The 122,788-nt window shown below is 39.6% G+C and overlaps 8 protein-coding genes across 11 annotated transcripts; 2 read left to right on the top strand and 6 right to left on the bottom strand.

The window, feature by feature from the left end:
* Window positions 1–8,070: 8,070 nt before the first annotated feature.
* npepl1 (aminopeptidase like 1) lies at window positions 8,071–19,047 on the top strand. Its single transcript, XM_038696298.1, has 12 exons — window positions 8,071–8,307; window positions 9,432–9,617; window positions 9,746–9,916; window positions 10,018–10,107; window positions 10,225–10,306; window positions 10,627–10,769; window positions 11,672–11,749; window positions 11,882–11,982; window positions 12,104–12,227; window positions 12,463–12,639; window positions 13,826–13,936; window positions 18,083–19,047. The coding sequence occupies exons 1-12, from the start codon at window positions 8,158–8,160 to the stop codon at window positions 18,239–18,241; spliced, it is 1,572 nt and encodes a 523-aa protein (XP_038552226.1). The 5' UTR covers window positions 8,071–8,157; the 3' UTR covers window positions 18,242–19,047.
* A 1,436-nt stretch (window positions 19,048–20,483) lies between these two features.
* Window positions 20,484–26,135, top strand: ctsz (cathepsin Z). Its single transcript, XM_038696297.1, has 6 exons — window positions 20,484–20,722; window positions 21,733–21,896; window positions 22,105–22,284; window positions 22,368–22,518; window positions 23,796–23,958; window positions 25,288–26,135. Exons 1-6 carry the CDS (start codon window positions 20,595–20,597, stop codon window positions 25,411–25,413), a joined length of 912 nt encoding a protein of 303 aa, XP_038552225.1. The 5' UTR covers window positions 20,484–20,594; the 3' UTR covers window positions 25,414–26,135.
* A 713-nt stretch (window positions 26,136–26,848) lies between these two features.
* On the bottom strand, window positions 26,849–34,359 carry nelfcd (negative elongation factor complex member C/D). The gene is made up of 15 exons (XM_038696296.1): window positions 34,153–34,359; window positions 32,633–32,742; window positions 32,312–32,421; window positions 32,062–32,171; window positions 31,818–31,925; window positions 31,085–31,237; window positions 30,401–30,531; window positions 30,035–30,200; window positions 29,805–29,939; window positions 29,480–29,619; window positions 28,697–28,811; window positions 28,515–28,610; window positions 28,277–28,417; window positions 27,285–27,414; window positions 26,849–26,967 (listed from the first exon to the last, which is right to left on the bottom strand). Exons 1-15 carry the CDS (start codon window positions 34,207–34,209, stop codon window positions 26,933–26,935), a joined length of 1,737 nt encoding a protein of 578 aa, XP_038552224.1. The 5' UTR covers window positions 34,210–34,359; the 3' UTR covers window positions 26,849–26,932.
* Window positions 34,360–37,136: 2,777 nt separating this feature from the next.
* Window positions 37,137–58,766, bottom strand: kdm5ba (lysine (K)-specific demethylase 5Ba). 2 transcript variants are annotated; one of them, XM_038696293.1, is made up of 27 exons: window positions 58,428–58,766; window positions 53,866–53,943; window positions 53,441–53,563; window positions 53,155–53,325; window positions 50,640–50,765; window positions 50,211–50,304; window positions 49,997–50,094; window positions 49,664–49,822; window positions 49,384–49,503; window positions 47,005–47,163; window positions 46,484–46,665; window positions 46,108–46,270; window positions 45,634–45,753; window positions 45,002–45,196; window positions 44,396–44,577; window positions 43,430–43,554; window positions 43,143–43,293; window positions 42,592–42,712; window positions 41,984–42,339; window positions 41,018–41,156; window positions 40,731–40,910; window positions 40,478–40,636; window positions 39,266–39,685; window positions 38,992–39,082; window positions 38,710–38,897; window positions 38,362–38,625; window positions 37,137–38,242 (listed from the first exon to the last, which is right to left on the bottom strand). In XM_038696293.1, the coding sequence occupies exons 1-27, from the start codon at window positions 58,578–58,580 to the stop codon at window positions 38,105–38,107; spliced, it is 4,455 nt and encodes a 1,484-aa protein (XP_038552221.1). In that variant the 5' UTR covers window positions 58,581–58,766; the 3' UTR covers window positions 37,137–38,104. The 2 variants fall into 2 exon arrangements, with proteins under 2 accessions (XP_038552221.1, XP_038552220.1); XM_038696292.1 differs by having other exon boundaries at window positions 49,988–50,094; window positions 58,428–58,580.
* Window positions 58,767–62,015: 3,249 nt separating this feature from the next.
* rabif (RAB interacting factor) lies at window positions 62,016–64,091 on the bottom strand. Of its 2 annotated transcripts, XM_038696294.1 has the most exons (3): window positions 63,961–64,091; window positions 63,305–63,456; window positions 62,016–62,513 (listed from the first exon to the last, which is right to left on the bottom strand). In XM_038696294.1, the coding sequence occupies exons 2-3, from the start codon at window positions 63,446–63,448 to the stop codon at window positions 62,265–62,267; spliced, it is 393 nt and encodes a 130-aa protein (XP_038552222.1). In that variant the 5' UTR covers window positions 63,449–63,456; window positions 63,961–64,091; the 3' UTR covers window positions 62,016–62,264. The 2 variants fall into 2 exon arrangements, with proteins under 2 accessions (XP_038552222.1, XP_038552223.1); XM_038696295.1 differs by lacking the exon at window positions 63,961–64,091 and having other exon boundaries at window positions 63,305–63,657.
* A 2,785-nt stretch (window positions 64,092–66,876) lies between these two features.
* adipor1a (adiponectin receptor 1a) lies at window positions 66,877–73,734 on the bottom strand. Its single transcript, XM_038695910.1, has 8 exons — window positions 73,588–73,734; window positions 71,985–72,200; window positions 71,771–71,887; window positions 71,198–71,369; window positions 70,851–71,037; window positions 69,770–69,957; window positions 69,281–69,474; window positions 66,877–68,673 (listed from the first exon to the last, which is right to left on the bottom strand). The coding sequence occupies exons 2-8, from the start codon at window positions 72,129–72,131 to the stop codon at window positions 68,545–68,547; spliced, it is 1,134 nt and encodes a 377-aa protein (XP_038551838.1). The 5' UTR covers window positions 72,132–72,200; window positions 73,588–73,734; the 3' UTR covers window positions 66,877–68,544.
* Window positions 73,735–74,871: 1,137 nt separating this feature from the next.
* On the bottom strand, window positions 74,872–93,307 carry inavab (innate immunity activator b). Of its 2 annotated transcripts, none has more exons than XM_038695908.1 (10): window positions 93,029–93,307; window positions 86,949–87,063; window positions 83,315–83,448; window positions 82,051–82,173; window positions 81,710–81,941; window positions 81,129–81,182; window positions 80,708–80,999; window positions 79,792–79,944; window positions 78,865–79,570; window positions 74,872–76,630 (listed from the first exon to the last, which is right to left on the bottom strand). In XM_038695908.1, exons 2-10 carry the CDS (start codon window positions 87,001–87,003, stop codon window positions 76,538–76,540), a joined length of 1,842 nt encoding a protein of 613 aa, XP_038551836.1. In that variant the 5' UTR covers window positions 87,004–87,063; window positions 93,029–93,307; the 3' UTR covers window positions 74,872–76,537. The 2 variants fall into 2 exon arrangements, with proteins under 2 accessions (XP_038551836.1, XP_038551837.1); XM_038695909.1 differs by lacking the exon at window positions 93,029–93,307 and adding an exon at window positions 89,119–89,252.
* A 5,805-nt stretch (window positions 93,308–99,112) lies between these two features.
* Window positions 99,113–100,936, bottom strand: gpr25 (G protein-coupled receptor 25). Its single transcript, XM_038695562.1, has one exon. The coding sequence runs from the start codon at window positions 100,828–100,830 to the stop codon at window positions 99,727–99,729; it is 1,104 nt and encodes a 367-aa protein (XP_038551490.1). The 5' UTR covers window positions 100,831–100,936; the 3' UTR covers window positions 99,113–99,726.
* Window positions 100,937–122,788: the final 21,852 nt, after the last annotated feature.

Below are 122,788 nucleotides of genomic sequence, written 5' to 3'. Positions count from 1 at the left end.
AGGCCTAGAATGAGGTCATGTGGTCAATTTTCATCCAAGAAGTCTAGAATTTGGGCCTGCACAGACCTGCCAGTTCAGGATGGTGTTAAACTTGACAAGTCAGACAGCCTCTGGAAAAATTTGGTCAGACTGGAGCCACTTTTTTTCTAAACGTCCCAGAGTTGCAGACTTTTTATATGTTGTCGCCACTCCCAAATGGGGCGTGGCGGGCTCGTTTTGGGCCCCCCGGCCCCTTGCGTTGAAGCGTAAGGGGCGCTTGAATTTTTGACCCAAATGTCAAAAAGTTTCCCAATTGGATGCTCCCACTGCAAAAGGCCTCGTTAAGGCGATTTGGCCAGATCAAAGAACTGAAAACTGCAGAGGGAGGTCTGCGACCTTCAGCTGCGGCCTTCAGCTCCTGAAACGTAGTGTCACGGTGAAGGCCTGACATTGAGGCGCCATTCCTGCGGGTTTAACGCGTTGCACCTGCCCCATATTCGGAGTGCACACAGCGCACACGGCCTAGAGTAAGATGAAGGGTTCATTTCAGTCAGTTTCCCAGCTGCCAATCCCACAACGCAATGAGGAGCGGTGAGAAGTGTCAGAAACCCCCTCCCTCGTGTCAAACTGCACCACAGCGCCCCCCACGGGATTCGAGGATTAGGCGCTTTTGTCCCCATTCAAGTGATGCTAAGTGTCAACTACATAGACACTGTGTCAAGTTTTGGACAATGGCAATACTTTGCCATTAATTTTTCCATCCAAATGGGAACATAATCCTTATCCTCGATATCACCCTTTTTTTCCACTGCTTCTTTGAGGCCCGAAAGGAAACACGCTTGGCACGTCTCTAAATGGAGGCCCAAGAAAAAGCACAGGTACGAAAGGCACGTCAAAAGGCTGCAAATAGACGCAGACGAGGATGCCATGTTGCGTCAGCTTGAGCTTGACTCCCAAAGAGAAGCTCATACACTAGAGGCATCCTCTGCGTTAGCAAGCACATCCTGTATTCCCGCTGGTCTACATCCCAGTTCGTTTGATATTAGTCAGTACATTTCTTTAGTGCCAATGTTTCGAGAAACTGAAGAGGACTCCTAACTTCTGAGCGTATTGCTTCCGCTCTCCATTGGCCATGTTTGCTCATTGCTGTTACAGTGTAAAATTCAAAGATGGCAGAAACGTAGCAACACAGACTATGTACTCAGTAACCCGAACAGGAAGCGTGAAAACACGGGTCTGTCACATCAATATCCTGAAACTGTCTACCACCCGTGATGATCCCACTAGCACTGCAGTGAAAAAAAGAACGCAGTAAGGCGCACTTGTGTGAGGGCTTTGCAGCCATCAGTTTCTGTAGTGTAGTGGTTATCACATTCGCCTCACACGCCAACGGTCCCCAGTTCCACACTGGGCAGAAACACTCCTCTTTGGTCTCTCGTCTCAGGATTAAAGTCAAACTGTACTCGGCCAAACTTTCAGACAACCACACAATGTATACTACTGTGTACACAGAAAGTAGAACTTGTTAATTCAGACATGGACTTACAACTTCACTCATACGCTTTGTCAATGTCCTCTTGTTATTAGGTAAGGTAACCCCATCCTCACCCAGACAGATGGACGTCCTCCATGCTGCTGTATTACTTTTGTCTTTCTTAGTGAATAATCAGCAGCTGGTAGAGAACTGAACTCTCCCGTCGGGGAATCGATCCCCGACCTTCTTGACATTGTCAGCAGTTTCCTTAGACTAGTGGTTATTACGTTTGCCTAACACGCGAAAGGGCCCTGGTTCGAAACTGGGTGGAAACACGCCCCTTTGTTCACGTCTACTCTGAGCAGAAATGCCCTGAACAAAATTATACACGCAACACTTTTGTTTTTGCCGCCATTCATCATGAGCTGAACTCAAAGATCTAAGACTTTCTCTATGTACACAAAAGGCCTGTTTCTCTCAAATATTGTTCACAAATCTGTCAAAATCTGTGTCAGTGAGCATTTCTCCTTTTCCGAGATAATCCATCCACCTCACAGGTGTGGCATATCAAGATGCTGATCAGACATATATAAGCCTATATGCATAGGCTAATTCACACCTGCATGGGCATTTTGTAGCTTTACAGGCGATTTCTTTCTTGTGTGTTATATTGATGTACTATGAGTATTATCTTTAACAATTTATTTTGATGATTAGAGAGCCTGCTGACAGACAGAGAAAACAGAGTAAACAGAATTAAAATTTCAGCTTCTATAATCCATGTTTAGACGCTCTGATGGAGCGCAGGATTGATCAGGAGGACGGTCGCTTTACTCCAGTAAATACAGTTTGACTGCATGGTTCAAATAACTGGGGGTATTGGGGGGTCTGACCCCCCTAGTTAAGACTTGCCCCCCCCCCAAAAGAGGCAAAAACAACAGTTCAGGGGGGTCTTTCTTACCTGTAATTGTAAATATTACAATACATGTCCCATACTCATGCCTTATACAGGTGCTGGTCATATAATTAGAATATCATCAAAAAGTTGATTTATTTCAGTAATTCCATTCAAAAAGTGAAACTTGGATATAAAACTGACAACTAATGAAAATCCCAAGTTCAGTATCTCCGAAAATTGGAATATTATTTAAGACCAATATAAAAAAAGGATTCTTAGAAATCTTGGCCAACTGAAAAGTATGAACATGAAAAGTATGAGCATGTACAGCACTCAGTACTTAGTTGGGGCTCCTTTTGCCTGAATTACTGCAGCAATGTGGCGTGGCATGGAGTCGATCAGTCTGTGGCACTGCTCAGGTGTTATGAGAGCCCAGGTTGCTCTGATAGTGGCCTTCAGCTCTTCTGCATTGTTGGGTCTGGCGTATCGCATCTTCCTCTTCTCCATTATCCCATAGATTTTCTATAGGGTTAAGGTCAGGCAAGTTTGCTGGCCAATTAAGAACAGGGATACCATGGTCATTAAACCAGGTACTGGTAGCTTTGGTACTGTGTGCAGGTGCCAAGTCCTGTTGGAAAATGAAATCTGCATCTCCATAAAGTTGGTCAGCAGCAGGAAGCATGAAGTGCTCTAAAACTTCCTGGTAGACGGCTACGTTGACCTTGGACCTCAGAAAACACAGTGGACCAACACCAGCAGATGACATGGCACCCCAAACCATCACTGACTGTGGAAACTTTACACTGGACTTCAAGCAACGTGGATTCTGTGCCTCTCCTCTCTTCCTCCAGACTCTGGGACCTTGATTTCCAAAGGAAATGCAAAATTTACTTTCATCAGAGTACATAACTTTGGACCACTCAGCAGCAGTCCAGTCCTTTTTGTCTTTAGCCCAGGCGAGACGCTTCTGACGCTGTGTCTTGTTCAAGAGTGGCTTGACACAAAGAATGCGACAGCTGAAACCCATGTCTTTCATATGTCTGTGCGTGGTGGTTCTTGAAGCACTGACTCCAGCTGCAGTCCACTCTTTGTGAATCTCCCCCACATTTTTGAATGGGTTTTGTTTCACAATCCTCTCCAAGGTGCGGTTATCCCTATTGCTTGTACACTTTTTTCTATCACATCTTTTCCTTCCCTTCGCCTCTCTATTAATGTGCTTGGACACAGAGCTCTGTGAACAGCCAGCCTCTTTAGCAATGACCTTTTGTGTCTTGCCCTCCTTGTGCAAGGTGTCAATGGTCGTCTTTTGGACAGCTGTCAAGTCAGCAGTCTTCCCCATGATTGTGTAGCCTACAGAACTAGACAGAGACCATTTAAAGGCCTTTGCAGGTGTTTTGAGTTAATTAGCTGATTAGAGTGTGGCACCAGATGTCTTCAATATTGAACCTTTTCAAAATATTCTAATTTTCTGAGATACTGATATTGGGGTTTTCATTAGTTGTCAGTTATAATCATCAAAATTAAAAGGAATGAACACTTGAAATATATCAGTCTGTGTGGAATGAATGTATACATTATACAAGTTTCACTTTTTGAATGGAATTACTGAAATAAATCAACTTTTTGATGATCAGCACCTGTATTTAAGAATCTTGAAATATGATGTCAAACACCCCTAAAATGGACCGTACCATTTCCTAACATTGACATTAGTTTAACGTCTTGTCCATCTGCATCACTCACAGCGGCAGCTGCTCCAGTCCGGTGCATCACACACAAATGGAGACGCTGCAGGTTAATGTCAGTAGTTAAATTTCTAGCTGCTTTAAGACACTTAACTTTCCTAGCTTCAGAGTTTTGTAGTTGGCATTTTTTTTACTTAAAATGAGCTATTTAGATTTTAGCTAGCTGAGAGCCCACCCTGCCATTTCATTCTAGGCCTAACTAATTTCATATTTTATGTAATTGTCAGCTAACACTGGTGCTTAAGCATGAGCAGTGAAATTGGGGATTAGTCATTGTAGAGATACATTTTTTTTTGTGAATACTTTCACAATAAACATGGCATTTGTTTTAACTCTGGAATTCCCAAAAATTCCCAATTCCCCAACAACAGTGTATGACTACTGCTTTATTGGACGCAGATTACATCATTCACAGTCAACATGAGCAAGAGGAAAGGAGACATTTGCTAAAAAAAACTAAAAAAAACTGCTAAAGAAACTTTACACTTGATGAGAATGATAAAAATTAGGAATTAGAGATGATAATGCAGACTGTATTTTATGATAGTGTCTTTAGTTCTGTATCAACACTGTGTGGGTCTGTTTTGAGCCATGATGGTCTGTTGTGTGTCTGACTTGCTGGCAGTTTTGCTCACTCATGTGGTATGGGGCACCCATGAACTGGTGTAATGAATTTGATTTATCATCATCTGCAGACTGCAGACATTAGTTAAATAAGCAAGGCTATTGTACGCTTTGTAAGATTTTAGTTCACTGAAGCCCGCACCTTCACTGTACTGGGTTTCCTTTTTTGACCTGGAAAAAAGTTGACCCTCCCGGTTGTCACGTATAATTCTCACCCTGTTTGACTGTATGAACTTGGGCTGTGTGTGAGACCTTTTGGATGTGTAGAAGAACACAGAACATGAACTAACATTAGATCTTGACCGATCCTGTCGGCGCGTCGGGTGATTTAAATATTAATTTATGTTGCTGTTGCTCGTGCGCACAGCGTCTCTGGAGAGGTGCTTCATCCATCTGCTATTCAGTGTTCGTTTTTACAATCCTACTGCCCATCCACACATCACATTCAACAATAACAACATCAGTGATATCAAAGTGAAATGACATTAATGAATGCGGTTAGAACAGCGCTTTATCAGGCGCTACACAACGGTGAAGGGCAGAAAGTTTGATCGCGCATTTGATTATTTTTATTAGGCTTCACTAATACAACTTATGAATACAACATAAACAGACTTTCGCAAAGGATACACCAATGTATCCTCGCTTATAGCTCCTCCAGCAAGCCTGCTTGATCCTCGATCCTCTCTCCTCGAAGTGCATTTTAGGAATTGAGATGTCCTTCAAGATGGCGCGCTGAGATGGATTTCCCGGTCACAGGCTTGAGGAGGCAGAAATTTGGGAAATGAGAAAGGCCCATAGTCTGTGTTGCTACGTTTTTGACGCACATCGTATGGACTGGAAAAAAACATGCAGAGCTAGACATGAACAAATAAGCGTATTCCCCCTGGTCTTGAATGGGTCCCGTTCGCATGCTAGCTGAACATGACAACCACTTAACCACGGAAAATGATGATATCTTCGAAAAGCTCGGGTTTCGGATTCATGAAGCCTTGATTATACTCGGGCGGGCACGCGGACACAGACAGATGTGGACTCCGTGGACAGCTTGGCGGACACGTTCCACACAGGCACAGTAGATCGGTTGTTGCCATGGTAGTGCTAGTCGGCCGCACGGACCTGGCGTGGCGACTAGCGCGTGATGATCCGCATTTTCGAGCGGCTAGCTTGTAATTTTATACATTCACAGCACATATACATTTGAACTAAAACCAAAACTAAGACCTTTAAAACTTCACCACACAAAATTAGAAGTAAATATCCTGCATTTAAGAACTTATTTAGGCTACGTAAAAGTGTCTATCTGCAAAATGTACTTTCGACTAGTGTTGTAGTACTCGAGAGCGGTCTTGGTCTTGCAATTGTACTCGGTCTTGTCTCGGTCTCGGATTTTATTTCAAGACCAGTCAAGATCATAACTTTGGGAATATCAATAAATTGCTTTTGTATTGTCTGATTTATTTGTTAACATCCTAACTTTGATTGGATGTAAAACATATTGCTTCAAATGCAACAAATAACCCTAATTAAAAATGTATTGTTACCGTGCGATGGTAAGCATGGAAAAGAAGCCTTTTATAGGCTTATTATTATAGGCTAGAGGATTATAGGCTATTCTAGATAGCCTATAATCCATAAAGCCTATAGAAATATATCTAAGATACAGTATTTCTCACTGTATTTTTGGGCTCCTTCTCTGTATAAGTTAACTGTGGGATACTAATTTATCAAACTGAAAATTCATCTCATGATTCATTGTGTTTGTTGAAACTTAAACCAAATATAAAGAGGTGACCCTGCGACCCTGTACGCAGGATAAGCGGTTGACGATGGATGGATCGATGGATAAAGAGGTGAAAGAACAGTGTGGCCTCTGCTGTAGTTTAGTTCAGAATAAAATGTTTGCCTAAAAAGTTGCATGAGCAAATCTTACCCTTGTTTTCAAGTTATATCTTCTCTCCATGATGACTGGACAAGGAGACTGATGTAGACTGTTGTGTATAATTGTAGTTAACAGTAGTTAACTCATTGATGTAGTTGCTGACTGTAGTCAAGTTTAAGATGAGAGTGAATCTAAAGTCCTTTGGTGGTTTGAGACTGAAGAATGTAGAACGTGTCATCATATAGCCAATTATTATTATCCATCCATCCATCCATCCATCGTCAACCGCTTATCCTGTGTACAGGGTCGCGGGGGGCTGGAGCCTATCCCAACTGACATTGGGCGAAAGGCAGGGTACACCCTGGACAGGTCACCAGTCCCCAATTATTTTTATAATAATTATAATTATTATTATGCTAATTATTATTATTATTTTTTTTAAAGTTGTGATTATTCTTATTTCTGTGAACAGAACAAAAGATCTGCACCAGTCATGTAGCCTTTTAGTCTACAGTGTGAACATTTGCCCAGAGAGCCTGCTCACCTTGGCTAATTCAATCATAAATCAATCAAACATTGCAAAATGATAACAAACCTCATCAAAACTTTTAAATACATATATATATATATATATATATATAAGCAGGACTGACAGTAGCTTTGTGTGCTTAATATTTGGTATGAAAACAACAACACACAAAATGAGATGCAGTCCATGTTCCTTGCTAAACAAAGGAGGTTCCAGTAAACCAAATATTACAAAATGAAATAGTGACATAAGTGAGAATGTATCTATTGAAATTAAATCTCTCAATAAGGTGATGAAAAGCAGCAGTAAATTGAAAATCCATTAAAAGATTCTAAATCTTAATAATAGAGAATAATGTTATTGCTTTCATCACCTACTGCATACATTCTCAAGCTGACTTCACAGTGTAAATATGATTATGCCACACATTTACTGCAGCATTTAGAGCAAAAAAAGTAGATTTCCCAGCTTCTGATATTTTAGGATTTGTTAGACTGCAGTGATGGGTTTAGAGTTGTGTCTGCTAGAGGAAAGTTTATTCTTACAGCCTTTCAACTGCCAAAATATTTTCTCTCTTGAGTTGAACTTATTTTTGGTTTATTCAGAGGTAAAATGATTAAGTGTCATGGTCCCTGAAGCCCACTAACCTTTATCAATATGGAGACTGGCAATCAATATCTGACTTTAAGATAAATTAGAAGATATTTATTTATATTTATACGTGTGTATAATTATTTCCTACAAACACAAATTAGCCCACTCTTTGTGCATGCCCCGATGTTTATAGATACAAACCGACACGCTGGGGTTTTGCTTCATTGATATCTTCATGTAAGTTAGTTCCTGCTGCGCTCCGGTAGAGTTTGATAAATATTGCGGATTACTTCCAGCCTCTATAAAGCTAAGTAGATTTTGTCCTGTCCCGGCTGCCGTCACCGTGTCCGGGCTGCACCAGTGGGGTCGACAGCAGACCGTGCACACGGTACCGTTAGTTCGCCGTCTCTCTCTCTCCAACAAGCCTCAAACATGGCGAACGTGGTCCTGGAGTTCAAGGCTTCTGCCGGTGACTCCGAGCCCCAGAGTCGCCCTGTTCTGATCATTGGACAGCAGGCCATCCTGCAGCAAGTCAGCTGGAGCCAAATCAAAGGGAAACTGCAGCCAGTCGTTACCAAAGAGGTAATATTGTGAATGAGAATTATAGTCGGGTGTCAGCTAATGTTAGCGCTATGCTAACATTAGCTAAAATAGATAGCTAAATTAATGTAACGTTAACGACACTGAACTAGCTAAACGTGAACTATTGCCAGGAATATAACGCTAATCTAACTAGTTAGGTTAACAACCAGTTTTATATGTAACGCTGAGCGAGATGAAGGAGGAGTTTACGGTCTTGTTAGGGTTGTTTTTTTATCAGTCAGGGGAAAAGTACAATTATTTTTTAAAAACATTTCCATAAATTAACGTTACAACGTCAATAGTGTTGATAAAACCTTTTTACATTCATCTAGTGATAAGTTGCCTAACTCTAAGTAACACTCGTGCGAGTTGTTTTTAGATCTTATTACAACACCAGTTAATTAATTTCTCACGTTATCAAGATTTTACAACCGGGTGAGGAGGGTTGAGGTTAAAGTCTGGATTTTCTATTTCCTGGCTTTGAGAGTAGCTAATTTCCCCAGATACTGGCAGCATTGTTTGGACATGAGAATGAAGTAAAGTCTTAAAAATCCTGTTTAGGATATGGGTCCAGTGGTCGGACCCAGACAAACGATCTGCGCTCATGGTTTTCAGTGGAGATGTAAGCAGAGTCTTTCAGAGTGCAAAGTGCTCAGAGGCGGTTGAGCAATGATGGCAGCCAGTCTATAAGAGAGTCTGTAAGGTCAAGGAAAGGTTTCCTGCCATTCACAGAGCTTCTCTGTGTCATCAGACAATGATTACCCAACGTCTGCTGCTTGCAGTACTGTACTTTCTTCTGGGTGGTAAAAGGTCTTTGCTATAGCATCCTTGTCACATTTTGCCCCTCAGTTTATAGCCCAAAGTGACTACTTCAACCTGCTTGTATTGTCTGAAGAACAGTCCAAACCCACACCTATTCAGTTTATTATCTCATAAGACAAGGAGAAGCAGAAAGATGTACCCAGGTGATGTTAAGCAGTTTTGTTTGATAAATGATTTAAACGATTAATCAATTACCAAAGTAGTACCAAGTAGTAAATTTTCTGTTGATCGTATCAGCTGCTAATTGATCCGGCTCTACTGTATCTATGCTGAATCTAAAACGTAGTTTTATGTTTTCTAAGATCTGGCAGGCAGCTCTCAGTGCTTTGAACCCAAACCCCACTGATAGCTGCCCTCTGTACCTCAACCAAGCTGTGGTTGCCGCCCTTCCTTCGCGAGTCAGCAGGCACAACAGCCCGTCTTCTGCCCACTTTCTGTCCCGTCTGGTCCGTTCCTGCCTGCCTGGAGGGAACAATCGCTGCATTGTGGTCAGTATCTTCATCAGTTTAGATGTTCTTGCCTGTCACCTGATAGTTAAGGATCCTTCTTGGTTATACAGTTAAAGGACAGCTTGTATGACCATATATAAAGATTTGAGTGTTTGTTTCCTCTCCAGATGGTGTGCGAGCGTTCAGATGTGTTTGCGTCCTCCTGTGCTATCTCCAGGGCCTTCCCCATCTTCTCTCGCCGCTCCACATCCTCGCGCAGGGCTGAGAAGAAGCAAGTTACTGTGGAGTTTTTGATTGTCGGTCAAGACAGCAGTCCCCTGGACGCCCCAGAACTTAAGGTAGGGCCATGGGGTTTTACTCAAAAACAGCTTGTTTTTTAACCGCTGTGGTTCTCGCTAGCTGCAGTCTGCCGTAGCTGAAGGCCTTTTCTTCTGCTCAGTGTCTCTCCAACGCTGCTGATGGAGTGCGACTGGCAGCTCGCATTGTGGACACACCGTGCAGTGAGATGAATACAGACGACTTCTTAGTGGTAAGTGGATCTGTTTCTCTTTTGGAAATTTTGTTGACCGTACTACAGCAACATGTCTAACTAGTTGTATGTTGTTTTGATGCTGCCTCCCTTCACAGACCTCCATTTCTGTTTCAGGAAATCAAGGCTGTGGGGACTGAACTTGGAATTACTCCAGTGATAATTCGTGGAGAGGAACTGAAACAAAGAGGGTTTGGAGGTGCTGTGTCTGTAGATATCTGTATCTCTAATTAGTGTACATTACACTAATCCCCCTGCCAGAATAGCTGGTTTAATGTATCTACTGTATGTGTACGATTTTGTGGAAAACCCCAGCAGTCACAATAATTATAACATCTATTTTATCTGCTCTAATCCTAAATCACAGTAATTGACTCGTGCTTTTAAGTTTTTGTTAAAGCTGGTTTTACTTAGGTCTTCGCAGAATATTAAACTATTCTTCAAAAAACACATAATACTCTAATACTGCAGTTTTTAAGAGCAATAAGCATGTATAACTTTACCCCTTTACTCTGTCAGGTATTTATGGAGTTGGCAAGGCGGCAGAGCATCTTCCTGCGTTAGCGGTCTTGAGCCACACACCAGATGGTGCAACCCAAACCATTGCATGGGTGGGCAAGGGCATCGTGTACGACACTGGTGGACTCAGCATCAAGGGAAAGGTATTATTTTATCTCTGGAGAAGTGATGGGAGCTATTTTGCATTCATTTCAATTCAATACAGTCTTTGTATTGGTAATGTGCTGGGAAGATCACTGCCGTATTAATCATCTAGTTACATTGCTGAAACTTGCATAATGTGTCAGAGGCTGTTTACATATCTGAAAATATCAAATCTTGACTTGAATCTTGAGTTTGACTCCAGAATCCCTTGTGACTGAAATTAAGATATGCAGCTTAGAGGGAATCAAATTGTTAGTTGTTTATCCGGTGGTAAAGCACAATCATACTTGGTTTAATCAATTTATCTAAAAATATCTATATTTATCTAGTCGCTAAATCATGGTGTACCAGCATTATTTTTTACTAAACTTAATTTTATCTAGATGGTAGAGCTGCACTCAGTGAAAAGTGCAATTTTGTGTGGTTGTTGTTCTTCACAATTTGTGTTCCTGTATACTGACAATTAATTTTATGGCCCAGTGGATCCCATGTTCACCTGCAGTGAAGCTTTCAGACTTCCTCCTTTATGTTAAAACTCATGAACTCAGCAGTCGTCAAGTTGATCCTTGAACCTGCTCACTCTGATGCCTGTGATCCGTTAAGCTTCAAGTCTATTCTCAGTAATCTGTTCACATGTAGTTGTTGTTGATGTAGCACCTGTTATATGTCTTGTCATATACAAATATAAAGGTTGAGCTCCATTATTCTGCAGGGAAGACTTCAGATCAGCTGCTAAAGCTGACATTTAAAAAGTGGTGTATAAATAAAGCTTTCCTGAGTGTAAATATGTGGACTACTGAGTCCTGCTCAGTGCATGCTAATGGTGCAATACTAGATAGAATTAGAGAGACGTCAGAGGTCAAATTAAGTCATCACATGTAAATGTTTGTCTTTTCATTAGACCACAATGCCAGGGATGAAGAGAGACTGTGGTGGAGCTGCTGCCATTTTGGGAGCTTTTAAGGCTACTATTAAACAGGTGAGGTGCCTTTTTTTTAAATCATCCCGCAGCAGCTGTCCCAGATGTCATTTTAGCCCCCTCTGTTTCTCTTTCTTGTTTTTTTATTTTTATTTTTATTTTCTTACTCAAGCTCTCTCCTGTTTGCTTCAGGGCTTTAAGGATAACCTCCATGCAGTGTTTTGCCTCGCAGAAAATGCAGTTGGACCGACAGCCACACGACCCGATGATATCCACACACTGTACTCTGGAAAGTAAGATGCTCTTTTTAATGATAATGGGTCAGATTACCTGATTTGATTTGATCTGATCTGTGCCGTCACAGTGTTATTGCGCACAAACTTAATCTTTCATTCATGTGTTTTTATTTTTTAGGACGGTGGAGATCAACAACACTGATGCAGAAGGCAGGCTGGTGCTGGCTGACGGAGTGGTGTATGCCAGCAAAGACCTGTCGGCTGATATCATTCTGGACATGGCCACACTGACGGGGGCACAGGTGGGTGACGGCCTCTTACAGACTGTTGTTAAACCTTCAAGCCAGTATGAGCTGGAGGGTTATCAACCTCTGTCATAGGTCAATGGATGTAGACTCAAAAGACAACACTTGCTGGATTTTATATTTTTATGTTTATCAGAACATCCCATAAAGAGACTAAAACCAGCAATGAATTTAACCTTCCAACAGGTATTGGTTTTTGTATCTAAAACCTTTTTATGTTTCTGTTGTACAGGGGATCTCCACAGGGAAGTACCATGCAGCTGTGATGACTAACAGTGAGCAGTGGGAGCTTGCGTGTGTGCGCGCTGGGCGCAGCAGCGGAGATCTCGCTCACCCTCTGGTCTACTGCCCCGAGCTGCACTTCAGCGAGTTCACCTCTGCCATGGCTGACATGAAGAACTCTGTGGCAGTAAGTGGTGAACTACAAATTCATCAAAACCAGATGCTTAAACAATACATGACTAATGCCAGAAGAATCTTAATGCATTTCAGTTTGAACTACAACAAACTGAACTGTGTATTTTAGAAATACACTAAAAAAGGCTTTATTGACACTTGTTTTTTGCACACTTTCTTGCTTCATTAAACATCAGTACAGGCTGGATCACATTACACAGAACTGTAAAGAGAAGCTTTGTGTTTGAAGCTTGTATCTTGTATATCAAACCCTTATCTGATCTTTGTCACTATGAAAATAACCTTCACTTCTTGGTTGGTGCAGTTTTAAAGCCAACAACACCCAAGGCATTTTTCCTATGTTCACATCAGAGCCATGGTGGAATATTTTGTGGTAGAGAACCGCTTAGTGCAGCATACAGTAAAACTAATACTAAGAATTAACAACAGAAATCTGCAGTGTCGAGGTGATAACGTACCATGGCTCCAAAAGACAGCAAAAACATGTCTTTTCTTCTTCAGCCATGGGCTGATCATCCAAAGTGATGATATAAATTTCCCTCTCCGTAATCTTTTTGGCCTTGTTTCTGTCTAGAGGACCGGTTTTCTTCAGTGCAGCCTTTGCCTGAGTTACCTGAGTGAACTCACTGTGTTCTGTTGGCTGTTATTTTCTGTTATTTTTTTTTAGGTGCCGTATCAAATTGGTAGCATTTAAATGCAACTCTGTCACTACCGCCTTGTGAAATGCTTGCATTGCAGACATTACAAGTGCCTGTTGGACTGCTTTCGTTTTCCAATTTAAAATAATTCCACATTTTAGCTGTGTCCTGTCACAATCTTTGCTGGCCGTTTACAACACTTGTGTAACAACAGCTAATGTAAAATAAATGATCAGCGTTGGGTTCATGCTCAATAAAGCAGATACCGTTAAGTTTAAAAAATGCCTTGATCTGCCCTGATTTTGATCTTTTGAGATTGGATTGGGACATCCCTACTTTTTATAAACTACTTTGAGCACTTCCTCTGTCACAGCACTGCACAATTGCATAATATCTTGACAGAGTAACTGTGTATGTATAGTTGAATCAGTTCTGATCTGAACAACTAAGTATTTAAAGTAGAATATTTGTTTGACTGATGTTAGGATTTCTTTTTAGAAGTTGTTGAAGTTTGTCATCCTTTTTCTTGTGTTTTAACAGGATCGGGAGAACGCTCAGAGCTCCTGCGCCGGCCTCTTCATTGGTTCCCACTTGGGCTTTGATTGGCCTGGTGTCTGGGTCCATGTTGATATCGCCTCTCCTGTTCATGCTGTGAGTACCATGGTGTGCTAACAAATGCTGTGCAGTCAATTGGTGCTCTGATTTTTACCCTGGAGCAAATCAGGTGATAATCATAACTTAGTCAAACGAAAGTTTTACTGGGTGCTTGCATGTTGTTTTCTGCTGCCTGTAACTGACTTGACAAGTAATTTATGATGAAAGGAGCAGAACAGGATAGGTGTCAGTACAATAGGCATCAGAAATTATTCTTGTTCAGACCATGTCTTAGTTGAGTTGTTGGTATTCAGTGTTTTACACACCCAAACCCAACTTCTGCTGATGACTAACTGAACTTCTGCAAATGGATTTTTGAATGTCCATGTGCAACATGAGCTGTAGGAAATGATGTTGTGTTTTGTCAAAACAATTTAAGGACCGTATTGGCACAAATCAGTAACTGTAAAGAGTGTCAGCAGAATGTTTAAGGAAGTTGGCAACAACACCGCAGTGAAGCATAAAATGTCCTCTTGGTTTGACTAAAAAGGATCATTAAAGGATAGGGTCACAGTTTTCAAGTCTGTCTTAAAGAGGTGGTATTATGCTTATTTTCAGGTTCAAAATTTTAATTAGGGGTTGTACCAGAACAGGTTTACATGGTGTAATTTTCAAAAAACACCATATTTTTCTCATACTGCACATTGCTGCAGCTCCTCTTTTCACGCTATGTGTTGTACGCTCCGCTCTTGAGCTACAGAGTGATGCATCTTACTTGTACAAAATCTTTGTTGGGAGTTGCACATGCGCAGTTCCCAGGTAAGGACTACTAGCCAATCAGAAGCAGAGAAGGGCGGGTCGTAAGAAACAAGGTAGTGTGATCCAAATCAAAGCCGCTTCAGACTGTGACCGTAACCTAGCAGATGGTATAAGTTACTCAAGTCCACAACATCATTGTTCCACATCTTACCATCAGGACTAAACATTGAACTGTTGCCGGTGTGACGATCTGTGCTGCCTTGCTGAAAAATGCTACCATAGCGCAAATCGATAGACTCGACTCTACTCAGCCCTGCTCCGTTTTCCATTGCAGGTAGTACCCAGAGATAGTACGTAGCTACTCGTCATAGCGACGCCACACACAATTGACGCGACGTAATGTTCAATGCGACACACACACCAGTGATCCACACAGCTCATAAAATATATACAGTCTGCGGTTAAAAGTTTCAACATTACTGAGAATGTAAAGACAGATAAGCGGTATGAAAACCTTCCAGCTGTGTTTTCCTCTGCCGTTGTTGCTGCAGCAGTCTGTGTGACGGCGGGAGCAGAGGGCTCTGTGAACGAGCGGCTGGCCGGCCTCACACGCTCCTCCCGCGGGTTGGCACAGGCTTCCCCCGCAGCCACTTGCAGAGCTCCTCAACTCCGAAAATATTTAAGCACATTTTTGTTCCGCCATCACTTCTGGTAAAACTGTCAATATTCGAAATCTACACAGTTGATTTCTCACCTCAAAACTTCTCAGAAGTGGATTTTGTGATGAAATTCCATACGAAAACTGTAAAATATAAAACTTTCTGTTGCTGGCCTCTGTCTGGCGCACACAATGATGATGCAGTGAATAGTGAATATTCTCTCTGACCAGTCAGCAGTCTGTCATGTTTTCAGTTACATTTTAGTATCCCTCAGCTCGCTTGGAACCTCGATGGAGGTGAGGTGATATGAAGAAAAAATAAAATAAAAAAAAATAAACTACCTGGAAGCAGGTACAACATTTCTGCAATGGGAAAACCAAACAAAGGCGAGTCGAGCCAAAGGGCCTCCGCTCAGACTAGCTCGGTTTGAGGGCATGCCTGACCCCGCTAGCCGCTTGGCAAGCTTTATGACGCGTTTTCATTGTGACGTCACAAGTAAGTGAAGCGAACGAGCGGTTTTCAAGCGGTTCAGAGCAGTGTTTTCTGTGGGAGATGGGAACTCTCTTTGGGCTGGACTTTGGTCTTTTTCACTTTGCAAACCTGTTGCATGCACAAAAAAAAGATATATAACTCAATAAAGGAGAGGGGAAAAGCCAAAAAGCATAATACCACCTCTTTAAAACAATAGTTAGGTTACAGTAAGCAAAACCTGTTTCGGCATTCATATAGGTGTCTGACTTTGGTTTTAAAACAGACTTGTGGTCAAAAATTGTGAGCCAAAATTTAGATGACCATATAAAATGTGTGATCACTGCCGAGATGAGTAACTGAGTGAGGCTAAAGAGTAAATGGGACACAGAATGCTCTGGTACTGTAATGCAAAAGACAAGAAATTTACCCATTAGTCTCAACAAAAATCCAAAATATTGATTAAACTGTTAAACAGGAGAGAATATAGCCCCAAGCTGCAATTTTCGGGTTCAAACCTTTTTCCTCCATAGTGATTTCAAAATAGTTTCACATACAGGGTTTAACATTTTTATGAAACACTTACTGTGAGATTTGTAATGACTGGACAAACAATTTCTTATTTATAGTCTGATTTGCATTATGTCTCTTGCAGTGTTTTTGCATTTAAGTTCTCTCTAGTGTTCAATATGAAAACTTTAAGGGTATGTTTCAGGTACTTATGGGGACATATCATGCACATTCTGGGATGATTGCAGAATTAATATCTGATTTATAGTCTTAATTTGTGCAATGCCACGCCCATTTCTTGTATTTGTGGCGCCTGCTATTGGCTGATTTCAATGAAACTTTCAGGTATGTCTCAGGCACTTAAATGAACAAATCCTGATTTGTGATGATTGTGTTAATTTATGTCCTGAGCCACGCCCATTTCGAAGTTCATTGGTCAGTATCTTAAACTAAATGAGATATCAACAAGTTTGCAACTTTTGATAAGCTTGGTCCAATATTGATCCACCGAAAATATGGGGCCAGTGGAGCTACAGTGTATAGGGAGGTGTCAAAAATGTGTTTTTCAATTTTCATTCAAATTTCCATTTTCAATTAAAAATGCTGGAACACGTTTCTAGGCGGAACTTAATGTAGTTAATTGTAGAGTACATTGAGCTGGACCTGTGGGAGAAAGTCAATTGGACTTACGGTGTGAGGGGCATGACTTTTTAAGCCTTAATTACAACACCATTGTGTGGCCAATTGAGCTAATATTTCTGTGGAAGCACATGCACACCGTTCCCAGTTATTCCCCCCAGTTTCATGTTTCTGGCTCATTCCAGCTCACGGGAAATTGAGCCATGGCATAAGACAATAATTAATAATAATTTGGCACAAAAAAATGGTGTTCTACCTCTTTGCGGTTTGAACCTCCTATAAATGTGACTGAAATGACTTCCTCGTTCACACAGTCCCTCCTCCCTGATTAAGAGACTCTAAGTAGTTAACTGTGTAGTGAGCAGTAAATTCATATTTTGGACACTTATGAATCATAACTTTTGCATCTATAAAATGTGATGGATTTGTGGGATTATAAGCAGAAAGTAGGGTACATGCTTTTTGAGGGCACCACATAGAATAGGGTCTCTCTGTCGGAGTTGTGCATAATGTCCTTGTCAGACCTTGTAAAGGCCAAGTAACCTCATCAGGTATGATGTTTAATGTGGTGTCCATGTCGTACAGAAACCAGCTGAGCCAGTAGTATCTATAGACACAGACTTCCTCCTTGCATCAGCTGATTTCTGCTGCTAATCACTTCATCAATTATGAAACTCAGCACTGCTTTTGAAGGAAGCGAGCAGCTGATCTTACCGGTTGTGACAGACACTCTGCTCTGTTACACCTGTTCATTTTGTATTTGTTTAAATGTATTGTATTTTAATAACTTATTTTTACAACTTTATTGCGGGTGTGCCAGGATTGCGGCAGCTCTTAATATAACACGATTATATATATTTTGAAATGTGCTGCTCTGTCATGGTCTGGTGATTCAGCTCTTTTTTTTTTTTTTTTTTTTAAAGGGCTCAAATTCACTTCTACCACACTGTGTCATTGTATTGTCTCTCAAATGGAACGTCAACATAGTAACATTTATGAAGAATTAGGTTTTAGACCAAACAAGGTCTCAGGTCTCAGTAACATAAACTGAATGAAAAGGATAACTTTACGGATAGCCGAACAAAAAAAGGTAACTGCAGGGTCACTTTACAGTAATAACACTGGAATCTGACCCTTGTTTTTTTTGTGTTTTCTTTTGTCTCTGCAGGGGGAGCGTGCCACAGGATTTGGCGTTGCTTTGCTAATGGCCCTGTTTGGTCAGGCATCAGATGACTCCATCCTGAACCAAGTGTCTCCTTTGGGTGCAGCCACCAACACATCTGAAGACAAGATGGAGCGTGACTGCAAGAGGCGAAGGCTGGTGTAGAACATGCTAACCAACCCTGACTGCTCCACTGCCACCACACACCCAACTGTTGAAGCAAGCACACACCGAGTCAGCATTAAAACTGTGATTCAACTTCCTGTGTATAATTAAATTTGACCTCACAGAATAAAAAAATAAAAAAAGATAATCAGTAAGTCAGGTGTATTATACGTGATTATGGTGAAACACAGACCCTCGTTTGTCCTCCTGATATTGGCACTTACTGCACTGATCACTACCATAGATTCTCCATGCTGCAGCTGCTTGTGATGATGATGCATTGATTATTATGAAATTAGAAAAAAGCAGCAGGTTTATCTTCATGATGGATTAATTCAGGTTTTAATAACTGGCCAATCGTTATTGTTTTTCCAGCAGTGATTCTTTGTTATTGTTTAGATTTTACAGTGGATGAGGGTTAAAGGTTTTACCTCATATTCAAATATCCACCTCATCTGCAGGCATTGTTGTAGGTTGATACTTAATGCAAATCAAGGATTTTGTCATACATGTTGTCTTTGACATTGTGAACATTACTGGATCAGGATCAGTAAAGCTTTTTGGTAACCACTGCACTGTGTATCCACCATGTGTATAGCTGAACTCTGGACCAAACTGAGGAGAGAGAGCTTACCGCAGTTTTTAACACAATCATCACAATAGTGTCAGACGAGCGACAAAATGCACATACAGCATGTTTGCTGTGAAGTATTAGACAGATTCCAGCTCAAGTATGATGTGTTGTCGCCCCTCCCCATGTGACAATCATGTTGTCTCTTAATAAAGGCGGTGCCATCTGACCAAAATGCTTGTGGGAGAATTATAACTCTAGCTGAGCAAACTCCCATCTCCTGAGAGGTGTGGTTAAAGGCTCAGGAAAAGGCTTTAAAGTGGACCCTCAGTCTCAGTTTCCACAGTCAGGAATTAATTTGCAACCTCTCCACCTGAAGTTTAACCTATCCTAAATTAAATTTAAGTAGTTCATAGCATCAAAACATGAATGTTGTTACCTGTGGCAAATTTTACTCTGCTCAAGATCTGTCAGTAGGGTGTTTTTTTTCTTTTCTAACAGTCCTCCTGAAGTCTTATCTGTGCTCTTTCTGTAGCTTTTTTGGGGGTGTAAAATAATTCAGTAGCTCTGCTTTACTGCCTTTTCATGGTTTTACAACCAGAGACAAATCTTTATAATGGATAATCACAAAATAGTGGGTTTTCACTTTCAACACATCCAGTAACAAAGACAGCAGTTTAGTAACAGTCAGTAGTGTTGTAGTACTCGAGACCGGTCTGAAGACCACTTTTTAATGGTCTTGGTCTTATCTCGGTCTCGATCATTGAGGAGTCGGGATTTTATTTCAAGACCATAACTGGGAATATCAATAAATTGCTTTTGCATTGTCTGATTTATTTGTTAAAATCCTAACTTTGATTGGATGTAAAACTTACTGCTTTAAATGCTACCAATAACCCTAATTAAAAATGTGCTACCGCTACCGTTAACGACTGTCTCCCCTAACCGCGATGGTAAGCATGGAAAAGGAGTGTTGAATAAAGATGCTTACGTTGATTTCAGCTCTTAAACTGATGATACACGGGGCAACGTTTTGAGCAATCTTGCTAGTGGCAAGTCCGACGATGTTTTGGACGGAGAGCGGCTGTGCGGGGCGGGTGGCAGGGTGGTGGGGGAAGGAGATTACGGTAGTAATCTTTACTCATTATCGAGACATTGCCGTCAATGGTAAACTCTGGTCTTGGTCTTGACTACAACACTAAGAGGACTGAAGTGCTGCTGCGCTCTTCATGTGACACTGAGTTAACAAGTCAACCTGCTGAGACTTGGTGCAGCTTCAGTAGGTTAGTGACAGCACTGTAGTACGACAGTGCTGTATTTTTGCATTACATTAGATTTTATGTCCACCTTCACCTTTTTATTATCGTTCCGGTCACCTTTCTTTATGTGTGACATGGTTGTAGTGATAAATGGCATAAGAGTGAGAGGTTAGCCTGTTATAATCAATGACTGCGAATCAATTTGAGATGTGATAAACATTCAGTGGATTACATTAATCCCATAAAGGAAAACGCCCTATCCAACATTTTAAAGCTTAATCTCGGTTTTATTAAATTGCCTTAGCATGGCTTTTTGGTTTTCAGTTTTTCCCTCTATTTTTTGTGACTTCCTTGTAAATCACATGCGTGTATGGCGTCATTCACAGGTCACATGACTGTATTATCTGTACCGGCTGTTTATCAGGACTTTACCCCACGAATACACCAGTGTTGAGGCAGTCACTGCTAACGACGCCAGCCTTGATCTTGTCCTCTCCTCTTCGTCTGCTCCTCGGTGCTGAAGATGTCTCGGACAGCTGTGCTTGTTGTCCTCTTGTCCGTCGTGCTGGCTTGTGTGCACGCCGGAGTATTTTTTAACCCGAAGCAGCCGTGCTATGTCCGCAAGCCCACCAGAAACAACTTTGGACTGAAGTAAGTCGAGCAGATTCGTCGTGTGCTTATAAAAATAAGTCTGTTATAAGTTACGAAGAAACGTAAAGAGGCTGATATCTTACCGAGCTAAGTTTTCTTTAGCAACAGATATTAGTGGTGTGTGTACCAAACAAACACGTTGTCTTGCGTCTGGACAACGAGATTTGTAGGCATTGGCATATCCCTGCAGCATTTACAGTGCTTCACACATTTACCTAAAGCCAAATCAAATCTGCCATTTTGATAGTGCAGTTTTAACTGATGGTAAAATCGAAAGGTCATCGAGGGTGTTTTGGTTTAATTTCCTTCTCGATTTCCTTTGTAGCGGTAAAACGAAACCAAATAGACAGGCATTACTTTCTACAAATCACGAGGCTCACAGGTTGAGGAAGTAGCTTATGAACCCTGAAAGACTCATTGCCATATAAACTGCATTTTAAAATATGGTCAAGGATATGAAGTGGTTTTTTAAAAATGTTATTTAAAGTTTTCAAGATGAATATCAAATATCAGCCCTAAAGCTATGGATGAACAACGTTTAGGTTTGAGTTTTGAAAATCTGACATTGCCTATAGAGCTAAAATTATTAGTCAGTTGACAGAAAATTAATCTAACTATTTTGATAATTACTGATTGAAAAGTCTCCCTTTTCATGCATAAATCCCTATAATATGTTAATAATAATTTGATGGTTTCAGCTCCACAAATGTTAAAATGTGCTGTTTTTCTTACGTCCTGGATGTCTTTGTTTTAGACAAAAACAAGGCACTTAATTTCTTCATGAGATTAGTTGACAAAATAATTGGCAGATTAAGACTATTTCTAAATGACCTCATATTTTTTTACTTCGGTAAACTTTCCCTCAGGTCATTGATGTTTATGGCAGCGGTTAATGATTATTTTCTATGTGGAATAATCTGTAATTGTTTTTTCAATTATGCTTTTTTTTTATTGTATTGAGTGTACTACTGTTGCAAAACTGATGTATCTAATGACGTGTCTGTTTACAGGACAGCTCCTCGTCCTCATGAGTACATAAACATTTCTGATCTGCCTAAGTCGTGGGACTGGAGGAACATTGATGGCATCAACTATGTGAGCACGACCCGCAACCAGCACATTCCCCAGTACTGCGGCTCCTGCTGGGCCCATGGTAGCACCAGTGCTATGGCAGGTGTGATTTCAAAACATGCTGAATAATAGTGGTTTGTTGGTGGTGTGGAACAGCAGGTCCTCACATGACTGTTCAGAAACATTTTAATATAGATTGGCAGTTCCCGTTCCGCTTTACACAGAAGTGACTTTAAATAACAGGAAGTGGCTGTCGTGCTTTGTATTTGTCGTTAATATTAAATCTTAATGTGTGTTTGCTCTCTCACCAGACCGCATCAACATCAAGCGCAAAGCGGCGTGGCCGTCTGCCTATCTGTCTGTCCAGCACGTGATCGACTGTGGTGATGCCGGCAGTTGCCACGGAGGAGATCACACCGGAGTTTGGGAGTACGCTAACAAACACGGGATCCCAGATGAGACCTGCAACAACTACCAGGCTATAGACCAGGGTAAGAGTCCTTCAGTGCACAAAGGAAAGGTCACAATCACTGTCTGAGTTTGATGTGTGCATGTTCTGTGTACATCTGTGAAGACTGCAAACCCTTCAACGAATGTGGCACCTGCACCACCTTCAACGTGTGCAATATTGTAAAGAACTACACCCTGTGGAAAGTGGGAGATTATGGAGAGGTCAGCGGGAGGGAGAAGATGATGGCTGAGATCTACGCCAGAGGACCGATCAGGTTTGCGACTTATTTATGCTTTTCCTTTGTGGAGCATTAGACATCCCTCTCTGTTAGCTTTCTAAAATATATTTAAGAAATACCAAAGACATTTAATTACAAGTAAGCTCAATGTGCTTTACATTAAGATGCAAACCCCCAAAGACTGAGGAACCCACATAAACCAAACTAGAGCTGCAACGGTTTGTTGCCAACTATTAAATTAATCTCTAACAATTTATATAATCTGTTTTAAGAAAAACAAAATTAAGGAAAAAGTCACAATTCTGTAATTGTGAATATTTTCTGGTTTCTTTGCTCCTCTATGACAGTAAAGTAAATATGTTTGGGTTGTGGACAAACAAGACATTTGAGGACGTCAGCTTGGGCTCAACCTTTTTTTTTGTTTTTTTTGTTTTTCTTTCCAGAATTTTCTGACATTTTATAAACCAATAGCTTATAATTGTTGGTGGCACCCTTAACAAAAACATACAGTATCATCTGCCTGACAAAATAGTAACATTTTCAATAGACCTGTTTCACAGAAGACATTTTTACATGTTAGAGTAGAAAAGCACAGATGTTATTAAGATTAGTCATGGCTGATCACAAACTGTATGAGAAGTACGCTACAGTTTGCAGTCCGGTAGTGTGATAATGTATTAAAAATGGTGGGGTTTTTTACTTTGGGCAACAGGCTGGAGTCTGATGTGTGACAAGCAAGTAGCAGCTGCTACAACTACATTTGATAGTCCAAGAGACCTGTCAATCAAGGCAACACACACCCCTCTTTAAGCTGTAATGTGGGTTTTGTGTGTTGGCACGCTAACATTTGCTAATTAGCACTTAACACAAAGAACAGCTGAGGATGATGGGAATGTCATTAGTTTTACTGGTAATTAGTCATAAACCACAGTATACTGGACACTTGGAAAATGATGACCTGACATCTGACCTGCGCCAGTTAGGGGATCACCAAGCTGTTACAGTTTATCCCATAAGATGGAGGATAACCAGTCATTAGCATTTATCCTGTATTGTTTCCTTGTATCTTGTTCAGTGATCAGTTTGGGGGATGGAAACCGGGCCGAACTAGAGGATCTGCAATTTAAAATGCTTCACATAGACATTAACTTTCAGCTGCTCGGTTCCTCCAAAGCACACTGTTGGCTATTGTACAACTGCTAGTTCACTCCGTTGCATTATGGTGTATACATGTCTTCATGCCTGTGCAGCTCTTCATTATCTGAATTCAATAATTTACCCAGTAAGTAATGTATGGTGGATGTTTTCTCCAGTTGTGGGATTATGGCCACAGATACGCTGGATGCCTACACCGGAGGCCTCTACTCTGAATATCAGGAGAGTCCCTTCATCAACCACATCGTGTCAGTGGCAGGATGGGGAGTGGAGAACAACGTTGAATACTGGATTGTACGCAACTCCTGGGGAGAGCCATGGGTAAGTCCTTCTCAAACATAAAAGATCACGCAGTGAAAGTGGGAATAGTTGTCAGATCTATGGACCCTGCTTACTGAAAGAAGACTTGTTTCTCTGAGTTAATTCCCCTTGACAAGTTGAAGAAACAAATCTCCTTTTTCCAGTTAAGCTTTAACTGCACAGCCCCTGTGAAATAACCGACACTGTTATATTGAAACCTAAATGAGTTACCTAGATAATTTAGCTTTAACAATCAATTAGTGAAAGAATTATTTTCTCAATCAATAGCCCATAAGATTGGGGGGGGGGGGGACCCGGAAATCCTTACAAATGAGAAGTGTGCAAATGTTTGGCAATGATTTAGGATTGATCAATTATCAGAATAGTGTCTCTCTCTCTCGTGTGTTGGGCGATGCCTACATTGAAACATCGGGATGGACGATGACCTCGGGGGTGTGCGCGGGTATAGTGGTCTTATGTGCATGTGTTCACCTCTATGCTTCACTCACACAGACTTCACTCTGCTAAAAACTTGGTAGCCTATGACGTTACATGTTGCGATGGAAATTTTACAAGCATAGACCAGGTAAATCAGCAGTGAACACAGGTGCAGATGTTGGTTTTGGTTGTTTGATAGGCTGCGTCAGCCCACAAGCGGCTCACCTGCTGCCGTGATAAGTTCTGTGTCTTTTAGGCGACTTTATAAAACGTACTGCTGATGGAGAAAGTGGAGTAGACGGGCGAGGGGGGAGACAGAAAGGTGGGGCAAGCCGGTGTATTTAACAGAGGTGTAACGTTAGGCCTTTTGTGTGTCTGAGTGTGGGGAGAAGAGAAATCCGACGAAGGTGCAAGCATATTTAAAACTTCTAATAGTGATGTTGTAGAGCTTAATAAATATAGCCTTCCTATTTAAAATCAAATTTAATGGGCTGTAGCACTTTATAATTTATTAAGGAAAGTCCAGTCTGGTAAATGATGAATGAGCAACACTGTGTAGTAGCCTAATATTAACGCATTGATCCTTCTTCCACTCCTGCGTTTTAGAGCCTGTCATGGTCCGCGTTGGCACGCATTCATATTTCTAGCTTCACCCGATTTGAAATGGAGGCTCTGCCTTTATTTACCCGTTACCATGGTGAATCGTAGTATCTGTAATTCAGAGTTTCCCACCTCAGGCTCAATCAACCCAGAGTTCAGGGATAAGCTGAGTTTAAGCCTTCTTTCTGAAACAGGGCCCTGCTCTTTTATGAAAAGCGCTCTGAGATAACTGTTGTTGTGATTTGGTGCTATATAAATAAAATTTAACTGAATTGAACTGAAGTTGCAGATTGCTTTCCCCGCTCTCCTCAGGGTGAGAAAGGTTGGCTCAGGATCGTGACCAGTGCCTACAAGGGAGGAAGTGGAAGCCAGTACAACCTGGCGGTGGAGGAGGACTGCATGTTCGGAGACCCAATCGTCCCCAAGGAGTACCTGTAGAGGACACCGGTAGCTGCAGTATCAGAGGTCGTCACTGCACACTCGCATTTGTCTTCCTGTCTCGGGCAGAGTAAAACTTTTTATGAAAAATGTTGATAAGGGAAGATTTTACTTTATACAGATGTTTGTTATATTATCTGTTACTCGGGGAGGGGAAATGGGAGGGTATTTTCTAGCTGGATATCAGACCTGCTTGAATCAATGCAGATGTTCTGATTAATTTTTGTTTTTTACCAGTGAGGTCTGCAGGCAGTGTAATGGTCAGAAACATTTACATTGAATGGGAGGAGTGAAACTGTACAATTGATTTCTTTGCTATTTGCAAAATTAAAGTACTGCATGCCGAGTGGCCATTACAGACTCACAGAAGACATTTACCTTAAAGAGGCCATAGACAGCTTTTCATAGTTTGCATTTTTTAATACATACTGACTCAGCCAAAGAACAGTTTTTATAATTTGTCCTGTATGGCTCCAACGCTGAATGTTTTCAGTGTGTGGCGTTAATTTATTGAAAATATTGCACTACAACACTGATAAAGGATTTGTACACACAAACTGAAAAGAACTTTACGTGTGCCTTATGTGAACTTGCAGTCAAGTATAGGTTTATGTAATTTGCCATTTTTCACGCTGAACAATCTACACATCAGAAATTATGCAAGAATTGCAACCTGTTGTTTAGTGTCAAACTTTGCCAATAAACCCAACATTTAAAAGTGATGCTCCATACAGTCTGTCCTTCTGAGTATCAGTCATGCTCCGTCTATAGGGCTGAAAAGGTTCACTATTTCTCTCACATTTGGATTCCTATGGTGATGATTAGTAAATTTATTTTTTTTAAGAAACTTCTCAGCCCACTCCTGCAGCATAATGTATCTACTGTATGTACCCATTGCATGGGCTTATCAAATTATAACCACACCACTGTTCTAACCGTGTGGATGCTGTGAAAGTTAAAGTAGCTCTGCAGAAAACACAACTGATGCTGATTTGTAAGTTTCAGATCAACATTCAGATAAGATCAATGTTATTTTTAACCCTATGCACATGAGAAAATGAATAGACTTAATCTGTCCCATAATGTGAAAGTCTTGATCCATAATGGGGAACTAGTTTTACTGCTGTGCTTTTGAGCACAAAGTGATGTTTGATAAAAATGTAAAAACAAAATGCAAGGATTACATATTCAGGTTTTTATTTTAAAACGGCTCGAACCAACATAAAATATAGAAAATCAAATATACATGTGAAGAAGAAGAAAACATAGCTGCATCTTCAGAGGCTTCTGCTTCGACCGCTCTGTCTTGTTACTGTACTTTCCCATCAGCTCCTTCACAGTTGCCTTTTTGTTGCCTCAACAGAAACTAATTGTTTCTTGGTCAAACTGAACAGTCCATCTCCGAGCAATGTGCTTCATCAAGCAGAGCATTTGGGTTATCATGGAGATAACGGATCTTCTGTCGCTGTTAGATCTTGGTACAATCTCTAACAGGAACATTTTCAGCATCCACTCCTCATCAGTTTATCATGATGAAGTTTGACTTGCAATGAGCTGAAAAACCGGGAAATGATCACCTTCATTATTGTGCTTCCAAGACAATGATTACAAAGGACGTTTAAACAGATGTGATTTCACGATCTCTTTACTGTCAGGGTTGATGCATGAAATCCACTTCCAACTTATTTCTGTGTACCTGCAAAGCTCTTATTTGTTGCACATGGAAATGGTTTTCCCCTCAGTATATCCATAGTTAGTTCTGGAGGTTCGTGGTAGCCTGACTCCACTAAGACACTTTATCGCTTTTTTCCTTTCATTTGTCACCCACCTATAGAGAGTAGACTCACTTAACATGTTAGCACATCACTTACCAATGAACTCCGCAACCGGGTCATGTTCTCCCTCTGTGCGGATGGTTCCTGCGATGCTGTCGTTCTCCAGGATGGGCAGGAAGAGCTGAACAAAGTCTGATGTGTAGGGAGGCGCTATCACATCTAGCACCTATAAAGAGAAACAATGGAGTATAATTAGTTTGTTCTGTTGTTTGTTTGAATGCGCATGTTACAAATATTTACTTGAGTATGTAATATTTATAAACAGCAGTAAAAAAGGCCTGTTTTCAATTATGGCCACTTGACAGACATTAAACCTGCTATAACTGATTTTTGGACACTTGGGGGCAGTAAAGACATCAACACAACACCCACATAGCTTCAACTTTTCAGCCGATATGGTGAACTTGTTAGCAAACAATTTCTTAAAGCATCCAGTAGTTACAGATATCATTTGGAGTTGTGTTTCTGGCCACTTGATGTACATAAGGCCAATATTCACTCTCTTTAGGTCTCTCTTAACTCCACAAGGAAATATTTTGGTCTAGCTGCTAAACGCTCCACTAGGTTCACCAGCTAGTCTCCAACTTTGTGGTGCTGAGCAGGAAGTGTTGAGATGTTTTTTAGAACCTTTTTACTGAAAACGGCTGCCTGCTGCGGCTGAAAATAATGTTATAAGGGGGCTGAACAGTTAAACAATGAGCTGAAAACCTCTATAAGCCCCATAAGGCAAGGAGAGCTGTAGATCCAGGTTATAATTCTTTCTAGGTTCATCATTATGAGTGATCCCTTTCACATATGTTCACATTGTCATTTGATATACAAAGTTATAAAAATGCCAACCACAGCTGCTTTAAAAGCAGATTTGTCAACAAGTCAAAACACGTTGAATATTTAGTTCATGGTAGAGGTGGGAGATGGATTTGAGATAGTCTGGACCTGCAGACACCCTGTAGTGTCTCTGATTGAGGTCACTTCCTTTCTCACATTGTATATCTTTGCCAAAAATCTACATAAGAAGCAGCGGTTACCTCAGTGACGAAATATCTGATGAGGGAGATATCCGTGTTGAGTTTCTCCAGACACTTGCGAATGTAACCAACTACAGGCAGGACATAGCCACGACTCAGCAGATGAACCATTCGGTCCAGCAGAGTCTTCTTCAGCTCCAGCTGAGGAGGAAATAAAACTGTCAGCTGATGGGTGGCACAGTTACAACATACCCACTTCTGTTGAAAACTGCAAGAAACAGCATTAACACAAACACACCTGCTCCATGACATCCAGCTGAGAGTGCTCTGTCTCAAAAAGCTTGACGAGCAGCTGGAGGACCTGCGGGTGCAGCAGCTGGTGACACGTACAGATCTGTGTGGAGGAAGTATTCATTCATTCACTGAATTGATCTGCTCGTCTTGAAGAAGTTAAAGTTTCATCTGGTAGTAAAGTCATACCTCGTCCAGTAAAGCTAAATGTACTGGAGTGTGGTCTGTCTGCAGCTGGAAGTACCGTGGCTCAGACACCGTCCAGTCCACCCATTTCAAAACCCCCATGGCAACTACCGGAAACCTGAACACAAACATGAAGTGAGCGGGGATCAATCAGGAGTGAGCGAGCTGGCCATCGAACTTCAGTTCTTTTTAAGTACAACTGAAAAGTGTTTGAAAATGTCTTTATTTTTGACTAATCTATTTCCTGATTGAAATCACACTTTTATTCACACTCATGAATCATTTCTACTTAGGAAAAGTTCTTGTGCGGCTGATTTGTGTTGAGACAAAATACAGTTTAATAAAAATAAAATTGGTTTTGGGAAAAAAAAGTTTAATACTCAAGTATGGCGTTGAAATAACGATAGTTTCAGTAGTGGTACCAAAACTCATATCAGCCTTGGTATTGGAAATTTTGAAATGATACCCAGCCCCAGCAAGAAGTCAATAAAACCTGGGTCATTATCACAAAAAGGTTACTTGTTTTCAATGCAACTTCATTCCCTCCCAGATGTGTATTGAAACTTTAATACAATTGTTTTCCCAGGTCAACTGGTTGTAAATTAGTTTTTTATTCACTTCAAATTGATCATTTATAGATGATTTACCCCAGTGTTGACATTCCCATCAGGTTTCAAGTTGTTTAAGTAATCTTTAACTTGTAATTGCATTAAAAACACCTCCCTCCCTTAAAGAGAATAGCCAGTTGCAGGCCTTTGAGGAACAGGATCTCGGTCGTCCACTCACCGGATGCACTGATACAAAGTGCCGAGTTCAGCCACCAGCTCTGTGGCGCCTTTGTTCTCATTGCAGCACAGGTTGTGCACAGTCTCTATGGCCTTGGAAGTCGACTTCAGCTCATCTTTATTGATGTTGACTCGCTTGTTCTGTGATTGAACAGGAAGAAAACATGTTAAGGAGAATTTAGGGAGCAGCAGTTATGGTGAAACCAGGGTATGAAACCAGTATCATGGGAATTCGGTAAAGAAATAACCAGTTTACTTTAACCAGTTAATCTAAATCAAACCAGTTAGTCACACAGGCACATGCATCAGCAAAGTCATCCCTGTACCTTTTTCCACGTTTCAACCACGCTGGCAGCGTAGGCCAAGATGTGGATGTATTTGTGTTTATGGTCTTGGTTGATCTTTGATCCGGGTTTAAACAGCGACTGCATGAACAGGTCCAGAAAGGCAGGCACTCTGATCTAAAGACAAGAAAACATGAATACTCCAGTTAACCGCACCTTGATCAACAAGCATGTAGTGCATATAAGCAGGGTCAAAGACGCTGCGTCCTCACCAGCTCCACAGGAGGCGGGTCCATGCTGCTGAACATCTTGAACAGAACTGTAATATCTGCAGGATTCAGGGCTCCTTTGGACAACATGGCACCCAGTGCCTGGCAGGCTCGAGGGTAGGCTGCTGCTGTACCGAGAGCGAGGGTTATCTGACTGGCATCATGACCTCTGTAAGAAAAACCACAACAACTGAATAAGTAGTGAAATGTGCACCCCCCCGTAATCAATGTTCCAGATTTGAAAGTTAGCTCCTGTGGACTCCACTGGATGGTTAAATTGTGTCAACATCAATTTTACCTCCTGAAGCAATAGCAAAGAGGGCACGTCATGGTGAAATTCTGCTAAAAAAAACAAAGGGACACAGGTACCTCTCATGCGCGGACTTCTGCACCTCCTGGCCGATCCTACGAACAGCTGAACCGCCCTGTTCTTCCTGAGCGAGGATGGACATCATGGACTGGGCAAAGAGGTATGTGTGCTCGCCGTGACAAACCATCTTCTACAGGAGAGACAAGGTAACAGCTCAGCAGAGATCATCACACGTGATCAACACTAACTTATACACACTGTGGTGTTAATATAACAAAGCTTGATATTTTCATTTGGGACTAAACTTTCACTCCATAAGACAAAGAGGTAAATCAAGAAAAAAATATAATCCATTGTCTGTAAAATGTGACATGGAGAAAAACAGCCAACGAGGTTTCCCAGAACCCAAGACAACATCTTCAAATGGTTTCATCTGACCAAAAATCAAAAATATTTAATTTACAATGATATAAAACAGAGAAATGCAGTAAATCCTTACAGTGGAGGAGTTGAAATCAGTGAATATTTAGTGTTTCTTGATAAATGAGTTAAAAACGATACATCAATTATCAAAATGGTTGATAATTATTTGTCAAGACTGCATGGTACTGAAATTACAATATAAAGGATGAAGTCCTCGCTGTAAAGTAACAGAGGCAGGACTAATAAATTAATGGAGTAAATGCTGATTTATATTTCACAGCACCGTGGTTAATGAAACAGAGAAGTTAAACAAAGCTCACAGCAAATTCTGGCAGGTTCTTCTCCAGGTTTTCTTCTCCTCCATCCAGCAGCGCGGCCAAAGACGTCCTCAACACCCGGGAGAAAACCTCCAGCTGCTGACACGCTGTGGACACGCTGGTGATCTCACCCTGATAACCTGCATCTGAAATAAGCTGAACACACACACACGCAAAAGGTATGTGACGTGAACAACACACACACACTTCTGAAAGATTTGCTTTCACCTTTTTCTTTTTTCACAATGTAAAAACTTAAACGAGGCAGTTCTACATATTGATCCCATCTGAAGTTACCATGTTTGCTAATTGCTATTATTTTTATCAAAAATATATTAAATTTACACAAGGGAGTAGGTTTACCCCCCCCGCAAACCTACACCCTTTAATTTACTGTGACATGCAATCACATTCAATGAGCAAAATTTTTGTAGATTAATTGAAATGACCATAATAAATGAAAATGTTAGAATACAAAAAAGTTAATTTTCATTTCATCGCCTAATCGATATAATAATGGTTTCAGCACTTACCTATTTTCCATTTATCTGATAAGGGTAAACAAAAATTATAACTCTCGGTTCCCTTTATTGTTAGTTTGAAGTATTTTAAATCACCAACATGTGTAAAATTGACTCCCTCCACTCCCAAGTATAATTACATGTCTTAAACTCCGGGGCCAGGACCTGTGCTGCTGCTACAACTACCACCACCACCACCACCACTACCACCGTACCTTTACAGTGAAGTTGAGCATCAGGCAGTCTGGGTGAGCCTCTGCCAGCTTATAGAAAAGATCTCTCCATGTGGTGTGCGCTATCATCTGCTCGAGCCAAGCTGGAGTCTGAAAACACAGGGTACTGGATTGGTTTGGTCTGTTAAGAGCTTCACTTACATCTTAAAATCCATAAATCTTTTGCACATGGCGTTCAGGATTTGTGATTACTTGTATTAATTAGAAGCGTGTTCAAAAATCTCACCTCTCCCTCAACAGTGAAAATGGAATCAGCTTTCTGAGGGTCAAAGTGTTTTATCAGGAGACTCTTGAGGTGATTTTCTACTCTCTCTTGGACCTGAGCAGGCTCCACACCTGCAGTCACAATAAAAAAAATGACAGATTAATTAAAAGTCACCAGGTAACGGTTGGAGGAAGGGAAGGGTTTTTTGTGGTACAGCAATGACATCTCCAAGCCCAGAAAACATCACTGGATCTTGTGGTCTGCTACTTACCCATCTGGATGAGCCACTCTGCCAGCAGATTGACGGTCTGAGCCACAGCAGAGTAGTTCTCAGAGAGCAGCTGGATGACATGTTCTGGAGAGCCACCTGCTTGGAAATACCTGCAAGAAAAATATGGTTTCTATCATCCAATTCTCAGTGGCTCTTTATGATTTGTGTACCCTCTCTCATTGGTCACAACACTAGTCGTCTTGTGCAGTTTTCACAGTTATTTTGTCTCATTCTCATTTAGAAATGGTTTGTGTGTTGCAAAGTGGCTGTACCCACAGAATTCATTCAATATTATATTTGTATGAGATAACAGGTGCTCACGTTTTGAGGGTGTTGAAGATGGCAGGTTCCATGATGTAATCCCTGCTGGAGAATTTCTGCAAACAATCTTCCTGTATTTTCCCATCATTTTCCCCTTCAACATAATCCTCCTGAAAGACACATTCATAAACAGAATCAGAAACAGCTTTATTGCCAAGTAGATTTTACACATACAAGGATTGTGCTTTGGTGACTATGTGCGTAGCAATAGATATAAACCATCCATCTTCAGCCTTATCCTGCGTACAGGGTCATAGGGGGCTGGAGCCAATCCCAGGTGGCTAATCCATCGCAGGGCCACACAGAGACAAACAACCAGTCACACGCACACCTAAGGACAATTTAGAGACACCAATTAACCTAGTCCGCATGTCTTTGGACGGTGGGAGCAAGCTGGAGCACCCAGAGAGAACCCACGCAGACACGGGGAGAACATGCAATGGCCTGGAACGACCAAGGTTTCTTACTGTACACAAACCACAACCTTCTTGTTGTGAGGCGACAGTGCTAACCACTGCCCCGCCCCAATAGATATAAACCTATACTATAAATATAAAAATACTAAATAAACAAGATGTACAAGTTATAAAAGAGTAATAGAGACTATGTGCAAAATGCCAGTCCAGATTTGTATTGAGCAAACATTTAAGGACGACGTTTGGGGGGACATGAGAGTCAGTGTCAGTGGGGGCCCTGGGCCTTGTTGATGAGATCAGCTGCAGAAGGGAAGAAACTGTTCTTGTGGCATGAGGTTTTGGTCCTGATGTAGGAGGGTGTCTGAACATTTGTTGTGGTTTATGCTTCTATAGTAGCTCTTCTGTCTTAGTTTTACTTAATAGTAACACACTATTCTCTTTATCTTTATGTATTTTGCATGGCACTTACGGGATGGCAACAACAGTGCTATTTAAAAAACACCATGGACAACATCAGATTTCCTGCTCCAGCTGTTTAACTGATTGAGCATCAGCAGACTAATTGTGAGCTTAAGTTCCACAGCAAGATAAGAGTTTACGTCTACAACAAAACAATTTTCATAAGTCACTAGGTAAGTTGCTATGTTCCTGTTTTTTTCTATTGTCTAACGTTAGTCTCCTGTGTCACCAATTGTTCTTACAAACTTATTGTTTGACAAACCAGTGTAAAATTAAACACAGCTTTGTGTTATCGACGACGAAATGTTTATCTGAACAAGCGACTACAATTTAACAACTTACAATTTACGCACCAACACTTGCAGTGACAAGACATAAAATAAAGTTTTTACTGCTACAGTGGGCTAAGTAGAAGTTAACATGCATGTCCACAGCTGCTAGCCTGTAGCTGGCTGCGAGTTCAAACCATGCCGAACATCTCCACAGTGCAGCCGTGTAGACACGTCTATCTCAGTGTTAGCTGGACCTTAATGCAGCGCTGTTGTCACAACAGGTCGGCACAGCTCGTGTAGCCGCAGCTAAGCTAATGCCGCTTAGCTCTTCGTGCAGTCTGAGCATCCACACAGCAACAAGTAGGGAGCTCACCAAGTTACCGTCGGGGCCCTCCCAGTCTCCAGCGCTGCTGTAATATTCCTCGTCCATGGTGACGGGAAAGAAGCAACGTTGAACCAGCAGCAGTAATCCAGCCGTACGTTTTAAATCTCGACGTGATTTATTTTTTACCGCTTACAGTGTCGGGCGGTCGAATATGTTCAGCTAGCCTGTTTAGCTAGCAAAGCTAACAACAACAGGCGGAAAATGGCGAGGCGGTGATCAGCAGGCCACGCCCCCTCATTTATTATCAAGTATTTCCTCCCCGAAATCAGTCTGACAGGCACAACTGTCTAATAACTTGATTAGTTTAGATTCTCACTAATTTAGTATGTTAACTTAAAATGATTAAACATTTAAACCAAGCACAACAATTTAGCCAAAAATAGTTAATTCCGGATTTGTACAGTAAGAAAATTAAAATACAATAATAATTAATTTTCTATGGCAACCGGCAACTCTTCTAGAAGCAGCAGCCGGTAGCTCCTTCAAACTTCGCTAAGCTACACTTTTGTTTTTTACGTGTTTTTTCTGGCTTTATTGCCAAAACATGCGTTACCTCTGACGTAAGTAGGCCTACAATCGTTGGAAGATGAAGACGGGGTTTTGGGATTAAAGAGCAGCAGACCACGATCCAACTGGACCAGCCACCACGGCGGGTGCGGTGATCGCTCAGAGGAGAGGAAAAAGAGCCAGGAGAGGAGCCATGCTGGTCCAGCTTGGTCTTAATTCTGCTCCTAAAGAGCCGGTCTGGACAAAATGGGACTCATATTGACCGAGCAACGGAATTTAGAGACTGTTGTGCCTACATCGTTACAGAGACCTGCCCCATCAACATCCCCGATCAAGCACTCGGCAGGTGGTCCATGTTCCGAGCTGCCAGCGCAAGACTGGCAAGATGAGAGGAGGTGGACTCTGTGTTTTACATCGATGATGCTTGGTGCACAAACGCAGTCAAAATGGACTCTGTTTCCCAAATGTCAGACTGTTTATTGTTAAGATGAAACTTTCATACTATCATCTGCTGTTTACATTCACCCCATGCAAATTAAAAAAATGCACTGTGGAGTGTTCGGGTGTAAGTTAAGTGTCTGTATATCAATAACTGTATTGTTTTATTTTGTTTTATATGTTACCATATTTTAATATAGGCCTACACTTAATTATATGTTGTGTTTGACTGAGCCTACACAAAGTGACACAAGGTAGGCCTATTCCTCTTGTTTTGGGAAAAACTGGAACAAATTAATCTCTGTGAAATGACATCTTACATATTTCTATACCGTTTGTCCTGGTATTGTACCTCATTATTTTATTCTTATTTTACTGATATGGACCTATGTGTCTAAAATAAAAGTTGATTAATTGATGTCAATAAAGTTAGTTGCGTTTTTATTGTAATTATTAAAGTAAAATATGGTGAGGTGCCTAAGCTCATTGATAGAAATTGTGTGGCCAAAATAATAGAGACACCCAGTATAGCTCAAAACAATTCCTCAGCACCACAAACTACATCCTCAAATTAACCACAGGGTCCTAACAAAACTAAACATTATAACCTTTGTCAAGGTGAATTTATTGCAGGTAAGGTGTATTATTAGACTGCATTAGTTTTAGCCAGGTGTAACTAATAAACTGGCAACTGAGATAACTTTACAAGGAGCAGAGACACTATTTTAAAAAACAAAGTCTAAGGATGCACAAAGGGATACGCATATATATTGTTACACCAGAGAATAACTCAACTTGCTCATGATAAGTACATCTCAGGTTAAATGAAAGAAAAAAACTCCTAAAATGAACATTACAACTTGACAGAAGCAGCAGGTGGTGCGGCTGGCCAGGATGTGAAATTACACTGTGGTGTTTTGTATTTGCATATATTACCAACATTTAAGCTGAGTGCATGAGAAAAAGTGAGTGTATGTATGCACACAAGCATTTTGCACACACAGCTGTGCCTTCAACAACTGAATGTGGGCAGAAATAGTTAGCAAATTAAGAAGTAACATCCAAGTGGATGAAAAAGAGCTATGAATACTGTAATGCCTAAACTAAAAATAATGTGTTGTGAACTGGAACTTGAACTTGTTCTCTGCAGAGTACTGAAAGTGATAGATACCTACACAGTCCAGTACATTTGGCTTGCAGACATATCATGAGCTATATAAGGACTGCGGTCCTGGTTAATTTGAACAGGGACAGATGAGGGGTTTTGCTTGATTTTATTAATATCTGTACTAATAAACATGGGTGGTGGTGAATTATTTGTGTATCTTGTTGTTTATTAATACATTTATAAAGTTTCTTAAGACTACGACTGTAAGCTGTTGGACCTCAAGGATACACATAATGCATTTTAATAACACTTAATATAAACTTTTGTTTGTTGAAAACTCCATGATGATCCTTTATGTACGTTTACTGGTCTGATGGACATGTGCCTGAAAAAGTTCATGTGAAGCTCTAGTCCTAGTTATTGCTGCAGTTATTACAGTGATTTAAAAAATCACTAATCTCCACTAGATGTCAATATGGCATGATAAATCATTAATCTGCAGCCATGTTGTAAGTTTTTAATATTTATGTATACACAATGATTTTAATATGAATAAAAAATGTGTACATGAGAGTTTGTGTGTAAATAATTTTAAGAATTAAATTCTTTCTTAATTTTATTAACTGGTAAAGACAAAAATTAATCCCCCCTATCGACCCCATAACTGCCGTGAAATCGGTTGTGTATGAAGTAGTCCGCTTTCTCAACAGCTCACATTCAGGTCACAGTCAGTTTGCAGCAAAGACTGAAAAGAAAAAACGTCACAATGAGCAGTGACAGTCCAAGGTCACAAAGAACCAGTTCTGCAGCCTTCATTTAATACAGTTTGGCTAGCGTAATTTAAAAATGAACCCACAAAAAATGCTAAATTTTACTTTTATGGCATTCAGCTCTGAGAGGATCAACGAGTACAGGCATATGGGAACAAAGATTTTTATTTTATAATGCAAACAGCAACATATTAATTATATTATTTACCCAAAGTAGCAGAAAAAAAAGGTCATATACCCGTGGCAAATAAATCACACAGTCTGTGTTAAATCTAAGTCCAACACAATATTTCCATCCTAAACCATAAAGGGAAAATCCACCCTCAAACAAAATGTACATTCCTTTGATGTCGGACAGTTCTTATTTTGTGAACATAATAAAGTCTCACCCAGCACCACAAACAAGGGATCCAGGACTCCTATTTTTCCTCCGCAGACAGCGCATAAGGGAACCAGAGTCAGTGATTTGTTAAGGGACATGGGCAAATATGCAGGTGCAAACCTTTGCACATTTTAGAGCAACCATTTTACAGTCGCTGGTTTCTGATTCAAGTTATTTTTGTTCACAGATTAATTGAACTGTGTAATATCATAGGATCCATAAAGTGAAATCTTCAGGGTTTTTGCTTCAAGAAGGCATTCTATCAAATAATTTCTAAGCACAAATATAGCTCATGTGAAAACTGAACCTCAGTTAATCAGTTCAGTTATTGCTTAGATAAATAATATTTACTCTACAAGAGAAAGATAATTTTTCACATTGTTCAGATGCATGTAAAAAAAAAAAAGGCAGTTCTAAAATGTGATGTCAAATTGACTTTTTTTGGTTGAAAAATCCCTGCGCTGTTGGTTCTTGAAACATTTTGTACACCTGCATCAAGTCTCGGAAAGTTTCAGAAAGGATTAGTTGATTGGCTGAAAAACCAGCCATGTGACGATAATAGTGACAAAAGTCTTTTGAATCTCTGGAAAAAAACAGTAAGTAGCACCATGTTTACTAAGGGCAAGCCAGAAGGGTAAAGGGGCAAAGCCACAGGGCACACAGAGTTCAGGAGTGCACTGAAGTGCTACGGCTGGCAACAAAAACTGCTGATCCTTCAAAGTCACATTTTGGTCTTCATTCTCCTCTGTTGTAGTCTGGCTGTGTGCAGCTTATGCAAATATACTCCTCCTTCTCTGCTCGCTCGGCAGACAGACCCACACAGACCTGGTGGAACCACTGATTGCAGCTGCCGTCGCACTGGACCCAGTTTACCTGAAACGCAGCAAGATGAGTGGTTTAATGCACTGCATTTTTCTTGTATCATTATAACTTTGTATATTATAAATTTGAACAAAACAAGAATTGTAAATTGGTTAAAACTGAAGACTGACCTCGTCGCCCTCTGGCTCTCTGCACCATGGTGCAGCACACAGTGAGTAGTCCTCCTCTGAATCTGAAGGAGAAGGGTCAGACACTGTGTGTGTGGGAGAACATGTCATCTTGGCTTCTTCACTTCTCTCTTTGCTTTTCTTACACTTCTTTTTGCGACACTTCTTGGCCTTCTCACTGTGCTGAGAGTCTGAGCTTTCTTTACGCCGCTTGGTCGTTTTGCTCTGACTGTTCAGTGCCTCCTTTTTGGGACTGGAAACTCCATTCTGCATTAAGATGTAATTATTACAATAAATATAATATCACTACGTTTTGGTATAAGTGCGATTGAGAATATCATCTGTCGTTACCTTGTGGTGGTGGGGGCTCCCCCTATGAGACTCTTGGTTCTCTTCTGTGTTGTTCCCACAGGGGGCGTTGTGTGAGGGCAAGGGGGCCAGTTTGTATAGCAGGTATCTGTACAGCTGCTCGGTTTCAGGCAGAGTGACCTGCAGCAGGAATCCCTCAACCATCAGCTCCTCCAGCTCAGGGCCGAGGCCTGTGATGAATATGATGAGCAATGGAGAGTTCAGAGGGTAAATAAATAAAATCATAGTATGTGATGTCAAAGTGCTTAAAGCTTGAACACCGACCCTGGAGTGGAACAGACCGGTGCTCTGTATGAAACATTGAACCATTTATTTCCTGAGTCAGATGAGAAGATCCTCCGGGTCCACCTTTCCCCTGAAACAACAAACCATCAACTTCAGTAAGCCTGACAATGATTGGTGTCTACGACGCCATCTAGCTACGGACACTAATAAAGCAAACAGACCGTCTGATGGTGAATTACATCAACTCAACAAGATCATGAGACCCCTCTAGTGAGCTCCATTTGCACCGAGTTATAACATGTTTTCTACTGACCATCTTTGACACTTTCTCCAGCACTCCCTCTGTGCAGGCCTGCTGAACTCTGTGCTGCCATCGCACCGTCCTCTCGATAAGGAAGCGCAGGGCGTCTCCTTCTGGCAGTCGGACCCGAATCCTCTGTAGTGAAGCTAAGAGGGGCAGGACCTTGTCCAGAGGGGGTTTCCTCGACCGCTGGCAAAGCGGGCAAAGCCAGGCTTGGCCGTACTCGAGTTCTGCGGTTGTTGCAACGCAGCCACAGTGGAAAACTTCTCGACAGAGCTCGCACTGCACCATGGCACCTGAAGGGGCTTTTTGACAGACACAAACACTAAGTGTACAACAGTTTTCAGCAGGAAGAAGCTTGGACTCGTTTGAAGCACGCAGAGACAACAAGATCTCCATCTCCCTCTGCCGGACCTCAGCGAGAGTGGCCATCTGTGAAGGAAGAACATTTAATGAATAAAATTAAAGACTAATTTGATCTCAGTTTACAATCTGACACCAGATAAGATCTCATGACTCACTACTGCAATCAGTGCTGTTAAAGTAACGTCAGAGTGTTGCCATAATAAAGTGTTCATAAAATCAGTCCTGCCTTTTGTTGCTTTGTGGCTACCGTTGTACAGGGGGGAATTTATTGCCCTGCAACAGGCCTCTCAGGCTGCACATATTTCTAGGCTGCAAGCTTGTCAGGCACGGGAGAGTAAATGCTGTCTGAAAGGCCACGCTTCAGAATAAAAACAAGGTCCTCTTTGTTTGGTTAAATATTCTACTGTATGTAAACGTTGGACTCAAATATTATAGAAATATATATATATATATATATATATATATTGCTGTGAAGTGCTAACAATACAGGTGCATGAGTAAGTAACGCCTATACAGCTTTAAAGTTTTAAAACTTTATTAAGTTTGTACTGGGGGCATCTGAAAGTCTCACTTAAGTGTGGTGTGCATTTTAATGAGCAGACTCAAAGTCAGCTGGACTTTTGTGGGTAAAGTCACCTTTTAGCAGCACCTTAAGGGAAAAAAACTGTTTTAATGAAGCTGGATTGTTATAATAGTAGGGTTTCTAGCAAATTTAACTGTTAACACAAGATGAGATGTTAGTTGTATTCATGAAAAATCTTAATTAGCATTTTACAGTCTTTTGTCAGTCCTAATTTTACTGTAATACAACTGTTCTTGTTGCTATGGGAAAACACAAGATACTACAGCTCCACTCACAGCAGAGGCAGAGTCCTTGCTCTCAGACAGAGCTCTCTCCACATCACACAGAGAATCCAGTTTTGTTGATGTTGTTTTACTGATCTGTGTAGCTTCTTTTGCTTTTTTAGATCTTGACCTCTGATGCCCGGCCCCTACATCACATCTCGGGCAAAGCACCTGAAAACATAAAAAGCCAACAAGTGTTATTTATTGGTCCTTACATATTTGGAAAACAGCTTTGAAATGAGCACACCTACTAATATCCAATTACCTCGAGGAGAGAGAAAGGGGAGTTTTTCAGTAGGAATGTCTTTGCTGCGCTTTCCTTCCAAGTCTGAATGTCACTGACGAGGGCCTCTAGCCGACTCAGCGGGTCGAGCCTCACAGGGATGCCCTCTGCTCTGAGAACCAGCTCAGAGAGGCTTTCCAGCACAGGAATACGTCCCCCAAGCTGCAAGCATGCACACACAAGATTTATGATGCAAACTCCATCTTTTCTCTGACCAAGTGATGAGTACTGAGAACATTCAGCCTGGCTTAAGTTGAAGCATATTTCACCTGGAGGGCTTCGGCTTCATGGAGCCATTTCTTGGCCTTGGTGATGATATCCTTCAGCTGCAGACAGTTGGGCAGATAGGCAGGGATGTTTTCTACTTCTTGTAGAGCAGCATCAAGTGTTTCTATGCTGTAATATGGCCTGTGAAGTGACATGAGCTTTAGTAAAGTGTACAGTACACTGTTTTAAATAATGTCTGAAATCTTAGTAAGAAGACTCAAACATCAAATATCAGACGACATGAGGTTCTTGCTATGGCAGAGTCTTTACACTGTAGAGCACCAGACTCTGTGTGGCCATTAGTGAGTTAAGCACTGCCACAACACCACAATCCTCGTTATCTACCATAATCCAGCACAGCAGACATGGCACACTTCATTCTGCACTGTCTGACATTAAAGCCAATTTCACGTTTTCACTTCACACCCGACACCACACCATTTAAGAAAATAGTCAAATGACAAAACGAAAGAATGAATTCACTGCTTAAAAATAGAATCAACTATATTTTAACAAAGTTAGAGTCCATGATTTGTGATTAAAGTCAGATTTCTTGTTCATTCAAAGAGAAAAGCAGAGACTGACACACTAGAGGGGGTTAGTGTGTTTGTGCATGTGTCATGAACAGTTTGTCATTGCTGTAGCTGTTTTGTTTGGAATGGTAAATTGATACAGTTTCTGTTCTTTTATTATTAATAATGTTTCAGAAAATTATTTTATGTAAAAATAGGTAATAACTTTTTATTTTGGTAAATTATTGAACATAATGGGGGAAAAGGGCTGAAAAATGCGGTAAATGGATCACACTTTCAAGGAATTACTGAATAGTCGATCCTTCCCTCCCCCCTCAACCCATGAACTGCCTCAACCAAAACACAGGAAGGGGTGGAAAAGATAAAAGCTACTAAAAACAGTTGTGGAAGTCATGGAAATACAACCTAAGGCCCAGTGCCGCTTAGTCTCCTCACCTGGCTTCCATGAGGCTTAGCACCCGCTCCTCCCACTGCTCTGACACCGTCAGCAGCTCCTGCAGACGAGCCATGGCTCTCTCCACAGAGCTGTGAGGGGCCAAGCCCACGCCCTGGTCTATCAGCCTCCTCATGGTGTCCAGACAGAGGCTTTCTGGCCGGCAGCTGGCTTGCTGCACGGCCTCCAGCCAGCGGGCCTGCTCCAGTCTCTCCCTCAGCAGGGGCAGCTGAGGCAGCTCCACGTCCAGGCCCAGGCTCACGTCCAGCAGGTCCTGCAGCTCCACCGGGCTCGGTGACTCATCAGAGAGGAGACGCTCACTGCGCTGCTGGAAGTCATCCACCCGGGTCAGCAGGTCCTGGAGGTCACGTTTAACAGGCATTTAGGGACTGATTCTATTACTGGTACCAGACTTCACTGAAAGACTTGGCCAAATTCACTCAAAAACATTCAGACGTTGGTCGACTTTAATATGATGGTGAGATGACACAAAAGTATTTATGTGCAGATTTTTCAATCTAACCAATTCAAATTTAAAAATATTTAAGATTCAGGTAGTCAGAAAAATTGTACAGTGGACTTTATTGTCTCTAATCAAAAGTTTATTAACCTTCAGTAAAGGAGCCTGTCGGATGTTGCAAGGCAGGTTGTCGAACTGTCGGACAAAAGATCTCAGCTCTTCCACAGTCAGCTCGTTCTGGTTTTGAGACTTTCCACCTCCAGATCGATACCTAAAATACACACAAAAACTGCTCAACAGATCTATAAAAAAATAGCATCAGAATGACAAAATTGCCATAAACAGCTAAAAAAAAAATTTTTTTAAGAAAAATGAATGTCATCTCCAAACTGAGATGCTGGGACCTTCAAAATAAATTCTGCATTCTGCCATTTTTTCTGGCAAATTAAATGGAAAATATTGACAATAAATGAGCCCTACTACTTCCTGTAATGAAACAACGGAGTCAATAACAATAATGAATACATACTTCCTAGACGTAACAGTAAAAAGATCACTTGAACTGATCCATTATTACGAAATTACACTATGTCTAGTGTGATGCATTATGGGTGAGAATCAACATGGTGGATTTTGATGGATGGGATATTATTATAATTATTATGGTCTGGGGCACAGTGCCAAATGTCTTCATGTAGTACCTTGTCTGCCTTTTTCCATTGAGGAGCTGTTGGGCCATCACAGCAACTTTATCAGCCTCGGCGGTGACTGAGCGCAGCTGATCCAGGAGGTGGATGTGTGGGAACGCCTTGGTTTCTGCCTGCTCCACCAGGCTGTGAAGCTCTTCCAAACCTGACCAGAAAGCAGCAGAAAAGCTTAAAATAAAATACATACATTGACAGCTGACAGAGAAGGAATGTTATCTCCTTACAATGACAGGGAGGTACTGAATTTTGTAGTATATACATTTTTTGCATTGACTTTTAACCTCTTTTCTTGTTTCCCTTGTTCTCCAGGATGTCCTGCACATTACAGACCCAGTCTTTATAGGACTCTGCACGCCGGGTCACGGATGCCACCATCGGAAACAACTTATCCAGTGTAAATTTGTAACTGCAGGAAAAGACAAAATGAGGACACTGATACACAATGATGACTGATATTTGTTCAGGTTCGGTAAGCAATTTCTTCTACCAAATGCAGATTGTAAAATGTCACCTAAATGTTTACTTTGAAGGAAATACTAGACATAAAAAGGCAGCATGCACTAAGTAAGTCAACTAATGAATGTTTGTTAATGCAAAACCAAACTGCTTTCTTGGTTATGTAACATTGCAGATTTCATGAACTCCATCTGCACATAAAATGTTTTGCCAACATGCAAAATTTGTGATGTAGGCTTTTTAGAAAACAAAATAGGTCGTTTTAAATTAATTCTCATTATCTATTAAGATTAAAATTGAATGACATTCAGCCTTTTCATGAAGTATTTCGAAGTCACTGCCTCAGAAATTCTGGGAGTAATTTTGTCTGTGATAGAAATATTTAATTGCAGACAGAAATTGAAAGTGGGGCTCATTTTTACTGACGGACTGAAGTACGTTCTGTGTGCCAGTTCCAAGTTGCTCAGTTAAAAGTCCTTATTTTACTCTTTTTGTAAGAACATGTCAGCAAAATCGCCGATATCCGGGAGTTTGATTCTTCTAGTATTGTTTTGTGTGATGATTTGTGAGTATGTGATTATGTGTAAATGCATTTTTCCCTGAATGACTTTATTTAAATTTACTACAAAGTCACAAGTTCCTTTTAGGATAGCATTTGAAAAAACCCCTGATGCAAGTAGCCTTTAGCGTCTCCAAGAGGTAGCTTAGCTGATGCAGATAATTTATATTGTAGTAAAAACAAAATACATCTCAAATTTCATGTTCAGTTGTTGTGGTAACTGAAGACTCACTTGAGTGTAAGGTTGCTACGAGGACATGAGCAGAGGTCCTGGGCGTGGTACAGACAAACCATCTTGCCAGGACTGCAGGCACAGGTGATGCCAGACAGGTAGCAGGTGGTCCGACACTTGTAGCACTGCCGCTCCTCGTCTGGGAGCATCTCATAATCAACTTGTTGAGATTGCACCACACCCTGGGGAGACAAGTCATTAGAGGAGACAGAGGAACTAAATGAGACAGCTGTGCAGACAAAAAAAAAAATAATCTAAATCTTCTATTATGACAAATATCTTCTTAAAATTCAAAGTTTTCTTTAATTTATCCTTGATGACACATCACTAAAAAGTCCATCAGCTTTGCTATATGCTACCGCAGAGAGGCTAATACAAAAAACTGAAACATTTATGGGATTCAGACCTTAAATTCCAACAATCTGCACTGTTCAAATGTGTTTTGCTGCCAGACTTTAGACCACACTGAGAGTGAACGGTTTGTAATGATATGCAAGAGTCAATATAAAAAAAATATTGCACCTGCTGGATGTCTACTATATATGTACTGAAATCCTAAAAACTAAATAAAAGCCAGAATGGATGCTTTAGATAAGAACTACTCACCATCCTGCCCATCTTCTCTCTCAGTTTCTCTTCTTCTTGAACCATGATGGTCATCTCCTTCTGCACTGCTGACACCAGGTCGACGTCCATCATGTCCACTTTAGTGGCCATGTTACAAATCATCTCGTCATGGGAGAAGACACAGTACCTGCTCAGCTCGCGATAGTGTTGCACACAGTTACGGCCAATGGGCATCTGTCAGAAAATATATAGATGAATTTAGGAGTGATGGGCCAAAGGGAACTAATGAGGCAGAACAATATATAGTAGTAACAACAGGCCTCTGTTCCTAAAAATCTGATTTTTCTCAATCTGTGTCCAGGTTCTATACCATTGTTTGTAATCCTGTTCTAAAATTGCGTTGGGCTGCATCTTGGCATGAAAGTTGCTAAACTAATAAAATTATTATTATTACTTCTACACTTAGATTTTACTGAGAAATATGTTTTGCTACAGCAGTAAAACTTAAGGGCATGACTAGAACTCCTTAAAAAACACGATGACCAGGAAAAGTAAGAAAAAAACAACAAAAACACACAACTTTGTTAGAGGGTGATGCAGAGGGACAACATTTGAGCAAGTCTTAAAATGATCTGGTATTGTGCAAACAGAGTGATAACTGATCATCTTACCCAGTCCATGGTGCAAAAGTTGACAGCTTCAGCAAAGTTGAAACCCTGGTTGAATCCACTGTGGTAAGCTCTGGGGAAAGTGATGACAAACTCGCCTGCGCATTGGTTGGTGCGATAGATCTGGGTATCAATAAGAGAAGAATGACAAGCTGCTAGTGTTTTTACAATTATCATTTGTAGTAAAGAAGATACTGGGGCTGACAACCAGCAATGTTTTGATGTCTTGATTAATATTTGTCGTCATCAAAAAAATAAAAATCTAGATTTAGATTTATTTTTTACTTTAAATAATAAGGTAGTCAAAAGTGTTAAGGCACTGCAACATGTGTATGTGTATGTGTGTGTGTACTTCCTGTGCAACTGTGTAACATTTACATGCAAGTGCCACCACACTCAGAAACAAAGCTGGATCTGTACCCACAAATATTTCAATTGTGATGATTAATTGATGAGTGTTAACAGTGAGCAGGTTACCGGGACGCCATTGTTCATCAGTGTGTTGGGGTTCATGATGGTGACCAGCTGGTGAAGGAGGTCTGGCTGGGACTCAAACAGCTCAGGTGCCAGATTCTTCATGACTGACTCGAGGTGCTCTGCAGCATAACCAGGGGCCCCATACCACGTCTTCGGCTCCCCCCTGCACATTAGTGAAAAACACTTAATGTGCATCTCCACACACATCATTGTATTTTACAACACTGACATGATAACCACTATATTTAAGTTTGTTTGATTTACAAAACCACATTTCTTGTGAAAATACCAGAAGGTTCCTTGTGCAAGAAAGTCGAACTTCTACATTCAAATCACTATAATAGATACATAACAGAGTTTAGATAGGGCACTCTACCAGTGAAGGTAGTTTATAGAGTAGCTCCAGTGGTCCTCAATGTGCCAGCAGAAGGAGGAGAAGCACATGCCCACATACAGCCAGGGTAACTTCATCCCACAGATGTCGGCTGTAATGTGAGTCAGCACCGAGGCGTCCAGCACTGGCATGTTGTTCAGGTTCCAGCCGCTGCTCAGGTAATGCTGCAGGTCAGAGACAGGTCTCAACAATCCACTTAACTTCTTATTTAAAATATATCCCCTGTCCAGGAGGCATTAAATCAATGGTAAAACTGACACTATATCAGTGTTGTTTAATTTCCAAGCTACCAGCCAAAAACTTACATCGCTATACTGAAGGTTGTTTTTAGATATGTGGTAAATATCTCAATATCAATCTTTTGAAGTTTGTGAAGGTAAACAACCCCATGACTACTTAGTTTTTCATTAAGGTTCTGGATAGACAAAAGCTTTACATAGTTTCCAGTAATAAGTAAAAGTTCAGACATCAAATTATAATCCGTTACAGCAGACAGATTGTACCTCATCCTCAGGAGAGACTTCAAAATGGCCATTCCTCACAGGAAAACCACTCCCAAACTCCTTGGAGGCGATGTCTGCTCCGTACTCCACAGTGACATCCTCCTCAATGGTGCTGACTAGACGCCAGAACTCCTTCTCCACTAGCTCAGTAGGAACCATCTAAAATACACAAGACGACAACGTGGTGTTATTGTGTGCCGTAGTAACGCAAATCTAGAAACCAATGCTAGTTTCATAACAAGTTTAAGCAGATAACAGATCACCCTTCTCCAAAAAATCTGCTTAACAACATTTTTTGTCTCATACGCAGTGCTCAAGTCCGTTTTTCCCTGCTAGACCTCTAGCCTCTTCATTTCTAGCCACCTCTAGCCTTTTCACTCTCTTCATGCAGTAAATAGACCCACAGGATGTGAGAGTGTGACAAAAAGGACTCTTTCAAAGGTTGTTTTCAAAAGCATCCTTTGTTACAGGACATATAAAATATAATTAGTACAGTCCAGAACTGTTTTCCTCAAAAAAAAAAAAAAATCTTCCAAAAATCTGCCTCATGTTTTAAAAACCATGTTGGTGATATAAATAGAACAAATTCAAATTATTGAAACATTTTATGGCTTTTGGCGATTGAATGAAAACTCACTTTATTACACCAGTAATAATATCAGCACAACTTGTGCCAAATGCATTATGTTTTGTATAATATTATAGCACAAGCCATGATAGTTTGGGGAAAATTATTTTAAAATGTATATCTGGTCTTTTACATTTACATTAGGCCAACGCTTTTATCCAAAGCGACTTACAATTGCTATACATTTCAGAGGTCGCACGCCTCTGGAGCAACTAGGGGTTAAGTGTCTTGCTTACAGTGGGGAATTGAACCTGGGTCTCTCACACCAAAGGCATGTGTCTTATCCACTGCGCCATCACCAGAGACCCTGACATTCAAAGAACTAGTCCCTGCAGCACCGAAAAGAACATAGGGGTTCACCCCTCGCAGACACGCCGATTACACAGCCTCTGCCATTGTGAAGGACCCCTCCGACCCCTCACATAGTGTCTTTGTCCCTCTACCATCAGGCCCGAGGTTCTGCAAGACTCTATAGCTTCTTCCCCCAAGCTGTCAGAGCCCAGTGGCCTGTACTACGAAGCCGGGTAACTGGCTTATCCAGGTAACTTCCGGAGTAACTTCGTGAAGTCGGGTGTAACTTCCCGGTTAACCCGTACTACGAAAGGTGGATCGGTGTTACCCGAGGTCTGTTGCCATGGCAATTTACGCTGCATCTCTAAACTGCTCCGAGCAGGTTTTGTTCGTGGTTATCTCAAGGTTACCCTGCATGTGGACTACACACCACATCTGTACTCTGTGTTAATGATGAGAAGTTATTACACACCACTTCATAAAAAGGTGTAGAGATTTCATCCTGATTTGTTCCACTGTGGTTGCAATGAAGTTCTGAACACAACAGCGTTACGTTCAGACAGCGAGCCCTGCAGCCTCTGTCATTTTAGAGAGGAAATCTTAATTAGGCTAATTAACGGGATCATTTCTTAGATTTAGCCCATCTGCAGTCTATAATTGAATTCTCCTAAGTGTTTTCACATAGGCCTATTTAGATTGACTATTTTACGTGTCCAAAAAATAGGGAGCCAGAGTGAAAAAATAAATAAATAAAAAATCCTAGATGAAAAGTATGAAATTTACAAGAAAAATTGGAAATTCCCTGAAATTAATGTCACATAAAAAAAAAAAAAAAAAAAAAAAAAAAAAAATCGAAAATCACTCTGGTGTTTTCTTCTTCTTCTCCCTTCGGTGCACGATAGTGATTGTGGGCTAAACTCACGAGTATTTCCTCACTGCCAAAACAGCTAATGTTGACTGCGTCCTGTCACTTTAAATGGATGGACATTAAAATGCACAACTGTACACCAACAATTTTTTGATTTCTGCTCTGGTTAAAATTGCACTACAAACTGTCTATTGCACTTTATCGATCTACTGGTGATTTGCACTATTCACTGTTTATTGTTTACTGTCTATTGTGTTGTGTGTATTGGGTGAATGGAGGACTATGTTGCTCTGTCTATTGTAGTATGTTGTCACTTCTTGTTGTCTATTCTTACATTGTTTATACACCTTGGTCCTTACAAAACTACATTTCGTGCAGCTGCATACTTGTATGCGGAAGAATTACAATAAAGTTGACTTAGAAAAGCAACTTTCATTCAATACATGTCCAACCCACGGCCCCTTTAACATCAATGAACAGTGACATATAACCCACCATACTTAAAACAGATAAGTGTAATTACCAACAAAAACATGTTGACTAAGTAGAATGAAATCACTTGAATATCAGTTAACAAGTGACGCAAACTCACATGAACTGGCATGTTGAAATAATCAGACTTGAAGGAATCGGCCATGTCTCCAAAAGCTTGGAGGGTGTAGCTCCTGCTTGCCTGCTCAAAGCCAAAAGCAACAGGAGGTTTGCCACATTCCTGTAAAAACAAAAAACAAAACATGAAATATAAAGTTAAAAAACACCCTTGGAGTTGTATTATACATTTGTGGATATCAGGCAGATTATGCTCCTGTTTCCAATTATGAGCGGCTCTGCCAGGATTTAGCTCCCTGGTTGGTGGAGCGTCTGCAGCTCACCTGAGCCAGGCACTTCGGGCATCTCCAGTCGCCTTTGGGGACGTCGTGGAGGGGAGGGATCAGGCAGAAGATGTGATAGCTGTCGTCACAGCCGTCACACAGCAGCAGGCGGTCCTCAGCAGTCCCACTGCCACATACCAGGCACATGTACTGGTCCACCTGAGTACACAGAACAATTGTGTGCTGCCTTTGTTCTGTGATTTTCTCTGATGTGTGTAACTTACAGCAAAGTACTGCAACATGGATAGATGTGTTTTTTTTAATTAGCATAATATTGGAATTACAGTGATGTAAGCAAACATTCTAATACAAAACTATACTTACTTTACTCACAAGAGGTTTGTTTAACATATTCAATACGGTTTCTTCATAATTTGTTGGGTCCTCTTGTTTAATGGGCTCCCTTTTCACCTCAGTGACTGCCATCCTCACTGAAAAACATGGATGAAGGCTTAATAGAAGCTTTAAGATGATCCAATAATGACGCTCATCTCAATGGACACTTTCCTCCTTTCTTTATAAAGCAAGCAGCTTGCTTTGGTCTTACCTGGTTCTTGTTTGGCCGAATATGTTCCCATCCTCCTCCTCAGATTGGGACGATTCTCACAAACTTCCCCAGGTTCGGTTTTAACACAGCCTCTCTGTCGGGAGTCATAGTGAGAAACCGTGTGAGACAGAGAGAACAACGGCTGTACATTTTACTGGGTCCTCGATAAGATATGAAGGACACCCTTTAACATCAGACAAGTGGTATAACAAAAATGTGGCTTGACTCTTAAAATGCAAAATTTATATTGCAAAAACAATATACATTAAGCTCAGCTGTTCTGTCACATCACTCCTGTCTTCTGTGTATGTGGACTGCATATGAATATAATATAAACAATCCAGACTTGCATCAGCATATCATACGCATAATGAATTATACATGGCACAAGTGACAGTGTCAGAGAGCAGAGGGAGGGATCAGACTCACTTCAGATCTCATTCGTTTTGCTCGGCGAGCGATGCTGCAGGTCTCCTGGGGCTGGACAGACTGCCGCTGCGGCAGGTCATGGGGGGTGTACTCCTTATCTTTAGTGTCATTGGTCAAGGTGGCCCTCTGCAAAGAGAAGTAGATCAGTGACTTAAAACTAAGTGAAACAAAAACACAGCCTCATTTTTCAAACCTGCATTTCAATCAACTTAGCAAAATCAACACACACGAACAATATGGTATCAGACAAGAGTAAATACAAATAAAAAAAACAAAAAAACCCACCAAGGGCAGGGCATGTTAACACGTTATAATTGTTTTAACATATTTAAACAGCTCGACAATTATTTCATCGCATGTTAATGCAGTATTTTATTATTATTATTATTAGTTTGAAAGTCCGTTGCTCACTGGCTCTGAGTACACATACACTCAAACCCTGGGTCACAGGAGGGGTGTATACGCTGCATGTAGCGTGTGGGAGAAGTAGATTAACAAAAGCAAGACAAGCGATCAAATGCCATGGTGAAGTGGATAACTACACACTGCATGCTGATTAGTATTTGGGAAGATGTTGGTCTTAGGAACGTTCTTAAAATCACAACATCGTCGCTTGGCCCAGCAGGGTTGCTCTGCGCTCCTCAGGGGAACAGGAGACAAGTGCTCCACGAGTAAACGGCAGGTGCTCTATGGATAGTAACCATGGCAACGGCTTCTGCGTGCTACACACCTGTAACCTATTTAACTTCAATTACCTGATAGGCCTTCATCTAGTTTTGAGGGGATGCTTTGCCACGCGAATTCCCTCCTGTTGATGTCCTGATAACTATTTAGTAAACAGCAATAGATTCTGGAAACTCACAAACAGCGAGGATCAGTCCAATGATTTGTGCTCTGCGTCGCATACAAAAAGTTCAAGACAATTCAACTTCGGCAGCGGGCAGCATGCGCATGAGGCAATCTCTTCACCTCACTCTAAAAGGGACATTTGCTACTGAACATAGACCATTAATGCTGCTCCCTGATAAAAAATTTTCTGCTGATACCTGTTCAGAAAAAAACCCAACAGATTGATATATTTTAACCTGTTGCTCAGAAGGTGCCTTTTATGTTGTTATGATTGTGGCTCTGGTCTAACTTATTTTAAACAAGCTAGATAAAAGGTAATGCCCCGGCAGTGGTAAATAGCTTTGGTTTTATAGTTGATTTGATTATCTTAATGTTTAAGTAGAGATTTACAATAAATATTTTATTGCTACTGTGTAAAAGGGAATACTGGTGGTAAAAAGCACCTTATTTGTTTAAAGTATTTGCAAACCACATGTTATTGTACTTATGTGTAAATAGCAGTACATTTAAATTAAAAGTGCGCCATACACTACTTTAGACTTTATTATTCAATTTTGTGCGTAACTATGAGATTAATTTCAGAAAATCATGTGATTAATCTCAATTAAAAAATTTTTGATAACACATTTTGTAAATGACAGTATGACTATTTTTAGCTTTCTTTCAAACATATCAAAAAAACGGTTACATGTAAGAAAAAAATAAAAATAAAAAACACTTTAAAACACTGGAATAGACAGAAAAGACCCCAAGTGAACAAAGTATCAATTCAACCATGCTCCTCTAACAAATCCCTTTATTATACTTCTTTAAGATACCAAACACAAGAAATGCTATTATGAAAGCCTAGCTCCATTGACAAATACTGTTTCACAAAAAGCTGTGTTCCTTACATTTTATTATGGTAACAGTGGTTATTTTCCTGTCAGTTCTAGTTTCTTAACTGTAAAGTCAAATATGTATGACACTAACTGAAGCTCACACACACAATCATAAAACCTATTCTGTGGCAAAATATCTTATGATGATTATCTGTTAAGTATCTGCTTAATAACTGGCCACACAACACTGTTGAACTTGTAACATCTTGCCCATTGAAGAGATGACATCTTGGATAATATCATAAACACTTGTACAAAACAATGTAATCCAATTCAAGAGCCTTCTTCGCACATTTTAGTAATAAATCTTTGTGGAGGCTCTGTCAAGAGATGTTGTTTTGACTGTATTGTGATTTTTGATGCTAACTGGACTGAACAAGTGTTGTACTGTTTGTACAAATGATGAAGTTGTTGTGCCCAACCGCCTGAAAATAGTAACAGCCCAAACTAAACAAACACGCTGTCTTTGATAACCGTGTCTCACCGATTCAGTGGCACTGCAGACAACTGTGGCTGAGACGCCTTCGTAGGAGACCAAACATTGAATACGTGGCACTGTTTTGTTGTTTTATATTCTCAGTATCAAACCGAGACTAGGTCAAAGAACCACTTTAATAAAGACTAATGCAATTCTGTGTGTTTTGAGCTGGTAGAAAAAGTGTTCTAGTCAGTAGCTATGAGTTTATAATATACAGTATAGCTTTAAAAAGGCACTAAACATCCACTCAACTGTAAACAAGTCTAGCTACTGCTGTGCTACTGGGTACAGAAAACGTGGGACATACAGGCAGATTGTCTCCAGTCTGGAACACGTTATATGGGTAGAGGATCCTCTCATAGTGTGCCCGCAGATGAGAGCCAATAGCCTTGCCTGGAGCAAAGCCCATCTTAACGGATATCCTAGTCCAGCGCCGCTCTCTGCAGACTGCATCGAAGCCTCCCTCTTCATTCACCAGCTTGGAAAGAGACATTATGTGTTCAGTCTGTGTGTGTAGAAAGCTTTATATTCATTCATAAGTAAAACATGTTATTGTAGCTGTACATGAATAAATGGTGATCTTTATCTCGTACCTTATTCAGCTGGTAAAGATCCAAAATCTTTCTTTCCACGTGAGGGATTTTCAGAGTGCATCCTTGAAGCTCCCAGAATTTTGCTATTTGATCTAGGAAGTTGAGCTTCACTCTGGTCTGAGCCTAAAAGCAAAGTGAAACAAAAGTTAATGCCGTGCATTCAACATTTAACAGTTTGTTCTTTAACATGGCTACAGTTATTAAAAAGTAAGAAAAGGGAGAATTACCAGTGACCTTTGTTCAGATGTCAACAACTTCCATAAGACCATTTTAGAGAAACCTACTAAAATGATTAACTTACCATCTTCCAACAATTTAACTGACAGGATTTTTTGCCTACCAAATACCCGATATTTACACTTCATTTATATATTGTATGCGTCTTAAATGTACATGAAAAAACATTAAACAGTAAACGAATGTACCTCCAACTCATTAAGTCTTTGTATCCGTGGTGTGAATTTAAGTCTGTCAACATCACAGGCAAACGGTGGCTGCCAGTCCTGAGAGAATAAAAAGCAATGTTATGAAGCAAAATGACACCAATTCTTTGATGGTCACACTGAAACAGAGGCGTGTTATTTTTGTCAACAAATCCCATTTTTAAAAAAAAAACACCAAAACCAACAATGTATTAGTCTCTTAATATTTTCAGACCTCCTCCGCCTGTCTGTCACTCTCAGCTCCAGTAGTTCTAAGTGAAGACTTAGAGCTCGGGTAAGAAATTTTTGGGATTGTGGGATTTTCTTTCGGTTGGATACTCTTAAAATCTAGCTGTCACTTGCTAGCTTCTGCAATGTAGCTTTAAATCTTCAAAAACAGGTCATGAATATATATTTTCTTTTTTTAAAGCCAGCCAGCTGGGCACTGCAATTTTTAGCAAATGTTACTAAACATGAAACAATGATTTTGTTGCGCACCATCTTCTGATCCTCTTTACAAGTGTGCCTGTAGTCAATAAAATCTCATACCAATCCTGACTACAAACCCAGTCTACCTACCCAAGAGACTGCAGTTCTTCTAGCAAACACACAAACTGTTATTAAATGCCAGGAAGTCATAGTGTGACAATCAAATAATGATTTTTTTTCTTTTTTTTTTTTTTTAAGCGAGAGAGTTATAGAATATGTTTTGCATGCATCAAGAATGAAATGATTTGCATTACATGGCAATGTTGAAGGTGATGTTTGAACACATGTCACACACACTCACGTGAAAAAAATAAATAAAAAAGTCTTTGAATAGCAGAGGCGTATTTATCAAATAACATAATCGTCACCAGGATGTGATTTCACAAAAAACACACAAAGTTTTTCACCCTGTTTCCTGTCCCTGTGTGAAGGAGTTCACCACACCAACTCAACCACACAAACTGTCCTACTGGCAGACTAAACACTGACGTGTCTGATATTAATGCACTTGCACACAGAATTAAAACAAACCTAATCATGCTAAACCACACAAGACTAGAGAACATAGTGTCCGAGATGGCTCAAGAGGCAGCAAGACAATGATCTCAGTTTTGCACCATGAAACGTGTGATACCACACTCCGGCTGATTTGTCATGAGGGAGAATGTTTACGAATGAGTCCTTGAGTGTGAAAGAAAGTGTGCTATCCTGGCTTGAAGCTGATCTACGCTGTGGTAGACTGGCGTGGTGACATTGCTACTTTGGTATCTATAGAGCTGCAATACGGAGGAACAAAAGTTGAGTTGAAATACTCCAGCTATTTCTACAGACCCCCAACATCCTAGAGTCATTTCTGATACTGAGGAACATACAGAAATGCTTATCCTGGAGGCAAGTTTCAGGTTTCAAATTTGCCCTTTAAACATTATGTAACAGACAAACTGGCAATGCATTAGCCCGTTTAAATGCTTTTTGTTCAGAAACAAATAAATCTTTAAACTCTACATGAATCTATACAGACTGCATGTATCTCACAGCACTGAATGCTTAGTCTTACTTTAAAAGTTCAACACTGGGTTCAGGCTTTCAGAAAAACCAGACAACGTCATAAATACCAGTCTCAATCAGATGAACCAAACAGGCTTAGCCACCCCCCATTGGATTACTGCGCAAAAGCAATAATTACAAATTGAATTTCTCAAAATTATTATTTGATTTTTATATATTTAAGCATTTTTCCATTCACTCTCAGTGGACAGTAATTTGCGGGAATTCATTAACTTTTTTTATTACATATGTATCAGAAACAAATGAAGCCATCAACACTGAGATACGCGCTTAGTTTTGCTTTAAAATCACCAAGTTCACATCTTACAGCCACCTTCCCACTGACATTACGCTGCAATGAAACAGGAATGTGCCAAATTAGCATGAGAGATATGCAAACTGAACACGTGACCTGACTCAGCTGGGGTGTGGAAATTAGGCTACAGCTCTGGATCTAATTCAAATTTTATCACATCATAGCGTATTTCTTAAATGGTACAGAAACACACAGCTCTTTGTTTTTCAAAAATCAGCAACTCTTTTTATAGCTTTTACTACATGCAGTGTTACTGTGATATTACCACCATATGTCATTAAAACCACGTCACAAAAAATGTTACACACTAAATTTACTGGGCATGGAAAGGCTTTTTTTCCTTGCTAGGATGGAAAAGCTAGTCTGAGTGGGGACAACAATAGGTGCATTAACACTACCTAATCATCTGTAGACAAAGCTGGATTAGAACTACAAATGCCCTGGCACAAACGGGAAACACTCGCTGTGACACATATGAAAGTGCACTGGGTTTCTTTGACCATCCTTTACATACTAGTCTGACCACACCAGTTAATATTTTACAGTGCAGTTTTGGTCTGAACATCAGGAGGCCTTCCGCCATCTACCTGATGACAAATACAACTAACCAAAAACAGCCTTAAGATATCACTGAAAAGCATCTGCATGTGCGCTAATGACAGTCAAAATGTGACCCATGTAAAACTAAATAGTGACCACATACTGTGCACCCAGAAATCACTGATCCAAAACAGTTTGGGGTGCAATGTCTTCTTTTCTGAAAAAATATATTTGTTTACACAAGAGAAAAAAGGAGAGAAAAGGGAATGTAAGGCCAGATCATATCTTAAAAGATACAGGACTTTACACTACAAATGCTGTCCTCTTCACACAAGCACACAAAACTTAGAAATACACACTTAAAATGCTTCCCTTGTTGAAATCCACTCAGATTCACATTGCGGAAGGATTTAAGATTGTTTATTGGTTTGTATGGCCCACACACCACCCTGGAGCCAAATGTTGGTCTGAATGTTCAGAAGATACTGCTGGTGTACAGGGACTGCAGAAAATGGTGGTTACACAATGTAGGACAAATGGTGGAGTTTGAGTAACCCCACCAGTAAAAATTTGTCAGTTTTATCTACCTGTACAAAATCAAGAAGTAGGAATTTTATTTGAACTGTCTGGACATGCTGCTTCTTACCATGTGGTATTTCATTTAACAAAGAATTGCCCCTGCATTTTAAAACCTTTCATGGCGGTCATAAATCTTGACTGCTGTTCATGCAGGAGTGTAGTAGGCTTATGCACTGGTCAAAACAACGCAGTAAATGGCCCAAATAACAGCTCCTTGGGCTATCCCATGTAAGGATAAACCTGGACCATCAGCATCCAATCTTTGCTCAAAGCTGTTGCTACTGCCCTCTTTTGTTTACATGCACTGGGCATTTCAAATGCAGGTTTCCTTTTCGGCCAGCAAAACCACCCACCCCTTTTTGGGGGGTTATCTTGCAGCCCACTCCCCCCTACACGTCCTGTTTAACCATGTAAAGTGGGCTTTTACAGCTTCCTCATTTCTACTACAGAAGAGACTGATGTTATCTGATAACACAAAGAATCAAAGAAAACAATTTCCATCCAGGACCTCAGTGTTGTTAAACTGACATATTGATAACTGCCAAAATTACGTTAGTCTCACCACACGTGATATCATTTATTTCCGTTGAATTAGCTCTTTATCTAATTTGCTTGGACACACCCTTGAACAAGGTATCTGCCCTCCCTCATCATCAGAAAAGAGGTCAATGTGAGATTCATTTTGAATTCTGTTCATTTGGGGAACTAGCTTGAACTAGACCATCTCCTTTCTGTCCTGAAAGCCTTAATATTTGACTCATGTGATGTGAGACAGAAGACAGAACAATTATTCAATTTTAAAAGAGACATTATATAAAAAAATAGCCAATCGTCCCAGTTAGTGTTTTATATTATAACGTTATCCAGCTAATCTAAAATACTTTCCTAACAAAATAACGCCGTCAACAATGTGTAATAATCGCCTAAAAGCATGGTTAACGCGTGAACACGATTAAACTACGGTGGAAACCGACACCGTGCCCGTTGAGCGCAGTGTTCACGCGACCTTCTCTCCATAAACAGTTGGTCACCGAGCACGTACGTAAGGATGTCAGACAACTGCAGCTTTAAATGGGCCCGATTAACGTGAGCTACGTTACCTTTACACCAGCTAAATCCGTCAAATCCTGACGGCAAACTCAGGCTATACGTTCAGCTAAGTGTTTAAAAAGATGGGGCTAAATGATGGTTTAAATATTGGGGGGCCCATTTCCGTGCACCCAGTCCAGGAAGCGTCTCATTCTAACGTAAACAATTCCCCTTTTATATTTGCATACACAGGCAAACTTAAGCGTTTGAAATATTTTTAGAAACCTTCCTCTTTGAGTTGACTGTTAAAAATAAATAACACGTCTGTCTGTTTGGGGTTTAAAAAGTCCATCAAAGACAGCAGCTTTGAGTGGTTCGCAAACACAACACACTCCGAGCTGACAATTCAACTCGGAGCCGCAATCCGCCATGTTGAAAAAAAAAAACCTGTCTAAAAACACAACTTTGCCTGCTGAATTACCAACAGCCGCAGAGGCCAGCTCACCAAGCAAAACAAAACAATAAAAACAAACTAGATTAACAGTCATAATGAACAAACTCTCACCGGCGGCGGGCGGATCTTGCAGATGCCAGTTTTCTCTGCAATTGGTCGTATTTTGTTGATGTACGCAAAAGGGTCGGCAAATTCCTCCCAGCTGGGCTCAAAAACGGGGCACTCCGGAGGGGGAATGAACTCATTCAGCTGAGGCTGAGTCATCGTTGCATCTTCGTTATGACTGCGTGCTGAAATATGTTGAAGTGGTTCCTCCTCACGAAGAATATGCTCGCTATGAATTTCTGCCTTTCAGTTCATGTCCACTCTCCACTCATTGAACTCAAAGACGAATTATCTAGTTGGAGACGAGAGGCTGACAGCCAGAGAGACGGTGCACCTCCGCTTCAGGAAGTAAACCCCCCCCCCACGTTATCTACACCCCGTATGTGGCTGTTTCTCACGCAAAACTCACAGTTCTGCGCCTATTTCACATATCAGTTCAGACTGTGTGTATAATAGTTTTTTTTTAATCACGCCCACACACCTCTTATGGTGCCTGTTTTTATGTTTGAAGCAGTTAAATGCCCGCAGGACTGTGTAGAGTAAACGCTTTAAACGTCATTTCCATACTTTAATATCGTGCTAAATAAACTACAGTCGAGTTTGCTTTCACACAGTTAACCCAGTGTGAGCGACACACTCTACAGTTAGGGATTATATAGTTCATTGGTTCCGTGGCTTCCTCCCAGATGATTGCTCCCCTGTGGGGTGGGTTTGATTCGGACACCTTTTGGCGTTTACAAATGTAAGGATCAGCTGGATTCGGCTCTTCTTTACGCCGCCCGGCTTCGCCGAAAGAATGGACATTTCAGGCGGTACGTTGGGTTTCCTAATCGAGCACACCCACTAGATCGTTGCGCCCTGACCGGAACTTTGTTTTTAAATGGTCTAGAGGAGCTCGTTGATTGGTAGACACTACAGTCATATGTTGATACTTCAGCTGTTTATGTTTCAATCACACACATTTTGGTTAAGCCATGTCCTCTATACCAACTCCCGACCGGCTCTAGCGTGAAGTTTATAATATAATTATAAACCTTTATAATAAAAGTCAAATTACTATATTTTGAAAATGTGTTTGGGACACTTTTAAGTGTTTAACAAAAATACAGAAAGAAACATACTTTTAAAATCTCTACATTGTAGGGGTCAACCATGTGACTCGCAAATGCTTTTATCAGGGTTTCGTCTGTGCCAAAAATGTTTCAGTATAAAGGATCTCATTGTTTTTTTTGTTATTAAAAATAAATCTTTGTTCACACATTTATTTGGTGTTTTTTATTTTTATTTGGCTTCATCTATTGTCTATTGGTTGTTGAGCATCAGAAACAGCTTCACTGCCAAGTAGTTTTTACACATACAAGGAATTTGCTTTGGTTATAGCTGCCAGACATAAACCTATATAAATACATATGGAATAATCAATATGTAACAATGCCTATCTATTGAAGTTGCCTATTATTACCAGAGGTCCTTGAGGGGTTGCAAGGGGTCCACAGCAAAAAGGGGAATAATGTATTTTCATTATAATTCCATCTATAAGTAACAGAACGTATGACTAATTGGGTCATGGGTTACATACTGTACACTTTCAGTAATCAAAAATCTAAAAGATTAACAGATGGGAGACCCTGGGACAAAATCTTATCAAATGGGGTTTCATGGTCTATCAGTTTATGGGTCCTTGATGTGAAAACGTTTGAGAACCACTGCTCTATCATGTCTATTGGCATCTGTTTATTTGGTCTATTTTTACTGAGCTGAGTTGTATCATCCTATAACATTAGTTATATGTATGTATGGCACCGATTTAATCCCATAATGTAGTTAAATATTTACTGATTTTAGTAATATTTAACTGAAAGGGGGGCCTTCATTTTGACTGATGTCTGCTGTATAGATTGTAAAGCCCTTTGAGGTAAATTTAGGGCTGTAGCCTGTAAGTTGTCTCAGCTGAGTTAAAATCTCAGATTTCATGCGTTAACTGCTGAGCGTGACCTACACCACTTCATCTCTCTATCGGTTTATGAGACTGATTTGAATGTCCCTGTTCTCTGTTTCGTTTGAACTTCCCGTTGGTGGATTTTGAACAGTCGACTATAACGGGTGCGCATGACAGGTGTCTTTCAAGATCAACTGCACATATTCAAAGGTGCTGAAGATCACTCTAACAAAAGAAACATTTGGATCATGTTTGACTTTGAGTATTTTTTATCGAGTAATTTGTTGCTGGACATAATTCTTTATATTCTCTGCATAGCTGGCACATGTCTCTGTTCTACTTAAATAATGTACAGTTTTCACCAGCTATTAGATCTCACAAAGGATATAAATCCATAATGGGAAGGGAAGCAAGCTCCAGCACAATCACTCTGTGACAATCACGCTGACAACCACCACTGCCATTGATTTGGTGGGGTTCAGCTAGGTGGGGGCAGAGTCTTTACTTGAAAGGTGCAATGCACACACAAGATAACAATCAGCACATCACATCTAGTGGCAAACAGTTAACTGACACCTTAAAAAAATGAATATGTGGAGGTTTTAAAGGGCTGGTTCACCCAAATTAATAACAAACCCACAGCCCCAGATTGTAATAGATTGTCATAGAACATGCTTAGTAATACATTCAGCTGATGGCGAGGTCTGTGCAAACTTCTATCCATATCTGAACATGAAGTCAAACCGAGTGCCCAAACAGCCATCATGTACATTTACATTCATTTTCCTGCACATTTGACTAGAAGACTATCTTGGCTTTTGTACACAAAGGAAATGTTAATATGATTTGGATTTACCCTTTTTGGGTATGTGAGTTGTGAACTCATGCGTATGCTTTGATAACTTTATAACTGAAAATGTTTAACAAACTATTTAAGTAAGTAACGGTAAATGCAGCAAGCTGAACGTTCAGGCTCTGATGCTCATTGCAAAGAACAATGTGGAACACACTATGTATCTGTAGGACACTGTGGGGTCATGTGGGGTGGGGTCAATCTCTATCCCTCACAGGTTCCACCTTTGCCTTGGTTTCTGGACAAGCTGTTTTAGTTGATAGTTGATAGATACCCTCACACACATTTTCAATGCATCCATCATGTTGCCCTGACCTGACTGAAACCACTGATGTTCATACCCCATAATTGTTCACCTTTACTTTGGCACCAGCCTTAATTTGGTTACTTCTACCATGGTATGTCTCAGACACTAATGGGGATCTGATCTTTCTCAACAGAGTAACTTCTTCCGGAAAAACAAATGCTTATTCACAGCATTTAATAATCTATCAAATGATCTTAGTAAATTGATGAACTTATAAAATGTTCCATGCATCATCTTCAAATTGCTTTTCTTTGACCAAAAGTCTAAAACCCTAAACTTTTTCATTTACAATGATTAGAATCAACAAAGAAAACCAGTAAATACTCATTTGTGAAGCTGGATTAGTGAATGTTTGGTATTTTTTCCTTTACTTAATCAAAATTGTTATTTACTGCCAATATAACTGTTTAAGCACTCAGCTATTTTATAAATTAAACAAGCGCCAACTCACGTTAGGATGGATCCCACACGTAACACACGCACATCTTCACCTCATTATTCTGACTGGAACAGATTTTCTTTATTAGAACAGGATGGTCATACGGTCAGTGTGATGGAAGAGAATGAAAGTGACACAGTCCTGTTATAACCAATGTACACATGACAGTGTATATGTGTATGTGTGTGTTGGATTAGGTTGAGGTTCAACGCTGGGAGTAAATGCATGAAAAGATGCATAGCCCGCCAACACATTTATTTTTTTTTTTTTAAAAAAGGTCTTGTGAGCTTTCACATGCATTCAGACTAGGCGTGATTCACCCTTTCCACAGCGACGTAGAAACTTTTCTTGTCATCCAAACAGTGCCAGCCAATTGGTCCAATCTCACAATCTGCACAGATGAGATACTTGATTCTCCCGACGTCGTTAGTGAAGCCAACGTTCTCAAAAGTGTACATGTCGTCCACAAACCAGTGGGCGGTCAGAGTGTCCCCGTCCACTGAGCCCTCTGTGGTGCTGAGGCCGCCCTTTTTCCGCATGGATGGTAGGAACAGCTGTTGGTAGAAAACACAACCACGGATGACATAAAAACACTTCTGAAAGAACTCACAATCAGTAGTGCAATAAAGTGTTTCAACTTATGTATTGTAAATATGTATATGTACCTATGTGTCTCTCTGCTTACTGTTTTTTCAATGTTAGAGGACTTTGTTAGATCATTAGGAAAAAGTAACAATACAACAATGTAGAAAATTCTCCATTACAAGTAAAAGTCATGCATTTATTGTACATTTATATGTTACTTAAATAGAAGAGCATAAGTAATGTACAAAAATGTCCTGTACAAAGTAAACTCAATGGATTAACATTGCCCATGTGTGGGTTTAAATTATCATTTTTTTTCATACTAGATTATTATTGCTGATGCATTAATATGTAAGTAGTATTTTATTGTTGAAGTTGGTTGAAGTGAAGCTATTAACTACTTTATACACTGCTGGGGAGTTTAATTTATGACACTACATAACAATTTGTGCATTATATGTTGATATAAAAGAATGAATGAGTAACTCCAGCTGTCAAATACATCAAAATCAAGTATAAAGTAGCATGAAATAGAAATACTCAAGTTATGTACCTAATATTTGACTTAAGTAAATACACACAGTTGCACTGTACGACTGGTTTTATCATCCTGTAAAGCACCTTGGATGTAATGGTGCAATACACAAACTATTCTAAACGAACCTGGTTTATATTATTTGTGGACGTATTAAATAGGCAACCCCAAAGACAAAATATCCAGAGCTAGAAGGCAGCTGTCTGTCAGCCCGCTGTCCAGTACCTCTTTCTCTGCAAACACAGCCATCCCCGGGCACAGCACCTTGGATCCGCAGCGTTGGCACACGACAGACTTGCTGTTTTTACCGTCCTCAGAAACCAGGTCGGACCGGTCCGTGCTCTTTCTGGACAGCTGATTGTTGTCCATCTCGACCCCTGACAAATAGCAAATTCACTTTGATGCACATACACAAAAGGCTCGGAACCCAGTATCGTTCAACCGCCCCACCGGACTGAACCAAGAGACTGTAGTGTATCGCAAAGGCAGACTAGCTTCAGTTAAATTAGACGTTAACGTTTTCTTAAGGCAAAGAAAGACGGCCGCACACCGATTGAGTGTACCGGAACTACGAGCCGTCGGAGCATTTGTAGTGCGGAAGTCTGTCACAAAGAAACTCACCAATATTTACATTTATCCTACATACATTAAATATAATTGACGGCGGATTTTACGCTGAACCACAATCTGACACATTTATGGTAAAGACTAACCGGAATGAACGTTAGTTTAAAAAAGAAAAACAGCACTCACACTATTTGTACACCCCTTGCTTTCATGCCAACAGGTAACAGTGACTTCAACAGACTAAACATAAGACGAAAAACTACATTACACATCCATCAGATACACACACTCGTACAAAGTAAAATAAGACGTACCTTAATGTTGTAAAAAAAATTTATTAAAACAGGTTAAAAACAACAGTAAAATCGCAAGACAGGCAGGTTAGCTAACGCTAGTAGCTGGTCTTGAAAATGACCAGCCACGAAATGCTCTCGGTCTGAAACACATAGCTGCGATTTGGTTCCTCATTAAACAGGCGCTGTTTGAAAAGAAAACGTAGGCTATAAATCATACGCGTAGGAGCCATTATACACCCCCCAACATCTAAGTCTGATGATCACTGGATTGATTCTGATATATTAACAGTATCCTGTGATTGAAAAGAGCATCACTTTCTTTTGTTCTTTCACATTGGTTATTATTTGTTTAATAGCGATGTCCGAAGGTGAATCCATAAACCGAATGTCGCCGGTGAAACTAATCTTGGCTTTCACTCAGCAGCTACCAGCTGTTATTTATTCTCCAAACAAAATTTTTTGAGATGCACAGAGAGAAAAACAAAATATGGGTGGATAGAACAGTCCTGTTGGGGTTTACGCATGACGCACAGCTTCCTCTGAATGTAGGTTTACCTGCTTCAACAACGAGCTGCTCCCGTGTTACAGACACAATGATTCTTTGCATTGTTAAGATTATATAGATGCTTTAGGAATAATCAGATTGTATTGGCTGCCTGTGTTATTTCAAAGCAAGTGGTTTGGTAGGCTACATGTCCATAATAAAAGAAACAAGCAAAAAATCTTATCAACACATGGAGATTTAAAAAGGAAAATAATTGTATTAAACAGAAATAGCTAAATTACAGATAATGAACAGGCAAAGCATGATGATATGGCTTATTTATTATATTCAAGGTGTGTGACCACTGACAAGCTATACATGTCAGTGGTCACACACCTCTGGAGCAACACGGAGCAGGGTGTGTCACAGAGGGGAATTGAACCCAGGTCTCTCACATCAAAGGCATGCGTCATCACCACTGCACCATCCTCAGCACTGCTCCATTGATGATAGTTTTTATTTCTGTAACCATTTTTCACAAGTGATTCTTTCTTAATGTATATTGTCTGCTATGTAGCAGAAGGGAGTTATAAAACTCAATTTCACTCTATAACTTGTTGTATTGTGACAATAAACCTACCTAATCAGTAATGAAAATATTTTTGTTAAATAAATATTAATATGACAGTGGCTGTGTGATCTTGGTCAAAATGCACTTTACTGATATTATCAACTTTGTAGCTCAGTGACTGTTTTGTTCTGTATAAAGTGGTACCTGGTTTAAGGCTAGCCATAAACTTCGTTTGGACAAATTCCTTTTAAATCAGTTGACACAATTGTGTTAATGGTGAGCTTTTGAATTTGAAATCAATTTACACTATAGAAATGGCAAAAAGATCACTGAGAAAGCAGTCACCAAATAGTTTTGTGAGTTTCTACATAGCAATAGTTAATTTGAGGATTTTCAGTCTGGATTTAGAGTGCGTCATAGCAAAGAGATAGCACTGGTGACATGACACCTTTGTCTCCTCTTGTCTTGTTAGACTTTTGTGCTGCTTTCAACACCACCGTCCTTCACATCCTATTACTGAGACTGGAGCATTTAATAGGCATTAAAGGTACCGCTCTAAGCTGATTTAAGTCCTATTTATCAGATCAATCTCAGTTTGTAAATGTTAACAATGAATCCTCCATGCACGCCAAAGTCACTCAGAGTTCCACAAGTTTCTGTGCTTGGTCCAATCCTATTCAACTTAATTACCTTATTAAGAAACACTCCATAAATGTTCATTGTTATGCAGATGATTAATTATATCCAATTATATCCATCGATCAAGCCAGATGAAACCAATGCATGTAAAAAACCTGGACGACCTAAAATTTTTTTATGTTTAACTCAGACAAATCTGAAGTTTTTGTACTTCGCCCCAAACACCTCTGTGACATGGTATCTAAAGATATATATAAAAAAAGATATCACTCCTGTGTTAGCTTCTCTGGACTCCTTCCCTGTAAAATCCAGAATAGAATTTAAAATCCTTCAGCTCACATACAAAGCTCTTAATGGTCAGGTATGCAATCTTCTCCCATTAATGCATGTTACTAGCTCGACTTCTTCCTTCTCCTGGAGTTTTGTGCTTTCTTTCCTTTCTCCTTCTACGGCTTTCAGCAGGTGTTTTTGCCTGCTGCAGAGTCCGGGTCTGTTGTTGCAAGCCAACTGCTGCCATAATGATCCTGCTCGACACCCACTGCTACAATAATAATTATAAACCAATCATTATTATTATTGCTATTTATATTACTACTACTATTATTCTACATCTCTATGTGAAACTTGCATTGTGCTTCTGTGTTCGCTTTCCTCCGCCTCATTCTGCAGAGAGCGCGTCTCACTAGATCACAATGATTATTATGATCAATAAACAGATGTTCATGAACTAATCCTTACCTAATGATTGATTAATATAGGACCTCCCATCATCATCATCTACTATTTAGTCCTCCATTGGGAATTATTAGGGAAGTACTTAACAATTCATCAATAACCATGCCACTCTTGATTTCTTCCCTCCCTTGATTCCTAATAACGTAATCATTAACTAGCTACTCTTTACAATTTGATTAAGACTTATTCATTAACTAATGGTTCACTAACAGTTAGTTTAGTTAGTTCCTCATTTGCTCCAGATTTGTTATCTGTTAACTGCTCAAAATGTTGTGTCCCCTATTTTAATGTGTTATCATTAGTGGAGTGTAATATACTCAAAACATGGTTAGGTAGATCTCTGTAATTCATTAAAACTGATTTCAAGATTTAAAGACAGAACATTGTTTTAAATACCATAAGAGACAAGTGATAAACAGTAGACCATGAATCATGTTGTTAATACTGCTAATACGAAATCTGCTTGAATTGCCTGAACATGAATAGGAGACAATTGGACACCATGTTTGTACATGTGGAAAAAAATTTATTACAATAATTTTCCAAGATTACCATTAATAAATATTTATGTCTACATTTCAGTGAAATGTATGCTTTATCACTTTCTACACAGGACGTTACACAAAGTCAAGAATACACATAGTTTTAGTCTTTGTAATAAAGCTTGAATAAGTTGATCTAGAAAAAGGAGTCTTAAACAGCAGTTGATACAACCTATCAATGAGTTGTAAGTTCAATAATGATTTGATTGTATATATGGCAAGGAAAACAAGAAAAGTCAACGTCTGGTAATCCTTGAAGCTCCCTTGACTGTTAAGATAGGCCGTTTTATTTAAAAACATTTCCATTGGCCTAAGGCACAGGAATACTAAAAGTTTATATCAATCATACATTACACATTTTAAACCCCATATGGTGATTTAAAGTTTTAAATTTAATAGTATACACTTAGGTGCATTTGATATTTACACCTTTCATTGCATCTGAAATCTAGCACAAAAGAAAGACTTCTAGATGACAAAAACACAATTTGACCTATCCAGATCTGTAAGATCTGTACATTGTGCGTAGCCCAGGAACGAAATACTCTAGAAATTAATCAATGACAGGTTGTCTGACTGAAACATTACGGCAAGGGAGTTCTTTTAAGTTCAACATTTTAAGCATCTTAGTCTAACCCGAACTGAGCAAATATATTTTTACAGATTTTCTGTGCCATTACGTAATTTGAAAAACATTTGTTGGGGACTTCTGTCAATTGAAACAATGCATCAAATGCCAAGGAACATCTACAAATTTCAGCATAAAAGTTCAAATAAACTTCTGTTTGTTTAAGAATTAGACTTTACCCTTGAATTTTAATCATCACTATACAATGCAACTTGGACACATCTATAGATCATATATATGGGGTTTTAAGCTGTATGTTCCTTTCATATTAATGTATTTATTTCATTGTAATTTTAGAGCGTTCACTGGGCCTTCAGAGTACAGTTCATGGTTTATTGCAGAGTGGGCCTGGGTGGGTTTGTGGTGGTTCCCCGGGGTTTAACAGACAGCTGCACAATCAGTGTCAGCAAAGTTCAAAAACATCTATTCGCACTGTGTGTTTAATTTCATCTTCCTCATACAAATGTGTGTGCAGCCTGTCAAGCACCTAAACAATCCTGGACTGCTCTACACGTTACCCCTGGTGGACAGTACATTCATCCTCTAACCTGCATGGAAACTGGGAGGGAGGAAAGGAATGGTCTGCTGTATGTGCCCTCTGCTACAGCACAAATAATACTTTATACTCTTTGTGCAATGGTAAGAGACTATGTTGTAGAAGTTGGGGTACTAGTGAGTTTCTAATATATGATTTTGGTTAAAATTCCCATTTTGATCTTACTTTAAAATGAGACTTCAAGCTTCATAATTTTTGAAGAAGTAGTGCCCGTTGACAATTCCATCTGTAGTTCAGTGGCTAGTTAATGCTACTTTATTGGAGCAAAAAAGAGCCAAACAGAAAGACCACCCAAACAAGATGTTAGCAAATCAGAAGTACAGAAGGAGCAATAAGTGACTATATTGAATTCCAGCAGCATTTTACGTGTGTGTGCGTGTGTGTGTGTGTGTCTGTGTGTGTGTGAGTGACTATAAAGAAAAGTTGAGTAAGTCACAGTCAAGCCTCTCAGAGCAGAGTGTCATCGGTACATCCTCCCTCGAGGCCGTAGCGGAACTCCTGCAGGTTAGAAACCCCGTAGAAATGGACGAACGCCGCTGCCACGACCAGGACATGAAAAATCTGATGAGAATGGAACTAGGAGTGAAAGAGATATGCAAGAATCAGTTTCATTTGTTATCTTTTGCCTGCGTTTGTGCAAACAAAAAGGGGGGGGGGGGGAACACATTCATTGCCCACAGCTGTCTCTGAAACTGCTCATTAGTTCATTTCTTTATTCCCTACAGTGTAAAAAGCAACATGTACTCTTTGAGCGGTCATTTAAGTTTTCAGTCTCCTGTGAATGATCATTATTTGGACAGGTGTACTGCCACAACGGCTGTGTATTATCTTTTTGGAGTATAGAAAGGTTTGTCTAATATCAGTAATATTTGCATTTGAGAAGCAAGATGTAAAAATGTCTAAACATGTTATTTTTTAAATTTGGTATTGTGATTGCAATATGAGTCACGATTTTAGTGGGAATGGGAATTGTTGCATCTCATTTTCACTGAAAAATATATAAAAATGATTTTGGCTGAGTTTTGTCTAAAGCAACTTATAAAAAGAACCACTGCTAAGTTATAATGGTATGTTGTGACACATTTCACAATCTTCAAAACATTGCAGCTCCAGAGATTTGAAAATTGCACTTGGCCATATTGCGAGACTGATAATATTTTGGTTAGTCGTTGAACCTACTTACCCAGATGTCACACTTGCCAGGAAAATAGCGCTCCGGGATCCTGGCTGCATACAGACCAGCACCAGTGATATACATGGCACCCATCAGGTAGAACCAACCCATCTGGCCGACTGTGGTGGCCTTAACAAAGCCCTCCTCGATGGTGAAGTGCATGGTGGGGACAATGCCGCTTAGTCCAAGACCCATGAACACACCTAAGAGGAGAATCAGGTTTCAGTTACTTTGTGTAATTTTGAAAAAGTTATTTCTAAACATTACAAGACAAGAAATAATTTATTATTATACAATCAATCAAGACATGAAAACAAAGCTAAACAGTAATTCATAACCACAGCACATTATTAGAGTTTCCTCCCCTGCTCAGAAAAGGCAAAAGCAGTGACCTATATGTGGTAAGACTACAGTTATAACCCGATGCAAACAACTGCGTACAGTTATTGAGAAAACATGGTATCTAAAAAGTGCATATAATCCTCAACCGGTTAGCACCTGCTCTTGTAGGTCTGTGACGAGGTGTAGAGAACCGGTCCCACTGGGCCACTATGATGGCGGCGATACCGAGGACACATACAATGGTGAGGTAGATAAGTCGAGGCTGAGGGGAACAGTAGAACGAGTAGTACAGCCAGGGCACGAAGGAGCCCATGATCAGGAGGGCAATGCCCGAGTAGTCAAGCCTGAAGAGAGAGGGGGGGGGGGGGGGCAGAGACAACAGCTGGGTGCTTGGCTGGAAGATCTGCAGTGATGCAAGAAAGCTGATGTTTCTAAACTCGTGTTTTTACCAAAAATGCTGTGGATTTTTGATGACCTTGGCATATCCACAGGAACATCAAGTTGTAGTAACAGATGATACATTTCCATCCTGATATTATACTAATTGTTCATGTAGGACACACTGTGACACAATAAAATAATAGTTTGTGCAATAAACGATAATTCAGCCAAAATTACCTTGATGCAACAGCAGTCTGATACAGTGAAAGCACTTATCTAGCTGCTTTCACAGATCTCTTAAAAGCACTTCACAATGCCTCACATTCACCCACACTTGCACAAAAAAGGCAGAGCTGCGATGCAAAGTGCAGGCAGGCTCAGCAGCAGAAGTTTGGGGTTCAGTTTCTTACTCAAGCACATTTGGGTTTAGGAGTTAAAACACCAACCCCGTGGTTACGGCTCATTTTTCTTTTGATTACTGCAGAAATTACACATCAGAGCCATAAACATTTTATAAAGAAATCAAAAAGTCAGTCTCTGAGAAGGAGAAGGAGAGAAGTCCCCTCATTTAGCAATAACAATACTGTAAATTCTTGAAATAAATCAAATTCAAAACGCAGATCACTTCAGCAACATGTATTTTTGGCTGAGCTATGAACCATTTCATGGGTGTCTTCCTCAGTAATTGCACTGAACTATAGGTGAAAACCTGGACCTGCATGTCCTGTATGAAGAAACCTTTGGATGCCTGAAATGAAAAACCTTCCTGCTCTTAGAGCAGTAAATCTACAATTCGAAAAAAGACATACACGTATGAGTTATGTGAGAAATAGTGTCCGACAGCAGGAGGCCTTACTTGGAGAAGGTGCGAGACACTTTCTCAGAGTGGCAGTAGACGGTATGAAAAAGCCAGGAGAAGCTGAGGCAGAGCACTGCTCCCAGGAAGAACATCCCGAACACCACTTTCTCTTGTAGCGGGGCCATGAAATACATGTTGGGCCGCAGCAAGGTTAACGTGCCCAGACAAATGAATAAGATCAGCCCTGAGCAAAAAAATAGGCCAGTTTAGCAACAGAAGACACCAGTGGGTATACCGGTAAATTTTTTTTATTAATCTAACACGTCTGGTTGTAAACAAAATTAGAATCTGCTGCTAAAACCCTACGTTCAACAATTTTAGGACTGTTATGTAAGGCTTCTCACCTAACAGGTGAGTCCAGATGTTTCCTGTTTCAGTGTGAATTCTGAAGATGCTTCCAAAACAGGCCCGGAACGAGGGCATTGGGGGGCGGTGCCCATGCAGGAGGTAATCATTGTCCTTAAGCCATTCAGGCAGGACATGAAAAGGGATGACCCTCCAGCGCCCCTCCCAAACCTGAAATGCAAGATTAGTTTTCACTCATGGACTCATTATTTCACAATTACTATATGGTTCTCAAACTGAAAGCAAAGAGTAATATTTTGCAACAGGCAATTACTTTATTTGCAATTTAAATATCTAACAAGGTGAAACGCTGACAATCGTCATTAAAATTTAAGTAAAACAGACATAATGTATTTTGTGTTATGAGCAGTTGTCGTTAACAGTCTGTCTTTATCATACTGCAAGTTGGCCAGATCTTCTTGATCAGGCTTCTTCTCAGTATCTATATGCATAGTGATGCTATTTTACTGACCAATACATTTTCTTTGTTGTAAGCTGACTGGGTAGGTGCTGTAAACTGAATTGGTATCGATACAAGTTGTGTGTTTAATCAATTGAGAAGAAATGTTTACTTTGTGTACAAACTCCTCCATCTTCTCCATGGCATGGTGAGCCTGAAGTGGTAAGGTCAGGACTTCTCCCACCTCATCATCCTCCTCTTCTTCCTTATCAGCAAGCATTGCAGCTCCCTTCACAAAAAAAACAAAACGAGAGATAACAAGATAACACTGAAGCTATTGAGCCACAAAAATGTGTCTCTCTTGGAATTATCTGAAACAGTCCTACCTCTGGGTGGATGACTTTAGAAGCTGCCTGTCGCCCCCCTCCCTCCTCCAGCAGTGGCCCCAGCTCCATCAGCTCAACATCTGGGACACTGCAGTCCTCAGAGATCCGGCAGTCTGCATCACTTGCAGACCCGTTTCGGCCTGACATAAGGAGACTGCCTGATGACTTTCTCACAGTCTCTGTATTCTGCTTCAGATGGTTCAGATCAATTTCCTCCTGGGCAACCAGAATCACAATCAACTTTATTAGTATGTTGACAGAGACAATAAATTAGACTAATTCTCAGTAGCTTTTAATATACTCAGCACTGTCTTTTTTTTTTGCCAATTTACAGGAAGCCACATATATAGACATGGAGCTAAACAAAGACAACAAACTAAAACAAGATAAGCAAACATAAACATGATTGCTATAATATAGGGGCAAGAGTTGTCAGTTTGTTAACGTGTTTTGTACACAAGGCAATGCAAATAAAATGGAATAATAGTGAAATATGAATATAAAAAGATACGGTGGTCAATATATGATGGGCCAATGAGAAAATGTAATGATTGATATTGTTCCATTAATAATTAGGTCCAATAGTGTGGATCCTTTTTACAAAAGCTGCAGACTACGGATTTCACCTGAAACCTGGTACCGGAAGGGGATCAGATACAAGGTCAGTTCTTTTAATGTTTTTTTATAGCCTATAAATTCTTGTCAATAATGGAAAAAAATGCTGTCTATATTGTCCTTTTTTGCAATTGCAACATAAATATTATTGGTTATTGTGTCAGTTTCAGCCACAATGATCAGATTGGTTATTGGTTCATGACTGATTATAAGTTGCTGTAAATACAGAGATGGTTTTATGTGGATAAAGTAAATGTACAGTCTGCACAGCCTTACATATCAACATGAAAGGACACTGTGTATATACTATGTAGTACAGAAAGGTTATATAGTATTCGGGGTTAGTGCATATTGCTTAACATTAATCTAAGTCTTGATTTAAAATGGCAGATGATTAATCTGGTTCTCAGATGAAATCCGTGTTTCATCGATCAGACAGTGATAACACGAGAACAAAGGAGCGACGAAACTTATTTAGATTTATGCCACCAGTCAAAATGATCAGTCGACAATGACAGCAGGACAATACTCCTGATACGACACCGTGTATTGACATTTGATCCAGAGCTGATGCTGAAATAAATAAAACGTTTAACCAAATTACAGTTTAGCGAAGCCACACGGATGTAGATTAGCACAGCATCAGACGGAACACGGAGAACCAAATGTAAACAACCGCAATATACGAACGACGGAAAGTATATTCATCCTATCTTGATGGTTTGGTACACTTGATAGCAATTAGCTGAATTAAAACGTAACGAGTACTGACACGTTACGTTAGTAGGTCACGGATGGATAATTTATGCGCTTGCTAACCTTTCCTTTTAGCTAACGTTAGCACTAACCAGCTGAGCGGGGGACACTGTGTGAATGAACTTGCTAGCAACAACACTAAGGTATTCACGACGACACCAACATATAACGTTAACTAAAGGCATTCTCTACTGATATCAGCTTTAACAATTCAATGAAACAGACATGTTACCTGACAAGGTAGTCTTCAAACCAGGAAGGTGAATTATTTATCGGTATGCGAAGCACAATCCTTTCCGGAACTTAAGACCTCTTCCGGAAACTTGTCCTTTTATCAAAATAAAAGCACACATTCACGCGTAGAAAAACCATGAGAAAAACAAACATCTTGCTTTGATCAGCAAACGACCTTCATTTGTTTACATTTTATTGACCTATTTCAAAAAACAATTTTCAACGTGCAACTACGGAAACAATATATGTTTAAAAATATATATATTAATCATATCAACATGCATTTTATTTAGCATGTTTTGGGGAAGATTGGAACAATATCTTAAAATGCATTCAAGTATGTTGCATTTAAAATATATATTATAAATGTATCAAACAGTTAAACAGTATTTAATATATATCTGAGACCATATAAAGATGTAGTCTACTGTAGTCTGTTTTTTAATGGAATAAATTTCAGTAGCAGGAAGCACAGTATGACTATGTATTGTGCATCAAATCTATTTGAAATGCACTTGACCAGAAATACTGTACTGTATAAATTTTTCGATGCTCTAAGTAACTTGGGGATATAATTCACAGTTAAAGTCAGAAAAGCGACTGATGCATGGGGATAAACAAACAGAATGGAAAAACCACATGGGGTTGGATAAAAGCCTAGATTCTCGCAGCCTGTCATGGCAGATGGCTGCTCTGATAATAAACTTACACTTGTGCCATTTTCCAGGAAAGACGATCACTGACATTAGATACAATGGCAGACACTGTTAGAACTTGCATGGGTAGAATCAGAGAGACCAACTTGCTCTGACGTCTTATGTTTATTTATGTTTTATGCTGTGTCTCAGAGGGTAAGAACTACTTACAGTACATGCTGTGTCCAAGCTGTCAGGTGGTAAACTCAAAGGAACATTTTTTACATTTAAAAAAGTGTCTAATAAATGACGGAAACAGAGAAATGCCATTTCAAAAACACCATTGATTTCAGATTGTCTGAAGTTCACATCAAGTTTAAAAGCCTTCTCAAAACAACTTGTTACACAAGCTGCCTTACTTCCATTAAGCCTCTTCTTTCATAAATAATCACCTTCATTAAGTACACACCTCTCAGGTGTGCACACATTACAAAACCAGTTGGGGATGCCACTATTAAAAATTAGCATAAACAACAAACGGCATTTGTAATATGTCTAAATGTTATTATTTACACCCAAACTTTTCCTTCTGTGACATGTCAAAATGTCTGTGATGGCACACGATGCAGGTAAATGATACTCATCACTATGCAAACTTTACTCTTTATTTTCTTCCACAGGGAAACATTTTCACAGATTTTTAAACAGCAACATAAACTCCTTTAAACTGATAAATAAAGAGACACGACGCACACATGGTAACATGATTGGTTGTTTTTCTTTTATACACAACTAGAAATCATCTTTACTGCTGCTGGATTCTGCCAACTCAGGTCCACATCTTTAATTTCAAGTCTGACTCACAATATACTCAAACACATAAACAGATCATTGAGAGAGATCCAGTGTTTAGCTGTAGTAGAATTAGCAGTAATTTGCTCTCATTCTCAAATCATCTACCATCAAACGGTTGTTTGTTTGGGAGACTTGCTCGTGAATCACATATTGGCAATGTTTTGAATACAGTTCACAAAAAGGGTTGGTTCTAACAAAAGGGTTAGTGTCTAGTGATCAAACACTTGTGGACATTTAAATTTCAAAGTAATAGTAATAGCTGCCAAGCATCAAGACTCTGCTATAGTCTTAATTTGCTATTTTATGACATGTGAGTAAGTTAATATCTAGTTTCAACTAGTTGATTAAGTCAGTTAATAATTCAAGTTAACTGGCATAGCCTCACGTATAAAAACAAGACAAAGTTGATAAATCTTTAATTTAAGCAGCTCAAGTTCATTAACAAAGCAACTCAATAAAGCCAAAATTATACACAAAATGTAATTAATAAAAGAACATGTTGATCATTTACATTATTTTACAGTGGATCTATTTCTTTCATACAGCTGGGTGAAAAGGATCACTTCCCCATCTACCAAATAGCAAAAAGTGAACTCAATTGTGTGTTTTTGTCTACAGATAGCCATATTTAATGCAGCACTATGTTATATGATTCAGTCCTTAAAGCAGTTTTCCTGACAGCTTTACCTGCTTTTTTTTTATTAAATCATAATTCATCTGAAATTAACTTCAATAATGGCATATTATAAACTACATGAGAAGAGTTATTTTAAAAACATTTACATTTCTCATAATCCAACTACACTGTGCACTTTTGGTGGACATTTCTAGGTTAGAACTCCTGCATCTCCAACCACTTTGCTGCAAAATACCATTTCATTTATAATTGCTTTGCCTATAATATAATGACCCAGAAACTCTGCGATGATGATAATATCTGTTTTTGTGAGAAACTAAAAAAGCTGGCAACAGATTTATGGCATCAGCCTTGGACACCTTGCAGGTCACAGGTTACAACAGCGCTTTTAAAACAGAGTATTTATCACCTTTCAATTCATCTAACAAGCATTCACTTCAGTGCGTCATTTATAATGGTTAGTACAAAACATACAGAGTGGACAAAAACAACAGGCACTCTTTACAGATGTGTTCTAAATCCAACACAACTGCTCTGCAATCAGCTTTACTGTGACATAGTTGATTTTGTGACATTACTGACTTTGTAGTAATTTTTGGTTATTGTTGTTATTATTATTGATCTCATCATAATGTAAGAAGCTCCAGTTTTTTCATCCTCCTTCTGTTTGCCCAAATACAGACTGGCAGGTTAACAGGAATCATGAAAAAAGTTATTTTTATGGGCAGAAACAGTTAATCCGACTTGATTTTTTCAGCTACTTCACTTAATTGGGAATGAATGCAGTTGCGGTCGACATGTTCAGTTCAGATTGTCTTGGTTTACACTTGACTTACAAAGTGAGAGCCATCGCCTACAACCCAGTGCCCTTGAGTGTCATCTGCAGCTATTTGGAGAGCCCTTTTTTGGATAACCTGTAAATTAGCAACAGAAAAAAAAATAGCAACAATAGGTTTAGAAGTATGATTAACATGTGAAGTTATATAAAGACATACATTTAATTTGGTAGTATGTAAATGTATCTGGGGTTTAGTATCTCTCTCTCTCTCTCATACATCTCTCTCTATATATAGAGAGAGATAGATATACATATATACTGGCTTCTGTAGCATCATGACTTTAGTCATTCATATTCTGCTGTGACTCCTGACTACTGAAGGCTACTTCTACATGACTTATACTTATCATAAGTGAATAACAACCTGTGTAAGAATTTTCCTTCTTGAAAAGGGTAATATCACAGTCCAAAATGATAAGTCAAACTCTGTCTCTCCTCTCTGTCTGTTTGGTCGACTGAATGACGCAGCGGCCTCAATAAGGATGAACGCTGTGGTCCATCTCCTAGGCAACCCAAGGAGATTATTGAGATTATCTTTATTTTGTTTCATACAGACAGACTGACTGGCTGGCTCTCTTTAGAAAGTGTTATATGTGAATTGAATGACACACAACGTGACTTAGGTTAACATAGGTAAGCATAGTGTCTTGTTTTGAACCAATATCCAACAGAATCTTCACACATGTATATATGGGTGAACAAAACCCTTATTTGGACACTTAAGTGAATCTCTGGATGTCTAGGAAGGATAAATACTTCCTGCCAGGATGCATCCTTCAGATTTGGTTTGGCACTACACTGGGTTTTCACTCTGTACTTCTGTTGCCTTATTTCTCACCAGCCGGGCTTCAGTAAATCTTTCTGCTTAAGACATCCTGAGTTTCCTGAAACCTTCTCCACCAATAAGAGTTGATTAGCTCACAAGAATTTCCTTCACACAACCTACGCATCTCTTCGTTTTCACTGGTATATTCAGCGTTTTACAAACCCCCCTAAAATTCTGCTTCCTTGAGGACCTTCTAGAGGTGTACTTGCATTTAAAAACTGAATGAAATTGGGCCAAGGTGTCTCGTGTGTCTGAATAAATTGAAGCAATAAGCAGAAATCTAGATAACAAGAAAGCTGCAGTACCTTAATCATTTTACCATCAGATTATCACAATGCATAGAAAACTTTTCACACCAACTAAATACTAGTTAAAAAAAACTTGCTTCTGTTTTACGTTTGGAAAAACTTTGTTAATAGCTCGAAATTTCTGCTCACATGGAAAAATCCCTTCTACAACCTCTTCTACAGTATCGCAAAACAAGAAAAATGAGGGCTGACAAGGTTTTTTCTATTTCTGCCTTAAACTGAGCAAAGATGTAGAGTTGTTGCTTCAGTGCTACTTTTTGTATTGCAGTCAATCAAGTTCAGTTACAGATCGAGGGTGTTAATATAGAAAGAGTATATGAAATGAAATTCCATGGACGACAAGATTTGCTGGAAATCTCACATAAAACATATCCAAACAAAACTGTCTAGAAGTATTTCAGTCCTGGCTAAAGCTAAGCACATTCTAGATTACAGAGAGAAACACACTAATAATAACCTGGGCTTGAATAATTTGTAGTATGTATAAATATTGTTGTGTATGGGTAATATCTGTATGTGAATAGAACTTCTGAATATATATTTTCATTGATTATAGATTTATTATTTCTGTAGACTTATTATTTTGTAGTTATTTCCTTAAATATGGTAGTAAGGGTGTAAAGGAGTAGGAGTACATAAGTTTTACTTCTTCCTACCTCTTTTTTGCACATGTAAATAGAGGTTTTTAAGTACTGGAAAGTATGGAGTTTTACTTCTTCATTTGTTTTTTACCACTATTTTGTGTTTCGTTGATTATTTTTTAAATTTTATTTACATGTTCAAAATAAAGATATCAATCAATCAATCAACGTGTCCCCGTGTTTCAGTGTCTGCTGAAGTGACTAAAAACTCAAATTAATCATGTCTATCAAGAAATAGCAGGTGAAATAGCAGGTTTATGGTCAAACAGGCCAATTTCCAAATTACTACTTAATCCTACATTTCGTTTCTTATCCAGTAGCTTTGGCATGTAACAAGTTTGCTTTCCATGTATTATTACACCATTCATTAAAAAGTCATTTTGGCCAGGTACACTGAAGCAAAACTGTGGATGAGTAAAAATAATTTCCTGCCATAACTACTAATCAAAGAAGTAAACTGATTACTTAAGACGACTTGCTACAGTGATTTTTAAAAGATTGTTAGACATAGATCAGAATAATTTGGTTTGCTTACCTGTTCATGGTACTTCTGATTTTGGTAGCAGGTCATATCCCGTGGCGACACGTTTTTAACTCTGACTGCTCCCTGTCTGTCGAGAGAATGGGACCTGGGGGGTTTAAGCTGACTCCGCCAGTGCCATGACTTCAGCTGTTCATTCACTACTTGTTGTGGGAGACCACTGGAGCGGTAGTGTGGACGATCCCATTGAGACGGGGAGGGGGAGAGTCTGATATCGGGAGGTAAAGGCCTGTGTGCTCTATGGTGGGCTACAGCAGCGTCTTTATGCCAATACTCATTTCTGTTGGAAGGACAGGGAGCCTGCTGGGCGTAATAGCCCCATGCCAAGTCCAGATCAGGTGGGTAGACCATTTCTTCATTGTAATGGGCTTTGTGAAAAGTGGGGCTGGACTGGTGCGTGGGATTATGGTAAAGGCCAGTGCGTGGTAAGGCTTGAGGTCCATAGCTGCCAACTGGGCCAGAGTGCGAGAATGAAGACTGATATTGTTTGGGTGAATCAGAGGGCAACTCCTGACAAGGTGAGCTGTTGTAAGATGCAAACGAGTGTTCAGAGTGGCTATCCTCAGAGTTAGCATGCTTTCCATAGTTGACCACAGGGGGAGGAGTCTCTGGTAAAGTTATTGCATATTCTGTCAGTCGCCTCCTCGGGCCTCTGCTGCGACCACGGTCCTTTTCAAATGACGAATCAGGGTTGGATAACCTGCGCAAATCACACAAGATATGCTGTTACAAAGCAAGTACATTAGTATGGCTGCTTAGCAAACAAACTCAACTTTTAAAGCATTTACCTCTCACAGTCCCTGATTTTTTAAAAACTATAGTGTAAAATGAAATTATATCCCTGCGATTTGCAGTTAATCACCAGCAACATAGGTGTGCTACTGACATACAGTACTGTTGATGTGTTAGAGGTGCGGCTACCTGAGGGACAGCTGTCTGTGCACGCGCATCTCTGGTGTGGAAGGCGTGCTGTTGGACTGGGTGCGGCTCAGCCTCAGGTGTGAGAGTTGCACTGGCAGAGCAGACTGCGCTAAGCAAGCCTCCAACGGTGGCAGCAATTCAGTTTTGGCTGGACTGTTGAACAGACAAAAACGACAGCACAAGAAATGTGTTACAGTTTTTCTTTCTGAGGATGTGTTTTTATATATTTAAAAATCTCAAATACTTAAAAAATATTGTTCAACATTTTCCAAGACATACATTACATTACAATTATAAAATACATTAATCCATTACACTAACAAAGAAGAATACACAGTATCACAAGTTGCATTTTATTTTTTTTTACAGAAGTCTGGACAGTAAAGCCTGAAAGGTGTCACTACAAATCAGTAGGATTTATAGTTCTGTGTCGGCTCTTCCCACTGACTGTTGTAGCACCGATGCAATAAGCAGATGGCAGTGTTGCACACTCATCAACATCACTGATGTCTTCATTGTATTACAGGCCAGGAACAACAGGGTTTGCACTGGAAATGACTTTGTTAGCTGAGCTACTTTGTCTAGCATTATTGAAAAGAAGTGTCTTCATCATGCCTTATATCTCTATCAACAAACATTGTCAGAAGGAAATACAAAGCAGCCCAAGTAGACCAATCAGTCCTTGCTGTGTCTACACAGCCTTAACGTATAATTTAACTTTTGAAATGTGCACAAAGTTTTGTTAAAGGCAGAAGTGCAGAATTAATTATTCACTTTCATCTACTTGTTTTTTTTCCCCACCAGCTTTTTCCAAAGAATCCAACCAGGATTTCACTCACAAGCGTGTTAATGCTGCTTTTCCAGAAGTTAAAACTTGACGAACAGGAAGGGAGTCATGATAGACGGTCTCTGTTACCTTGTCTTGCTGGAGGAGCGAGACTTCTTGCTCTTCTGGTAAGGTTGGTCGAGACTAGACTCTGTCCACGGGGAGTGTTGGATGGGAGGAGGGTCATACACGGGACTTGAGTTTAAACTCACTGTAGAGTCAATGCTCGGGTGGGGAGACTGGCTTGGTGTCAGAGGCTGTGGAGCCACAGAAGGAGAACTGCAGGAGCCGTCTATGAATGACTGTGAGGACACAGGCGGAGGATCTGTCTCTCCTGGATGGGCAAGTCCTGAAGACAGTTGTGATGACTGGCTCGTCACTTCTAGAGAAAAATAGAAATGGTAAAGTGTATGATACCTGCAAAGGCTTATTTTACCTTGATAAACATGCATCTCCTCCAAAGATTTTTCATGTATTATTTGAGGAAACACTGGGTCACCATAAGTCTTACCTTCATCTTGCACTACAGAATCAGACAGAGAGCTGTCATCAGATGTGCCCAGATCTGAAAAACAGAAAGAACACTTTGATTCATATGTGAAGTATTAAAAGATACATTCCTACAAATCTATGAAAAGCCTAAGACTGGCTGTACCGAATAGTTTGATGCTTTGTTCACAACGTTGACATTCAAATTCTTTCTCAATGCTTAAATACTGTCTATTGAGTCTGCAGCATGCAGGGCGAGTGGTTGGGACTTTGGGAAACAACTGCACATAAAAACATTGCGACCAGGTTACAGGGGCTTCAGCTGCATTCACAAAAAAATCACCCACCGCTGCTCTCTCCCTCTCTCTCACTGCATAGGGCCAACTAACTCATTTAATCCAATGAATCACTTTATCACTTATTTATGGTGGTGACGTCATAAAACATGACGACAGACATTCAAGACGTCATTCAAAAACCTCAATAGAAGCTTTGAATGTGAAAAAAAGGCATTCGGTAAAGCAATAATTAATTCCCTGCACCAATGATTCAGAAGGGAATTTGACGTCCAACTGTTTTCTAGTGCGGCTGGGTGCCTCTCACCTTGTTGTGCAATATTGAAAGCAGGGAGTGGTGATGATCGACCGTGCTCCAGTCGCAGCTGAAAGGATGTCTCTTGTAGCCGTTTGAGTTTTTTCTCCTCTCTCCTGCACTGCTGCAACCGGCTCTTTTTGACAGCCTTACTTGGGTGGTCCTCCTCACAGAGCTTGCGCGCTGCTTCGAATATCTTCATCTGAAGCGCTAACTCAGCGTCCACAAAACTCAGTTCTGACTCCTGTAAAAGGAGGGTGACAAGAGACAGACAACAGTGTGACTCTAAAAAATTACATGAGGTATACTTATTGTTTAATAATGTTATCGAGTTATTTATGTGCTTCTTATACCTCTCCTCTTCTAGGGAAGCTTTGTTCGTCCAGTTTAAACGCAGCTCCAATACGTCTGCGGATCTGAGGAGGCTTCTCTCCTGGCAGCAGAGGATAATCATCTGACAGCCGGCCTGTCAACTCCTAAACGACACAGAAAATATCTCAAATCCAACTGTCCACAAAGCACCCTTTGAACATGACAAACCGTTTATTTTTCTGAAGACATATCCTGGCTGAGTAAATAAATCATAAATTCGGTATCTTTTCAAATGCTAACAAATAAAAAGACACAGACATCTCTTCAGAGAGTTTATTCAACCACGTACAAGTATCTTATTCCGCTCGCCTTACATGTTGAGGCATACAGGTTTATGGAATCTGTTGCACAATTCTGCGTTTGTAGAGATTTCATTTCACAACACATTCTTTGGGTCTCACTTTCTCACTGGATTGAGTATCTGTTTCCAAACCAAGCACAGGGCATGACAACGCAGATACGGACAGAACAGTCATAAAAACACCTTTGCCGACAGACAAAAATCTAAGTACGGTCAATGAGATTAATTCATCTTTTGTCACTGAGAGAAGGGAGAGGCATCATGCCTCCCATTAGTTCACCTAAGCATGTCCCAACAGGAGTGCCCAGCCCGAGCGTCAACAAGGAAGAATGATCCGTCCTGGGAGTTTACCCTTGAGGAAATACACATGGCAGAGGTATTCCCAAAGAAGTATGTACTCAGTTTCGAAATTACTTAATGTGGCAATTTCTTGATAATTCCCAATGCAGAGACCGCAGAAAAGAGCTGCAGAAAAGATTGAAAATTAAGGGTTGACAAGTGACAGGAGTCTCATGCTGGATTCAAATCCAGGCAGTTATGGGAACACTGAAATTGCTTTGGCCAAGTGAGCCACCAGATTACATCTTCAAAAGCTATGATACATACAAACAACCTCACTGCAGCCACATTGTGTGGTTTAATTTCACTACTAAGTGAAATTACTACACAATGGATCTGAAAGGAAAGGGATATGTTTGCACTCTGCTCAGTGGTAAGATACAATATAATAACATCACAAAGGACGGGGGGGGGGGGGGGGGTGTATTAAAAGTCCTTCTGTTTCCTAAACTATTGTGTTACTTTGTCTAGGTCTACTAAAACGTTTTATTAAGATTTGGATTGGGCTTAGATGATCCTGATTACGTGAGTCATTTGTTCTGGGACACGTTTTCAATGTTTCTGTAGCCTCATTAACTGTTGATTTGTAGATTACTATTACTTACAGCTTCTCGGATGCAGAGTTTCTTCAGCTCCAGTAGGCAGAGCTCCAGTCGGTCTTGGAGAGCCTGGTGTTTGAGCTTCATGGCCCGTGTGTGTGTGGTCACATCCTTCGTATGTGTCGTTGGGCTGTCAAAACCTGTTACGCAACAAGAAATAAGCATATGGACTTGTGGTGTCGAAGCATGACTGTTACACATTCAAGTAAAGCCACGGCTAAAAGCACCTTTCACTCCAATGGGAAAATACAAAAAACTATTACTAAAAGCAAAGTGGGACTTTACTAATGATTACTTTCAGTTTCATTTAGTCATACCTGTGAAAGGCACTTCTCATACTTTCACAAGTTCCCAGAACCCAAAAGAAAGGTCTACTGGATAGCTTCTTTACCTTAATCAATGGTCCGGGAAGGCCAAAGGTGATTAATTTAATGATAGAAAAAGCAGCAAATCATCAGAGGGTGGAACCAGCAAACATTCAATAACTGACTTGACAACATGTATTTATTACCACGTTTCGGACACCAAAGCATACATACACAGAGTTGCTACTTTAATGGGTACGCCTAGATGAATCTTATGCAATCCAATACAGAAGCAATAAATGCATAATATAAATTCTACCTTTTATGGAGCTTATCATGTTCAGTTTTTTTGGCATTTGGTGCTGTCGAATTGCACTGCATTATACCGAAATGTCTTTTAGTATTAATTGGCAACTCAGCGAAGATATGTGCACAATGTGCGCGAACAAATTTGTATTTTTAAAAGATAAACACATTGAAAACAAAGCTAATCCAACGCTCAGGAGAAAAGGAATATTGTAATTGTATTTATAAATGAGTTGACATCCGTGTATAAGATATCTTAGCTAATGTTGCTATAACTGCATTTATTCATTTATCATGTCGTGTCTGAGCAATAAAATATCTTATCTCGATGGAGAAACTAGCAGGAGACCATTGAAAGCAGGAGACTGTTGAAAGCATCCAACCGAAACAATCCCACCCCTGCCTTCAGGCCTCCCTCTAAAGCCACTACCCCAAAACAAATTTTCCTACAACAGATACCGGATTGTTTTCATTTTTGTGTCAGAGCACTTGATTTATTGATTTCTATCAGGATGTAAAGAGTATTTTAACAAATATACCAAAAACTGTGTTTAAAATAAATTGCTTACCCGAGCTCTAAAATCTCAGTTATTTCAGTCCTTCATGTTGATGGTGATCTTTGCCAACTCCTGTGTGCCTTTGCCTGCACCCCATACATCCTTTTAATTAGAAAGTACACTTTCATTATACTACTCCAGATATTACTCTCAAGGCCACTACGGACGAGACAATGGTTACATTCAACCATTTGTTTTTATCGTTATTTTCCTTAGTGGCATGCAGAAGGAGTGGCATGATCTTCATAAGTATAAACAATGTGTGAGTGTTTGACTGGTGCTGTCTGTAGCCTTGGTAACTAATGACATTAAGATTAGTCTCAGGGCTGTGGGAGTGGCTTCAGGCAAAATGCATTGAGCGCCACATACCTTCAGAGATTATTAACAGAATCCCTGCAGGTAGCGACAAACATCGGAGGTGCGACAGGAAAGAAGTGTGACAGCACTACAATAGGCCAAAGCATTCCTCTTCCTAGAGCGACAATCCCCCCGCTCTTTGTCGATTGACACTCTCTCATTGTATAGACGAGACATCACGTGGCTCAATTATGGCCGTAGGAATGTCAAAAAGGCCAGAACAAATCAGTAGACACTGCTGGGCAGAGCAAAAACCAGACTGACAAAGTTTGCTGTTTATTCTATGGTTTTGCTACCGTATGGGACTGAGGGAATAATGTACGGACTGACTTACCAAATTCAAAGTGCAAAATAGTCACTCAAGTTGGACCTCGATTAATCACTAGGTCAATATATATATATATATATATATATATATATTTAACCAGTTAAATATCACACATTTGTTCTTTTGAAAAAATGTTTAATCAATAAACAAAAGTATTGTCAGTTCATTTTATGTCAGTCAACTAATTAATATACTAATTGTTTAAGCTCTAATATTTGTTGTTAAAGAGGCAAATGGCCTGAATTTAAAATCCAGATAGAACTCCACCTAATTTATGTGACGAGGGAGCTGGGTGAATGAAACACTTACTGCTAGCATAACGCACCCGAATCGCTGACAGAACTGAGAAGTTGCACTGTGGGTAATATAGGGGCCAAGTTTTGACAAAGAAGAAGAATGCATGGAATAAAATACCGTATACCGTACTCTTTGTAATATTCTTAACAGAGACCCAACAGTTCCTACCCTGAGAAAGCACTTGGCGACAGAGACAGGTAGAAACCCTGAGCAGAACCAGTTCAAGGTTACAGTTACAGGAGTGCAAGGCTGAATTGGTGAAGAAACTTTTTTCAGAGCATCATATGCATTGTGTCCTCGACATTGGGCTGGATGCAGCAACTAATCTGGCAGAAAGTCACAATGGGCCACATGAATTTTAGTCCCTTCAGTCCATGTCTGGGTTTTCACATGACAACTTGTTTTCTTTAACAAAAGTTGATGATTTGCTATTGTTTCCAGCAGGCTAGAATCACTCCCTAAAACAAATAAATGTGGTGTGTGCTGAAGTGGGGAGCTGATATTAAAATAATAAATAGTAAAAGAAGTAAAATACCATGATTTTGTTATTCTCTGAAAGGATGTACTTTTGCTAAATATTGGGTGAAGCACAAGATTGACAGATTCAGTAATGGTCTTGCAATAATAGAGGCGAACTGTGTCAGGAGAAGACGTTGTTGATGTTGGGAAGAAGGAATAACAACCCCGTCAAATGACAGATAATCAGGCCTAAAGGCGTCAGTAGGCCATATCATTCATGGCTGTTGATGTAGGCATGTTATCATAAGTAAACGTAATGTACTGGCATCTGTCCTGTGGTCACTTACTTTCTTTTGTCACGAACAACACAAATATGATTAAATCCATTTATGTTTTGACAAAACTTAATTGGGATTTATTTATCTTTGGAGGTTTGTACCTAGTTTCAACAATGATTTGGGCGTCCATCAAGGTTCTAGCAGCTAAAAGAGCTTTGAGTCTTGCCTTTTAAATCAATGTGTAATTTAAAGGGTGTAAATCTCACACAAATGTGTATTATAAAATTAATTTCAAATCTGAATAGTGAAACAACATTTTGATAATCAATTGTTCAAACTTCTGAAACAAGGTAATCCCCACGTAAATCCACTTTCACATTAATTAAAACGATTAAATAACGCTGAACAGTGTCCCTCAGAGACATTTGGGCAACCAACTAAGGACAATCTGCAATTTTTCTACTAATTTCAGGTCACATGATGTTGCTGATTTTTAAGAATCATGATTTAATGCAGCAGAATACCAAACCTTGCGGCAGTGAACTACACTGACCATCTGCAATGTTACGCACGTATACTCCTGCAAGTTGTTAATTCTTGAGACAAAATGAATGGAGAAACTTTTTTTTTTTTTTTACACTAGCCTTGACCATGAAGTGTAATTATTACGTTGCAGTGCCATTAGTGTACTAAATGGAGAAACTTTAGAGCCTGAAAAATCAATCGTGAATGTGCATACACATCATGTTTTACCTGAATGAAGGATGATGCCGCTGTCAGTGTCACTGATCTCTCCATTGCCCTCCATGTCAGTAGATCGACTTCCTGTTGCTGTTCTTCAGTGGATAATGTCGACGCTCACCATTTCCTGTAAATTATGATTTCAGTTTTAGCATCTATCTCAATTTTAAATGTTTTTCAAGTCTACGTAAGCATGAATTTCACAAAAGTGAGGAATCATTTGTGGCGAGATCTTACAAATGTACACATTTCTGAACGTCTGTTTGGAAGGTTTGTGGTGTATTATGATGCAAGGCAAACTGAAATTCCCGAAATATTTTAATGAGCGAAGAAAATGTAACATCGATACTGTTTTTCTGTCTGCAGCATCTTGGAGCCCAATTAGTGGTAGGGAAATGTAAAACACACCTGGATATACTATGGGTTTACAAGCAACTAGTCATTAGACTACAAACAAAAGCAATAGATGAGTAGTCCAAATCTAAAGCCAAGCAGCATTAACGTAAGCTTTACGAAGACTGCCCATTAGTTAATCTTGTGACTTTTGGTTGAGTGATTCAGGTGCGAGTTGCCTTATTGACCCTCCAGTCAGATGTAGTCATAGTCTCCCACAGCATGAGTACACATACATGTTGCCAAGTCTAGGGTGTTTCCTGTGACTGACTGTTTGTTAGTCTCTGATGTCATATGATCGTCATTATCTCCTTCCTTCAGATATGAGGCTCGGGATGCATCAGCCATATATTAGGCTGGTGTGAAATAATAACCGTGAAACCTGTTGGTTAAATTATTAACTAAGATAATACAGGAATGTGGCAGAGGTTGCACACCAACACACTGAAACTGAATCAGTCTGAAAACTATATGTATATATACTAGGTTTTGCAGAAATCGTAGCACAATCAACGATCTTTGGTATCCACTGGTACTTTTGGCAAACAACTATTAATTACTAGACCACATTAAGCAGGTCACCCTACTCAAGCACATGATTTTCTCTTGTATCTACACATTATAAAACTACAAGCAGCAGATGGTGTTTAAGGATCATATCGCTAAATAAATTTGATAACAGCAAAAAAAAAAAAAGGTGCAGAAATAAATCCACTAGGGTTAGGGCTACAACTAACGACTGCCCAGGGTGACCTTAAAAACCTTTTATTTATTTATTTATTTTTTAAAGCTGACTGACAGTCCAAATTTACAACAATACAACACAGAGACAAGCAGCAAATCTTCAAATCTGAAAGGCTCAAATCATCATATTTTTGCCATTTTTGTTTGATAAATTACTTTAATTCAGTTATCAAAATAGATGTAGATTATGGTGTTCTGTTCACTTCAGTCATGTCGTAGATCAACTAACTGATTAATCACGGCATTGTTTTATAACAAAAAGCCCATAATATGATGATCTAATACAGAGCTTGATTAATTAAATAGATTATTTCACTGAACGATACACACAAAGACACGCTGTACTTTAAAAGCTGGGGTGTCCTATTTTATCCCCAGGAGTGTTTTGAGATTTCCCACTAACAAGTTCAAGGCGTCATAATCACTGAAATCCCCTGAAAAACTGACTCTCATCCCTCCACCGCAAATGGATGGCACCGAGTTTTAAAGGGAGGGAACCGAAACTAATGAAGTAGGTGTACAGCATCTTGCCGTCAAAATATACAATATGAATACAGTTGTTATACTGAGCGGTCTGTAAGATTTTTCTAATCAAATTTTTGTCTGATATATTTTATCTGTGTCAAACATTTCTGTTTTCTAGCAGCGTTTGACTATTACTAGACTATTACATACACAAATACAAACACTTAAGTACAAGCATTTCTTTGGGAATGATTTACATACAAAAAACAGGACAGGAGTTGTCCCTACCTTGAAGATACTAAGAAACTGTAATGAACTACCAAACACTAGCCGAAGGGATTTTTTCCCCAGTTATTGTAATTCAAGTTTTTGTCAATGTCTGTCATTGGTGTGATTTTTTTAATCATACCACACTGACATCGTTTGTGTAAAAGCATTAGTAGTCTCAATCTGAAATGGTAACTCAAATTACTATTAACACAATGACAGACATTGATCCAAATTCACCCAGAGGACATTAACATAAAAAAGGCAGACAGTACATGAAACATTGCAAATTGGACGTGAAAAATCTACTTACTTAACGAGAAACTTTAAAAAACAAAAACTTTCAACCCAAAGCGTGAGAACTTTCCCTCTGAATTCCCGACTTCAATGGAAATGCACCAAACCTGAGCTGTGTGGAGTCTGGACAGGAATGAGAGACTTGCCCACTAAGAAAGCACTGCCTGCTGAAGAGGAGTGGCCACATACAGAGAGGGCTGAGCACTTGAGTCAGTATCATATAACTTGCCGCTCCCGTCTGAGTTTGAAACTGTGTCAACAACAAAGACAAAGATAATGAGAAATTACACTTCACCGTCTTATCAGTTTCTCTAATAGATGGGTGGTGGCAAATGGACTGAAACATATGTCCCAATACAAAAGAACTATTACAAAAAAGACACAGTTTGACAAAGATCAGGGGCCCAGGAGAAACGTAAGAGCAACAACACTTATATAACGGTAATGTCATATCGTCAAGATATAATGTCAGCTTTAGAACTGAAACGATCAGTCCATTAATCAATTAGTTGAAAATCACCGGCAACTGTTTTAGTATTTTATTAATGATGCAGGTTTTTTAAAACAAAAATGGCAAAAATGTGCTTGTCCAGCTTATCAACAAAGATTTATTGCTTTTGTTTGTGTTATATGATGGTAACTTGAGAACATTTGGGTTGTGAACTTTCTTTTTGGTCCAAACAAACCATTTGAAGACCTTCCAATCTGGAAACTGGTGATTGCATATTTTATGGACAAAACAATTAAATGACAAAGGGAGTGACTTTTAGCCATCAAAGAGTCTTGTTCACTGTTCAACTTTGTCAATTTCTGGGCTCAGGTTTGTGCATGATTGTCTTCCTTTTCAAGTAATAATATATAAAGCCAGAAATCATGCGTTCATCACAAGTCTATGACTTGGTGACTGACTGATGACACACTCACACTCCTCCTTGACCTCCTCTGTTTTTGTATGAAAACAGTAAACAGTTCAAAGATCAAAAGACTGGTCAATGCATTTCTACTGCCATCTCCTGGTTATTCAAAGGGGCAGTGAAAATGAATAACCAAATCTGCATTTACACAACTGGTAGCCCAGATTAACAAATAGCCTCCCAACCATCACCACTTCTCTTCCTGCTTCCAAGACCCTTCTGTGGCTGACCATTTTTGCCTCCATTAAAAAAAAAGAAGAGGGAAACACATAGTGGTGGGATAGTCTGCATGATTTACAGGGACCCACGGGCAGCACCTGCTCAGTCACTGCATGGCTCACATTCATTCTGAATCTCAATATTCATTATGGCTTTCCAGGAATGTTGGTGCTCAGACACTCTGGAAAAAGGTCCAGTGATTCCCAGACACTCAAGAATCGGATCTCAAGTGACACGGCACCGAGAAAGCAGCAGCAGATATTTGGTCCAGTACCTTCTACATTTAGGTTTCACAGGGTGAGCACAACCAGGCACATGTCACAGATGCCTTCACGTTTGGCATCGACAATGCAGTCAAATAATGTATCTGATTTGATGCTGTATTTATTTGTCAATAATGTAGCTGGCCAAGATTATGGGCTGATATTGGCTTATCACAGAGCAATGACAAGTTGACAACACACACGCTGGCACTGGCAGCTTATAGCAAATGCAAGCCAGGGCATACCACCTCTATTAAAGCTTGCCCAATAAATCATTTTGGAGGACGCAGTTTGTGGTGCTGTTGAATTGTACTGTGTTATACTGGCTGACAGGCGTTTCCAATATTTTGTCCACCCCATTTATATGAATGAAGGCAGGCTAAATAACAGAAACACCTCGCTGTTTAATGCAATACCCTTCAACAGCACCACAAACTACATCCTGTATCAACACCTCTCTTAAACAGTTTAAACAAAAACTAAACATTATGACCAACTTCCCACTACACAGATACTCGTCCTGTGTTGAAGTAGCCAGTTGGTGGATCTCTCGGGTAGTTTGTATAAACCAGAGGTCCCCAAGAGACAGAGAGAGGGGATTTGTGTAGGCAACACAGCAGCTGGTAAAACAAATTCTTTAAATATTCTTGAGTCCTTTTATAAGAGTGCGGCTAGACTACTGCTGCCAGTCTGTAGAGCCATCAGCTGCCAGGGGATCACACGTTTGCCCCTCAGTAATTTGCAGCTTGGTTCTTCCACCAGGTGCTATTAGATCACTTCGCTGTAATGATGCCTAAATCAAGGTGGTGTCATAAAAAAACGCTATGAAGTGACACTAATGTAATACAAATTCTAAAGCTTTAAAGGGCAAACAAAGAAACTCTTACAGCAACTGGGTTCCCTCCTGCCTCGCTCTGCCAGCTTTACCCTTCATGTCGCCTGAAGGCTCTAATTGAGTATAACGAAGATGTGAAAAAGAAATACTACACGTATCCCAAATGAGCAAGCGTGCAGAAGTGGTGTGTCTCATATGGATCGCTGAATTAGACATTTGTGCACCACCATGCAGCAAATCAAGATCTCTCCTAATCTGTGGCCAGACTGTGGCTGGGAGTGAACAAGCTTAAACACATCAAAGATCTCTTCACACAGAGAGAGACATTTATTCTGAAAGCTCCTCTTAAAAGAGCTTTAAAATAGGCAAAATCTGATTGTACCACACTGTCCGACAGTATTTAACTGTATATTCTGCATCCTGTACATGCAGTGAAATATTCAAAACGAAGATTTTTCTTTATGGCTGAATCGTTACATCAAATTGATATATTCTGTTGTATGTTTGGTACATTTTTTATACTATTTTTTCCAAAATGTAGCCTGACATATTTGGTATGCCTGGAAGGGTCAGGCTCTCTCGCTACGAGGTCTGAAAAAAAGTTTGGCTGCACAGCATGAGTTTGTAATGACTGTACCACCGGCAGGTCAGAGAGGTTTCAGAGGTTAAGCCACTTCTGTCCTCTTGCCCCCTGGTCACTGCTCAGGAATGTGTAGGCTGCAGAAACATTTCAATGCACAGAAATCACTAACTAGCTGATGGGACGACTGTGCTGGAGGAAACAAATGTAAAGAGATAAAGTTAAAAAACATCAGTAACTTTTCAATATCTCTCCCATCAATCATTTTGTAATTTATGTGTCAATTTCATTGGGTAAGTAAGCTATTAAACTATGCCGAGCGGTTTCTGACAGCCTCAAATATCCGAATCCGATTGTTCCTCTCAGATGAGTCTTCTTTAAAATGCAGTGCATTTCTGCTGAAAGAGGATGTTGTAAACTTTTAAACTTCTCTCCTGGTCAGATGTCTTTATACAGATTAACTTTGGTTCTCTTTTACAAACAGCTGACACATATACACAAACAGGCCAGGGACTGTCCACAAAATCCTGGCTTATTATATAAAGACAGACTAAGTCTGAGTTCAGTGTCCTAAGATTTAATAACTAAGAAACCTTCTGTTTCAGCGGTTTAACTCCATGTTAAAGTTAAAAAGAAAATACAGTGGAAATGTATAATGGATGTTCTTTAACAATAATAATATAATAAGTATACACCTGTAATGTACATCTGAATACTGTAGCTATGTGAATGCGAATTGATTTACCCAATAAAAGTCAAATGGTACAAAAGTCAAAACAAAAGACAAAATAGTGTCAGGTAACGTTATAAAAATCTCTCTGAGGTAAAACAAACAAATAAACAAACTACAAATAAATACGAAAACGCTATATTGTGGTTTATTCACTCGCTAAATCCTCTTCATACAGCTGCTGGGCCTCGGCTTTGCAGAGTCTCTCAAAGTTTATAAACTGGCTTCTTTAGCTGTGATCTTTTCCCAAACCTTTAATAATCCGCTCCCAAATACTTATTGTCAAAGGAGCACTGAGCTCAGAGGCATTAATAAACAACCCACTGCATACACGCACATACAGCTTGTTAAACAAAACTTAAATGCCACTGCTTTTTGCTCTTACCTTAGTAGCTTGTTAGCTCGCTAGCATCGTGCCTCATCTGTATCCATACACTCAGCTCCCCATCGGCTCGCAGGCTCCCAGATTTCAGCTGGAAGTTTATTTCTATTTACAGTGACAGAAGAGCTGAAGAAAGCCGCACAGAGTCCTCGGGTTACGTGTCTGTACTCTTAATGAGTGGATATATTACGGCACAAACATGAAAAGAGATGCGTTACTGCCCAAACTAAACTTTTGCTGGAAAGACTACTTCTTGGGCACAGTAAAGTGAAGCAATGCTGTGCTGCCTTCACGTGCTGTCGAAAACACGAGCGAGGTAACAACATCAAGTGTTTACCATGGTAACCGCGTTTCTGACACGCGACGTATACGTGGGAAATGTATGTCAAGTTATGTTATCAAAGTCAATAAATGTTCAATTTACCTCAAGATAGCTATTAAATTAATCAAATAAAGTAGTATTTCAGACTCATGTCGTTGTTGTATTTCTCCACTCTTTTCGTTTGCTGTTGGGAAATCTGCTAGTGTGTCACTTGAATGTTAAATTGAAACAATAACCACCATGTAAAACAATCCTTCGATGGGTCAATTTGCTATTATTGTCATTTAGTGGCACTTGAAATGGCTTCAAGTTATATTTACCATGATAGTTGTAAAAAATTACGAACATAAAATGGGCTTGTGAACGCCGCACGGATTATCCACCTCTCCGCTGCTGTGTGGGCGGTTTACGGGCAGCAACCCCCGGTTAATGGTTATTCAGCAGGCCTTTACGTCAGAACCAATTAATTATTCTCTGACATGGCAAAATTTATCTTGTGTTTATAAAAGTCAAAGAAAAGAAAATAACCCCATAACGAATCTAATGGCAAAAGTCCACATTCATAAATGTAAGTTCAGCATTAAAAACCTAACTTTGAACTTAATTTCTAAACCCAACAACAAAAAGGCTGTGAAAAATATCAACATGTGGTCCTCTTTTAATACCTTTACATAATATGATAGATGCCAAGAGCCAAAGGACAGTAATCACTCCAGCCCATAGACTGCTCCAGCCACAGCCTGTTCACCCTGCTGCCAAGACTGCAGAGCAGCCACTAGTCGGCAGCGGTGTGTTACATAGCCTTTTAATCCTATCAACCACGTGGTCTTCCACCGAAACACTAACGGCCAACACAAACTGTATGCCTACCTTGTTTTCATGTGACCATCTACTAAATGCGGCATTAGTGTCTGAGCTGTTGGTGTCTCAAACCCACTAACCATGCAAAGGAATCAGCAGGTAAAGAAAATCAACGGAAGGAACAATAAACAAAAAACCCCACTGTAAGCTAAAGAGATCAATATTAAAAACAGCTCACTTTGACAAAATAATTATTCTAAATTACATGAGTAAATTGTAGCCTGCTTGTTCACTGAAATGATAATGGATCCAACTGTATAATCTCAAGATAATATTGTTTTGTAACCACAATCATAAATTAATAATTCATCATTCTGAAATATAGCTGGGTTGCTTGATGTTTGCTTTGCATGCCATATACATTTAACATACTTGAGGACATTCTGATAAAATATGTTTTAACTTTTAGTCTTAAAAAAGTAAAACACATTGACTGCTTTTATTTGGTGATATTGAATTTACTATAATAATATAGCATATAGGCTATATAATATGTGAAAATGTTAAAAATGAAAACCACACGTTGTTTAGTCACACTGTGACTGTTGGAGCTCCATATTTACACATCTCATTTTAAATATTTTGATTAACAGAAGATCAACTCCTCATCTAAAGGTAAGCAATCTGTATCACCAGCAGTCCGACTTCCTTGTGTTGAAAAGCATCTAGTCAGAAATAACATTTAGCCACATCTCTCTGACTGTCTGGTTTTATTTCCCAGGCGGTTAGTTGTTTTAAATACATGTGAAACCATGATTCTTTGACACGTTTAAATTGTAGGAAGATCTTTTCTTGGGGATAACTATGTGCGTTATTGAAACCACATTTCACCTTGGATGAAATTTGACGTGGAAGGTCCAGTATCTATGTCCAGTATCCAGTCATGCCTTCTGTCACTAGAAATGAAGCCATTTGTTCAATCACAGATGTCAGGTTTGCTCACAGGACAGGCAGAAATTATGTATCCTTTTTAAATATATGACTTTTAAACCTTCCACACGACCTTTTCTCAGTAAGCTGATTTTGTACAGATTAAGTGTAGCTTGTGAAGACTTGATCTGAATTTTAAGGAACAAGGAAACCACAGCAAATCATGTGATCTGACAGTTGCAGCGTTGGCATCATCTCTGTGTGAACATTCTGCATGCTGGTGGTTATACTGTGAAATGTAAAAATACACAGCCACAACTGTGCTAGGCTGTACGTTCAGTGCAGCTGTACAGCTGGGCAATAACGAAACAACTCACATATCTCTAATGTGAAACTATTTTATGTGTGCACGTTTTGTGTTTATATAATCTAAACTTTGGGTAACTGATGTTTGTACTGAAGAAAAAGATTAAAAATATGAATTTGGTAGATTACTACTTATGCAGGGAGAAGCTTTCACTAACTAATTTTTACTTGGTTTAAAAATCATATCACCAGCTGTAACTGTACCTGACCATGACACTATGAACAACAAAATAAGTGAAGATTAAATAATACAACATAATGTTACAGTAGCACACATAAAGAATTCATCTGAATTCTCTGAAAGTTAAAAGGGCAAATAGATTTGTATGTCGTCTGCAAGACAGTGAAAAGGGACCTCATGCTTCGGAAAAACAGATGAATCTTGGTGCAGTTTCAGTGCTATGACGGAGTTTGAAACAGGGCTGGAACTTTTCATAAACATAATGGTAAATTGAAAATGTTTGCAGCTGGGTAAAAACTACTTTCTCCAGGACTTTAGATAAGAAAGACAGAGACGGACCTGAAGTTAGAAAGAACAGAAGGGTCGAAATTTTCCTTTTTTTATAACAGGGGCTGCACAACAGCATGTTTAAATGCAGCTGGAACATAACCAGAGATAAGACAAGCATTTATCAGTGACAAGTTACATGGTCCAACTGTGTCAAAGACTTCCTTAATCAGACAAGAGGGAATGCTGTCTGAGGGACAATTCGTGGGTTGCAGATGATGGACCACCTCGGATGGGGTGGAGATTGATATTGGCTCAAACTGATCCAGGATGGCAGGGCATATAGGAGGAACAGAGGGGTCATGGTTAGAAGATGTGGTTACAGAAGATCAAAGTGCAAAAATCTTTTCAACAAAGAATTTTAGAAAAGAGTCACAGAGGTCCACAGTAGCATCAAAACCGCTTAGTGAGTTAAACTGAGTATGACGGGAATTTTTATTGCTTATGGATTAAAATTTTAATTGATAAGAGGAATAGTGTGTTGTTTCTTGATGTCATTGAATCAGTTTAACATCAGTGTATCTCCTACCTCCAGCTGAACAAGTAGGTTTTTACATTTTACACGGATTTAACTGTCCCATCAATATAGTTAGAAAACTAATTTTCAAAGTTCAAGTAAAGTTCACTTATCGAGGAGCATGACTTATTAGTTCAGCAAATCTGAGTATGGTAATGAGACGCTGGCAACCACATAAAAGAAGGTTGCAATAGTCATGTGTGAACACCAAACGTTTGTAGTCTCACCATTACCAGTAACAGAAACTGAATGCCAGCTCATCCACTGGAAATTACTGATAAGACTGAAAACCTGTCCACCAGTGCACCTCTCAGTTTGTGTGTACCAGACTGGCAGGAAAACAGTAATTAAATTCAAGATTTTTATTCTCAGCAACCGACTATGTGTTGCTTACATTCAGAAATTCATTTTTATTTTAACAAACAAAAAAATAAATGTACAGAAAGCACCAAATAGTATAATAGTATGTATAGTATATAAATAGTATATTTAAAATAATTCAGCCAGTTTAGATTTACTGTTCCTTTATTGTAAGTAGGCATGTTAACTGAAATAACATGGGTTTTCCACAGTTTATTTCAATTGCGTGTTTTAATCCACTTCACCTTTAACATTCACATCAACAGGACCCTCTTCTCTGAACTCATAGATTAAACTTGGCAATGTTGAATGTTTAAATAAAATCAACATTTAAAATAATTGAAGCATGAATAAAAATATTTATCTGCATATATTATCTTTTTATATTAAAAAGATAATATAGATATAGAATAAAGATAATAAGATTATTATAAATTTTGTCCATCCCTGTAATCACAGGGTTGGTGGTTTGTAACCCTGGCTCTTGTATGAGTAACCCATAACCTTGAGCAATTTGCTAAACCTCAGAGCGACCAGCGTCTGGCAGCACAGTTCCCCTGCCATCGGTGTGAGTGGGCGAATGTGAAGCTTGTGATGACTCTGTTCTCAGGTTAAAAGTGCAATCCGTTATCATATTCAACTGTACAATTGGGATTAAAAAACAGTGACAAAAAAGCACACTTTTGTCATGAATACACAATAAATTAGGAAACTTAAAATTTTATCTAATTGGTAAAATAAAAACATAGAGAATGGAAAGCCACACACACATAACTCTGATGCATTTATTTCTTCACCTTGATGAAAGGTGTTTTCTGAAACGTTGAGTATTTCATGTTGAAATAAATGCATCACAGTTATGAGTGTGCAGCAGTCATGAGAACCTTAAAATATTTTTTTTTGCCGACCACGCCGCAATAGATCCTGTACTGTTCATGCATTCGTGTGCATTCTTAAAAACACCAAGATGTTGCCAGTCAGTGTAAAAACAATAAAATACTGATCATCTAGACAACTAATGTTTATTTTATACTTGATGCCAAACACAGGGGGGTTGTTTGTGACAGTGTCGAAAAAGTGCTGTGAGAAAAGCCGGTCAGTGTGTGTCTTTTTGAGTGAGTTTTTCAAGCAGTAGAGGGGAAATTCCTGACCACCCTGCACCCACAGCCTGGCACATCCTGGCCTTTTCTGTCTTTAAATCATTTGATTCATAACACAAATGGTACTGAAAAACAAGTGGGCACACATGAACATTTGAACTTTCAAATACCTGACTTCCCCATAAGACTCATGTGAATACCTTTGATTTCTCAGAAGCTACATTTAGCAGGGAAACGTCCGCAATGCCCGAGTGAATAAAGACAGTAACAACTTCTTATAAAGACAACTTGGGAAAAGTGTGATCGTATACAAATGTGAATCTGACATCTGCAATGTTTCCTCTCAGGAAACATCGCAGATGTCAGATCTAAGCTGCTTGTTGTTTTCTTGTCTGTCTCACTGTAAGTTGAGGCCAAGGAGCTTTGTTTAATGTTTTTTTTTTCTTGAATTACTGCCACTGCATGTGATGCCAAGAATATGATGAATAATATCAGTCAAACAACACACAAAGCAAATGGTTGCTGGTTTATTAGACAAGATCAGACCTGAGAGGGAGGTCGTGTCATTTATGAGATCTTAGTACTTACGCTAAGAAGAGACTGTGAATGAGAGAGAATGTGTTTTCACAAGGTAAAAATAAATAAGCTAAGTTGCCTTTATTTGGAAATACATTTTTGGAAATACAAGAAAAAAATATTTTGACAGTGTTACGATTACATTATCGTAATCACACTTCTAAGAAAGATTATCATTTGATTAGCCAATGCTGATATTATTTTGGTATAGGCTAATATACATTGAGCAGAACTACATTAGGGAACTGCATAAAATGTTCTGTGTCGCTGTATTACTATTCAGAATTGCACAAATACGATAGCTAATTGTCTTCACAACAGACAATATAGAAAATTTCCTTGCTTTGTCAGTTTAAAGTAATTTCAACTGAGGAGTAATGGCAAAATTGAGTTTAAAAATGCTGCCAAGCTCCAACAGTTTTATAATAATAGTACATTTTTTTCTAAATGCCCCTAAACCTGACAACATTATTTCAAGATTAAAAATGTTTTGAATATTTTAAGCTAAACAATTATGCCCATTCATTATTTGGATCAGCTATCTAATGACAGATTAACTGTGGCACAATTTAATCAGTTATCAATACAACACAATGAAATCATCTTGTTATGCTTGATTAACTAGATTTTATTTTGAGAATAAAAAAAACGTTAGAAAAATATAGCAATATCTGCGTGCAATGACCCAAAAAAACAACTAGAAAATACTACACATACATTTTTTCCAAGCTTTTGTTTTAGAAATGCAACTTTATCACAACAATATATACATTTCATGAAACTTGATTCATGCAACAAATATTTGATAACAGAAACATAATAAAATTCTTCAATATATCAAAAAAATGCAACAGCTGTAAATTTACACACTTGATAAAATGTACAAACAAAAGAAATGATTGGATGCTCACTCATATGATCACTACTGTCCTACAGTGTATAGTATACTCTAAGCAGAAGAAACAGCATGTTCAATATTTGTCGAAAGCCGGAATAACAGATAAATATGACAACATAAAATCCCATTTTATAACAATAATGTACAGCACTGCATTGAGAAATTTTTCTTGCGGTGGATCTGGTTTAAGTATTCAAAAATCCCTTGAGAGAAATATGCACAAATTCATTATCAAGATGAACATAACAAGTTGTCAGGATGACATGATAATAGAATAATAACTTCACTACCTTCAAAGATAGGAAGATAAGAGTCTTTACCTCCTACATAGAACTCTGAAGCTGAGTTCTCCCACCAGTTGTTCCACAGCTCTCTGAAGTGCCAGCATAGGTGAATGAAGCTGAAGAGTTGAAGCTCTGCAGCATCTTGGGCTTTCCTATGCAGGTCTTGTACAGGATCATGGCCCGTTGTCTGAAGTGATGGTCCAGGAAAAAATAAATGGCTGGATTCACGCAGCTGTTGAAGAAGGCCAGGCAGCACGACACACGGAGCCCATTTGTTTTCCACGACAGACAACTCTGCTCAACATGTGAGAGCTTCGAGACAATTATCATGACTTTGAAAACGTTGAAAGGGAGCCAGGATACCACAAAGGCCATTATGATGGAGAGGACCATCTTGAGTGAGTGCCTGCGGCGGGCTTCAGCTCGAGCATTGGCAGCAGCAACACAATGCTTGTTGAGATGCATGATGATGGTGCCATAGCAGAGCACGATGATTAACACTGGACAGACAAAGGTGAGCAACGCCATGGTCAAGCTCAGGCCAAGAAAAAAGGGTGAGTTGTTATCTTCCACGCAGTACGATACATCATCGTACTGCTCCACTCTACGGTACACCAGGGATGGGATGCCGAGCACCAGGGAGCTCAACCAGACTGCGGCACAGGTGGTACGGATGCACTGACTGCTCCTGAGGTACTTTGAATCCATCAGCTTCACCACAGCCAGGTAGCGATCAACACTCATACAGGTGAGGAAGAAGATGTTGGAGAAGCGGTTCACAGCAATGATGTAGCTGCTCAGCTTGCACAGCAGGTCCTTTAGTGTCCCAAAGTCCCAGTAGTCATTCTGGCTGGCAGAGATGGCCCACAGAGGCAGTGTGAGGACAAAGATGAAGTCAGCAAGGGCCAGATTGACAACAAAAGTGTCCACAAGACGCCCACTTCTCCGCCCTTTCTTGCCCACAACTAAGATCACAAAGAGGTTACCCAAAAATCCTGTGAAAAAGATGACGAAGTAAAGTACGGGCAGGAAGATGTTGGCACCAGGGAGGTAAGATTCAGTACAGTCATTAGGATAAGGAAAATCAGTGTAGTTATCGTCATTGTAATTGAAATAGCCATAAGTACTCTCGTAGGTGTCCATTCTGAGAGATCACAGAGGTGGTGCAGTGCAGCTGTTGGCTCGTCAGGGTGGTTAAGCCTACCATGGCAACATGCTGCCAAATGATATTACTTGTCAAAACCACAGAAAAAAATAGAGTCTGTTTCAGCTCTCTTCTTCTCACCTCCTGGGGCGGTCTTCCACTGGCTGTCTGTAATGACTTCCTCTCATTGTCCTTTCACATGTGATTTTAGTAAGTCAGAGAAACTGTATATGTATTGAATTGAAATAATTGTCAATTGAACCTCTGATATTACAAAACACCATGGCAATATAGTGGGTACAGCAGGATGTAAAATAAATAATCTTTTGCACTACTTCAGAAAAGCATGTAAGTTTCCAAATGGGCAGTGGTTAAAGTGCTCAGATCTTTTACTTCAGTAAAAGTAGCAATACCACAGTGTAGGAGTAGGTCTACTGTGTTTTGCAAGTCATGCATTCAAAATTTTAAGGTCTCAGCCTGTACAAGTACATAGCATCAAAATGTAGAGTACAAAAGTGATAGTACTCATTATGCATAAAGACCCTTTTGAGAATAATTTATATTATTGAATTGTAATAATTGATGCATTAATGTGTACATAATGTTAAAGCTGTGGCTTTAGGCAACAATGAAGAAACTAGCAAGGGACAGCTAGAAGCATCTCACTGAAAAAATGGCAGTGGCAGTTGGTCAGCCAGTCATTTTAATTGTGCTTATTACAGTCCTGCCACAGCCAGGGATACCTTAATTAATTATCATTAATCATTAATTGATTGCTGTCAGGATATGAAGATAATTTCAACAAATAACAATAAATGCTACTGAAACAAGATTCCTAACCATCTTTAATGTTGCAGCTGGTAAATGTGAGGCTGATATTGCATAGTGCTCCATAGCATGTGAATTTCACCAGTGATCAATAGAGCCTTATCTTGACAGATTATCATAACTTATTTTTTATTTTTATTTTAATTGCATTTTTAATCTACAGTTATCAAATGAATGTAGTGGAGTAAAACGCGCAATACTTCCCTCTGGACTGTAGTGAAATATGACTATAAAGTGCAGAAAATGGAAATACAATTTCCTCAAAATGACAGTTGAGTAAACATATCTAGTTACCTTTCACCACTGCAAATGAGTTCATAAATTCCCTGTTTTCAAAAGACTTAAAATGCTTATACATTCCCCAGAACTGACAGTGTGTGCATGTGGCTACTCTGTAGACATTTGCTCACATGAATTGACACATCTGTCTTATAAATACAGAAGAAGACAGATTCCTACCTTCAATTGGTGAGAATTATCTTCTTTTCTTGTATATTCAGTATGTCAGTATATTGTATTGGATGTGTCTGAACAGTAGGGGGCAGATGAGATTTACTTCAGTTTTACATGTTGTGACCTGCTGCCTAAATTCAGACTGTGGTTCTGGAGCAAATACCTCATCTTTTCTGCAAAACAAAGTGTTTCCTGTGCTGAGAATTTTCCATCTAATTAGTGAAAACATGCATCCTGTTAAAACCAGGAAGGAGTCATGCAATGGCTATCTATTAATTGTCTATCCAAATACAGTTTAAACAGCATTTGAATAGCTTTGTACCTCTATATTTGACACATACTGCATATGCTCTTATGTGCGGTCTGTTCACTGACAGTAGAAGCTTAAAGCCAACTTTCATCTGCAGTCCCGGATCACATTTTAAAGATACACACAGTGACAAGGACACTTCACACAAAATTACAAATAGCAATAATTGCTTTCACTTAAAAAAAATCTTCTATTATTCACCAGGGTCTATGTCAAATGTCTATTTCAGCTTGTCACTGACCCCATGAGAGCATGGTCAAACAACTACAGTCACTTTGCCTCTGGCCATGAAGCAGCTCTAGTGAAACAAGACAGGATGTAAACTGTTCTGTCCTTGTATTTACTCACTTTCTCCAACTGATCACTAATGCTTACACGTTCACTTTATTACTGACTTTTTGTAGAGGCCAGTTGTGCTTTTTTATATAGAATCAGTAGGATTGTACCTAATTGTTCATTAGGTACACCTACTCAATTGCTTGTTAACACAATCAGTCAATCACATGGCAGCAACTCAATGTATTTAGGCATGTAGACTTGGTCAAGACAGCTTGCTGAAGTTCAAAGCGAGCATCAGAATGGGGAAGAAAGGGGATTTAAGTAACTTTGAACGTGGCATGGTTCTTAGTATTTCAGAAACTTGTGTGATTTTCACACACAACCATCTCTAGGGTTTACAGAGAATGGTCTGAAAAAGAGAAAATATCCAGTGAGCGTCAGTTGCGTGGACGAAATGCCTTGTTCATGTCAGAGGTCAGAGGAGAATGGGCAGACTGTTTCGGGATGATAGAAAGGCAACAGTAACTCAAATAACCACTCGTTACAACCAAGGTGTGCAGAATACCATCTCTGAATGCACAACAATCAAACCTTGAAGCAGAGGGGCTTCAGCTGCAGAAGACCACAAAGGGTGCCACTCCAGCTAAGAACAGGAAACTGAGACTATAATTTGCACAGGCTCACCAAAACTGGACAGCAGAAGATTAGTAGAACTTTGCCTGGTCTGATGAGTCTCGGATGGATCCATCCTGCTTTGTATCAACGGTTCAGGCTGGTGGTGGTGGTGTAATGGTGTGGGGGATATTTTCTTGGTACACTTTGGGCCCCTTTGTACCAACTGAGCATCGTTTAAATGCTACAGCCTACCTGAGTATTGTTGCTGACCATGTCCATCACTTTATGAACACCGTGTACCCATCTTCTGATGGCTACTTCCAGCAGGATGATGCACCATGTCACAAAGCTCAAATCATCTCAAACTGGTTCCTTGAACACGACAATGAGTTCACTGTATTCCAGTGGCCTCCACAGTCACCAGATTTCAAACCAACAGAGCACCTTTGGGATGTGGTGGAACGGGAGATTCGCATCATGGATCAATATGGACCAAAGTCTCTGAGGAATGTTTCCAACACCTTGCTGAAAGTATGCCACGAAGAATTAAGGCACTTCTAAAGGCAAAAGGGGGTCCAACCTGGTACTAGCATGGTGTACCTAATAAAATGGCCGATGAGTGTAGCTTTCTGCTTTGTGTTGTACACAATAAGTCAACGGTCATTTATCTTCCTAATATATTCATTCTGTTTATTCGTAGTGTCATTTCACCATTGTTGTTTTTGTCTTTTCTGTACACACAACATCTAGTACATGTCTGCACAGATATTACAAAGCCCTCTGAGGCAAATTTGTGATTTTGTGCAAATGAAACTGACTTGCAAACTCACTGCCAGGTAGCCAAAACCGGAAAAGGATAAAGAAAGCATCACCCACAGTAGACATATTGTAGTTTCGATATAATGTGTGTCTGGGCAGCAGAAGATGTTAGCGATGCAATGCGAGTACAGATAAAGTTGTTTTTCTTTATGACGGCTGTTCATGATATGTGAAACCTGAAACCAAGTTGAAGCAATCTGAAACAGCTTGACACTGCTAGACTGTACATCAGCAGCTCTGTACGGCGCAGGTGTCAATCTGAATGGAGTGACCTGACTCTCTGCCTCAGATGTAAATTTATTCATCAGATTTTGCTTAATGTAGCATTAACCCCAGCTCAGCCCCAGTGGAAGATGGCAGAGATTGACAGGACACAGAAGGCTTTGGCGGCCACGGCCTTTGTGACAGAAAAGGAAAGTGTCATTATGACCACCTCGTCAAGACAGAATAGACCCCAGGAGAAATTAACTCGGTGGTTCAGCTCGAAGCTAGTGTGCCTGGGCCCAGGAAGAGTGAGGCTGGAGGACAGGCCGCATCTTACAAGAGTCCGGAGAACGCTTCATTGTTCTGCAGGGAGTTTCAGTTAAGAAAGCAGGGCGAATGAATGACCTCCTTATAGGATCCCTGCTCCACTTTCTAGCATTGTGTGTTATTCAAACACTCCTTCACTTTGTAGTGTCAAGGTGATGTGTGGATATACTCATCACAGCCGAATATCCTGTCACTCGGCATTGTCTGGTTTGAAGGCGCTCTCCCTCACGTTCAGCTGTACCTTTTCCTTTAAAAAGTTTAATTATTTCTTCTGCATTCTTGCTGCTCTGTCAGTGGAACGCTACATTCCTTTCCCCGAATAAGTGCTGTCTCACTCCAATTGAGCAGAGTAAATGTGAGAGCCAGTGAATGGAGCAGCCTCAATAGGAGAAAATAAACAATTGCATTGGTCCATGGGTGCAGCGGGGGAGAGTGGATGAGAGGAAGGGAGAAAGGCCTCCCCAACGTGCTAAGATTCCCATGGATACTTAGTCCTTTTTCTGTTGAGAGGAGGATCTCGTAAAGTACTTCAACAGTGGATGATTTCTCTTTTCCCTTTACTCTGTTTTCATTTGAGGAGAGAAAGGATGGTATGCGTCAGGGCGATTGTTAGACGTAGGTCACATGCACACACGTGCACACACACACACGCACACGCACACACACACACACACACACACACACACACACACACACACACACATACAATTTGTTCCTCACTTGTTGAGTGCTATGTTCAGAAAAGGAGTCCATTGTTTGGGTGTGAAAGGTTCTTGTTTTAGCTGGTTAACTAAATCAAAAGTTCCTTTAACACAAAGGATTGCACAGCCTCAGCCCTCCATTCTGTCATTTTAAGTAGTCACAGGCTTTTAACTGTTGCCTTTTGTTAAAAATTTTTAACCCACTTTCTTCATGTTCCACACGTCTCCTTCCTCCTTCATTTACACACAAACCACATAAATAAATTTCAGTTACACCTTAATGCTCACACCACATGATGAGAGGTATATACAGGAAAACAGGGAGTTAAAGAATAAAGATTAATTGTGACTGTCACTATGACTGCATGTTAGAGCCATTGTAGATAGAAAAATAAATAAATTATGAAGCCAGGGGAGGAGGGTAATATTACGAGCAAATTTCCAAAATTAAAGTTGTAAATTTCAGTCATTAATAATAAGAATCAGTGTAGACATAAGAGCAGAGTTGGAGCTTTCAGACATTTAGGCAACGTATGAAGGACTGAAACAAAGGCATTTGAAAGCACACACACAAGTCACATCTTAATCATTTCCCTAGCAAGGACCACAATCAACTGATACGATTAAATGATTTATTGATAAACAAACAGAAGATTTATGGTGCTTGCAGTAGCTGAATAGACATTCGAAAGCGTTGTGGGGAAGCTACGATAGGGAAATCTGCCGTAGCGCCCGGGCACGATGGACCCCAATATAACCCTATGTAGAGGAAGGAGATGAGGAGTCCGGACAGAGAAATGGGTGGGCGGGAGTTGTGCGGAATGCGAGAGCAAAGAAGAGGAAGTGCGTTGTGTGGGCATTAATGTGTGGTTCAGGAGTGACGTCATTGATGTGTGGTTCTGAAACTCTGCTGGTAGCCCCACTTAAATGTTTGCAGTTCTTCCCCAAATTGTTATGCTTTTGCTCTTTGAATAGAAGGAAGTATTTCATAATTCTGGTTGGTGAAAGTAGGTTACATGTGACGGCGGCTGTTCTTAACATCTGCATGCCCTGTTTTTGCTTACACACAAAATCTTTACATGTCACACGATTTTTGAAACCTCTCACTCAAAGAGTGAAACCTCACCTCAAATCTCCAAAACCATTAGCTATTTCTCAGCCTTTCACTCAGTTTTCAATTGCGTAAAACACTTTTTTCAAAATACAACACACAATTCTCCACCTAAGACACAAAAATCAGGAAGTGACCTGCTTTCCTTTTCAAAACACAACCAATGAAAATGCTACACTTATTCACCAGGTCACACACCCACTCCTCACATGTACAAACACTAACTACTTAACTAATCATTAACCAATCACAGCTTTAGTATACAGTTGACCTATACATAGGTCAAAGGTCATATTACCTGTTTTGAACAATGGATGCCAACAATGTACAGAGAGCAAGGGGAGTAGGAGGGAGAGGCAGGGGACGACAACTACGACAGGTTCAAAGAGGAACAGTTGGAAGAAGAGGAGGAGGAAGAGTTGGAAGAAGAGGAGGAGGAAGAGGACAATGGCAGAGAAGAGAAGAAAGGAGAGCCATCACTGATGAGATCAGGGCCACACATATTGATCATGTGATCACCACAGGTTGACAATGAGAAAGGCTGCACTGAGAGTCCCTCCCAACTTGAGTCGCTTTACATTGGCATCCATAATTTGAACCTTCAGAAATTAGAGCAGGTTGCAACAATTTAATGGTTATTTCAGCAATACAGTATTGTAAAATAAATACTACAGTAATTTGTAGCAATAAAAGTAAAACACATTTTGGTTTATATATTTTTTATGGTTTCCTGTTCTTGTATGCTGCTAGATACAACAGTGTGCTACTGTTACAACAGTAATGTTTTGCCAAATAAATATTTTCTGTTTCAACATTGTATTGGTGTTTACAGTGTACTTTTCAGCACCTCTCAGCAGATCACTTTCACTCTAGAACATTGTATGAATGTACATATAAGCCTATTAAAGACAAAAGAGCTTTAGATTTAGAACAACAGTGTACGCATGGTATATCCAATATCCAATTTACTATAATGAAAAAAGTGTTTGCCATCTGATGCCAGTGCTTCATTTTGGGATGTGTTTATGGCTTTTGAATGCAGTGTTTCATTCTGAAGGACATATGAGGCATTTTGCATTTTGTGTGAGCAGTTTTGGGAATTGTGTGTAGAGTTTTGAACAAAGGAGACAGTTTTGAGTATGTGTGTAAGCAGCTGTAAAAAAAACTGTATTGACTGTACTAAAGTATATGAATCAGAAATTTTCTTCAATGTCCTTTCTTTTTGAAAAATAAACTAATTCCTGAAATGCCATTGCTGCAATAGAGTCTTTCTCAGTTGTTTACATAGTAACACTGGTACTTGACACACAACGACCACAACCTGTAATTCATGTACCAACCCCCTGAACCAATTCTGCTAAAATACAAGTACATTTCCTGCTTTACTCTCACACAGTTTTAAAATCACATTCAAAACACTACATACAGTTCTCATGCACATGGACATAAAATGTACATTACATTTTCTTTTCAATTGCTAAGATACAATGGTCAAAACTGAAGCCACTTTTTCAAAACTCTTCACACAGTCTGCATTGCCAACATGCATCTCGGCCAAACAGTTAATCTACCCTTTAAAACGTCACTCAAACCACTAAAAGTGTCAAAATAAGTTCGTTCAACCAAAACACTGACAACAATTCTCACTCAGAAAGTATACATTGTCACTCATAACACACTGACCTTCAAAACACTAACAACAGGAAGCATTACGTAAATTTGTTGAACTTTTATCTTTGAAATTAAATTTTCAAAACTACTTGTTCAACCTCCACATTATCTAGTCACTTGTGCACATCATATGTGAAAGCAATTTCTCAATCTTTTGACAAATTGCAAATGGCAAATGCTTTGACACATTTATGCTGTTCAATTGTATCAATTGCTTACTGTGTGTCATGTGCATCACAATGTATTGCAGTATTCTGTTTCTAATCTTACTCCCCAAAACATCTAGTCATACTGTAAGTTCATTGCCTATGTCAAGTCATAATCTGCAAAGCTTTTGTTCTACAATATGTCTATCAGCCTTTTTTGGTAAATGTGTCCTAAATTGATCAAGATATCTGTTGTGATGTGGATAAGATTCTGTGGCCCGATAGATGGGAACGTCAGCCCAAGGGGTTTGTCCCATGTTTACATTTCTTATTTTGTAATTGTTTCTGTTGTGCTGCGCAGTGATGTAACCAGGCTCATCTTTTTCTTTTCCACATCACAATGACATGCTTTCAAAAAATTCAACAAATTACAGTGCAGACAGTAATGTGAATCCTGTCCAATCTCTTGCGATGTTTACTGTAACTCTGTACTATTGAAAGTGATCTATACCATACAGAAAAAGTGCAGCCTTGTGCATTTTCAGTCATTGTCATCCAAACCTTTGCCAGAGTTTACAAATGCAAATGTTTCAGTAAGGATGATTCAAGAAATGTACCAAAGTGATTGAGAAAAACTGTAAGAATAAAGTATTTTCACTTAATTGACTGTACTATAGTATATGTAACAAGAATGAATCAGAAATGCCGAAACCAATTAAAAAATACAAAAAATACAAGCGCATTTTCTGCTTTACACTCAGTGAACCCACTCTCAAAACACTACACGCAGTTCATGTGTATGTTTATATATCTGTCTAGTTACATGCAAAAATACAGGATATTTGCCATCATTCTGTTTTGAATGTGTTTTTTGAAGTCTAGGACACAGTGTGTTAGGTTTGGAAAAATGTGATGCAAATATACAGTGTTTTGCAGGTGGTGAAGTAGTAATGAAAAAAAGAGTTCGTGGATTTTGGAGAAAGTGGTCACTAAATGCATTTTGTGTGAAAGCAATGAAAAATGATTCAGTTTGGTTCACACACACTTCTGTTTCGCTGACTGTGTGAAGAATTTTGACAATGTGACTTCAGTTTTGAGCAATGCGGGTTAGCAATTGAAAAAAAACTGTAACGGTTTCTACAAAAGTCCTTACTAAAACTTAGTTACATGGGAGCCACCACCTAGGAATCTTTTTGATAACCATGTAGTAACACCTGGGTATCATAATGACAATGTAATCAACCACCTAGCAAGTCAAAGCTTTTGAGTTGTGTCAGAAAATGCAATTTTCTCTGATTCTCTTGTTTTGGCTGGCACGAGTCAAGCATTCAGTATTCCAAGAAAAAGCTCTGAAAACTGAGATTAAATTTGTAAATTTACAAGAAGAAAATTTGGATATTTTCTGAGGTTATAAAGTCATAGATCTGCGAGAAAAAAACATGGAAAATATATAGTTTTTCAGATGTGCTTGGGTTATTAAAGACTATGTGTATTACAGTTTTTTACAACTGCTCACACATGTTCTAATTTCTGAATGTTCAAATTATGGATGCCAATGTAAAGCGACTCAAGTTGGGAGGGACTCTCAGTGCGCCTTCTCTCATTGTCAACCTGTGGTTGATCACATGATCAATAAGTGTGGTCCTGATCTCATCAGTAATGGCTCCCATTCCTTCTCTTCTTTGCCCTCGTTCTCCTCTTCTTCCAACTTTTCCTCTTTGAACCTGTATAGGTCAACTGTATACTAAAGCAGTGATTGGTTAGTGATCAGTTAAGCAGTTAGTGTTTGCACATGTGAGGAGTGGGTGTGTGACCTGGTGAATAAGTGTAACATTTTGATTGGTTGTGTTTTGAAAAGGAAAACAAGTTACTTCCTGTTAGATATATGTGTCTTAGGTGGAGAATTGTGTGTAGTGTTTTGAAAAAAGTGTTGTATGCAATTGAAAACTGAGTGAAAAGCTATCAAGAGAGCAAAACCTATACACACACACACACACACACACACACACACAGACACAACCAACAAAATAAAGAACACAGAGATGGGTACTTCAAAGATTAAAGATTCCCATAAAATGATGCATCTACTGTAATGCTGTAATCTGTTGTTAGCGTTTTTTAGGTAATTGTGTTATGAGTGACAAAGTGTTGCTGTTGGAGAGAACTACTGCTGGTGTTTTTGTAAAATTATTTGATATTGAATCAAGTATGCAGTGTTTTGGTAGTTTTGTTGCATTGTGAAATTAACTGTTGTGCAAACTGTATGATATGCACTAGTGACTAGACTAGATGTGGAGGTTGAACAAGTAGTTTGGAGAATTTCAATTCTGAAATGAGATCTGGGAAATGTAGATTAACTGTTTGGCCAAGATACATGTTGGTAATGCGGACTGTATTAAAAGTTTTGAAAAAGTGGTTTCAGTGTTGACCATTGCATGTTAGCAATTGAAATTTTTTTTAACCATTTATGTAATGCTCTTTATTGTTTTTTAGGGCCACATGCTATGAGTGACAATGTGTGCTTTCTGAGTAATAATTGTTGCCAGTGTTTGGTTGAATGAGTTTATTTTGAGACATGTATTTAGTGTTTTGGTGGTTTGAGTGAGTTTTGGAGGTGAGCCGAGATGCATGTTGGTAATGCAGACTGTATCAAGAGTTTTTAAAAAAGTGGCTTCTGTTTTGACCAATGCTTGTCAGCAATTGAAAATAACTGTAAGTGGTTGCTGGGGATTCACTAGGTGGTTACTAAGGTTGTGTCTTAAATCACATCTCTTTCACTACTCCTTATGTTCACTCAATAGTTTAGTCAAAAGTGAGCAGTAAAGTGAGATTTCTGACATTTAGCCTACTTTTTATCATCATTTGCATCATCACTGAGAGCTGTTTAGTGGCAGTAATTTATTTATTTTCACATCTATAAAAACACACTGTGGGATTGTTAGAAGAAAGTAATGCACATGCCATGAAACAGTTGTGTCTGTTGTTTTGTTTTATTGAGGAAGTTTTGAGGGCAGCACATGGTGGATAAATGTACACACTCAGAATCTGGATAATCTCAAATTAAATGGCAGACCGTAACTATTAGTAATTAGTTGGTTGCTAAAGTCAGTTGTGATACGGTTGTTGCTGTTGCACGGAAGTTGGTACTTTTTTGATGGTTGCATTAATGATTCTTATGTGGTTTTTAGGTGTTAGGTGAGAGACAGAATTGTTTGTGTATGTGGATTCGGCTGTTTGTGTGAATACAATTATTGACAACAGCAGTTAAAACAACCAGAGTGCTGGGGTGGAAGTTTTAGTTCTTACCCAAATGTTCTTGGCTCATAAAGTATAATTTATAGTTGGCTAGATTTTTACAGTGCATTGGCAACAGCAGCCAAATATAGTGATGTAAAGTTTAATTTGCAGAGTTACAGATGCATTGGTGTCTTAGGCAATAAGTGTATGATGTTTTGCTGAAATTTGGAAATATGCTGAGATTTGGAGATTTGGATTTGTCTTGTTCATAACACAGCATCCAGAGTAATGACAGACTCAATTCGTCATGATGTGGCATCATGACTGAATTTCATTGAATGCTTTTTAAAAAGCCAGCTGCATGCTTAACAGGATTTTTTTTAAGTTGTCACATTATCACAAGATGAATCTTCCCACAAATCTATGTGATGTTTCTGTTAGCTTGGCTCTACTGAGGCGACTTTACAAATCAGGCATCACAGGGCACTTTTTCTGTTCTTGTGCATGCACCACTGCTTTCCTAGTGTAGGTGTCATCTTTCTAATGCTGGGTGTCAAATCTATCAATGGTAAATGTTGCTTAATTAGCAAAAAATGCCAGAACAGTGCAAAAACCTTGGACATAATAAGATCATGATCGCACAACACATCTCAGAGACAAAACTGAAAGTAAGCTTGAAATTCTTGCCGTAAATTTGACCAGCTTGTTTCTAGGAAATTAGTTGTGGGGTAAAGGTGATGAAATATTACAGGTATGAAACAGAAAATTGTGGAGTTCAATTAGATGGCCAAGGTTTGACTGACAGAGTGCAGAAACAACAATGGAGCAGACAAGCATTTAATCTTTTAGGTTTCTGTGTAATTTGAGATAGTTTTTATCAGGCTTTTGATTAGGTTTTTATCCTAATTATATCACAATTTTCTAGTGTGAATGACTTTATAAAAAGTATTATGCATTATTTGCAATTGGAAATTTACTTGACTTGACTTTATATAAACCAGTCAAAAGTTTTTTTCCAAGTGCTGGTTATCTGTTATCACAGAGTATTTAGTAAACACACGGCTTAACTACTCAGAGAGGAGTCATGTTCCATCTGCCTCACATGAGAACTTAATGAGCAGCTTTGAGAGAAGACAGGAGAAGCCTGTTGGCCAATTACCCCTGCGGCTGGATCAAGTTTGCGTCGAGGGAGACTACGATGGTTAAATTATTAAGTAAGAAAATCAGCTGGTGGCAGGAATGTGAAAGACCAGGAAACAGAAGACATGTGCATTGAAGAAGCTGATGATGAGTGTGCTGTGACATATGCTGCAAAGGAATATGCTGTTTTGTCAGGTGGGATTTGTCATCAGCAATAATTTCTCCACCCCAGAACAACAAAGGACACCTTAAACCTATCCTAGTCAATAATGTACTTTACTTTGTTTTCTGGTCTTGCATACAGATGATACTTAATATACTGTTGCATAATTCCCCACACGGCTCTGAAAGAAAATTATTACATTGTGATGTAATGAATACATGTGGGACTGTCCAGCATATATAAGTTGCAAACGCTGTTATATGGCTTGTAGTATTACATAGCATCAATAATGTCCTTGAGATTTCTTGACTTGTTGCTGGCTTCTTACAGGGCTTAAAATTAGCCACAACACAGTCACTGATGTCAGTGGAGGTATTAGCGAATTGTAACAACAGAAATATGTGACACGTGTGATCTCTTACCACAGCCACAAATCCCAATCAAATGTATAGCTAGCAACATGTTTTCAGTTGTCTACAGGCATGTGTCATTGCTGCTATTTCTGTATTTCATTAACAAATTGCACCTTAAATTTGCCTCGATTGCAAATTCAGATGCCATTGAGAATTGCCACTTGTACCAGTACAATTATTTACTTGTACATACATAATACTTTATACTTGTAAATGTTCTTGTAAATTTTCCTCTGTAGAATTGCCATATGTAATGCACTTTAATTGCACGTCTATACATTCCCCTTGTACATACATTTACTTACTTACTTTTGCACTTCTGGCCAGACACAAACCGCACTGCATTGTACTGTACTTGTACTTGTTCAATGACAATAAAGGTGAATCTAATCTGATGTTTGCTGACATTAGACAAACACTTACACAAAACACACACAAAGAAAACACACATCACAACGGTTTAACCACTGAACTCTGCCAGACTTAAGACTGAAACTGTTATTGCATGCATGTATTCTTGAATAGGCTTCCTGTTTTTCAAACACCACGACATTCAATAGTGTAGTAAACACTAGATTTGCTTAATTGTCACGTCAATAACCTACTTAAATCTGGACACAAATGAGGCACAAGAGACCTTTGCTTTGCTATGTTAACATTATTGGTGGGCGTAACATCTTACAGTTTTATTACTTTTCATTAACACTTTACATGAGCTTCAGTTTATGAGCCATTTATAACGAGCTTCATCAGAGACAAATTGTACATCCAACAATACATATTATTGTGACTTAGTTGGTGCTCTTACTATGCAGAGATGAAACGGTGTGTGAATTTGTAAACGAGAAACAATAATGTTATTGACCATGGCTACTTTAAGCTGGAATCATGCCATAACAAGGGCTGTTAAAGTGTGCATAATGAATGATAACACTGAGGCAAGACTGTTGAAGTGATGCATAGTGACAGTGACACATCCTCATTTTGGATGATAATGGCGATGAGATCATGGACATTTGTAGGGGCTGAGGACTTGGCCAGTCAGTTGATGGGTATACTGGTCTTACTGGATGCCCTAGTCTCCCAGGGGAAAGCTTTTAGAGCAGATGGCTCCCTCAGTGGGCAGCGTTGAGTGTCAGCTGACAGTAAAAGATCTTCTCAGCACGGGGCCACCATGTTATAGCTTGTCCTTGTGAAGCGAAGTACAAGGTTGTACCAAACTGTAATGACGAATTTGACACTTTTGATTGATCGACAAAGCGGGGTTGGTTGTTGATCCTCCTCGTTTGAATCGAGAAGAGCATCTGCTGCTGGATGGCCGAGCTGATTAGGCAGGAGATGATCTTGGGAAGTTGAACGTCCCAACTGCGTTCACAATGAAGGAGCTGATCTCCAGGAGGAAGAAGAGCGGGCAGGTTTCCTCTGGAGTCAGTTACTCATCTTAATAGTTTTAAGCGTGTTTTGAAGAGCAGTGGAGAAGAGATGTGTTTTCCTTGCCCACAATCGTAACAGTTGTGCCCGCCACCCAGCATCTTGGGCAAGACGAGCTGATCTCAGCTCCTGCTATGAGTAAGCACTCTGCCTCTCTCGCTTTGTTTTGACTCAGTGGGGCAGCTCACACAGATTTAAGTCTCACTTTTCTTATTGGCTGTAAGGACCTGTTCACATTAGTTGTGTTTTGGGTCACTAGGTCAGATGACAGTCTCACCAACACCTGGGGGACTGACTTCATCACTCAGAGAGCCATTAGGAGTAGAAGGCTGGACTCCAAACCAATGACAAACAGGCGTATCACTTCTAGCTCCAATAAGAGGTAATCAGTGAGAACATGCGTTGTGTATGTGTGTGTGTGTGTGTGTGTGTGTGTGTGTGTGAGGTGTTAAGAGGCATGATTGTGTGCTTTTAGGGAGTCAGGGGGCTTCCCTAAGCAAGGAAGCATTGTTGATTTTTGGAAAGAAAAAAGGGCAGATTTGGAGGGTTGATGAATGTGTCAATGGTGGCATTTTGATAGAGGTAATTTTGACCTGACAGGGCCCAGGCTCTCTCATGAATCAAAATGTGTCAGCCAGGCGCTGGAGATGGAGGGCCGCTTATTGTGGCTCTGACACCCATGTGAGGGGCTGAGGCTGCTGGGGGTCAAGTGTGACACCTCATTAGGACGATGTTGATTTAGTGTGGCCACAGCGCAACAGACCTCCTCCCATGGGGTATGGAGAGGCGTTTGAGCGAGGGGGTGGGGAGCACCCGGGCACTGGACAGAGAATAGAGGCCGACAGCTCTTCATCCGCAAGGCCGTCATCTGACAGCTTGCAAATCTTGCACCCTAAGCCTAACCCTCCCCCTCTTTAATTTTCACCCTGTCTCTAGTCTTTAAGCATGCATTTCTTTAACCACAAAGGAGCCATGTGTAATTGTTTCTGATAGATATAAATGTGTATCTGAACCTAGTTGTTTTTTTTTTTAAGTTGGGGGCTCTGGTTCAGACAGTTTTCCCCCTCAGTGAACCCGACACCCCTGACAGAATAATTTTGACCTTTCACCTTTGATCTTTTGATTTGAAATTGTTTTCTGTAATGTCAAGATTACTTCTGACAAGCTGCAGTTGTGCTCTCAGCTCAAGTGAACACTGTTATTCGCTGATTTTAGGAATGAGAATTTTAAGGTTTAAAAGCACAGTGTCTGTAAGCTTATATGCTCGTCCTCTGAATTATTAAAAATTTGGGTCAAGCTTTATTTTCAAATCATTTTAAGTTGGTGATATTAAAATTTTATCAAAAAGCATTATCTGTCTGCTAAATCTGCTAAATTGCTGTTAGTCCATTAACCTACAGCTTTCTCTCTATACACACTCTGTCAAGCTGCTTCTGGTTGTTGGTTAATACCACAGAAAGTGCTGTAACTTCACACTGACGTTTTCTGCTTAGAAATGAGACACAAATGATATCATGTAATTATTTAAGGTTTTCAAAGAACACTGTATCATCGTGTTTGTTAAAGATTTGACAAAATGTATAAACTGTGAAGGATGAAAAGCAAAAAGAGCAGCTCTTTCCCCAAATAATGGACTTGAATTCAATTTGAGCTACAATTAATGTTCAGGTTTCCTTTGAAGCACCAGTCCACAAGTCACATCTGTTACTTTTTGGTTGATTTAATTTGTTGACTGATATTGTTGAGAAATTTAAGGCAGAGTGTTTGAGACCAATTTAAACTTTGACCTTTAGTTGTAGTGCCCCCATCTGGCCAACGTCTTGTACTGCAAGCTACAAAGTTTTATCTCTGCTACTTTATGCAACATTTCACAGGACTTTGAGAGCAATTGCGGTAAAACAAGACAGATCAATTAAAAATGTTTACATGAAGTGTCACAGGTGTTTTACTGATGCCTAACATGGTCATTATTTAAATGCATTTAATAATGTCAGCAAATGGTAACAAAGCATTGTGATTGATTATCTCCATTATCCTTTGATGCAGGCTTTTTATTCAGGTAGCTTGACTGATCCATTCATGTCAACTGATTTTCTGTCGCCTAATTTCTTCTCTGTTATTAAATCTCAGTTTTAATTACGCCTCAAAGCCACACGCTGCTGTGACTGTCACTGCTTCTCATTGGCTGGGAATTCATTGGGAAAATGAATGTCTGTCTTAATGTCTGCAACTGCTTGAATTTGATTACACCGACTCTCAAGGGCGTCCCCCAAATGTCATAGTTTGTCACAGTGCAGTGTCCCCCTCGTTCTGCTCCACACAAAAGACATTAAGTAACCCTTTTTTGCATGAACTCATCATGCATACTTAAATTTAAAATGATGGAAAGCACTGAACTAAATCATCAGTAAGTGCATGAATAATGAATGACTCTCAAGTCACAGATATGGTCAGTTATCATTCAATAAGTAAAGACAATGATTTAGAGAGTATGATTGTGTTATTCAGAATTCTGGCCCAAAATAGAGCATTCGCATGTAAAATAATAATATGAATAAGCCCGTCCTTCTTCACTCCCTTGTTCTCTGAGATGTGCAGGCACATGTGCACATCCACCCACCCACGCACCCACCCACACACCCACAAACGCACCCACAAATGCACCCACCCACACACACACACACACACACACACACACACGCACCCACCCACCCACACACACACACACACACACACACACACACACACAAACAAAAGTGCAGAGGGCCATCTGTCTTTTCTGATGGTACAGATCTGGCAAAACAATAAAAGGCTTATTGATTTGATTTCACAGATTTCCCTCTAAATGCTTCACACTGCCACAACAAAAAATCATCCGTTTACTGTCACCACTGTTGTGCTCGATAATTACATATTTATAAATCGCAGAAATTATATTTGTCACCCGCCTATTAATAAATCCCTCTTGCCAAAAATTAATGATTTATGAATGCTGTTATAGCCGATGTCACAGTCCACTTTTGTTGCCTTTGAGATTTTACTCATTAGTCTGAATAATAACTGTCACTAATTCAAGCTGTTCTCGAATGGCTTTTTGAATAGAAAGAGAGGGAGAGAGTGCGAGGGAGAGAGAGGCAGCAATAGAGAGGAGAGAGGCCTGAGAGATTAACTCCAGTGAGCTCACTCTGAGAGGCCCAGGAACGGCTGAATATTGTTCTAGTGGTGGGGAGATGGGGAGATGGAGGGAGGCGGGGGTCCGAAAGGAAAAAAATCCCTATGCAGCCAGAGAAATGAACTTGATGATCTCAAGGGGGCGGGGGGAGGATCACCATTCCTTGCTCCTGACAATCAAAATTAGATTGGCCAGCACTGTGTCAACACTAGCCTCAGTTAAGGCATGACAGAGGAGGGAGGGAGGGAGGGAGGGAGGGAGGGCAACCCCCCCATGGGTGTTTGAAAGTTTGCCATGTGAACTATGGAGACCCCACAGTGCCTTTCACTGACTGCTCAGGCCTCAAAGAAATCCGCAAACCCTTTTTATTGGGCAGCACTGTAACTGACGGCATCTCTGCCCCAAGTTTTCTATATTTTGGCAACTCGTTATTGCTGTTTTTGCTGCCACGTTTCATCAAACCCCAAATCTACAATGCTGGGAACACAACATCTGTGAGCAACAGAGTGTCACTTTTTGATCTTTCATGTCTTCTTCACTGTTTTTAGCTTTTCATTCATCCTCACTTCATCCTCACTGATGTGTGTGAACTATCAGAGATCTGCTGACCGCTGGCATTAAAAGGCAACATTTATTTATATAGCAAAACTTATTTACATAAACATCAACACTACATGAAAAGATGAAAGTTTGAGATTTGTGAAGGACTTTTGTAATTCTTCTCAAACTAGAGTGCAAATATTACAATTTTGTCTCAAATTATCCAAAATAAAAAGAGCAATTAATTTACATACATGCATTTAAGTCAAATATATAAAAAAGTATAATAACACACACACTCCCTGCAGTGTGATGTGAATTGTGTCATGCCTCAGTTTCTAAAAATATATTAATCACAAAACATGCAGAAAATGATTTCTAATTGTTTGTTTTCTCATTTTCATGCACATTGAATATGGCTGTGTGTGAGGAGGGGTTTAAGAATGACTTGATCAAGGGTTGTGTTTTTGGAGGTTTGATCAGTGACCTGGAATATTTCAGTGTGTCCAGCCCAACCACATTAGAGAGGGAGTGCAGCTGTGTCCTCATATAACCTTCCCATTTTTTATCATATCATCCCAATGAATTTGATCTAAAGCAACTCAAGGGAAGAACCCACAAGGAATCACATTGTAGAAAGAGCATGGATATAGAGAAGGGCATCCTGATGCTTTTTTTGTTTTGTTAAATATCATCACCGCCCCCCCCCCCATTGTTTACCTGATATCATCTTAATATTAATATTAACAACACTTCGTATGATAGTCCTGTGTTTTTTTTATATAAGGATATAGCTGTGCTACAGATTGCAGATGTTGTTCCAAAAACCCAGGCAGATTTAGGATTATTACCAGGACTGCAGGACGACAGCGTGGGACAAAAGGTTTTGTTTTTCACTCTAGGGCTGATTCCTGTTGTTGCCAAAAGAGAGATGTCCGACTGACTTTCAAGTAATCACACACTGCTGTGAGGAGCGTTCAAAATGAGTGGACGGAATGTGCAGTTTGCTGTGTATTGGCTGAGGTGAAGCTGCTGCTTCATGTTTTCATCATTCATCATTAGGATGTTGTACCTGCAGGAACCAGAGAGAGAATTCATTTCTCACATTTTACACTCCTGCAGGAGAGATTTCTTGCTTTATGTTTTGCTTGTTGATATATGTTCCTTTAAGACTTCTGTGGTTTGAATTAATTTGATCAATTTCTGATATCCTTTGACGTCTGTGGGTTTTGCATTGTAATACCGTAACATTTTAATATTTTAATATTATGTTTTGTCTTGAGAATATCTACATCTACTTTACATATGGATATGAATAAGATAATTGTATGCCACAATTTTAAATACATTCAGGCAAAGATACTGAAATATGCAAAAGATTGTCGTTGCTTTTTAAAATTCCTTCAGCACTTTTTTAATTTACATGTCTGTATTATTAAATTATTCCTGTCACTGATATTGATAGAACCAATATGGATTGCTGTTATTTAAAAGAAAACTTTAATTAAAATAAACTATTTTCAGACATTATTCTCACAAAATAAAACCTGGAAGGGGATTTGTCACAGCACCTTTATGTCTTGAGGAAATATTCACTTGTGCTGTGTCTTTAATTATTTTCAGATTCAATATAGACAGATTCAGTTTCTCCTTGAATACTGTTTAATGTTTAATGTTTAATGTTGTTGCATTAATCAGAATTAAAAGGCTCCACTGCATGGAAAGGATGTACAGATGTGAGTATAATTAAGACCTTTGTTGCTTCCTTTTTGGGCCTGACTGAGATAAAGGAAATCCTTCAGGGTAGGGGCGGTAATCCTGTCCCCAGGTATCCTCTCAGATCTGTGGGACGGCACAGCAACATGCCCTGGCAAGGCAGGCAGGAGTGTCAGCCAGGCCCACTGGAAGGCACCTCACCACCATCTATGGCGGAGCCTGCAATTGTCAGCTTCGAACCAGATGGTGCACTGCAAGCACAAAAGAATGACAGCTGTCAGTCACAGGACATGACAGCAGAGACACTGAACCACAGACCTGAGCCTAAACTGATTTAATGTCTGCATGTTATGCAAGAGGTGAATCAAAATAAAGATGGATCAAAATGCAGATTCAAGCAACTTTCTAATTGTCTCAAATTTCGTTCACAGTAAATCACACATGTAGCGGAAGAGATGTAAGATATTTTCTATACACTACACTGAAGTTCTGCTACTGAAGTTTATAAAAATAGCATGTAGTACAATACAACTAATAACAGTATTAACTGCAAAACAAAAGCCTGTGCTAAAAACAGTGATGTAACATGGATGTTTTTTCTCAAAGCTTTCTATTACACAAGTCGTAACAGGCACAAAGCTTACTAACAAAACAAATGATTCAGTGTAAATAAATCTAAATAAACTAAGGCATCAAGGTATCAGTGATATGAAGCTAAGGGTGACAATTCAGTTAAATGAGACTATTTAAACCTTAAACTAAAGCTAGCGAACACATCCATGTTGAAACAAGTGAGATACTGTAATAAAACTGATAACTGTAATTTTTATGTTGTAATTATTGCCCCAAAACATGATTTTATAGCCACTTATCCACTCATTATTTTGAAGCCCAACACAAATTCAATGAGCAATATAATAGTCAACCACACACTTAAGTCCACTGGTACTCCTTGTTGATGAATGTGGTTTAAACAAATTTTATAAGCTTTGTCCGGCTGCGTTGAAGCATCGTGACTCAAATCTTCTGTCTCCACAGTTTATTTTATTGTCATGTGAGATTCTTTCATCCCATAAGACAGCGTGTGATCTTCCCTGAACATTTCCCCTCTCTAAACACCGGCCAGTCAGTGAGCCAGACAAAAAGGTGTTACTGATGACTGTGTCCAGCAATTTAAGCTATTGAAAGCTGCCCCCAATTCACCTTCTTTCTTAACTTTATGGCTATAATTGCCATAAAGCTCCTCCCTAAATCCTCCCAGCCCCTGCCTGCCTTTCTTGATGGCTTTGTAACATTTTCAATATTCCCATTGTACTGTACTTTTTTTCCTTCCACAAGAGCCTCCATGGAATAGTTTAGTCTTTATTTAATGAAGCTGAGTCAGAGTTCATCATGTTAGTAGTCTTAAGGCTTTGGGGGCAGCATTCAGCTTCTAACACTTCATATCCAACTTGTACAACTACTCCTTATGTGCCAAAACAATAAAAAACATCCATCAATGTCCTCCCTTGTCCATGTAGGGCGGGTATGACTGATGATGTGTATGGCACATTGATGCACTTGAGGGGCAGGGGACTGTGTGAATGTTTGTTTATGTCAAGTGAGGATTTGTCAAAAGGTTTATGTCATTGCTGGCATCAGTGTCCTCGAGCTTGTACTGGGTGGTCTTTGTCTGTTTGCATCCGTAAAGAGCTTAGTTCTCACTCTCATTTGTCCCCTATTGATTCTCTAAATTAGGTTGATGAGAGGCCCTCCTATCAGGTGGCATATTAATTGGGTCAGGCTGGATCTTATATGACATCCAAATAATGGCAACCCAAACCCCAACACTAAACCTTTGTCCTCTGAGCGCTCTCTTTCACCAATTAGCCTCGCGGTGAATCTGCTTCCTGCCACCTCTGCTGCCCATTACTGTTTTTCAAGAATCAGGATGCCACCAGTGGCTTAAGAAAGTGTGTGTGCTTCTGAAGATGTGCGAGCAACCTTGGGAGGAGGGCGTATTTTATATTCTGATTCCAGTGACTAAAATCTACTACGATTCCCGTAGACAGAATATAATTTCCAGAATAGCTGCACACTGTCAAAAAAAAGGAAAAATATTAAAATAATTTTTTGGTTTCTAGTCCAAATTTTCATGTGATATTTCTATGATTCTGAAGTGTTTACTAAGTGGAGACTTAGGCATCATTAAAGTCTAATGGATTGCTCTGCACAAACTAGTTCTTAAAAAAATAAAGTGCTTAACAAATTTTTACACCCAGCCAGGTGTACCTGGACTGGTTTGCGCTATTCAGAAGTCTATGACAAAATTTTTGCATGAATCCAAGTTCTTCAAAGTAGTGATTTACAAAATCAGTTTGCACCATTAAGGGTATCCAGATAAGGAATGACTTAGTGAGAAACGAAAATTGTATTTAAATATATATAACCGGTATAATATTATTATTTCTTTCTTAACAGTTCATATATTAGCAAGCTAATGTTAACTTTTTGTTGTTTTAGCTGGTTACGCAGTTAGTGGGAGCAACTATATACAACATTGCGTAAGAAGTTTGTTTGGTCCAAACTGTTTTAATTTAATAATGCGGACATTTTCACTCAGTAAACATATTATTCTGAAGCTACGTTTGAACTTACGAAGAACCAACTGTAGCATTGCTTAACTACCTGAAGGAACTGAC

Source organism: Micropterus salmoides, unplaced genomic scaffold, assembly GCF_014851395.1.
Source record: "Micropterus salmoides isolate LMB-PRFRI ecotype aquatic unplaced genomic scaffold, ASM1485139v1 Ms_hic_scaffold_4, whole genome shotgun sequence".
NCBI lineage: Eukaryota > Metazoa > Chordata > Actinopteri > Centrarchiformes > Centrarchidae > Micropterus > Micropterus salmoides.
This window is presented reverse-complemented; position numbering and strand designations above follow the sequence as displayed.

What these genes read in the sequence shown, in the direction of transcription:
- npepl1 (XM_038696298.1), top strand. Translation starts at nt 8,158, where the DNA reads ATGGCGAACGTGGTCCTGGAGTTCAAGGCTTCTGCCGGTGACTCCGAG. An exon ending in AGCCAGTCGTTACCAAAGAG is followed by an intron (nt 8,308 to 9,431) that starts GTAATATTGTGA and finishes ATGTTTTCTAAG; the next exon opens with ATCTGGCAGGCAGCTCTCAG. An exon ending in TGGACGCCCCAGAACTTAAG is followed by an intron (nt 9,917 to 10,017) that starts GTAGGGCCATGG and finishes TCTTCTGCTCAG; the next exon opens with TGTCTCTCCAACGCTGCTGA.
- ctsz (XM_038696297.1), top strand. Translation starts at nt 20,595, where the DNA reads ATGTCTCGGACAGCTGTGCTTGTTGTCCTCTTGTCCGTCGTGCTGGCT. An exon ending in TAGCACCAGTGCTATGGCAG is followed by an intron (nt 21,897 to 22,104) that starts GTGTGATTTCAA and finishes CTCTCTCACCAG; the next exon opens with ACCGCATCAACATCAAGCGC. An exon ending in CTACCAGGCTATAGACCAGG is followed by an intron (nt 22,285 to 22,367) that starts GTAAGAGTCCTT and finishes ACATCTGTGAAG; the next exon opens with ACTGCAAACCCTTCAACGAA.
- nelfcd (XM_038696296.1), bottom strand. Translation starts at nt 34,209, where the DNA reads ATGGACGAGGAATATTACAGCAGCGCTGGAGACTGGGAGGGCCCCGAC. An exon ending in AGAGTGGCTCATCCAGATGG is followed by an intron (nt 32,172 to 32,311) that starts GTAAGTAGCAGA and finishes TTGTGACTGCAG; the next exon opens with GTGTGGAGCCTGCTCAGGTC. An exon ending in TGCTCAACTTCACTGTAAAG is followed by an intron (nt 31,238 to 31,817) that starts GTACGGTGGTAG and finishes GTGTGTGTTCAG; the next exon opens with CTTATTTCAGATGCAGGTTA.
- kdm5ba (XM_038696292.1), bottom strand. Translation starts at nt 58,580, where the DNA reads ATGACTCAGCCTCAGCTGAATGAGTTCATTCCCCCTCCGGAGTGCCCC. An exon ending in CAAAACGAATGAGATCTGAA is followed by an intron (nt 50,305 to 50,639) that starts GTGAGTCTGATC and finishes GACTCCCGACAG; the next exon opens with AGAGGCTGTGTTAAAACCGA. An exon ending in CGTAGCAACCTTACACTCAA is followed by an intron (nt 43,555 to 44,395) that starts GTGAGTCTTCAG and finishes CTTTTCCTGCAG; the next exon opens with TTACAAATTTACACTGGATA.
- rabif (XM_038696294.1), bottom strand. Translation starts at nt 63,448, where the DNA reads ATGGACAACAATCAGCTGTCCAGAAAGAGCACGGACCGGTCCGACCTG. An exon ending in CTGTGTTTGCAGAGAAAGAG is followed by an intron (nt 62,514 to 63,304) that starts GTACTGGACAGC and finishes TTCTACCAACAG; the next exon opens with CTGTTCCTACCATCCATGCG.
- adipor1a (XM_038695910.1), bottom strand. Translation starts at nt 72,131, where the DNA reads ATGTCAGGCCGAAACGGGTCTGCAAGTGATGCAGACTGCCGGATCTCT. An exon ending in CATCTGGACTCACCTGTTAG is followed by an intron (nt 71,038 to 71,197) that starts GTGAGAAGCCTT and finishes TTTTTTGCTCAG; the next exon opens with GGCTGATCTTATTCATTTGT. An exon ending in CTGGCAAGTGTGACATCTGG is followed by an intron (nt 68,674 to 69,280) that starts GTAAGTAGGTTC and finishes TTTCACTCCTAG; the next exon opens with TTCCATTCTCATCAGATTTT.
- inavab (XM_038695908.1), bottom strand. Translation starts at nt 87,003, where the DNA reads ATGGAGGGCAATGGAGAGATCAGTGACACTGACAGCGGCATCATCCTT. An exon ending in CGGCATCATCCTTCATTCAG is followed by an intron (nt 83,449 to 86,948) that starts GTAAAACATGAT and finishes GTTGCGTAACAG; the next exon opens with GTTTTGACAGCCCAACGACA. An exon ending in AACTCTGCATCCGAGAAGCT is followed by an intron (nt 82,174 to 83,314) that starts GTAAGTAATAGT and finishes TGTGTCGTTTAG; the next exon opens with GAGTTGACAGGCCGGCTGTC.
- gpr25 (XM_038695562.1), bottom strand. Translation starts at nt 100,830, where the DNA reads ATGGACACCTACGAGAGTACTTATGGCTATTTCAATTACAATGACGAT.